Consider the following 137979-nt stretch of genomic DNA (forward strand, 5'->3'; position numbering starts at 1 on the left):
CCTGAGGCGCAGAGGCTGCAGGAGCCAAAAGTGGAGGCCCCTCACTAACCAGGCTCTTCTCCATCCTGGTGTGTGCTGGGGACACTTGGAACAGCTCCAGCTCCCATTTGCTCCCTTCTTCTGAGCTGCCATGGACGAAAGCCCTCCCTTTTCCAAGAGGTTTCCTGTGCTGGCGGTGTCCGGGCCCTCTTCCTCAGGGCTTTCTGTTCCCCTTTGCAGCGTCCGGCCTGCCTTGTCACTCTTTCTTCTTCCTTTGGCCGGGTCAGGCTGCCTAGTGGTGCCCCCACCCTTTTTCTTGTTGACGGCTGGGGCCTTCCCCCCGGGGGCGTGAGGTGGCTCTCTTGTGCCTCAGGCTTTTCCTTGCACTAGAAACCAGCCACGAGCCCTCCTCTTTTGCCGGTGTTTCCAACATGTCGAGGACAACCTTGGAAACGTGTCCAAAGAGGATTTTGTCAATGTCCGGAGTGGTGTTTTGAACGTGTGGCTTCACGATTTCCAAAGTCCTTTTGCAAAGTGGGCTGGCCCTTCTGGACAGGCTGGCAGTAGACATTCAGGGCTGCTCTTGCCACCCCTCTTTCCTCCCCGACAGCCCCTGCTTGTTGCCCAGGCAGGGAGCTCTTCCACCCACACGTGGGGCCAACACACGCAGGGAAGGAAAGGAGCAAGCAGAGGCCAGAAGGGCCTCGTCCCACGTCCTCCACCCTTTGCCCGGGAGCAAGAGAGGCCAGCGTCAACTGCACAGCCAGGCTGCTGGTCTCGGGGTTGGGCAGGGCCGTGAGCTGAAGGGTGCAGGGGACAGAGCCCAGCTCGTGCCGGGGCCCCCAGGTGGTGGGCAAGGCCCAGGACGGGGATGGCCACTGCCTCTTTCTCCTCTATTCTGCCAGTGAGGGGGATGGATGGGAGGAGGAGGAGGAGACGGACTTTCCAAGTTAACAACGGTTTCGCCGCTTGTGTTGGCAACAGGGTTTTGGTTTCTACGAACATGGGACCCTGCTTGAAGAGCGACAACTGCTGGGGAGAGATGGGATCCGCCTCACTAAGCAGGGCACGTGTGTCTTTGCCAAGAGGTTGGCCAAGCTGGTAAGGAGGGCTTTAAAGTAGGAAAGATGGGGGAAGGGGAGAGTTATAGTGACAGGGTAGTTGGCAAAACACAACTCAAGTCGGGATGCCTCCAGCAGGTGCATGCAGCCAGGGAAGTGTGTGTGGGATGTGGCTATGGAGGATCCTCTTGCATCCCTCCTGGGAAACCTGCATGCTCGATCACCTCTCTGAAATGCCTGTACACCAGTGCACGCAGCATGGGGAACAAACAGGAAGAACTAGAGATCTGTGTGCAGTTGCAGGGCCATGATCTCATTGCAGTTACAGAGACCTGGTGGGATAGCTCACATGACTGGAATGCTGTCATGGATGGCTACGTGCTTTTTAGGAAAGACAGGCCAGGAAGGTGAGGTGGTGGAGGAATTGCTCTCTGTGTGAGAGAGCAACTGGAATGTATGGAGCTGTGCCTAGGGGTGGATGAAGAGCGAGTGGAGAGCTTATGGGTAAGGATTCAAGGGCAGGCTAGCATGGGCGACCGTGTTGTGGGTGTTTACTACAGGCCAGCTGATCGGGAAGAGGAAGTCGCTGAGGCCTTCTCCAGACAACTGGAAGTAGCCTCACGATCCCAGGCCCTGCTTCTCATGAGGGACTTGAAGCACCCTGATATCTGCTGGAGAGACAGCACAGCTAGGCTCAAAGAGTCCCGGAGGTTCCTGCAGAGCATTGGTGACAACTTCTTGACACAGGTGTTGGAGGAGCCAAGGAGGAGAGGTGTGCTGCTGGACCTCGTAGTAACAAACAAAGAAGGAGTGGTTGGAGATGTGAAGGTCGGGGGCAGCCTTGGCTGCAGTGACCATGAGATGGTGGAGTTCAGGATGCTGCGAGGAGGAGGCAGGGCACTAAGTAGGATGGCAACCCTGGAGTTCAGGAGAGCAAACTTTGGCGTCTTCAGGGACCTCCTTGGAGGACTCCCAAGGGTTAGGGAGTCCTAAGACGGAAGGGGAGTCCAAGACAGCTGGTTAATATTCAAGCATCACTTCCTCCAAGCTCAAGAGCGGTGCATCCCTATGAGTAGTAAGTCAAGCAAAGGGGGCAGGAGAGCTGCGTGGATGAGCAAGGAGATCTTGGCAAACCTCAACCAGAAGAAGGAAGTATAGAGAAAGTGGAAAGGGGGACAGGCCACTTGGGAGGAATATAGGAACGTTGTCAGAGTGTGCAGGGATGCGACGAGGAAGGCTAAGGCCCGTTTGGAATGCAATGTGGCAAGGGATGTCAAGGACAACAAGAAGGGCTTCTTCAAATACCTCAGTAGAAAGAGGAAGAGTAGGGAAAAGGCGGGCCCATTGCTGAATGGGGTGGGTGCTGTGGTGACGAAGGATGCAGAGAAGGCAGAGTTACTGAATGCCGCCTTTGCCTCAGTCTTTACTGCTGAGGCCAGCGCTCAGGAATCCCAGACCCTGGAGGCAAGAGAGAAAGTCTGGAGAAAGGAAGACTTTCCCTTGGTTGAGGAGGATGGGGTTAGAGATCATTTAGGCAAACCTGACACCCACAAATCCATGGGCCCCGATGGGATGCACCCGGGAGTGCTGAGGGAGCTGGCGCATGTTATTGCTAGGCCACTCTGCCTCATCTTGGCAAGGTCATGGAGAAGAGGAGAGGTGCCTGAAGACTGGAGGAAAGCCAGTGTCACCCCATGTCGCGGGACGACTGACTGTCTTGCAGTCCCAGACTGGGTGGGTTCGTGTGGCACGAGGGAGGGGAGGAGGGGGAGAGGAGATTTACTGCATGACTCCACAACTTGTTTCAAAGAGCAAAATTTACTACAGAAGCTGCAATAGTACAAAGCAAGAATTCTTGTTAACAGGAACTTAGCTCAACTACAATACTTATTTCTAATTACACTAAAAGTTGTGTTAACAGTAACCACTTAGTAAACAGAAAAGGATAGCTAATTTATACTAACTGTAAATACCCAAATGAATGAACTAGGCAAACCAATTCCGATTGGTCTTACCCACGCGTTGCCTCAGCGGCCAACGTACACTCAATCCCAGGGAAGTAACTGCAGGAGGGCGTCCCCGTCCCGAGGGGTTCCGCAAGTTGGCAGACCCGCTGTCACCCACAAACAGCCAAAGACGGCCTCCGGGGCCAACCTGTTTATACCGCTGAGGGGAAGGTGGAGGTGGAGTTGCTAGGCCAGTTACAATTCTCTTCACGCAGGCGCAGTCCCTGGCTCTTGGCTGCTGCAGGGTTCAACTCTCCTCCATCGTTGTTATGACCATCGCACCCACAGTCATGGGTTGGGGGGGGGGGGGTGGTGGCTGAACACCCCCAATGGTAGGCTAGCTGCCTTGCGCACTCTTCAGCACTGAAGGGAGGAGTTTGAGTGACTGCGGACGACTGCTTTACTCTTGCAGTGGGGGGTCCCAAGGAGGGATCCCATAGCTGGGCTAAGAAGGAGGTAATTCCAGTCCGCAGTGGGGTCCCAGCCATGAAAGCAGGTGTTATCTCTCAGGGTCCTGATGAGGAGGAGACAGTCCTGACCACAGCAATTAACACTGCCCCAGCAGTGAGAGGATGCTTTTGTTTCTCAAGGTCCAGGGGCCCAAGCAGGCCTTATCTCAAAGTGTTGACATCCTCCCTTTTGGAGTGTAAAACACAGGAATCCAGGCTACTTGTAACTGGCACCAAATGTGTATGGGGGGGGGGGGGGGAGCTGGGATCATCCCCCCATGCCACAGTCTTCCAAAAGGGCAAGAAGGAGGACCTGGGAAACTAGAGGCCAGTCAGCCTCACCTCCATCCCTGGAAAGGTGATGCAGCAGCTCATCGTGGAGGCCATCTCTAAGTATGTGGAGGACAAGGTGGTGATCAGGAGTAGTCAGCATAGAATCACCAAAGGAAAATCATGCTGAACCAAGCTGATAGCCTTCTGGGTTGGAATGGCTGGCTGGGTAGATGAGGGGAGAGCAGTGGATGTTGTCTACCTAGACTTCAGCAAGGCTTTCGACACTGTCTCCCATAAGATCCCCACAGGGAAGCTCAAGAAGTGTGGTTTAGATGAGTGGAGAGTGAGGTGGCTTGAGAAGTGGCTGAATGGCAGAGCTCTGAGGGTTGTGCTCAGTGGCGCAGAGTCTAGTTGGAGGCCTGTAGCTAGCGGTGTCCCCCAGGGGTCAGGACTGGGTCCAGTCTTGTTCAACTCCTTCATCAATGACCTGGAGGAAGGGACAGAGTGCACCCTCAGCAAGTCTGCTGATGATACCAAACTGGGAGGAGTGGCTGATACCCCAGAGGGCTGTGCTGCCATTCAGAGAGACGTGGAGAGGCTGGAGAGGTGGGTGGAGAGGAACCTGCTGAAGTTCAACAAAGGCAAGTGCAGGGTCCTGCACCTGGGCAGGAATAACCCCATGCAGCAGTAGAGGTTGGGGGTTGAGCTGCTGGAAAGCAGCTCTGTGGAGAAGGCCCTGGGAGTGCTGGTGGACACCAAGTTGAGCATGAGGCAGCAATGTGGCCTTGTGGCCAAGAAGGCCAATGGTCTCCTGGGGTGCCTCAGGAAGAGTGTTGCCAGCAGGTCGGGGGAGGTGATTCTCCCCTTCTACTCAGCCCTGCTGAGGCCACTTCTGGAATGGTGTGTGCAGTTCTGGGCTCCCCAGTCCAAGATGGATGTGTCACTACTGGGGTGAGTCCAGCGAAGGGCTACAAAGATGATTAGGGGACTGGAGCATCTCTCTTATGAGGAAAGGCTGAGAGAGCTGGGCCTGTTTAGCTTGGAGAAGAGAAGACTGAGAGGAGATCTTATCAATGTGTACAAGTGTCTTAAGGGAGGGTGTCAAGAGGATGGAGCCAGACTCTTTTCAGTGGTGCCCAGCAACAGGACGTAAGGCAATGGGCACAAACTGAAACACAGACATTTCCATCTGAACATGAGGAAAAACTTCTTCACTGTGAGGGTGACAGAGCACTGGAGCAGGTTGCCCAGAGAGGTTGTGGAGTCTCCTTCTCTGCAGATATTCAAAATCTGCCTGGACGTGATCTTGTGGAACGTGCTCTAGGTAACCCTAGTTGAGCAGGGGTGTTGGACTAGATAATCTGCAGAGGTCCCTTCCAACCTCAACCATTCTGTGATTCTGTGATTCTGTGATAGTGGTGTGCAGAACCTTCTGTCCAGCTGCAGAGAAGTCTCCTTCTGGGCTCACTGCTTTGGCTGTGGCAACCCTTGCCATGTCCACGTCTTGGTGGCCAAACCCCACTTCTAGCACCCGTCCTCCATGCTCATCCCCATCAGCCATGGGGAGATCCTGGAGCGGTGACTGGTTCTGCCGTGTGGAAAATGGGGCTGAGCAGTAGCTGGGCTCTCCCCCAGGCAGGGAGCTCACGCTTCAGAAATGAGCGGGTGGGAGCTCAACAGCCTCCAGAAAAGGGCTGAGGAAGTTTTAAGGAGGGAATGCCTGCTTATGCAACTTCTGGGTAGCTGTTGCCCTTTGTCTGCACCTGGCAAATGAGAAGGGCTTTCAGATTTACTGTGAGTTGCGTACATGGAATTTTATGTAAAACTTTTCCATTTTGGTATGCTATGAAAATATTTGCTGTAGTTAATTCTCACTCCCAGACACCCACATACACACCTTCTGCCTCTGCAGGGCTGGAGAGGAGCAATGTATGAAGGCAGAAGCAATGCAGGAGGCAAATCACACCTTTGTTCTGTGTCCCAGTTTCCCGTCTGCAGAAACAAGTGATAGACAGCAAGGCTAAAGGTGCTGCAGAGCTCCAGCATGAACTGTGAGATCCTCATGGGAGTTTCACTGCATACTGATGTGAATGTGTCCTGTCAGGCAGGGTTGCTGAGCATTGGACTAGCTCCATGTGGGGGCACCTGCTTGGCGTGCCCTTTCAAACAAGCTTTATTCCTTTCTTCCAGAAACTGGACTGAAAGGTGTCCGTCAGAAAACTGCTGAGCCTCCAGGTGCAAGGGCAAGAGGCAGCTGGGGGAACAGAAGAGTCTTTCCTCCACTCAATGTGTGCATGCATCAATGAGAGCTGCAGCAGCTACAGTGAAGCTCTCGATGGTGCTGAGGCCACAGGTGAGAAGATCTGCTTCCCCATCAGGAAAGTCTTTCAATACTTGAGACTCTCACAGCTGAACTCTGCCGAGTATATGTGATAAGAACATGACGCTAGTAAGGACTGACTAGTGGTAATGCATCCTTGGAGGTGCACACTGTTAACTGAGGCGTGTTGACAGGCACTACAGCGATGCTGCACAATAGCAGGTGGCGTGCGACTTGTAAGAAGTTCCTAGGGTTTGCACATCCACTTTGATTCGGACTCCTGCAGGATGGGCTGTGTCAGGCGTCTGTGTGACGGCTGGGCAAGGCCCAGGTATTCACTCCAAGGCAGACAGCTATAGCTGTCGTTGGGAAAGCAATCATAAGTGTTGTGTCTTTTCTTCCACGCTTTGCCTGGCTCACTACATTCTGCAAGCTGCTGCTTGATGCTGCCTTTCATCTGCATGGGAAGGAGTTACCATTCCAAAATTATCATTTATACTTTCTGCTAGCTTTCTCCTCTTCACACTCCCTCCTGCTCACCTGGGCAGATGGATTTGCTTCCTGCGCCTCTACTGCTCATTTTCAGACTTACATTTCATCACCTGCATCTGGATGCCTCAGAGCAGACCAGAGAGCTGCAGCTCCCTGTTGGCCCTAAGCATCCTTCTGGGACTTGCAGCAAGAGAGCATAAATACGCTGAGGTCTGAGACAGCAGCACTGTAAATGCGCCACCAAGATCACTGCCTGCAGCTCCTCCTCGCCGCTTAAGGCCAGACCTGGTGAGTCACTGTGTGCAGTCCTCAGTGCTGGGGCTGCTTTTTGTTGCTGTGGCTCAGCAATCTCTGAGCTGTCTTCTGCAAAAGGCGAGGGCTGCGAAGCTGCAAGGCAATGGGGCGCTGCTGCTCTGTGTAGCAGAGTAAGGGACGAGCGTTTGGGTGTAGTGGGGGAGGCAGATGTGGCAGCAGGGTGGAGAGCACACGGAGCATGGTCATCACAGCCAGGGCTGTGCTGCAGAAGCCCGTTGTGCAGCTCCCAGCTCGGCAGCCCAGCCTTGCCCTCGCGAGCGGCAGGAGCTGCCGTGTTTTGCCAGCATGGCTCGAACGGGGGAACGACCTCTGCTCCGTGGGTGCGGGGTGGCCTGCACCCAGAAGCAGCCTCTGCCTAGGGCTGAATGTAAATCGCCCCTTTCAATTTGTGTTTGCTGCCTTGACCTTCTTTTGCTGCACTGGTGAGCATCCACCTTGCTAGCTGGGCTTTCTCTGAATTTCCTCCAGCTTTTCCTCTTGCCTACTCCAAGCAGATGTTGCTGCGTCTCTTCCCTTCCCAGAGCACTGGGCTTCACATGGAGCCCAGCAGCGTCTGCTGTTACCTCGGCCTTAGGTTTTTGTTTTTCTCCCCACAAACCAGTGACTAGCTCAGCAGCTTTCAGCTTCCTCATGCCTCCTCAAAATGCGGACCGAGGGGCAGAAAAGTTGCCATGCGATCTCAGTGCAGGGTGCAGCTCTGCACACTCTCTCCTCATGTTTTGTAGTGTGACGCAGTTTCTGGTATGAATGTTAAAACTTGCATTGACTTCAGACAGGATTTCCCCAGCTGGCAATGCTGCTGAGCTCTGCTGGCATTTATGCTTTCTCTTGTGCTGTCCTTTATTTTTCAGGTGTTTCTAAGTAGAAGACCAAAGACCCCTATGGCAGACGTCAATCACACAGCCTTCCGGCCAGGAACATTCCTCCTTGTTGGCATCCCAGGCCTGGAGAAGTTTCACCTCTGGATTTCTCTCCCCTTCTTCTCCATGTATATTTTTGCCCTTCTAGGCAACTTAGTCTTGCTATTCACCATAGTGAGAGAACAAAGCCTCCACAAGCCTATGTACCTTTTCCTTTCTGCATTAACTGTAGCAGACTTGCTCTTATCTACCACTACAGTGCCCAGGATGTTAGCTATTTTCTGGTTCAGAGTGGGGGACATTTCTTTTGGTGCATGCATTGCTCAGGCATTTCTCATTCATTTTATTTTTGTTGCAGAGTCAGCAATTCTGGTGGCCATGGCTTTTGATCGGTATGTTGCCATCTGCAACCCCCTGAGATATGTGACTTTATTGACCCACTCAGTCATATGGAGAATAGAGCTGGCAGCTGTTGTCAGAAGCTTCTGCATCGTACTCCCAGGTATTCATCTGGTTCTAAGGCTGTCCTACTGCAGAAACCGCGTTATCCCTCATTCGTACTGCGAGCACATGGGTATAGCCAGACTGGCCTGCACAAGCATAAAAGTCAATGCTGTGTATGGTTTAACCGTTGCCCTGCTGTCGGCGGGGATAGATGTAGTGTTCATTGCTGTGTCTTATGGACTCATTCTCAGGGCTGTCTTCCAGCTGCCCTCCGCAGGTGCCCGTCGCAAGGCTATGAGCACCTGCACCTCCCACCTCTGCATCATCTTCCTGTTCTACACGCCAGCGTTCTTTTCCTTTTTCACGCACCGCTTTGGTGGCCACAGCATCCCCCGCCACGTCCACATCCTGCTGGCCTGTCTCTACGTAGTGGTTCCCCCCATGCTAAATCCCGTCATTTATGGAGTGAACAACAAGCAGATTCGTGAGACAGTAATGTCCATGTTGTCTTGGATGGGAAGCCGCAGAAACTGAGTTGTTTAATGGGGCTGGTTTTTCCGAGCCTTGCTCAGAGCTTGTGCATTAGTTCGAGGCAGAGAGACGCTGCTCCTGCAAAAGTGTTTGGAGGCAAAGCTCGGGTGCATCATTTCCGAGGGACTCCAGGTCTCCATGCAGGCCTGTGACGCGCTTGTACCCACGCCCTGTGGGGACAAGGGAAAGCATCAGCCATGCCAATCCTCTCATTGCTGTCAAGGGATCTACATGGTGGGGATGAGACACCCGGAGAGGGGGCATAGAAGGAAAACCTCGGTGAGTGCTGATTGCTGAGAAATGTGAGCTACAGCCCTCCTGATGCACAGGCGAGGAGGTAAGTGTCTCTCCCGTCCTGCAGTCTGCACTGCCAGCACGTTTCCTGTCTGCAGCCCTGGCTCTTCCAGGCGATTCTGGCTCTGTCGTCGTGTCCCATCGCACCCTCCAGCATTACTGCATGAGTCTGTGACAATATGGAAATGCACCGCTTTCTCCCAGCATCTGCCTCTCCTTTGGTAGCAGGTTCTCTGTGTCTGCGCCTCTCACAGCACAAGAAACACTTCACAGATCCCTTGGCAGTAGCCAAATGAATAGCTGGATGGTGTTGGACCATCTATGCCCCGAGAAGACACTGGTGCCTGGAAGCACTGCCTGCTGCAGGTGTGCTCTGCTGCCATCAGTAGCGCTGGGATGTTGCCTGGGCTTGGAAAGCTGCTGCCTGGGCAGTCTTGGCAGCACAGTGCACATCTCCAGAGCACGCTGTCTCCAACTGCAGGGAAAGTGAGTTAGAGGTGGGAATTGCAGCTGATCCAGATGGACTTGGCAAAAAGCAGCCATACTAGACGGGGGCTGAGCTTACAGTGAACGATGCGCCCAGGGTTCCCAGTTCAGAGCGTGGACGTGACAGCCAGCAGCACTGTGGAGAGGAGAAGCAGTTAGAAGGACACCAGAACACGACCTCCTCACTGCTGAGGGATGTTTTTGCCACCCTAGAATTAGTTTGTGCAATGACAGTGGAATAGAGGCTGCTACAAAGAACTGTGGCAAGAATATTTTTCCCTACGGAATGGACTCACAACTCGGTATTGCCAGAGATCCTAATAAAGAACAAGGACAATCATTCTGTCCAGAGTTTGTGTAGTCAATGTGCCCTGGTCAGAGACTTCAGCTGCTGGTACCATCAGGGCTGGTAAATTGTTGTTGCTTTCAAAGGTGTCGCTGCCTGTAGGCTTTTATTAAACAGCAGCTTTGCTGAGGGGTAGCTGATCAGTGATGCTGCTGCTGTTAATGGCAAGGACTTCCTATCTCGGGACAGTTATTTTGTCATTCTTGTCTTAAACGCTTTGTATTTACTGGTCAGGAAAGACATTTGTGTTCTAAGGAACTGAAGCCTATTCTTGATTTAATGCACCATAAAGCAGCATAGGTGATTGCTGTCGCCACCCCTTGTTTTCGTGCAGGCTCTAGCGTGCTGCCGCGCAGGTGGCACAAGGGCCCGTGTGCCGGTTACAGCGGCGGTGCCTTCCCGGGGTGCTGCATTGCCCACCAACATTTTCACTCTCCCTGCTGTTGTCAGCCATGGGGCTCGGGTAGCACAAGCTGGTGGGGCCAGTCGGCAGTGCCAGGGCTGCTCCTTGCAAACGCCTGATTTTTGTGTGCACTTAGAGCTGAGCAGCTGTACTGCAGTTCCCCCTTTCATGCGTTTTGTGCAGGGCAGGGCACATTCACTGCTCGGTCCAGGCCTTGGGGCTTGTGCTGCTTTGCAGTTAGCTACTGATGTCCCCCCACCTGATTGAAGCTACAGACCTCCAACTAGACTCTGCACCACTGAACACAACCCTCAGAGCTCTGCCATTCAGCCACTTCTTAAGCCACCTCACTCTCCACTCATCTAGCCCACACTTCCTGAGCTTCCCTGTGGGGATCTTATGGGAGACAGTGTCGAAAGCCTTGCTGCAGTCAAGGTAGACAACATCCACTGCTCTCCCCTCATCTACCCAGCCAGCCATTCCATCCCAGAAGGCTATCAATCAGATTGGTTCAGCATGATTTCCCCTTGGTGAAGCCATGCTGACTACTCCTGATCACCTTCTTGTCCTACACATGCTTGCAGATGACCTACACGATGTGCTGCTTCATCACCTTTCCAGGGATGGAGGTGAGGCTGACTGGCCTCTAGTTTCCCAGGTCCTCCTTCTTGCCCTTTTGGAAGACTGGGGTGACATAGGCTTTTCTCCAGTCACCTCACCCCTTCTTCATGACCTTGCCAAGATGAGGCAGAGTGGCCTAGCAATAACATGCGCCAGCTCCCTCAGCACTCCCGGGTGCATCCCATCGGGGCCCATGGATTTGTGGGTGTCAGGTTTGCCTAAATGATCTCTAACCCCATCCTCCTCAGCCAAGGGAAAGTCTTCCTTTCTCCAGACTTTCTCTCCTGCCTCCAGGGTCTGGGATTCCTGAGGGCTGGCCTCAGCAGTAAAGACTGAAGCAAAGGCGGCATTCAGTAACTCTGCCTTCTCTGCATCCTTCATCACCAGGGCTGCACCCTATTTATGGGGTGGGGGAGGATATGATTGACTCATAGTCCTATTTGCATGCTAGACGGGCTTTAGTTGGCCCATGCTCAAGTAGCCCCTGCATACGTGCTGTTTACAGGGAGGTCAGGTTTAGGGGCAGAGAGCACATCACAGGGGTAAAGGAGCACAGCGTCACACCTTTCCATGTGCCCTGTTCCTCTGGAGTTGGAAAGCGCTTGCTGGCACTCGTCATCTCCTCCTCCCAGCACAGCTGAGGTCATGGTGGTGGCATCCTTCCCCTGGCTCTGTACAGCATCCCCAGCCCTGCAGTGCATTCCCATCCCTGTACAGCATCCCCAGCCCTGCACAGCATCCCCAGCCCTGCACAGCCCCAAGAGGTCCCGTACCTCGCACACCCCAGCATTGCACGGCACAGCCCAGCCCAGTACGGCACGGGGCTGCAGAGGCTGCTCCAGCTCTGTGCTCCCAGCAAGCGGACGCAGACGCCTTGGTCCCCCGCCAGTGTCTGGGGGAGGAGAAGTGGTCAGGGCTGCTGCCTTAGCCCCAGCCAGCCCAGCCAGCCGCTGCACTGGCTCTTCCCAGCCGTCTGCCCAAGTCCTGCCTGACCTGCGGCTACAGCCAAGGCTTCGGTGGCATTTGCAAAGCAGCACTGTGCAGCCCCATGCCTCCGTTTCCCTGCCTGTGCAGGGCAGCCTGAGGCTGGCATGGCCCCGCACGGCAGACTTCCTTGCCTCCTTGCTTGGGTGAAAGCAGGGAAGGAGTTTTGGGTGGAAAAACGTGGCTTAGGGCACTGAAATGCCCATTTCCCCACTTGAAAACTTGACTGGGAGCTGAAATCTAAATGCCCTTCCCACCCGAGGAGCTGCAAAGTTGCAGGAATTTCATTGTTTGATTTCTTGCTCTGCAGAGCTTCCCTCCCCTGAGAGAACTGCTCTAGAGGGGAACTTCACAAAACTGAAAACCCATTTCACAAAACTGAAAACCTGCTGTCACAATGCAAGCTTTGGTGGAGTACATGCCAGCGTTGCTTAAATGCTGCTGGCAACATTTTGCTGTCACATCATGTACAGTTTCTCCTTTGCATACTGAAGCAGTGCATTTGCATCCATGGAGCAACCAAGTGAAGGAGCAGGGGAGGCTAATCCTAACGAACACCGAGGACATGCATGATTCCCATTACCTCAGAAGAACAAGTGACAGTTTGTGTCACTTCATGGCATGAGGGCACAGTACACACTTCTGAGAGTTGCCTTGATGCACAGCCCCTTCCCCTATAGTCACTGGATGGGGACAAAAACATGGACGAGAGCACAGCGAAGAGAGGCAGGGAACAGAGGCAGCAGTTTGTGCAGCAGTGTTTGGCTCTGACGAGAACTTGAGGATCTTGTTGGAAGTTGTGGGCTTTCTGAGGACCCCTGAGGAACTAGAAGGTGATTGCTGCAAGCAGGAAAGGGGAAGTTAGGCAAGGACAACTGCAGGAGGCCTTGACTTCTCCTGGGAGAAGCTCTAGCTAGGAGTGGCTGACAAGCTCTGTTGGCTGCCCCTGACCAGAGGGAGTTGGGGCCTTTGATTCAGGTGGCCCTTGATTAGGGCAGGTCAAGCAGCCTTGAGTCAGTGCTAGGGAGAGGCCTATATAAGAGCCAGGCCCAGAGCTCAGCTCCCAGAGGCAGTGCACAGCTGCAGCAGTTTGTGCAGAAGGGTGCAAGGAGGCACCTTCCTTTCTGCTCCCTGGGGTGTACGCTTCCTCAAGTGTGGTCATGACACGCTGCAGAGCACATTCCCCAGCAGCCATTGGAGTGGCTGCGTCGCCTGTGTCAGAGGCTGGGACCTGGACAGACCCACTGACAGCAGATGCAGCTCTGCAGGTCTCAGGCTGCAGGGAGTGCTTGGGGCCTGTCCGGGAGGCCTGGGCTGGCAGTCAGCTCTCCTGCAGGAGGTGTGCTGCTGTTGATGAGTTGTGTTGTCAGGTAAGGGAGTTATGGGAGGAAGACAGGAGGCTGCGTAGCATCCGAGAGGATGAACAAGAGCTAGACAGGGTATTCTCGGAGACTGTACAGCTCCAGGAGTCCCAAGCCCCCACAGCAGTGGAGTTGCCGGAGGGCTGTGTGCCATGTGAAATGGTACATCATAGCACTGTAGAAGGTGTCTGGAAGCTGGTCGCTGCTTGTAGGAGGAGGAAGGCTCCTCCTCCTCCTGAGGACTTGCAATTGAGGAAGAGGTTTAGTGCCCTCCAGGATGAGGAGGAGATGGGCATGGCTGCAAGGGAAGCAACTGGCACAACAGACCCTGTGCCTTGCGGGAACACCCGGAAGAAGCGACGGATGATTGTTGTGGGGGACTCCCTGCTGCAGGGGATGGAGGCACCTATCTGCCGACCTGACCTCTTGTCTAGAGAGGTTTGTGGCCTGCCAGGGGCTCGTGTGGGAGATGTCATGGAAAGACTGCCAGGGCTTGTCCACTCATCAGACTATTCCCCTCTGCTGCTCTTCCATGTGGGCACTAATGACACCAAGGGCAAACTGGAGACCATCAAAGAGGATTTTGGAGCTCTGGGGATGGTGGTCAAGGGTCTGGGAGCCCAGGTCATCTTCTGCTCAATCCTGCCAGTGAGGGGGATGGATGAGAGGAGGAGGAGACAGACTTTCCAAGTTAATGACTGGCTGCGCCGCTGGTGTTGGCAACAGGGTTTTGGTTTCTACGAACATGGGACCCTGTTTGAAGAGCGACAACTGCTGGGGAGAGATGGGATCCACCTCACTAAGCAGGGCACATGTGTCATTGCCAAGAGGTTGGCCAAGCTGGTAAGGAGAGCTTTAAAGTAGGAAAGATGGGGGAAGGGGAGAGTTATAGTGACAGGGTAGTTGGGAAAACACAGCTCAAGTCAGGATGCCTCCAGCAGGTGCATGCAGCCAGGGAAGTGTGTGTGGGATGTGGCTATGGAGGATCCTCTTGCATCCCTCCTGGGAAACCTGCATGCTCGATCACCTCTCTGAAATGCCTGTACACCAATGCACGCAGCATGGGGAACAAACAGGAAGAACTAGAGATCTGTGTGTGGTTGCAGGGCCATGATCTCGTTGCAGTTACAGAGACCTGGTGGGATAGCTCACATGACTGGAGTGCTGTCATGGATGGCTACGTGCTTTTTAGGAAAGACAGGCCAGGAAGGTGAGGTGGTGGAGCTGCTCTTTGTGTGAGAGAGCAACTGGAATGTATGGAGCTGTGCCTAGGGGTGGATGAAGAGCGAGTGGAGAGCTTGTGGGTAAGGATTCAAGGGCAGGCTAGCATGGGTGACCGTGTTGTGGGTGTTTACTACAGGCCAGCTGATCGGGAAGAGGAAGTCGCTGAGGCCTTCTCCAGACAACTGGAAGTAGCCTCACGATCCCAGGCCCTGGTTCTCATGGGGGACTTGAAGCACCCTGATATCTGCTGGAGAGACAGCACAGCTAGGCTCAGAGAGTCCCGGAGGTTCCTGCAGAGCATTGGTGACAACTTCTTGACACAGGTGGTGGAGGAGCCAAGGAGGAGAGGTGTGCTGCTGGACCTCGTAGTAACAAACAAAGAAGGAGTGGTTGGAGATGTGAAGGTCGGGGGCAGCCTTGGCTGCAGTGACCATGAGATGGTGGAGTTCAGGATGCTGCGAGGAGGAGGCAGGGCACTAAGTAGGATGGCAACCCTGGAGTTCAGGAGAGCAAACTCTGGCCTCTTCAGGGACCTCCTTGGAGGACTCCCATGGGTTTGAGCCCTAGAAGGAAGGGGGGTCCAAGACAGCTGGTTAATATTCAAGCATCACTTCCTCCAGGCTCAAGAGCGGTGCATCCCTATGAGTAGTAAGTCAAGTGAAGGGGGCAGGAGAGCTGCATGGATGAGCAAGGAGCTCCTGGCAAAACTCAACCAGAAGAAGGAAGTATAGAGAAAGTGGAAAGGGGGACAGGCCACTTGGGAGGAATATAGGAACGTTGTCAGAGTGTGCAGGGATGCGACGAGGAAGGCTAAGGCCCGTTTGGAATGCAATGTGGCAAGGGATGTCAAGGACAACAAGAAGGGCTTCTTCAAATACCTCAGTAGAAAGAGGAAGAGTAGGGAAAAGGCGGGCCCATTGCTGAATGGGGTGGGTGCCGTGGTGACAAAGGATGCAGAGAAGGCAGAGTTACTGAATGCCGCCTTTGCCTCAGACTTTACTGCTGAGGCCAGCCCTCAGGATCCCAGACCCTGGAGGCAAGAGAGAAAGTCTGGAGAAAGGAAGACTTTCCCTTGGTTGAGGAGGATGGGGTTAGAGATCATTTAGGCAAACCTGACACCCACAAATCCATGGGCCCCGATGGGATGCACCCGGGAGTGCTGAGGGAGCTGGCGCATGTTATTGCTAGGCCACTCTGCCTCATCTTGGCAAGGTCATGGAGAAGAGGAGAGGTGCCTGAAGACTGGAGGAAAGCCAGTGTCACCCCATGTCGCGGGACGACTGACTGTCTTGCAGTCCCAGACCGGGTGGGTTCGTGTGGCACGAGGGAGGGGAGGAGGGGGAGAGGAGATTTACTGCATGACTCCACAACTTGTTTCAAAGAGCAAAATTTACTACAGAAGCTGCAATGGTACAAAGCAAGAATTCTTGTTAACAGGAACTTAGCTCAACTACAATACTTATTTCTAATTACACTAAAAGTTGTGTTAACAGTAACCACTTAGTAAACAGAAAAGGATAGCTAATTTATACTAACTGTAAATACCCAAATGAATGAACTAGGCAAACCAATTCCGATTGGTCTTACCCACGCGTTGCCTCAGCGGCCAACGTACACTCAATCCCAGGGAAGTAACTGCAGGAGGGCGTCCCCGTCCCGAGGGGTTCCGCAAGTTGGCAGACCCGCTGTCACCCACAAACAGCCAAAGACGGCCTCCGGGGCCAACCTGTTTATACCGCTGAGGGGAAGGTGGAGGTGGAGTTGCTAGGCCAGTTACAATTCTCTTCACGCAGGCGCAGTCCCTGGCTCTTGGCTGCTGCAGGGTTCAACTCTCCTCCATCGTTGTTATGACCATCGCACCCACAGTCATGGGTTGGGGGGGGGGGGTGGTGGCTGAACACCCCCAATGGTAGGCTAGCTGCCTCGCGCACTCTTCAGCACTGAAGGGAGGAGTTTGAGTGACTGCGGACGACTGCTTTACTCTTGCAGTGGGGGTCCCAAGGAGGGATCCCATAGCTGGGCTAAGAAGGAGGTAATTCCAGTCCGCAATGGGGTCCCAGCCATGAAAGCAGGTGTTATCTCTCAAGGTCCTGATGAGGAGGAGACAGTCCTGACCATAGCAATTAACACTGCCCCAGGGGTCAGCACTGGGTCCAGTCTTGTTCAACTTCTTCATCAGTGACCTGGAGGAAGGGACAGAGTGCACCCTCAGCAAGTCTGCTGATGATACCAAACTGGGAGGAGTGGCTGATACCCCAGAGGACTGTGCTGCCATTCAGAGAGACGTGGAGAGGCTGGAGAGGTGGGCGGAGAGGAACCTGCTGAAGTTCAACAAAGGCAAGTGCAGGGTCCTGCACCTGGGCAGGAATAACCCCATGCAGCAGTAGAGGTTGGGGGTTGAGCTGCTGGAAAGCAGCTCTGCTGAGAAGGACCTGGGAGTGCTGGTGGACACCAAGTTGAGCATGAGGCAGCAATGTGGCCTTGTGGCCAAGAAGGCCAATGGTATGCTGGGGTGCATCAGGCAGAGTGTTGCCAGCAGGTCAAGGGAGGTGATCCTGCCCCTTTCCAAAGCCCTGCTGAGGCCACATCTGGAGTACTGTGTGCAGTTCTGGGCTCCCCAGTGCAAGACGGATGTGGCACTACTGGAGTGAGTCCAGCGAAGGGCTACAAAGATGATTAGGGGACTGGAGCATCTCTCTTATGAGGAAAGGCTGAGAGAGCTGGGCCTGTTTAGCTTGGAGAAGAGAAGGCTGAGAGGAGATCTTATCAATGTGTACAAGTGTCTTAAGGGAGGGTGTCAAGAGGATGGAGCCAGACTCTTTTCAGTGGTGCCGAGCGACAGGACGCGAAGCAATGGGCACATACTGAAACACAGACATTTCCATCTGAACATGAGGAAATACTTCTTCACTGTGAGGGTGACAGAGCACTGGAGCAGGTTGCCCAGAGAGGTTGTGGAGTCTCCTTCTCTGGAGATATTCAAAACCCATCTGGATGTGATCCTGTACAATGTGCTCTAGGTGACCCTGGTTGAGCAGGGGAGTTGGACTAGATGATCTGCAGAGGTCCCTTCCAACCTCAACCATTCTGTGATTCTGTGAAAGTGGTGCGCAAGGTGTGCAGAACCTTCTGTCCAGCTGCAGAGAAGTCTCTTTCTGTGCTTGTGTGAGACAGATGTTCTTCCTCAATTTCACTGGCATGACCAAAAGGCCATCCCGCGCTCCACATGCTGGTGCATCTTGCTGTCTTTGCTCACTGCTTTGGCTGTGGCAACCCTTGCCATGTCCACGTGTTGGTGGCCAAACCCCACTGCTAGCACCCGTCCTCCATGCTCATCCCCATCAGCCATGGGGAGATCCTGGAGCGGTGACTGGTTCTGCCATGTGGAAAATGGGGCTGAGCAGTAGCTGGGCTCTCCCCCAGGCAGGGAGCTCACGCTTCAGAAATGAGCAGGTGGGAGCTCACGCTTCAGAAATGAGCAGGTGGGAGCTCAACAGCCTCCAGAAAAGGGCTGAGGAAGTTTTAAGGAGGGAATGCCTGCTTATGCAACTTCTGGGTAGCTGTTGCCCTTTGTCTGCACCTGGCAAATGAGAAGGGCTTTCAGATTTACTGAGAGTCATGTACGTGTAATTCTATGTAATTCTTTGCCATTTTGGTAGGCCATGAGAATATTTGCTGTGGTTAATTCTCACACCCAGAGACCACATACACACCTTCTGCCTCTGCAGGGCTGGAGAGGAGCAATGTATGAAGGCAGAAGCAATGCAGGAGGCAAATCACACCTTTGTTGTGTGCCCCAGGTTCCCCTCTGCAGAAACAAATGAGAGACAGCAAGGCTAAAGGTGCTGCAGAGCTCCAGCATGAACTGTGAGATCCTCACGGGAGTTTCACTGCATACTGACGTGAATGTGTCCTGTCAGGCAGGGTTGCTGAGCATCGGACTAGCTCCGTGTGGGGGCACCTGCTTGGCGTGCCCTTTCAAACAAGCTTTATTCCTTTCTTCCAGAAACTGGACTGAAAGGTGTCCGTCAGAAAACTGCTGAGCCTCCAGGTGCAAGGGCAAGAGGCAGCTGGGGGAACAGAAGAGTCTTTTCTCCACTCAATGTGTGCATGCATCAGTGAGAGCTGCAGCAGCTACAGTGAAGCTCTCGATGGTGCTGAGGCCACAGGTGAGAAGATCTGCTTCCCCATCAGGAAAGTCTTTCAATACTTGAGACTCTCACAGCTGAACTCTGCCGAGTATATGTGATAAGAACATGACGCTAGTTAGGACTGACTAGTGGTAATGCATCCTTGGAGGTGCACACTGTTAACTGAGGCGTGTTGACAGGCACTACAGCGATGCTGCACAATAGCAGGTGGCGTGCGACTTGTAAGAAGTTCCTAGGGTTTGCACATCCACTTTGATTCGGACTCCTGCAGGATGGGCTGTGTCAGGCGTCTGTGTGACGGCTGGGCAAGGCCCAGGTATTCACTCCAAGGCAGACAGCTATAGCTGCTGTTGGGAAAGCAATCATAAGTGTTGTGTCTTTTCTTCCACGCTTTGCCTGGCTCACTACATTCTGCAAGCTGCTGCTTGATGCTGCCTTTCATCTGCATGGGAAGGAGTTACCATTCCAAAATTATCATTTATACTTTCTGCTAGCTTTCTCCTCTTCACACTCCCTCCTGCTCACCTGGGCAGATGGATTTGCTTCCTGCGCCTCTACTGCTCATTTTCAGACTTACATTTCATCACCTGCATCTGGACGCCTCAGAGCAGACCAGAGAGCTGCAGCTCCCTGTTGGCCCTAAGCATCCTTCTGGGACTTGCAGCAAGAGAGCATAAATACGCTGAGGTCTGAGACAGCAGCACTGCAAATGCTCCACCAAGATCACTGCCTGCAGCTCCTCCTCGCTGCTTAAGGCCAGACCTGGTGAGTCACCGTGTGCAGTCCTCAGTGCTGGGGCTGCTTTTTGTTGCTGTGTCACGGCGATCTTGGAGCCGTCTTCTGCAAAAGGCAAGGGCTGCGAAGCTGCAAGGCAATGGGGCACTGCTGCTCTGTGTAGCAGAGTAAGGGATGAGCGTTTGGGTGTGATGGGGGAGGCAGATGTGGCAGCAGGGTGGAGAGCTCACGGAGCGTGGTCATCACAGCCAGGGCTGTGCTGCAGAAGCCCGTTGTGCAGCTCCCAGCTCGGCAGCCCAGCCTTGCCCTCGCGAGCGGCAGGAGCTGCTGTGTTTCACCAGCATGGCTCGAATGGGGGAACGACCTCTGCTCCGTGGGCGCGGGGTGGCCTGCACCCAGAAGCAGCCTCTGCCTAGGGCTGAATGTAAATCGCCCCTTTCAATTTGTGTTTGCTGCCTTGACCTTCTTTTGCTGCACTGGTGAGTGTCCACCTTGCTAGCTGGGCTTTCTCTGAATTTCCTCCTGCTTTTCCTCTTGCCTAATCCAAGTGGATGTTGCTGTGTCTCTTCCCTTCCCAGAGCACTGGGCTTCACATGGAGCCCAGCAGCGTCTGCTGTTACCTCGGCCTTAGGTTTTTGTTTTTCTCCCCACAAACCAGTGACTAGTTCAGCAGCTTTCAGCTTCCTCATGCCTCCTCAAAATGCGGACCGAGGGGCAGAAAAGTTGCCATGCGATCTCAGTGCAGGGTGCAGCTCTGCACACTCTCTCCTCATGTTTTGCAGCGTGACGGAGTTTCTGGTATGAATGCTAAAACTTGCATTGACTTCAGCGGAGACAGGATTTCCCCAGCTGGCAATGCTGCTGAGCTCTGCTGGCATTTATGCTTTCTCTTGTGCTGTCCTTTATTTTTCAGGTGTTTCTAAGTAGAAGACCAAAGACCCCTATGGCAGACGTCAATCACACAGCCTTCCGGCCAGGAACATTCCTCCTTGTTGGCATCCCAGGCCTGGAGAAGTTTCACCTCTGGATTTCTCTCCCCTTCTTCTCCATGTATATTTTTGCCCTTCTAGGCAACTTAGTCTTGCTATTTACCATAGTGAGAGAACAAAGCCTCCACAAGCCTATGTACCTTTTCCTTTCTGCATTAACTGTAGCAGACTTGCTCTTATCTACCACTACAGTGCCCAGGATGTTAGCTATTTTCTGGTTCAGAGTGAGGGACATTTCTTTTGGTGCATGCCTTGCTCAGATGTTTCTCGTTCACTTTATTTTTGTTGCAGAGTCAGGAATTCTGGTGGCCATGGCCTTTGATCGGTATGTTGCTATCTGCAACCCCCTGAGATATGTGACTTTATTGACCCACTCAGTCATATGGAGAATAGAGCTGGCAGCTGTTGTCAGAAGCCTCTGTCTCGTCTTTACGGCTCTTTTTCTGCTTCTAAGGCTGTCTTACTGCAGAAACCGCGTTATCCCTCATTCGTACTGTGAGCACATGGGTGTAGCCAGACTGGCCTGCACAAGCATAAAAGTCAATGCTGTGTATGGTTTAACAGGTGCCCTGCTGTCGTTGGGGATAGATGTAGTGCTCATTGCTGTGTCTTATGGACTGATTCTCAGGGCTGTCTTCCAGCTGCCCTCCGCAGGTGCCCGTCGCAAGGCTATGAGCACCTGCGGCTCCCACCTCTGCATCATCCTCCTGTTCTACACGCTGGCATTCTTTTCCTTTTTCACGCACCGCTTTGGTGGCCATAGCATCCCCCGCCACGTCCACATCCTGCTGGCCTGTCTCTACGTAGTGGTTCCCCCCATGCTAAATCCCGTCATTTACGGAGTGAACAACAAGCAGATTCGTGAGACAGTAATGTCCATGTTGCCTGGGATGGGAAGCCGGAGAAACTGAGTTCTTCAATTAGGCTGCTCTTTCTGTGGCAGTAGTCAAATGAATGGCTGGATAGTTTTGGACCATCTGTGCCCCACTAAGACACTGGTACCTGGAACCACTGCTTGCCTGAAATTGCCGGGGCTTGGAAAGCTGCTGCCTGGGCAGTCTTGGCAGCACAGTGCACATCTCCAGAGCACGCTGTCCTCCTCTTCAGGGAAAGTGAGTTAGAGGTGGGAATTGCAGCTGATCCAGATGGACTTGGCCAAAAGCAGCCATGCTAGACAGGGCCTGAGCTTACAGTGAGAGATGTGCCCAGGGTTCCCAGTTCAGAGCGTGGACGTGACAGCCAGCAGCACTGTGGAGAGGAGAAGCAGTTAGAAGGACACCAGAACACGACCTCCTCATTGCTGAGGGATGTTTTTGACACCCAGAATTAGTTTGCGCAATGACAGTGGAATAGAGGCTGCTACAAAGAACTGTGGCAAGAATATTTTTCCCTACGGAATGGATTCACAACTCGGTATTGCCAGAGATCCTAATAAAGAACAAGGACAATCATTCTGTCCAGAGTTTGTGCAGTCAATGTGCCCTAGTCAGAGACTTCAGCTGCTGGTATCGTCGGGGCTGGTAAATTGTTGTTGCTTTTAAAGGTGTCGCTGCCTGTAGGCTTTTATTAAACAGCAGCTTTGCTGAGGGGTAGCTGATCAGTGATGCTGCTGCTGTTAATGGCAAGGACTTCCTATCTCGGGACAGGTATTTTGTCATTCTTGTCTTAAACGCTCTGTATTTATTGGTCAGGAAAGACATTTGTATTCTAAGGAACTGAAGCCTATTCTTGATTTAATGCACCATAAAGCAGCATAGGTGATTGCTGTCGCCACCCCTTGTTTTCGTGCAGGCTCTAGCGTGCTGCCGCGCCGGTGGCACAAGGGCCCGTGTGCCGGTTACAGGGGTGGTGCCTTCCCGGGGTGCTGCATTGCCCACCAACATTTTCACTCTCCCTGCTGTTGTCAGCCGTGGGGCTCGGGTAGCGCAAGCTGGTGGGGCCAGTCAGCGGTGCCAGAGCTGCTCCTTGCAAATGCCTGATTTTTGTGTGCACTTAGAGCTGAGCAGCTGTACTGCAGTTCCCCCTTTCATGCGTTTTGTGCAGGGCAGGGCACATTCACTGCTCCAGCCAGGCTTTGGGGTTTATGCGGCTTTGCACCTAGCTGCTTTCAGCACGCGACCTTCTAGCTTGGGCTTCTGCTTCAGCAAATCGCCTGGGAGCATTTCATCATCGTGGACACCGTGCCACCCTGCTCTAGACACAGCCCTGTTTTTTGGCTGAGTCCTCCTTGTGTCTCTGGCAGTGGAGCTGTGCTGCCATGCAATGAGTCAGGATCAGCAAATGGCTTCTTTCTGATGCCTGTCTTCCTCATTCCTGCATTTTGTACACGCACAGCCACCTGTGCTGGGCTGTCTGAGCCTCATGAGCCCTTTGTTCTTGCTTTTGCTTTGGTAAAAGACATATTTTGTTCTATGCATGGGTGATGCGTTAGGAGCCTTTCCGAGCGCTGCTCTAAAATAACTCCCTGGCCATTTTTACCCTCCTTGTCTGGCACGGTATTAGAGGAGTGTTCTTCACTGTGAACATAACGTGCAGCCCTTGATGATCCTGGAGCTGCATTTCACGCTCGTCCATGTTTTTGTCCCCATCCAGTGACTACAGGGGAAAGGGCTGTGCATCAAGGCAACTCTTAGAAGTGTGTACTGTGCCCTCATGCCATGAAGTGACACAAACTCTCACTTTTTCTTATGAGGTAACAGCAATCATGTGTGTCCTCGGTGTTTGTTGGGATTACCTCCCCTGCTCCTTCGCTTGGTTGCTCCTTGGATGCAAGTGGGGAGCTGGGCACATCAGTGCCCTAAGCCACGTTTTTCCACCCAAAACTCCTTCCCTGCTTTCACCCAAGCAGGGAGGCGAGGAAGGCTGCCATGCAGGGCCATGCCAGCCTCAGGCTGCCCTGCACAGCCAGGGAAACTGAGACATGGGGCTGCACAGTGCTGCTTTGCAAATGCCACTGAAGCCTTGGCTGTAGCCGCAGGTCAGGCAGGCCTTGGGCAGACAGCTGGGAAGAGCCAGTGCAGCAGCTGGCTGGGCTGGCTGGGGCTAAGGCGGCAGCCCTGACCACTTCTCCTCCCCCAGACACTGGCAGGGGATCAAGGTGTCTGTGCCCGCTTGCTGGGAGCACAGAGCTGGAGCAGCCCCCAGAGTGTTGTGCTGTGCCGAGCTCTGCTGTGCCGTGCAATGCTGGGCTGTGCGAGGAGCAGGACCTCTTGGGGCTGTGCAGGGCTGGGGACGCTGTGCAGGGCTGGGGATGCTGTACTGAGCCAGGGGAAGGATGCCACCACCGTGACCTCAGCTGTGCTGGGGAGGAGGTGATGATGAGCACCAGCAAGCGCTCTCCAACTCCAGAGGAACAGGGCACATGGAAAGGTGTGACGCTGTGCTCCTTTTCCCCCCTGTGATGTGCTCTCTCCCTGTAGCGAATGATTGCACGGACTCAAGACATGGTGCATCTTGAGACATTTATTGTTTGTTTCTGAGCATATTTCAAAAGTTAGCTGCTTCAGTGGTTTCACAGATACACTTTGCTAAGCCAGTCATGCAGATTATGTCACAGGTAGCCAATCATTACACCGATCACACATGCAGCGATCATGTCTTGTACCTTGCTCCTTGTTTAGAAAAGCTGTCTTGCTTTTAACTTTGGTTCCCACTGGCTTCTGCTAGTTTATCTGTACTTTCTCAGGATGTATCATTCCCAGCTGCACCGGTGTCCTTGGGTATGTTTGTCTGAGGCTCCTGTTGCTTGCTACTTGCAACTTTCCACCAGTTTAACCCTGTCATGACCCTCCACATCTCCCCCTCAACCTGACCTCCCTGTAAACAGCACGTATGCAGGGGCTACTTGAGCATGGGCCAACTAAGGCCCGTCTAGCATGCAAATAGGACTATGAGTCAATCATCTCCCCCACACACACACACATAAATAGGGGGCAGCCCAGAGCCCATTCAGCTCTCCTGCACAGCAGCGGGCTGCTCTGCAGAACCTCCTCTGGAGCAGGGACGCCTCTCAAGGTCACTCCTCCAGGTTGAGAGATTCCTTACCCGCAACAGATCCTCAGTAAGTGATTAATAGCATGCTGAAATTTTGTGAATTTCGCAAAACTTTGCTGACATATCTCTGATTAATTGTGCACATAATTCCTTAGACATAAACTGTTGACCAAGTCTGAGACTAGGATCGGATCCAGCCGCACCTAGGCTCCTCTCCAAAGGAGTTTAGAAAGCAAGGGGTCCAGTCTGAACCTCGTGACTCAACGGGAGGGTCTGTGTTGCGCATGCATCTCATCTTGTCCTTCATGCAGTAAATCACTTGCCATTCAAACCTCATTAAATCATTCTTATTTACGACTGAACTTTGTTAAGTCGCTCTGTTACCGCAATAAACACAGTGCTGCTTCCCTCTTACGAGTGAAGTGCATCACTCCTTCGTGACAAATTGGTGTAGTCGGCATGTTGGCAAGTGGTATCACCGATTCTTTACGGAGGCATGGAGTGCATCCGAGTCCCAGCTTCTCCGAGGAGTGGGCTTGTGAAAACTGGCATAATCGGGAAGCTGTTGAAGAACACTTAAAAGCGACTAGGGACCACAGAAAGGACGGAAAAGGGAAAGGAGTTATCTGCAGAATGCTAGGTACCTGTTTAGGAGCTGCATATCAAGAAAGGGAGAATAGAAATAGGAAGGAAGAGGACTTAGAGAAGGAAATAGAAGGCAGGACGGCAATTGATTTGTTACTGTCCTCGCAAATTGAACAGCTGCAGAAACACTTACAGGAGGAAAAAGAGAAAGGGCAAGACTTATGGAGAAAAGCAGCAGCCCTAGGCCTTCCCAGAGCCGCGATTCAAGGCCAGCTTACTGGCGTTGTCTTGAGTCTAACTGAGGTAGTCCAGAAATGAGATAACGGTAAAGGGAGGGAGCATCTTTCGACCCCTCCGGTGCCAGTTCCCAGGAAGGGAGACAACGCCTTCCTCCCCCTTAGGGGGGAATCGCAGGGCATGAAGCCAAAAAACGAGTAACGCCCGGGAGGCGATTGGGCCTGCCTGTCTGGCAAGTGGAGGCTTATCAGTAGATAAGTGATAATGGCCCACTTATTTGGATTCCAGTTGATCCTCAAGGACAACTGGGAAAGCTTTTGATAGATACGGGAGCACAAATTTTGATACCGGTGTTGTGTGCCAAACTGCCAAGGGTCAGTTTATGGCTCCCGGGCGAGAAGCGCGTGTCGACTGCTGGCTTTGCAATTAAAGATCATCACGACAATATTTTAGGTTTTGATGTTTGTGGCGGAACGCAACTACCCCCCTCCACATCTCGGGCCCAAAGCAGGGCAGAGCGCAACTACCTCCCCCCCGTCTCAGGCCCAAAGTGTGGTGGAGCACAACTATCCCCCCACACACAAACACCTTATCTCAGGCCCCAGCTGACCGCAAATAACTGACAGCGTCCAGGGCTGACCAGGAGGAACTAGCTGATACTGGTTGCAACTGGAGAGGCCAGAAATGGGCATGAGGTCAGCAAAAAGGTATATTTTCCCCAACACAGTATGGGATCACCAAAACGGTATATCTCCACACCAAATATTGTAGGACCGTGAGCGCAGCGAAGAGAGGCAGGGAACAGAAGCAGCAGTTTGCGCGGCAGTGTTTGGGCTCTGACGAGAACTTGAGGACCTTCTTGGAAGTTGTGGGCTTTCTGAGGACCCCCGAGGAACTAGAAGGTGATTGCTGCAAACAGGAAAGGGGAAGTTAGGCAAGGACAACTGCAGGAGGCCATGACTTCTCCTGGGAGAAGCTCTAGCTAGGTGTAGCTGCTGCTAACGAGCTCTGTTGGTTGCCCCTGACCAGAGGGAGTTGGGGCCTTTGATCCAGGTGGCCCTTGATTAGGGCAGGTCAAGCAGCCTTGAGTCAGTGCTAGGGAGAGGCCTATATAAGAGCCAGGCCCAGAGCTCAGCTCCCAGAGGCAGTGAACAGCTGCAGCAGTTTGTGCAGAAGGGTGCAAGGAGGCACCTTCCTTCCTGCTCCCTGGGGTGTATGCTTCCTCAAGTGTGGTCATGACACGCTGCAGAGCACATTCCCCAGCAGCCGTTGGAGTTGCTGCGTTGGCTGTGTCAGAGGCTGGGACCCAGACAGACCCTCTGACAGCAGATGCAGCTCTGCAGGTCTCAGGCTGCAGGGAGTGCTTGGGGCCTCTCTGGGAGGCCTGGGCTGGCAGTCAGCTCTCCTGCAGGAGGTGTGCTGCTGTTGATGAGTTGTGTTGTCAAGTAAGGGAGTTATGGGAGGAAGACAGGAGGCTGCGTAGCATCCGAGAGGATGAACAAGAGCTAGACAGGGTATTCTCAGAGACTGTACAGCTCCAGGAGTCCCAAGCCCCCACAGCAGTGGAGTTGCCGGAGGGCTCTGTGCCATGTGAAATGGTACATCATAGCACTGTAGAAGGTGTCTGGAAGCTGGTCGCTGCTTGTAGGAGGAGGAAGGCTCCTCCTCCTCCTCCTGAGGACTTGCAATTGAGGAAGAGGTTTAGTGCCCTCCAGGATGAGGAGGAGATGGGCATGGCTGCAAGGGAAGCAACTGGCACAACAGACCCTGTGCCTTGCGGGAACACTCGGAAGAAGCGACGGATGATTGTTGTGGGGGACTCCCTGCTGCAGGGGATGGAGGCACCTATCTGCCGACCTGACCTCTTGTCTAGAGAGGTTTGTGGCCTGCCAGGGGCTCGTGTGGGAGATGTCATGGAAAGACTGCCAGGGCTTGTCCACTCATCAGACTATTCCCCTCTGCTGCTCTTCCATGTGGGCACCAATGACACCAAGGGCAAACTGGAGACCATCAAAGAGGATTTCGGAGCTCTGGGGATGGTGGTCAAGGGTCTGGGAGGCCAGGTCATCTTCTGCTCAATCCTGCTGGTGAGGGGGATGGCTGAGAGGAGGAGGAGACGGAGTTTCCAAGTTAACGACTGCCTGCGCCGCTGCTGTTGGCAACAGGGTTTTGGTTTCTATGAACATGGGACCCTGTTTGAAGATGGACAACTGCTGGGGAGAGATGGGATCCGCCTCACTAAGCGGGGCACGCGTGTCTTTGCCAAGAGGTTGGCCAAGCTGGTAAGGAAAGCTTTAAACTAGGAAAGATGGGGGAAGAGGAGAGTTATAGTGACAGGGTAGTTGGCAAAACACGGCTCAAGTCGGGATGCCTCCAGCAGGTGCATGCAGCCAGGGAAGTGTGTGTGGGATGTGGCTATGGAGGATCCTCTTGCATCCCTCCTGGGAAACCTGCATGCTCGATCACCTCTCTGAAATGCCTGTACACCAATGCACGCAGCACGGGGAATAAACAGGAAGAACTAGGAATCTGTGTGCGGTTGCAGGGCCATGATCTCATTGCAGTTACAGAGACCTGGTGGGATAGCTCACATGACTGGAGTGCTGTCATGGATGGCTACGTGCTTTTTAGGAAAGACAGGCCAGGAAGGTGGGGTGGTGGAGGAATTGCTCTCTGTGTGAGAGAGCAACTGGAATGTATGGAGCTGTGCCTAGGGGTGGATGAAGAGCGAGTGGAGAGCTTGTGGGTAAGGATTCAAGGGCAGGCTAGCATGGGTGACCGTGTTGTGGGTGTTTACTACAGGCCAGCTGATCGGGAAGAGGAAGTCGCTGAGGCCTTCTCCAGACAACTGGAAGTAGCCTCACGATCCCAGGCCCTGGTTCTCATGGGGGACTTGAAGCACCCTGATATCTGCTGGAGAGACAGCACAGCTAGGCTCAGAGAGTCCCGGAGGTTCCTGCAGAGCATTGGTGACAACTTCTTGACACAGGTGTTGGAGGAGCCAAGGAGGAGAGGTGTGCTGCTGGACCTCGTAGTAACAAACAAAGAAGGAGTGGTTGGAGATGTGAAGGTCGGGGGCAGCCTTGGCTGCAGTGACCATGAGATGGTGGAGTTCAGGATGCTGCGAGGAGGAGGCAGGGCACTAAGTGGGATGGCAACCCTGGAGTTCAGGAGAGCAAACTTTGGCGTCTTCAGGGACCTTCTTGGAGGAATCCCAAGGGTTAGGGACCTAGATGGAAGGGGGGTCCAAGACAGCTGGTTAATATTCAAGCATCACTTCCTCCAAGCTCAAGAGCGGTGCATCCCTATGAGTAGTAAGTCAAGCAAAGGAGGTAGGAGAGCTGCATGGATGAGCAAGGAGCTCCTGGCAAAACTCAACCAGAAGAAGGAAGTATACAGAATGTGGAAAAGGGGACAGGCCACTTGGGAGGAATATAGGAACGTTGTCAGAGTGTGCAGGGATACGACGAAGAAGGCTAAGACCCATCTGGAATGCACTGTGGCAAGGGATGTCAAGGACAAAAAGAAGGGCTTCTTCAAATACGAGAGGCCAGTCAGCCTCACCTCCATCCCTGCAAAGGTGATGCAGCAGCTCATCGTGGAGGCCATCTGCAAGCATGTGGAGGACAAGAAGGTGATCAGGAGTAGTCAGCAAGGCATCACCAAGGGGAAATCATGCTGAACCAAGCTGATAGCCTTCTGGGTTGGAATGGCTGGCTGGGTAGATGAGGGGAGAGCAGTGGATGTTGTCTACCTTGACTGCAGCAAGGCTTTCGACACTGTCTCCCATAACATCCCCACAGACAAGCTCAGAAAGTGTGGGCTAGATGAGTGGAGAGTGAGGTGGCTTGAGAAGTGGCTGAATGGCAGAGCTCCGAGGGTTGTGCTCGGTGGTGCAGAGTCTAGTTGGAGGCCTGTAGCTAGCAGTATCCCCCAGGGGTCAGCACTGGGTCCAGTCTTGTTCAACTTCTTCATCAATGACCTGGAGGAAGGGACAGAGTGCACCCTCAGCAAGTTTGCTGGTGGTACCAAAGTGGGAGGAGTGGCTGATACCCCAGAGGGCTGTGCTGCCATTCAGAGAGACATGGAGAGGCTGGAGAGGTGGGTGGAGAGGAACCTGCTGAAGTTCAACAAAGGCAAGTGCAGGGTCCTGCACCTGGGCAGGAATAACCCCTTGCAGCAGTAGAGGTTGGGGGTTGACCTGCTGGAAAGCAGCTCTGTGGAGAAGGCCCTGGGAGTGCTGGTGGACACCAAGTTGACCATGCAGCAGCAATGTGCCCTTGTGGCCAAGAAGGCCAATGGTATGCTGGGGTGCCTCAGGAAGAGTGTTGCCAGCAGGTCGAGGGATGTGATCCTGCCCCTCTCCTCAGCCCTGCTGAGGCCACATCTGGAGTACTGCATCCAGTTCTGGGCTCTCCAGTCCAAGAGGGATGTGGCACTACTGGAACAAGTCCAACAAAAGGCTACGAAGATGATTAGGGGCCTGGAGCATCTCTCTTATGAGGAAAGGCTGAGAGAGCTGGGCCTGTTTAGCCTGGAGAAGAGAAGGCTGAGAGGGGATCTTATCAACGTGTACAAGTATCTGAAGGGAGGGTGTCGAGAGGATGGGACCAGACTCTTTTCAGTGGTGCCGACCAACAGGACACGAGGCAACGGGCACAAACTGAAACTCAGGAAGTTTCATGTGAACATGAGAAAAAACTTCTTCACTGTGAGGGTGACAGAGCACTGGAGCAGGTTGCCCAGAGAGGTTGTGGAGTCTCCTTCCCTGGAGATTTTCAAAACCTGCCTGGACGTGATCCTGTGCAACGTGCTCTAGGTGACCCTGCTTGACCAGGGGTGTTGTTCTAGATGATCTGCAGAGGTCCCTTCCAACCTCAACCATTCTGTGGTTCTGTGAAAGGGGGAACTGCAGTACAGCTGCTGAGCTCTAAGTGTGCACGAAAATAAAGCGTTTGCAAGGAGCAGCCCCGGCACTGCCGACTGGCCCCCGCCAGCTTGTGCTACCCAGGCCCCACGGCTGACAACAGCAGGGAGAGTGAAAATGTTGGTGGGCAATGCAGCACCCCGGGAAGGCACCGCCCCTGTAACCAGCACACGGGCCCTTGTGCCACCGGTGCGGCAGCGCGCTAGAGCCTGCACGAAGAAAAGGGGTGGCGACAGCAATCACCTATGCTGCTTTATGGTGCATTAAATCAAGAATAGGCTTCAGTTCCTTAGAATACAAATGTCTTTCCCGACCAAAAAATACAGAGGGTTTAAGAGAAGAATGACAAAATAACTGTCCCAAGATGGGATGTCCTTGCCATTAACAGCAGCAGCATCACTGATCAGCTACCCCTCAGCAAAGCTGCTGTTTAATAAAAGCCTACAGGCAGCGACACCTTTAAAGGCAACAACAATTTACCAGCCCCGATGATACCAGCAGCTGAAGTCTCTGACCAGGGCACATTGACTACACAAACTCTGGACAGAATGATTGTCCTTGTTCTTTATTAGGATCTCTGGCAATACCGAGTTGTGAGTCCATTCCATCGGGAAAAATATTCTTGCCACAGTTCTTTGTAGCAGCCTCTATTCCACTGTCATTGCACAAACTAATTCTAGGGTGGCAAAAACATCCCTCAGCAGTGAGGAGGTCGTGTTCTGGTGTCCTTCTAACTGCTTCTCCTCTACACAGTGCTGCTGGCTGTCACGTCCACGCTCTGAACTGGGAACCCTGGGCGCATCGTTCACTGTAAGTTCAGGCCCCAGTCTAGCGTGGCTGCTTTTTGCCAAGTCCGTCTGGATCAGCTGTAGTTCCCACCTCTAACTCGCTTTCCCTGCAGTTGGAGACAGCGTGCTCTGGAGATGTGCACTGTGCTGCCAAGACTGCCCAGGCAGCAGCTTTCCAAGCCCAGGCAACATCCCAGCGCTACTGATGGCAAGCAGAGCACACCTGCAGCGGGCAGTGCTTCCAGGCACAAGTGTCTTGCCAGAGCGTAGATGGTCCAACACTTCCCTGGGTAAAAGCAGGTCACAGGCCTGGAGACATGGAGACCCTCAGAAATGATGCACCCGAGCTTTGCCTCCAAACCCTTTTGCAGGAGCAGTGTCTCTCTCTGCCTTGAACAAATGCACAAGCTCTGAGCAAGGCAAAGAAACACCAGCCCCAATAAACAACTCAGTTTCTCCGGCTTCCCATCCAAGACAACATGGACATTACTGTCTCACGAATCTGCTTGTTGTTCACTCCATAAATGATGGGATTTAGCATGGGGGGAACCACTACGTAGAGACAGGCCAGCAGGATGTGGACATGGCGGGGGATGCTGTGGCCACCAAAGCGGTGCGTGAGAAAGGAGAAGAATGCCGGCGTGTAGAACAGGAAGATGATGCAGAGGTGGGAGCCGCAGGTGCTCATAGCCTTGCGACGGGCACCTGCGGAGGGCAGCTGGAAGACAGCCCTGAGAATCAGTCCGTAAGACACAGCAATGAACACTACATCTATCCCCGCCGACAGCAGGGCAACGGTTAAACCATACACAGCATTGACTTTTATGCTTGTGCAGGCCAGCCTGGCTACACCCATGTGCTCGCAGTACGAATGAGGGATAACACGGTTTCTGCAGTAAGACAGCCTTAGAAGCAGAAAAACACATGGGAGGACAATGCAGAAGCTTCTGACAACAGCTGCCAGCTCTATTCTCCATATGACTGAGTGGGTCAATAAAGTCACATATCTCAGGGGGTTGCAGATGGCAACATACCGATCAAAGGCCATGGCCACCAGAATTGCTGACTCTGCAACAGAAATAAAATGAATGAGAAACATCTGAGCAATGCATGCACCAAAAGAAATGTCCCCCACTCTGAACCAGAAAATAGCTAACATCCTGGGCACTGTAGTGGTAGATAAGAGCAAGTCTGCTACAGTTAATGCAGAAAGGAAAAGGTACATAGGCTTGTGGAGGCTTTGTTCTCTCACTATGGTAAATAGCAAGACTAAGTTGCCTAGAAGGGCAAAAATATACATGGAGAAGAAGGGGAGAGAAATCCAGAGGTGAAACTTCTCCAGGCCTGGGATGCCAACAAGGAGGAATGTTCCTGGCCGGAAGGCTGTGTGATTGACGTCTGCCATAGGGGTCTTTGGTCTTCTACTTAGAAACACCTGAAAAATAAAGGACAGCACAAGAGAAAGCATAAATGCCAGCAGAGCTCAGCAGCATTGCCAGCTGGGGAAATCCGGCGTCCAGTGAAGTCAATGCAAGTTTTAGCATTCATACCAGAAACTGCATCACGCTACAAAACATGAGGAGAGAGTGTGCAGAGCTGCACCCTGCACTGAGATCGCATGGCAACTTTTCTGCCCCTCGGTCCGCATTTTGAGGAGGCATGAGGAAGCTGAAAGCTGCTGAACTAGTCACTGGTTTGTGGGGAGAAAAACAAAAACCTAAGGCCGAGGTAACAGCAGACGCTGCTGGGCTCCATGTGAAGCCCAGTGCTCTGGGAAGGGAAGAGACGCAGCAACATCCACTTGGATTAGGCAAGAGGAAAAGTGGGAGGAAATTCAGAGAAAGCCCAGCTAGCAAGGTGGACACTCACCAGTGCAGCAAAAGAAGGTCAAGGCAGCAAACACAAATTGAAAGGGGCGATTTACATTCAGCCCTAGGCAGAGGCTGCTTCTGGGTGCAGGCCACCCCGCGCCCACGGAGCAGAGGTCGTTCCCCCGTTCGAGCCAGGCTGGCGAAAAACGGCAGCTCCTGCCGCTCGCGAGGGCAAGGCTGGGCTGCCGAGCTGGGAGCTGCACAACGGGCTTCTGCAGCACAGCCCTGGCTGTGATGACCATGCAGCAGTGCCCCATTGCCTTGTGGCTTCGCAGCCCTCGCCTTTTGCAGAAGATGGCTCAGAGATCGCCGTGACACAGCAACAAAAAGCAGCCCCAGCGCTGAGGACTGCACACGGTGACTCACCAGGTCTGGCCTTAAGCGGCGAGGAGGAGCTGCAGGCAGTGATCTTGGTGGAGCATTTGCAGTGCTGCTGTCTCAGACCTCAGCGTATTTATGCTCTCTTGCTGCAAGTCCCAGAAGGATGCTTAGGGCCAACAGGGAGCTGCAGCTCTCTGGTCTGCTCTGAGGCGTCCAGATGCAGGTGATGAAATGTAAGTCTGAAAATGAGCAGTAGAGGCGCAGGAAGCAAATCCATCTGCCCAGGTGAGCAGGAGGGAGTGTGAAGAGGAGAAAGCTAGCAGAAAGTATAAATGATAATTTTGGAATGGTAACTCCTTCCCATGCAGATGAAAGGCAGCATCAAGCAGCAGCTTGCAGAATGTAGTGAGCCAGGCAAAGCGTGGAAGAAAAGACACAACACTTATGATTGCTTTCCCAACAGCAGCTATAGCTGTCTGCCTTGGAGTGAATACCTGGGCCTTGCCCAGCCGTCACACAGACGCCTGACACAGCCCATCCTGCAGGAGTCCGAATCAAAGTGGATGTGCAAACCCTAGGAACTTCTTACAAGTCGCACGCCACCTGCTATTGTGCAGCATCGCTGTAGTGCCTGTCAACACGCCTCAGTTAACAGCGTGCACCTCCAAGGATGCATTACCACTAGTCAATTCTAACTAGCGTCACGTTCTTATCACATATACTCGGCAGAGTTCAGCTGTGAGAGTCTCAACTATTGAAAGACTTTCCTGATGGGGAAGCAGATCTTCTCACCTGTGGCCTCAGCACCATCGAGAGCTTCACTGTAGCTGGTGCAGCTCTCATTGATGCATGCACACATTGAGTGGAGGAAAGACTCTTCTGTTCCCCCAGCTGCCTCTTGCCCTTGCACCTGGAGGCTCAGCAGTTTTCTGACGGACACCTTTCAGTCCAGTTTCTGGAAGAAAGGAATAAAGCTTGTTTGAAAGGGCACGCCAAGCAGGTGCCCCCCACACAGAGCTAGTCCGATGCTCAGCAACCCTGCCTGACAGGACACTGCTCCTTGCCACCCGGACAGCAGCATGGACATCTCGAGGGCCTTGGTGCTGCTCTGGACACACTGCTGTTGGCAGGCGTTCACACAGAGCCCAGAGCCTGCCAAACTGGCCTCTCCTTGCTCCATGCTCACTGTGCCTGCTGAGAGACACTTTTCCTCCTGGTTATGCAAAGTGTGCAGCTATCGCTCTTCCTTCTAATGCCTGCTGCATCAATACTGTCACTTCAAAATGCATCACATCTTACTGTAGGGATTCACATCAGTATGCAGTGAAACTCCTGTGAGGATCTCACAGTTCATGCTGGAGCTCTGCAGCACCTTTAGCGTTGCTGTCTATCACTTGGTTTTGCAGAGGGGAAACTGGGGCACACAACAAAGGTGTGATTTGCCTCCTGTGTTGCTTCTGCCTTTGTATATTGCTCCTCTCCAGCCCTGCAGAGGCAGAAGGTGTGTACGTGGGTGTCTGGGCGTGAGAGAGGGTGAACCCCAAGCACACAGAAGACACTTTTGGCATGAAGTCTGCATCCAGCTGTGCTGAGGGGCTGTAGAAATGTCTCTTTACTAACAACCACAGTGAGATGAGGATGCCTATGAGAAAATCCATAGAGAAAGTGTCATGGCCTGCCGCCAGCATGTGAAATGCCACCTCAGGTTGTGCAGAATTAACTACAGCAAATATTTTCATAGCATACCAAAATGGAAAAGTTTTACATAAAATTCCACGTACGCGACTCACAGTAAATCTGAAAGCCCTTCTCATTTGCCAGGTGCAGACAAAGGGCAACAGCTACCCAGAAGTTGCATAAGCAGGCATTCCCTCCTTAAAACTTCCTCAGCCCTTTTCTGGAGGCTGTTGAGCTCCCACCCGCTCATTTCTGAAGCGTGAGCTCCCTGCCTGGGGGAGAGCCCAGCTGCTGCTCAGCCCCATTTTCCACATGGCAGAACCAGTCACTGCTCCAGGATCTCCCCATGGCTGATGGGGATGAGCATGGAGGACGGGTGTCAGCAGTGGGGTTTGGCCACCAAGACTTGGACATGGCAAGGGTTGCAACAGCCAAAGCAGTGAGCACAGAAAGAGACTTCTCTGGAGCTGGACAGAAGGTTCTGCACACCTTGCGCACCACTTTCACAAAATCACAGAATGGTTGAGGTTGGAAGGGACCTCTGGACATCATCTAGTCCAACCCCCCTGCTCAAGCAGGGTTACCTAGAGCACGTTGCACAGGATCATGTCCAGGCGGGTTTTGAATATCTCCAGAGAAGGAGACTCCACAGCCTCTCTGGGCAACCTGCTCCGGTGCTCTGTCACCCTCACAGTGAAGAAGTTTTTCCTCATGTTCAGATGGAAATTCCTGTTTTCGAAAAGCCTTGCTGCAGTCAAGGTAGACAACATCCACTGCGCTCCCCTCATCTACCCAGCCAGCCATTCCAACCCAGAAGGCTATCAGCTTGGTTCAGCATGATTTTCCTTTGGTGATTCTATGCTGACTACTCCTGATCACCACCTTGTCCTCCACATACTTAGAGATGGCCTCCACGATGAGCTGCTGCATCACCTTTGCAGGGATGGAGGTGAGGCTGACTGGCCTCTAGTTTCCCAGGTCCTCCTTCTTGCCCTTTTGGAAGACTGTGGCATGGGGGGATGATCCCAGCTCCCCCCCCCCCCATACACATTTGGTGCCAGTTACAAGTAGCCTGGATTCCTGTGTTTTACACTCCAAAAGGGAGGATATCAACACTTTGAGATAAGGCCTGCTTGGGCCCCTGGACCTTGAGAAACAAAAGCGTCCTCTCACTGCTGGGGCAGTGTTAATTGCTGTGGTCAGGACTGTCTCCTCCTCATCAGGACCCTGAGAGATAACACCTGCTTTCATGGCCGGGACCCCACTGCGGACTGGAATTACCTCCTTCTTAGCCCAGCTATGGGATCCCTCCTTGGGACCCCCACTGCAAGAGTAAAGCAGTCGTCCGCAGTCACTCAAACTCCTCCCTTCAGTGCTGAAGAGTGCGCGAGGCAGCTAGCCTACCATTGGGGGTGTTCGGCCACCACCCCCCCCAACCCATGACTGTGGGTGCGATGGTCATAACAACGATGGAGGAGAGTTGAACCCTGCAGCAGCCAAGAGCCAGGGACTGCGCCTGCGTGAAGAGAATTGTAACTGGCCTAGCAACTCCACCTCCACCTTCCCCTCAGCGGTATAAACAGGTTGGCCCCGGAGGCCGTCTTTGGCTGTTTGTGGGTGACAGCGGGTCTGCCAACTTGCGGAACCCCTCGGGACGGGGACGCCCTCCTGCAGTTACTTCCCTGGGATTGAGTGTACGTTGGCCGCTGAGGCAACGCGTGGGTAAGACCAATCGGAATTGGTTTGCCTAGTTCATTCATTTGGGTATTTACAGTTAGTATAAATTAGCTATCCTTTTCTGTTTACTAAGTGGTTACTGTTAACACAACTTTTAGTGTAATTAGAAATAAGTATTGTAGTTGAGCTAAGTTCCTGTTAACAAGAATTCTTGCTTTGTACTATTGCAGCTTCTGTAGTAAATTTTGCTCTTTGAAACAAGTTGTGGAGTCATGCAGTAAATCTCCTCTCCCCCTCCTCCCCTCCCTCGTGCCACACGAACCCACCCAGTCTGGGACTGCAAGACAGTCAGTCGTCCCGCGACATGGGGTGACACTGGCTTTCCTCCAGTCTTCAGGCACCTCTCCTCTTCTCCATGACCTTGCCAAGATGAGGCAGAGTGGCCTAGCAATAACATGCGCCAGCTCCCTCAGCACTCCCGGGTGCATCCCATCGGGGCCCATGGATTTGTGGGTGTCAGGTTTGCCTAAATGATCTCTAACCCCATCCTCCTCAACCAAGGGAAAGTCTTCCTTTCTCCAGACTTTCTCTCTTGCCTCCAGGGTCTGGGATTCCTGAGCGCTGGCCTCAGCAGTAAAGACTGAAGCAAAGGCGGCATTCAGTAACTCTGCCTTCTCTGCATCCTTCATCACCACGGCACCCACCCCATTCAGCAATGGGCCCACATTTTCCCTCGGCTACCTTTACCTACTGAGGTATTTGAAGAAGCCCTTGTTGTCCTTGACCTCTCTCACCAGATTTAATTCCAAATGGGCCTTAGCCTTCTTCGTCGCATCCCTGCACACTCTGACAACGTTCCTATGTTCCTCCCAAGTGGCCTGTCCCCCTTTCCACATTCTGTAGACTTCCTTCTTCTGGTTGAGTTTTGCCAGGAGCTCCTTGCTCATCCATGCAGCTCTCCTGCCCCCTTCGCTTGACTTACTACTCATAGGGATGCACCGCTCTTGAGCCTGGAGGAAGTGATGCTTGAATATTAACCAGCTCTCTTAGACCCCCCTTCCTTCTAGGGCTCAAACCCATGGGAGTCCTCCAAGGAGGAACCTGAAGACGCCAAAGTTTGCTCTCCTGAACTCCAGGGTTGCCATCCTACTTAGTGCCCTGCCTCCTCCTCGCAGCATCCTGAACTCCACCATCTCATGGTCACTGCAGCCAAGGCTGCCCCCGACCTTCACATCTCCAACCACTCCTTCTTTGTTTGTTACTACGAGGTCCAGCAGCACACCTCTCCTCCTTGGCTCCTCCAACACCTGTGTCAAGAAGTTGTCACCAATGCTCTGCAGGAACCTCCGGGACTCTCTGAGCCTAGCTGTGCTGTCTCTCCAGCAGATATCAGGGTGCTTCAAGTCCCCCATGAGAACCAGGGCCTGGGATCGTGAGGCTACTTCCAGTTGTCTGGAGAAGGCCTCAGCGACTTCCTCTTCCCGATCAGCTGGCCTGTAGTAAACACCCACAACACGGTCACCCATGCTAGCCTGCCCTTGAATCCTTACCCACAAGCTCTCCACTCGCTCTTCATCCACCCCTAGGCACAGCTCAATACATTCCAGTTGCTCTCTCACACAAAGAGCAGCTCCACCACCCCACCTTCCTGGCCTGTCTTTCCTAAAAAGCACGTAGCCATCCATGACAGCACTCCAGTCATGTGAGCTATCCCAGGTGGTCTCTGTAACTGCAACGAGATCATGGCCCTGCAACTGCACACAGATCTCTAGTTCTTCCTGTTTGTTCCCCATGCTGCGTGCATTGGTGTACAGGCATTTCAGAGAGGTGATCGAGCATGCAGGTTTCCCAGGAGGGATGCAAGAGGACCCTCCATAGCCACATCCCACACGTACTTCCCTGGCTGCATGCACCTGCTGGAGGCATCCCGACTTGAGCTGTGTTTTGCCAACTACCCTGTCACTATAACTCCCCCCTTCCCCCATCTTTCCTAATTTAAAGCTCTCCTTACCAGGTTGGAGCAGCCGAGCAAAGCCTGCCTTTCCGCCAGGTCCCCAGCACCTCATGCCACAACACGGGCAAAAGGGGCTGCGCCCAGCAGGCTCCAAATACCAGCCCCACGACTCCAGCAGCCCGTACCCTCCATCACCCACCAGCCTCCCTCCACATCCCTGCCCTCCACACCTTCTCTCCTGCTGTGCTGAGACCCCCACTTCTGCACCCTTGCTCCAAAGGGCCAGCACAGCCTAGATGGAGGGCTCCCCAACCTCAACTACTCTGTGATTCTGTGAAATGCACTGTGAAAACCAGGATCACCACAGGCAGCACGTTATGTTCACAGTGAAGAATACTCATCTAACACCGTGCCAGACAAGTAGGGCAAAAATGACCTGGGAGTTATTTAAGAGCAGCGCTCGGAAAGGCTCCTAACAGATCCCGCACTTCAGAAGCAGAAGCCCGATCTAGAAACTTGCGGGCTGAAAGCAGCTAAGTGCAAAGCAGCACAAGCCCCAAGGCCTGGACCGAGCAGTGAATGTGCCCTGCCCTGCACAAAACGCATGAAAGGGGGAACTGCAGTACAGCTGCTCAGCTCTAAGTGCACACAAAAATCAGGCGTTTGCAAGGAGCAGCCCTGGCACTGCCGACTGGCCCCACCAGCTTGTGCTACCCGAGCCCCATGGCTGACAACAGCAGGGAGAGTGAAAATGTTGGTGGGCAATGCAGCACCCCGGGAAGGCACCGCCGCTGTAACCGGCACACGGGCCCTTGTGCCACCTGCGCGGCAGCACGCTAGAGCCTGCACGAAAACAAGGGGTGGCGACAGCAATCACCTATGCTGCTTTATGGTGCATTAAATCAAGAATAGGCTTCAGTTCCTTAGAACACAAATGTCTTTCCCGACCAATAAATACAGAGCTTTTGGGAGAAGAATAACAAAATAACTGTCCCGAGATAGGAAGTCCTTGTCATTAACAGCAGCAGCATCACTGATCAGCTACCCCTCAGCAAAGCTGCTGTTTAATAAAAGCCTGCAGGCAGTGACACCTTTAAAGGCAACAACAATTTACCAGCCCCGATGATACCAGCAGCTGAAGTCTCTGACTAGGGCACATTGACTACACAAACTCTGGACAGAATGATTGTCCTTGTTCTTTATTAGGATCTCTGGCAATACCGAGTTGTGAGTCCATTCCGTAGGGAAAAATATTCTTGCCACAGTTCTTTGTAGCAGCCTCTATTCCACTGTCATTGCACAAACTAATTCTAGGGTGGCAAAAACATCCCTCAGCAATGAGGAGGTCGTGTTCTGGTGTCCTTCTAACTGCTTCTCCTCTACACAGTGCTGCTGGCTGTCACGTCCACGCTCTGAACTGGGAACCCTGGGCGCATCGTTCACTGTAAGTTCAGGCCCCAGTCTAGTGTGGCTGCTTTTTGCCAAGTCCGTCTGGATCAGCTGTAGTTCCCACCTCTAACTCGCTTTCCCTGCAGTTGGAGACAGCGTGCTCTGGAGATGTGCACTGTGCTGCCAAGACTGCCCAGGCAGCAGCTTTCCAAGCCCAGGCAACATCCCAGCACTACTGATGGCAGCAGAGCACACCTGCAGCAGGCAGTGCTTCCAGGCACCAGTGTCTTGCCAGGGCATAGATGGTCCAACACTTCCCTGGGTAAAAGCAGGTCACAGGCCTGGAGACATGGAGACCCTCGGAAATGATGCACCCGAGCTTTGCCTCCAAACACTTTTGCAGGCGCAGCATCTCTCTGCCTTGAACTAATGCACAAGCTCTGAGCAAGGCTCGGAAACACCAGCCCCAATAAACAACTCAGTTTCTCCGGCTTCCCATCCAAGACAACATGGACATTACTGTCTCACGAATCTGCTTGTTGTTCACTCCATAAATGATGGGATTTAGCATGGGGGGAACCACTACGTAGAGACAGGCCAGCAGGATGTGGACATGGCGGGGGATGCTGTGGCCACCAAAGCGGTGCGTGAAAAAGGAGAAGAACGCCGGCGTGTAGAACAGGAGGATGATGCAGAGGTGGGAGCTGCAGGTGCTCATAGCTTTGCGACGGGCACCTGCAGAGGGCAGCTGGAAGACAGCCCTGAGAATCAGTCCATAAGACACAGCAATGAGCACTACATCTACCCCCACTGACAGCAGGATAACTGTTAAACCATACACAACATTGACTTTTATGCTTGTGCAGGCCAGTCTGGCTACACCCATGTGCTCGCAGTACGAATGAGGGATAATGCGGTTTCTGCAGTAAGACAGCCTTAGAAGCAGATGAAAAATCGGGAGGATGAGGCAGAAGCTTCTGACAACAGCTGCCAGCTCTATTCTCCATATGACTGAGTGGGTCAATAAAGTCACATATCTCAGGGGGTTGCAGATGGCAACATACCGATCAAAGGCCATGGCCACCAGAATTCCTGACTCTGCAATAAAAATAAAATGAACGAGAAACGCCTGAGCAATGCATGCACCAAGAGAGATATCCCTCACTCTGAACCAGAAAATAGCTAACATCCTGGGCACTGTAGTGGTAGATAAGAGCAAGTCTGCTACAGTTAATGCAGAAAGGAAAAGGTACATAGGCTTGTGGAGGCTTTGTTCTCTCACTATGGTAAATAGCAAGACTAAGTTGCCTAGAAGGGCAAAAATATACATGGAGAAGAAGGGGAGAGAAATCCAGAGGTGAAACTTCTCCAGGCCTGGGATGCCAACAAGGAGGAATGTTCCTGGCCGGAAGGCTGTGTGATTGACGTCTGCCATAGGGGTCTTTGGTCTTCTACTTAGAAACACCTGAAAAATAAAGGACAGCACAAGAGAAAGCATAAATGCCAGCAGAGCTCAGCAGCATTGCCAGCTGGGGAAATCCTGTCTCCGCTGAAGTCAATGCAAGTTTTAGCATTCATACCAGAAACTCCGTCACGCTGCAAAACATGAGGAGAGAGTGTGCAGAGCTGCACCCTGCACTGAGATCGCATGGCAACTTTTCTGCCCCTCGGTCCGCATTTTGAGGAGGCATGAGGAAGCTGAAAGCTGCTGAACTAGTCACTGGTTTGTGGGGAGAAAAACAAAAACCTAAGGCCGAGGTAACAGCAGACGCTGCTGGGCTCCATGTGAAGCCCAGTGCTCTGGGAAGGGAAGAGACCCAGCAACATCCACTTGGATTAGGCAAGAGGAAAAGCGGGAGGAAATTCAGAGAAAGCCCAGCTAGCAAGGTGGACACTCACCAGTGCAGCAAAAGAAGGTCAAGGCAGCAAACACAAATTGAAAGGGGCGATTTACATTCAGCCCTAGGCAGAGGCTGCTTCTGGGTGCAGGCCACCCCGCGCCCACGGAGCAGAGGTCGTTCCCCCATTCGAGCCATGCTGGTGAAACACAGCAGCTCCTGCCGCTCGCGAGGGCAAGGCTGGGCTGCCGAGCTGGGAGCTGCACAACGGGCTTCTGCAGCACAGCCCTGGCTGTGATGACCACGCTCCGTGAGCTCTCCACCCTGCTGCCACATCTGCCTCCCCCATCACACCCAAACGCTCATCCCTTACTCTGCTACACAGAGCAGCAGTGCCCCATTGCCTTGCAGCTTCGCAGCCCTTGCCTTTTGCAGAAGACGGCTCCAAGATCGCCGTGACACAGCAACAAAAAGCAGCCCCAGCACTGAGGACTGCACACGGTGACTCACCAGGTCTGGCCTTAAGCAGCGAGGAGGAGCTGCAGGCAGTGATCTTGGTGGAGCATTTGCAGTGCTGCTGTCTCAGACCTCAGCGTATTTATGCTCTCTTGCTGCAAGTCCCAGAAGGATGCTTAGGGCCAACAGGGAGCTGCAGCTCTCTGGTCTGCTCTGAGGCGTCCAGATGCAGGTGATGAAATGTAAGTCTGAAAATGAGCAGTAGAGGCGCAGGAAGCAAATCCATCTGCCCAGGTGAGCAGGAGGGAGTGTGAAGAGGAGAAAGCTAGCAGAAAGTATAAATGATAATTTTGGAATGGTAACTCCTTCCCATGCAGAGGAAAGGCAGCATCAAGCAGCAGCTTGCAGAATGTAGTGAGCCAGGCAAAGCGTGGAAGAAAAGACACAACACTTATGATTGCTTTCCCAACAGCAGCTATAGCTGTCTGCCTTGGAGTGAATACCTGGGCCTTGCCCAGCCGTCACACAGACGCCTGACACAGCCCATCCTGCAGGAGTCCGAATCAAAGTGGATGTGCAAACCCTAGGAACTTCTTACGTGTCGCACACCACCTGCTATTGTGCAGCACGGGTGTAGTGCCTGTCAACACGCCTCAGTTAACAGCGTGCACCTCCAAGGATGCATTACCACTAGTCAATCCTAACTAGCGTCACGTTCTTATCACATATACTCGGCAGAGTTCAGCTGTGAGAGTCTCAACTATTGAAAGACTTTCCTGATGGGGAAGCAGATCTTCTCACCTGTGGCCTCAGCACCATCGAGAGCTTCACTGTAGCTGGTGCAGCTCACTGATGCATGCACACATTGAGTGGAGGAAAGACTCTTCTGTTCCCCCAGCTGCCTCTTGCCCTTGCACCTGGAGGCTCAGCAGTTTTCTGACGGACACCTTTCAGTCCAGTTTCTGGAAGAAAGGAATAAAGCTTGTTTGAAAGGGCACGCCAAGCAGGTGCCCCCCACACAGAGCTAGTCCGATGCTCAGCAACCCTGCCTGACAGTACACTGATCCTTGCCACCTGGCAGCACGGACATTTTGAGGGCCTTAGTGCTGCTCCGGACACACTGCTGTTGGCAGGCATTCACACAGAGCCCAGAGCCTGCCAAACTGGCCTCTCCTTGCTCCATGCTCACTGTGCCTGCTGAGAGACACTTTTCCTCCTGGTTATGCAGCCTGGCCTGGTGCTCAGTCACCCTCACTGTGAAGAAGATTTTCCTGATATTCTGATGGAACTTCCTGTGTTTCAGTTTGTGCCCATTGCCTCGCGTCCTGTCACTGGGCACCACTGAAAAGAGTCTGGCTCCATCCTCTTGACACCCTCCCTTCAGATATTTGTACACATTAATAAGATCTCCTCTCAGCCTTCTCTTCTCCAAGCTAAACAGGCCCAGCTCTCTCAGCCTTTCCTCATAAGAGAGATGCTCCAGACCCCTAATCATCTTTGTAGCCCTTCGCTGGACTCACTCCAGTAGTGCCACATCCCTCTTGTACTGGGGAGCCCAGAACTGCACACACTACTCCAGATGTGGCCTCAGCAGGGCTGAGGAGAGGGGCAGGATCACCTCCCTCCACCTGCTGGCAACAGTCTTCCTAATGCACCCCAGGATACCATTGGCCTTCTTGGCCACAAGGCCACATTGCTGCCTCATGCTTAACTGGGTGTCCACCAGCACTCCCAGGGCCTTCTCCACAGAGCTGCTTTCCAGCAGGTCAACCCCCAACCTCTACTGCTGCATGGGGTTATTCCTCCCCAGGTGCAGGACCCTGCACTTGCCTTTGTTGAACTTCAGCAGGTTCCTCTCCACCCACCTCTCCAGCCTCTCCACGTCTCTCTGAATGGCAGCACAGTCCTCTGGGGTATCAGCCACTCCTCCCACTTTGGTACCACCAGCAAACTTGCTGAGGGTGCACTCTGTCCCTTCCTCCAGGTCATTGATGAAGGAGTTGAACAAGACTGGACCCAGTCCTGACCCCTGGTGGCCACCACTAGCTACAGGCCCCCAACTAGACTGCACCACCGAGCACAACCCTTGGAGCTCTGCCATTCAGCCACTTCTCAAGCCACCTCACTCTCCACTCATCTAGCCCACACTTCCTGAGCTTCCCTGTGGGGATCTTATGGGAGACAGTGTCGAAAGCCTTGCTGCAGTCAAGGTAGACAACATCCACTGCTCTCCCCTCATCTACCCAGCCCAGCATTCCAGCAGAGAAGGCTATCAATCAGATTGGTTCAGCATGATTTCCCCTTGGTGAAGCCTTGCTGACTACTCCTGATCACCTTCTTGTCCTCCACATGCTTGCAGATGGCCTCCACAATGAGCTGCTGCATCACCTTTCCAGGGATGGAGGTGAGGCTGACTGGCCTCTAGTTCCCTGGGTCCTCCTTCTTGCCCTTTTGGAAGACTCAAGTGACATTGGCTTTCTTCCAGTCTTCAGGCAACGCTCCTGTCCTCCATGACCTTGCCAAGATGAGGCAGAGTGGCCTAGCAATAACATGCGCCAGCTCCCTCAGCACTCCCGGGTGCATCCCATCGGGGCCCATGGATTTGTGGGTGTCAAGTTTGCCTAAATGATCTCTAACCCCATCCTCCTCAACCAAGGGAAAGTCTTCCTTTCTCCAGACTTTCTCTCTTGCCTCCAGGGTCTGGGGTTCCTGAGGGCTGGCCTCAGCAGTAAAGACTGAAGCAAAGGCGGCATCTGGTAACTCTGCCTTCTCTGCATCCTTCGTCACCACGGCACCCACCCCATTCAGCAATGGGCCCACATTTTCCCTGGGCTACCTTCTCCTACTGAGGTATTTGAAGAAGCCCTTCTTGCTGTCCTTGACATCCCTTGCCACATTTCATTCCAAACGGGCCTTAGCCTCCTCGTCACATCCCTGCACACTCTGACAACGTTCCTATATTCCTCCCAAGTGGCCTGTCCCCCTTTCCACTTTCTCTATACTTCCTTCTTCTGGTTGAGGTTTGCCAGGAGCTCCTTGCTCATCCACGCAGCTCTCCTGCCCCCTTTGCTTGACTTCCTACTCATAGGGATGAAATGATCTTGAGCTTGGAAGAAGTGATGCTTGAATATTAACCAGCTCTCTTGGACTCCCCTTCCGTCTAGGGCCCTAACCCTTGGGAGTCCTCCAAGGAGGTCCCTGAAGACGCCAAAGTTTGCTCTCCTGAACTCCAGGGTTGCCATCCTACTTAGTGCCCTGCCTCCTCCTCGCAGCATCCTGAACTCCACCATCTCATGGTCACTGCAGCCAAGGCTGCCCCCGACCTTCACATCTCCAACCACTCCTTCTTTGTTTGTTACTACGAGGTCCAGCAGCACACCTCTCCTCCTTGGCTCCTCCAACACCTGTGTCAAGAAGTTGTCACCAATGCTCTGCAGGAACCTCCGGGACTCTTTGAGCCTAGCTGTGCTGTCTCTCCAGCAGATATCAGGGTGCTTGATGTCCCCCATGAGAACCAGGGCCTGGGATTATGAGGCTACTTCCAGTTGTCTGGAGAAGGCCTCAGCGACTTCCTCTTCCTGATCAGCTGGCCTGTAGTAAACACCCACAACACGGTCACCCATGCTAGCCTGCCCTTGAATCCTTACCCACAAGCTCTCCACTCGCTCTTCATCCACCCCTAGGCACAGCTCCATACATTCCGGTTGCTCTCTCACACAAAGAGCAACTCCACCACCTCACCTTCCTGGCCTGTCTTTCCTAAAAAGCATGTAGCCATCCATGACAGCACTCTAGTCATGTGAGCTATCCCAGGTGGTCTCTGTAACTGCAACGAGATCATGGCCCTGCAACCGCACACAGATCTCTAGTTCTTCCTGTTTGTTCCCCATGCTGCGTGCATTGGTGTACAGGCATTTCAGAGAGGTGATCGAGCATGCAGGTTTCCCAGGAGGGATGCAAGAGGACCCTCCATAGCCACATCCCACACGTACTTCCCTGGCTGCATGCACCTGCTGGAGGCATCCCGACTTGAGCCGTGTTTTGCCAACTACCCTGTCACTATAACTCTCCCCTTCCCCCATCTTTCCTACTTTAAAGCTCTCCTTACCAGCTTGGCCAACCTCTTGGCAATGACACATGTGCCCTGCTTAGTGAGGTGGATCCCATCTCTCCCCAGCAGTTGTCGCTCTTCAAACAGGGTCCCATGGTCGTAGAAACCAAAACCCTGTTGCCAACACCAGCGGCGCAGCCAGTCATTAACTTGGAAAGTCTGTCTCCTCCTCCTCTCATCCATCCCCCTCACTGGCAGGATTGAGCAGAAGATGACCTGGCCTCCCAGACCCTTGACCACCATCCCCAGTGCTCCAAAATCCTCTTTGATGGTCTCCAGTTTGCCCTTGGTGTCATTAGTGCCCACATGGAAGAGCGGCAGAGGGTAGTAGTCTGATGAGTGGACAAGCCCTGGCAGTCTTTCCATGACATCTCCCACACGAGCCCCTGGCAGGCCACAAACCTCTCTAGACAAGAGGTCAGGTCGGCAGATAGGTGCCTCCATCCCCTGCAGCAGGGAGTCCCCCACAACAATCATCTGTCGCTTCTTCCGGGTGTTCCCGCAAGGCACAGGGTCTGTTGTGCCAGTTGCTTCCCTTGCAGCCATGCCCATCTCCTCCTCATCCTGGAGGGCACTAAACCTCTTCCTCAATTGCAAGTCCTCAGGAGGAGGAGGAGCCTTCCTCCTCCTACAAGCAGCGACCAGCTTCCAGACACCTTCTACAGTGCTATGATGTACCATTTCACATGGCACACAGCCCTCCGGCAACTCCACTGCTGTGGGGGCTTGGGACTCCTGGAGCTGTACAGTCTCCGAGAATACCCTGTCTAGCTCTTGTTCATCCTCTCGGATGCTACGCAGCCTCCTGTCTTCCTCCCATAACTCCCTTACCTGACAACACAACTCATCAACAGCAGCACACCTCCTGCAGGAGAGCTGACTGCCAGCCCAGGCCTCCCGGACAGGCCCCAAGCACTCCCTGCAGCCTGAGACCTGCAGAGCTGCATCTGCTGTCAGAGGGTCTGTCTGGGTCCCAGCCTCTGACACAGCCAACGCAGCAACTCCAACGGCTGCTGGGGAATGTGCTCTGCAGCGTGTCATGACCACACTTGAGGAAGCGTACACCCCAGGGAGCAGAAAGGAAGGTGCCTCCTTGCACCCTTCTGCACAAACTGCTGCAGCTGTTCACTGCCTCTGGGAGCTGAGCTCTGGGCCTGGCTCTTATATAGGCCCCTCCCTAGCACTGACTCAAGGCTGCTTGACCTGCCCTAATCAAGGGCCACCTGGATCAAAAGCCCCAACTCCCTCTGGTCAGGGGCAACCAACAGAGCTCGTTAGCAGCAGCTACACCTAGCTAGAGCTTCTCCCAGGAAAAGTCATGGCCTCCTGCAGTTGTCCTTGCCCAGCTTCCCCTTTCCTGCTTGCAGCAATCACCTTCTAGTTCCTCGGGGGTCCTCAGAAAGCCCACAACTTCCAAGAAGGTCCTCAAGTTCTCGTCAGAGCCCAAACACTGCTGCGCAAACTGCTGCCTCTGTTCCCTGCCTCTCTTCGCTGCGCTCACGGTCCTACAATATTTGGTGTGGAGATATACCTTTTTGGTGATCCCATGCTGTGTTGGGGAAAATGTACCTTTTTGCTGACCTCATGCCCATTTCTGGCCTCTCCAGTTGCAACCAGTATCAGCTAGTTCCTCCTGGTCAGCCCTGGACGCTGTCAGTTATTTGCGGTCAGCTGGGGCCTGAGATAAGGTGTTTGTGTGTGGGGGGATAGTTGTGCTCCACCACACTTTGGGCCTGAGACGGGGGGGAGGTAGTTGCGCTCTGCCCTGCTTTGGGCCCGAGATGTGGAGGGGGGTAGTTGCGTTCCGCCACAAACATCAAAACCTAAAATATTGTCGTGATGATCTTTAATTGCAAAGCCAGCAGTCGACACGCGCTTCTCGCCCGGGAGCCATAAACTGACCCTTGGCAGTTTGGCACACAACACCGGTATCAAAATTTGTGCTCCCGTATCTATCAAAAGCTTTCCCAGTTGTCCTTGAGGATCAACTGGAATCCAAATAAGTGGGCCATTATCACTTATCTACTGATAAGCCTCCACTTGCCAGACAGGCAGGCCCAATCGCCTCCCGGGCGTTACTCGTTTTTTGGCTTCATGCCCTGCGATTCCCCCCTAAGGGGGAGGAAGGCGTTGTCTCCCTTCCTGGGAACTGGCACCGGAGGGGTCGAAAGATGCTCCCTCCCTTTACCGTTATCTCATTTCTGGACTACCTCAGTTAGACTCAAGACAACGCCAGTAAGCTGGCCTTGAATCGCGGCTCTGGGAAGGCCTAGGGCTGCTGCTTTTCTCCATAAGTCTTGCCCTTTCTCTTTTTCCTCCTGTAAGTGTTTCTGCAGCTGTTCAATTTGCGAGGACAGTAACAAATCAATTGCCGTCCTGCCTTCTATTTCCTTCTCTAAGTCCTCTTCCTTCCTATTTCTATTCTCCCTTTCTTGATATGCAGCTCCTAAACAGGTACCTAGCATTCTGCAGATAACTCCTTTCCCTTTTCCGTCCTTTCTGTGGTCCCTAGTCGCTTTTAAGTGTTCTTCAACAGCTTCCCGATTATGCCAGTTTTCACAAGCCCACTCCTCGGAGAAGCTGGGACTCGGATGCACTCCATGCCTCCGTAAAGAATCGGTGATACCACTTGCCAACATGCCGACTACACCAATTTGTCACGAAGGAGTGATGCACTTCACTCGTAAGAGGGAAGCAGCACTGTGTTTATTGCGGTAACAGAGCGACTTAACAAAGTTCAGTCGTAAATAAGAATGATTTAATGAGGTTTGAATGGCAAGTGATTTACTGCATGAAGGACAAGATGAGATGCATGCGCAACACAGACCCTCCCGTTGAGTCACGAGGTTCAGACTGGACCCCTTGCTTTCTAAACTCCTTTGGAGAGGAGCCTAGGTGCGGCTGGATCCGATCCTAGTCTCAGACTTGGTCAACAGTTTATGTCTAAGGAATTATGTGCACAATTAATCAGAGATATGTCAGCAAAGTTTTGCGAAATTCACAAAATTTCAGCATGCTATTAATCACTTACTGAGGATCTGTTGCGGGTAAGGAATCTCTCAACCTGGAGGAGTGACCTTGAGAGGCGTCCCTGCTCCAGAGGAGGTTCTGCAGAGCAGCCTGCTGCTGTGCAGGAGAGCTGAATGGGCTCTGGGCTGCCCCCTATTTATGTGTGTGTGTGGGGGGGAGATGACTGACTCATAGTCCTATTTGCATGCTAGACGGGCCTTAGTTGGCCCATGCTCAAGTAGCCCCTGCATACGTGCTGTTTACAGGGAGGTCAGGTTGAGGGGGAGATGTGGAGGGTCATGACAGGGTTAAACTGGTGGAAAGTTGCAAGTAGCAAGCAACAGGAGCCTCAGACAAACATACCCAAGGACACCGGTGCAGCTGGGAATGATACATCCTGAGAAAGTACAGATAAACTAGCAGAAGCCAGTGGGAACCAAAGTTAAAAGCAAGACAGCTTTTCTAAACAAGTAGCAAGGTACAAGACATGATCGCTGCGTGTGTGATCGGTGTAATGATTGGCTACCTGTGACATAATCTGCATGACTGGCTTAGCAAAGTGTATCTGTGAAACCACTGAAGCAGCTAACTTTTGAAATATGCTCAGAAACAAACAATAAGTGTCTCAAGATGCACCATGTCTTGAGTCCGTGCAATCATTCGCTACAGGGAGAGAGCACATCACAGGGGGGAAAAGGAGCACAGCGTCACACCTTTCCATGTGCCCTGTTCCTCTGGAGTTGGAGAGCGCTTGCTGGTGCTCATCATCACCTCCTCCCCAGCACAGCTGAGGTCACGGTGGTGGCATCCTTCCCCTGGCTCAGTACAGCATCCCCAGCCCTGCACAGCGTCCCCAGCCCTGCACAGCCCCAAGAGGTCCTGCTCCTCGCACAGCACAGCATTGCACGGCACAGCAGAGCTCGGCACAGCACAACACTCTGGGGGCTGCTCCAGCTCTGTGCTCCCAGCAAGCGGGCACAGACGCCTTGGTCCCCTGCCAGTGTCTGGGGGAGGAGAAGTGGTCAGGGCTGCCGCCTTAGCCCCAGCCAGCCCAGCCAGCTGCTGCACTGGCTCTTCCCAGCTGTCTGCCCAAGGCCTGCCTGACCTGTGGCTACAGCCAAGGCTTCAGTGGCATTTGCAAAGCAGCACTGTGCGGCCCCATGTCTCAGTTTCCCTGGCTGTGCAGGGCAGCCTGAGGCTGGCATGGCCCTGCATGGCAGCCTTCCTTGCCTCCCTGCTTGGGTGAAAGCAGGGAAGGAGTTTTGGGTGGAAAAACGTGGCTTAGGGCACTGATGTGCCCAGCTCCCCACTTGCATCCAAGGAGCAACCAAGCGAAGGAGCAGGGGAGGTAATCCCAACGAACACCGAGGACACACATGATTGCTGTTACCTCATAAGAAAAAGTGAGAGTTTGTGTCACTTCATGGCATGAGGGCACAGTACACACTTCTAAGAGTTGCCTTGATGCACAGCCCTTTCCCCTGTAGTCACTGGATGGGGACAAAAACATGGACGAGCGTGAAATGCAGCTCCAGGATCATCAAGGGCTGCACGTTATGTTCACAGTGAAGAACACTCCTCTAATACCGTGCCAGACAAGGAGGGTAAAAATGGCCAGGGAGTTATTTTAGAGCAGCGCTCGGAAAGGCTCCTAACGCATCACCCATGCATAGAACAAAATATGTCTTTTACCAAAGCAAAAGCAAGAACAAAGGGCTCATGAGGCTCAGACAGCCCAGCACAGGTGGCTGTGCGTGTACAAAATGCAGGAATGAGGAAGACAGGCATCAGAAAGAAGCCATTTGCTGATCCTGACTCATTGCATGGCAGCACAGCTCCACTGCCAGAGACACAAGGAGGACTCAGCCAAAAAACAGGGCTGTGTCTAGAGCAGGGTGGCACGGTGTCCACGATGATGAAATGCTCCCAGGCGATTTGCTGAAGCAGAAGCCCAAGCTAGAAGGTCGCGTGCTGAAAGCAGCTAGGTGCAAAGCCGCATAAACCCCAAAGCCTGGCTGGAGCAGTGAATGTGCCCTGCCCTGCACAAAACGCATGAAAGGGGGAACTGCAGTACAGCTGCTCAGCTCTAAGTGCACACAAAAATCAGGCGTTTGCAAGGAGCAGCCTTGGCACTGCTGACTGGCCCCCGCCAGCTTGCGCTACCCGAGCCCCACGGCTGACAACAGCAGGGAGAGTGAAAATGTTGGTGGGCAATGCAGCACCCCGGGAAGGCACCACCCCTGTAACCAGCACATGGGCCCTTGTGCCACTGGCGCGGCAGCACGCTAGAGCCTGCACGAAAACAAGGGGTGGCGACAGCAATCACCTATGCTGCTTTATGGTGCATTAAATCAAGAATAGGCTTCAGTTCCTTAGAACACAAATGTCTTTCCCGACCAGTAAATACAAAGCGTTTAAGACAAGAATGACAAAATAACTGTCCCGAGATAGGACGTCCTTGCCATTAACAGCAGCAGCATCACTGATCAGCTACCCCTCAGCAAAGCTGCTGTTTAATAAAAGCCTACAGGCAGCGACACCTTTGAAAGCAACAACAATTTACCAGCCCTGATGGTACCAGCAGCTGAAGTCTCTGACCAGGGCACATTGACTACACAAACTCTGGACAGAATGATTGTCCTTGTTCTTTATTAGGATCTCTGGCAATACCGAGTTGTGAGTCCATTCCGTAGGGAAAAATATTCTTGCCACAGTTCTTTGTAGCAGCCTCTATTCCACTGTCATTGCACAAACTAATTCTAGGGTGGCAAAAACATCCCTCAGCAATGAGGAGGTCGAGTTCTGGTGTCCTTCTAACTGCTTCTCCTCTACACAGTGCTGCTGGCTGTCACGTCCACGCTCTGAACTGGGAACCCTGGGTGCGTCGTTCACTCTAAGCTCAGCCCCCGTCTAGCATGGCTGCTTTTTGCCAAGTCCGTCTGGATCAGCTGCAATTCCCACCTCTAACTCGCTTTCCCTGAAGAGGAGGACAGCGTGCTCTGGAGATGTGCACTGTGCTGCCAAGACTGCCCAGGCAGCAGCTTTCCAAGCCCAGGCAACCTCCCAGCGCTACTGATGGCAGCAGAGCACACCTGCAGCAGGCAGTGCTTCCAGGCAACAGTGTCTTGTTGGGGCATAGATGGTCCAACACTTTCCTGGGTAAAAGCAGGTCACAGGCCTGCATGGAGACCTGGAGACCCTCGGAAATGCTGCACCCGAGCTTTGCCTCCAAACCCTTTTGCAGGAGCAGCATCTCTCTCTGCCTTGAAAAAATGCACAAGCTCTGAGCAAGGCAAAGAAACACCAGCCCCAATAAACAACTCAGTTTCTCCTGCTTCCCATCCAAGACAACATGGACATTACTGTCTCACGAATCTGCTTGTTGTTCACCCCATAAATGACGGGATTTAGCATGGGGGGAACCACTACGTAGAGACAGGCCAGCAGGATGTGGACGTGGCGTGGGATGCTGTGGCCACCAAAGCGGTGCGTGAAAAAGGAAAAGAACGCTGGCGTGTAGAACAGGAGGATGATGCAGAGGTGGGAGCCGCAGGTGCTCATAGCTTTGCGACGGGCACCTGCGGAGGGCAACTGGAAGACAGCCCTGAGAATCAGTCCGTAAGACACAGCAATGAGCACTACATCTACCCCCAACAACAGCAGGGCAACTGTTAAACCATACACAACATTGACTTTTATACTTGTGCAGGCCAGTCTGGCTACACCCATGTGCTCGCAGTACGAATGAGGGATAACGTGGTTTCTGCAGTAAGACAGCCTTAGAAGCAGAAAAACAAATGGGAGGACAATGCAGAAGCTTCTGACAACAGCTGCCAGCTCTATTCTCCATATGACTGAGTGGGTCAATAAAGTCACATATCTCAGGGGGTTGCAGATGGCAACATACCGATCAAAGGCCATGGCCACCAGAATTCCTGACTCTACAGCAGAAATAAAATGAACGAGAAACACCTGAGCAATGCATGCACCAAAAGAAATGTCCCCCACTCTGAACCAGAAAATAGCTAACATCCTGGGCACTGTAGTGGTAGATAAGAGCAAGTCTGCTACAGTTAATGCAGAAAGGAAAAGGTACATAGGCTCGTGGAGGCTTTGTTCTCTCACTATGGTAAATAGCAAGACTAAGTTGCCTAGAAGGGCAAAAATATACATGGAGAAGAAGGGGAGAGAAATCCAGAGGTGAAACTTCTCCAGGCCTGGGATGCCAACAAGGAGGAATGTTCCTGGCCGGAAGGCTGTGTGATTGACGTCTGCCATAGGGGTCTTTGATCTTCTACTTAGAAACACCTGAAAAATAAAGGACAGCACAAGAGAAAGCATAAATGCCAGCAGAGCTCAGCAGCATTGCCAGCTGGGGAAATCCGGCGTCCAGTGAAGTCAATGCAAGTTTTAGCATTCATACCAGAAACTGCATCACGCTACAAAACATGAGGAGAGAGTGTGCAGAGCTGCACCCTGCACTGAGATCGCATGGCAACTTTTCTGCCCCTCGGTCCGCATTTTGAGGAGGCATGAGGAAGCTGAAAGCTGCTGAACTAGTCACTGGTTTGTGGGGAGAAAAACAAAAACCTAAGGCCGAGGTAACAGCAGACGCTGCTGGGCTCCATGTGAAGCCCAGTGCTCTGGGAAGGGAAGAGACGCAGCAACATCCACTTGGATTAGGCAAGAGGAAAAGCGGGAGGAAATTCAGAGAAAGCCCAGCTAGCAAGGTGGACACTCACCAGTGCAGCAAAAGAAGGTCAAGGCAGCAAACACAAATTGAAAGGGGCGATTTACATTCAGCCCTAGGCAGAGGCTGCTTCTGGGTGCAGGCCACCCCGCGCCCACGGAGCAGAGGTTGTTCCCCCGTTCGAGCCATGCTGGTGAAACACAGCAGCTCCTGCCGCTCACGAGGGCAAGGCTGGGCTGCCGAGCTGGGAGCTGCACAACGGGCTTCTGCAGCACAGCCCTGGCTGTGATGACCATGCAGCAGTGCCCCATTGCCTTGCGGCTTCGCAGCCCTCGCCTTTTGCAGAAGACGGCTCCGAGATCGCCGTGCTGCAGCAACAAAAAGCAGCCCCAGCACTGAGGACTGCACACAGTGACTCACCAGGTCTGGCCTTAAGCAGCGAGGAGGAGCTGCAGGCAGTGATCTTGGTGGAGCATTTGCAGTGCTGCTGCCTCAGACCTCAGCGTATTTATGCTCTCTTGCTGCAAGTCCCAGAAGGATGCTTAGGGCCAACAGGGAGCTGCAGCTCTCTGGTCTGCTCTGAGGCGTCCAGATGCAGGTGATGAAATGTAAGTCTGAAAATGAGCAGTAGAGGCGCAGGAAGCAAATCCATCTGCCCAGGTGAGCAGGAGGGAGTGTGAAGAGGAGAAAGCTAGTAGAAAGTATAAATGATAATTTTGGAATGGTAACTCCTTCCCATGCAGATGAAAGGCAGCATCAAGCAGCAGCTTGCAGAATGTAGTGAGCCAGACAAAGCGTGGAAGAAAAGACACTACACCTATGATTGCTTTCCTCACATCAGCTATAGCTGTCTGCCTTGGAGTGAATACCTGGGCCTTGCCCAGCCGTCACACAGACGCCTGACACAGCCCATCCTGCAGGAGTCCGAATCAAAGCGGATGTGCAAACCCTAGGAACTTCTTACAAGTCGCACGCCACCTGCTATTGTGCAGCACGGGTGTAGTGCCTGTCAACACGCCTCAGTTAACAGTGTGCACCTCCAAGGATGCATTACCACTAGTCAGTCCTTACTAGCGTCATGTTCTTATCACATATACTCGGCAGAGTTCAGCTGTGAGAGTCTCAAGTACTGAAAGACTTTCCTGATGGGGAAGCAGATCTTCTCACCTGTGGCCTCAGCACCATCGAGAGCTTCACTGTAGCTGGTGCAGCTCTCACTGATGCATGCACACATTGAGTGGAGAAAAGACTCTTCTGTTCCCCCAGCTGCCTCTTGCCCTTGCACCTGGAGGCTCAGCAGTTTTCTGACGGACACCTTTCAGTCCAGTTTCTGGAAGACAGGAATAAAGCTTGTTTGAAAGGGCACGCCAAGCAGGTGCCCCCCACACGGAGCTAGTCCGATGCTCAGCAACCCTGCCTGACAGGACACATTCACGTCAGTATGCAGTGAAATTCCCACGAGGATCTCACAGTTCATGCTGGAGCTCTGCAGCACCTTTAGCCTTGCTGTCTCTCATTTGTTTCTGCAGAGGGGAACCTGGGGCACACAACAAAGGTGTGATTTGCCTCCTGCGTTGCTTCTGCCTTCATACATTCCTCCCCTCCAGCCTTGCAGAGGCAGAAGGTGTGTACGTGGGTGTCTGGGAGTGAGAGAGGGTGAAGCCCATGCACACAGAAGACACTTTTGGCATGAAGTCTGCACCCAGCTGTGCTGAGGGGCTGTAGAAATGTCTCTACTAACAACCACAGTGAGATGAGGATGCCTATGAGAAAATCCATAGAGAAAGTGTCGTGGCATGCAGTCAGCATGTGAAGTGCTACCTCAGGTTGTGCAGAATTAACTGCAGCAAATATTCTCGTGGCATACCGAAATGGCAAAGAATTACATGGACTTACACATACGTGACTCTCAGTAAATCTGAAAGCCCTTCTCATTTGCCAGGTGCAGACAAAGGGCAACAGCTACCCAGAAGTCGCATAAACAGGCATTCCCTCCTTAAAACTTCCTCAGCCCTTTTCTGGAAGCTGTTGAGCTCCCACCTGCTCATTTCTGAAGCGTGAGCTCCCTGCCTGGGGGAGAGCCCAGCTTCTGGCCTTTTGGTCATGACAATGAAATTGAGGAAGAAGATCTGGCTCACACAAGCACAGAAAGAGACTTCTCTGGAGCTGGACAGAAGGTTCTGCACACCTTGCGCATGAGTATCACACCTGCCCCAGAGGAGCATGCATGGCGTCCAGCAGCCCATCCCCATGCAGGGACCGCGTGCCTTTTCCTGGCACCCTCTAGACACCAGGCCCTCGGTCCAAGCACCAATTCCTGCACTCAGGCCGTGCAGCACCAAGTGCAGCGATAGGGTTAAAAACGAGGCTACAAATGCAGAAAGAGCCAAAGCCCTTGGTGAAGCCCCCACAGGAGCTCCTAAAGGACCTCTGCGGAGAAGGCCCTGGGAGTGCTGGTGGACACCAAGTTAAGCATGAGGCAGCAATGTGGCCTTGTGGCCAAGAAGGCCAATGGTCTCCTGGGGTGCCTCAGGCAGAGTGTTGCCAGCAGGTCGAGGGAGGTGATCCTGCCCCTTTCCAAAGCCCTGCTGAGGCCACATCTGGAATACTGCGTCCAGTACTGGGCTCCCCAGTGCAAGAGGGATGTGGCACTACTGGAGTGAGTCCAGCGAAGGGCTACAAAGATGATTAGGGGACTGGAGCATCTCTCTTATGAGGAAAGGCTGAGAGAGCTGGGCCTGTTTAGCCTGGAGAAGAGAAGGCTGAGAGGGGATCTTATCAACGTGTACAAGTATCTGAAGGGAGGGTGTCGAGAGGATGGGACCAGACTCTTTTCAGTGGTGCCGACCAACAGGACACGAGGCAACGGGCACAAACTGAAACACAGGCAGTTCCATCTGAACATGAGAAAAAACTTCTTCATTGTGAGGGTGACAGAGCACTGGATCAGGTTGCCCAGAGAGGTTGTGGAGTCTCCTTCTCTGAAGATTTTCAAAACCCGCCTGGACACCATCCTGTCCAATGTGCTCTAGGTGACCCTGGTTGAGCAGGGGTGTTGGACTAGATGATCTGCAGGGGTGCCTTCCAATCTCAACCACTCTGTGATTCTGTGATTCTGTGAAATCCAAATGCCCTTCCCACCGAAGGAGCTGCAAAGTTGCAGGAATTTCATTGCTTGCTTACTTTCTCTGCAGAGCTTCCCTTCCCTGAGAGAACTGCTCTAGAGGGGAGCTTCACAAAACTGAAAACCCGTTTCACAAAACTGAAAACCGCTGTCACAATGCAACCTTTGGTGGAGTACATGCCAGCGTTGCTTAAATGCTGCTGGCAACATTTTGCTGTCACATCATGTACAGTTTCTCCTTTGCAGGCTGCAGCGGTGCGTTTGAATCCATGGAGCAACCAAGTGAAGGAGCAGGGGAGGCTAATCCTAACGAACACCGAGGACACGCATGATTCCCATTACCTCAGAAGAACAAGTGACAGTTTGTGTCACTTCATGGCACGAGTACACACTTCTGAGAGTTGCCTTGATGCACAGCCCTTTCCCCTATAGTCACTGGATTGGAACAAAAACATGGAGAAGCGTGAAATGCAGCTCCAGGATCACCACAGGCAGCACCTTATGTTCACAGTGAAGAGCACTCCTCTAATACCGTGCCAGACAAGGAGGGTAAAAATGGCCAGGGAGTTATTTTAGAGCAGCGCTCGGAAAGGCTCCTAACGCATCACCCATGCATAGGACAAAATATGTCTTTTACCAAAGCAAAAGCAAGAACAAAGGGCTCATGAGGCTCAGACAGCCCAGCACAGGTGGCTGTGCGTGTACAAAATGCAGGAATGAGGAAGACAGGCATCAGAAAGAAGCCATTTGCTGATCCTGACTCATTGCATGGCAGCACAGCTCCACTGCCAGAGACACAAGGAGGACTCAGCCAAAAAACAGGGCTGTGTCTAGAGCAGGGTGGCACGGTGTCCACGATGATGAAATGCTCCCAGGCGATTTGCTGAAGCAGAAGCCCAAGCTAGAAGGTCGCGTGCTGAAAGCAGCTAGGTGCAAAGCCGCATAAACCCCAAAGCCTGGCTGGAGCAGTGAATGTGCCCTGCCCTGCACAAAACGCATGAAAGGGGGAACTGCAGTACAGCTGCTCAGCTCTAAGCGCACACAAAAATCAGGCGTTTGCAAGGAGCAGCCCTGGCACTGCTGACTGGCCCCCGCCAGCTTGTGCTACCCGAGCCCCACAGCTGACAACAGCAGGGAGAGTGAAAATGTTGGTGGGCAATGCAGCACCCCGGGAAGGCACCGCCCCTGTAACCGGCACATGGGCCCTTGTGCCACTGGCGCAGCAGCACGCTAGAGCCTGCACGAAAACAAGGGGTGGCGACAGCAATCACCTATGCTGCTTTATGGTGCATTAAATCAAGAATAGGCTTCAGTTCCTTAGAACACAAATGTCTTTCCTGACCAATAAATACAGAGCGTTTAAGAGAAGAATGACAAAATAACTGTCCCGAGATAGGAAGTCCTTGCCATTAACAGCAGCAGCATCACTGATCAGCTACCCCTCAGCAAAGCTGCTGTTTAATAAAAGCCTACAGGCAGCGACACCTTTAAAAGCAACAACAATTTACCAGCCCCGACGATACCAGCAGCTGAAGTCTCTGACTAGGGCACATTGACTGCACAAACTCTGGACAGAATGATTGTCCTTGTTCTTTATTAGGATCTCTGGCAATACCGAGTTGTGAGTCCATTCCGTAGGGAAAAATATTCTTGCCACAGTTCTTTGTAGCAGCCTCTATTCCACTGTCATTGCGCAAACTAATTCTGGGTGTCAAAAACATCCCTCAGCAATGAGGAGGTCGTGTTCTGGTGTCCTTCTAACTGCTTCTCCTCTCCACAGTGCTGCTGGGTGTCACGTCCACACTCTGAACTGGGAACCTGGGCGCATCGTTCACTGTAAGCTCAGCCCCCGTCTAGCATGGCTGCTTTTTGCCAAGTCCGTCTGGATCAGCTGTAGTTCCCACCTCTAACTTGCTTTCCCTGCAGTTGGAGACAGCGTGCTCTGGAGATGTGCACTGTGCTGCCAAGACTGCCCAGGCAGCAGCTTTCCAAGCCCAGGCAACATCCCAGCGCTACTGATGGCAGCAGAGCACACCTGCAGCAGGCAGTGCTTCCAGGCACCAGTGTCTCGATGGGGCATAGATGGTCCAACAGTTCCCTGGGTAAAAGCAGGTCACAGGCCTGGAGACATGGAGACCCTCGGAAATGCTGCACCCCAGCTTAGTCTCCAAACCCTTCTGCAGGAGCAGCATCTCTCTGCCTTGAACTAATGCACAAGCTCTGAGCAAGGCAAAGAAACACCAGCCCCAATAAACAACTCAGTTTCTGCGGCTTCCCATCCAAGACAACATGGACATTACTGTCTCACGAATCTGCTTGTTGTTCACTCCATAAATGATGGGATTTAGCATGGGGGGAACCACTACGTAGAGACAGGCCAGCAGGATGTGGACGTGGCGGGGGATGCTGTGGCCACCAAAGCGGTGCGTGAAAAAGGAGAAGAATGCCGGTGTGTAGAACAGGAGGATGATGCAGAGGTGGGAGGTGCAGGTGCTCATAGCCTTGCGACGGGCACCTGCAGAGGGCAGCTGGAAGACAGCCCTGAGAATCAGTCCGTAAGACACAGCAATGAACACTACATCTACCCCCAGCAACAGCAGGGCAACTATTAAACCATACAGAACATTGACTTTTATACTTGTGCAGGCCAGTCTGGCTACACCCATGTGCTCGCAGTACGAATGAGGGATAACGCGGTTTCTGCAGTAAGACAGCCTTAGAAGCAGAAAAACAATCGGGAGTACGATGCAGAAGCTTCTGACAACAGCTGCCAGCTCTATTCTCCATATGACTGAGTGGGTCAATAAAGTCACATATCTCAGGGGGTTGCAGATGGCAACATACCGATCAAAGGCCATGGCCACCAGAATTGCTGACTCTGCAACAAAAATAAAGTGAACGAGAAACGCCTGAGCAATGCATGCACCAAAAGAAATGTCCCCCACTCTGAACCAGAAAATAGCTAACATCCTGGGCACTGTAGTGGTAGATAAGAGCAAGTCTGCTACAGTTAATGCAGAAAGGAAAAGGTACATAGGCTTGTGGAGGCTTTGTTCTCTCACTATGGTAAATAGCAAGACTAAGTTGCCTAGAAGGGCAAAAATATACATGGAGAAGAAGGGGAGAGAAATCCAGAGGTGAAACTTCTCCAGGCCTGGGATGCCAACAAGGAGGAATGTTCCTGGCCGGAAGGCTGTGTGATTGACGTCTGCCATAGGGGTCTTTGGTCTTCTACTTAGAAACACCTGAAAAATAAAGGACAGCACAAGAGAAAGCATAAATGCCAGCAGAGCTCAGCAGCATTGCCAGCTGGGGAAATCCGGCGTCCAGTGAAGTCAATGCAAGTTTTAGCACTCATACCAGAAACTGCATCACGCTGCAAATCATGAGGAGAGAGTGTGCAGAGCTGCACCCTGCACTGAGATCGCATGGCAACTTTTCTGCCCCTCAGTCCGCATTTTGAGGAGGCATGAGGAAGCTGAAAGCTGCTGAACTAGTCACTGGTTTGTGGGGAGAAAAACAAAAACCTAAGGCCGAGGTAACAGCAGACGCTGCTGGGCTCCATGTGAAGCCCAGTGCTCTGGGAAGGGAAGAGACGCAGCAACATCCACTTGGATTAGGCAAGAGGAAAAGCGGGAGGAAATTCAGAGAAAGCCCAGCTAGCAAGGTGGATGCTCACCAGTGCAGCAAAAGAAGGTCAAGGCAGCAAACACAAATTGAAAGGGGCGATTTACATTCAGCCCTAGGCAGAGGCTGCTTCTGGGTGCAGGCCACCCCGCGCCCACGGAGCAGAGGTCGTTCCCCCGTTCGAGCCAGGCTGGCGAAAAACGGCAGCTCCTGCCGCTCGCGAGGGCAAGGCTGGGCTGCCGAGCTGGGAGCTGCACAACGGGCTTCTGCAGCACAGCCCTGGCTGTGATGACCATGCTCTATGCGCTCTCCACCCTGCTGCCACATCTGCCTCCCCCATCACACCCAAACACTCGTCCCTTACTCTGCTACACAGAGCAGCAGTGCCCCATTGCCTTGTGGCTTCGCAGCCCTCGCCTTTTGCAGAAGACAGCTCAGAGATCACCGTGCCGCAGCAACAAAAAGCAGCCCCAGCGCTGAGGACTGCCCACGGTGACTCACCAGGTCTGGCCTCATGTGGCAAGGAGAGCTGCAGGCAGTGATCTTGGTGGAGCATTTACAGTGCTGCTGTCTCAGACCTCAGCGTATTTATGCTCTCTTGCTGCAAGTCCCAGAAGGATGCTTAGGGCCAACAGGGAGCTGCAGCTCTCTGGTCTGCTCTGAGGTGTCCAGATGCAGGTGATGAAATGTAAGTCTGAAAATGAGCAGTAGAGGCGCAGGAAGCAAATCCATCTGCCCAGGTGAGCAGGAGGGAGTGTGAAGAGGAGAAAGCTAGCAGAAAGTATAAATGATAATTTTGGAATGGTAACTCCTTCCCATGCAGATGAAAGGCAGCATCAAGCAGCAGCTTGCAGAATGTAGTGAGCCAGGCAAAGCGTGGAAGAAAAGACACAACACTTATGATTGCTTTCCCAACAGCAGCTATAGCTGTCTGCCTTGGAGTGAATACCTGGGCCTTGCCCAGCCGTCACACAGACGCCTGACACAGCCCATCCTGCAGGAGTCCGAATCAAAGTAGATGTGCAAACCCTAGGAACTTCTTACGTGTCGCACACCACCTGCTATTGTGCAGCACGGGTGTAGTGCCTGTCAACACGCCTCAGTTAACAGCGTGCACCTCCAAGGATGCATTACCACTAGTCAATCCTAACTAGCGTCACGTTCTTATCACATATACTCGGCAGAGTTCAGCTGTGAGAGTCTCAAGTATTGAAAGACTTTCCTGATGGGGAAGCAGATCTTCTCACCTGTGGCCTCAGCACCATCGAGAGCTTCACTGTAGCTGGTGCAGCTCTCACTGATGCATGCACACATTGAGTGGAGAAAAGACTCTTCTGTTCCCCCAGCTGCCTCTTGCCCTTGCACCTGGAGGCTCAGCAGTTTTCTGACGGACACCTTTCAGTCCAGTTTCTGGAAGAAAGGAATACAGCTTGTTTGAAAGGGCAGGCGTCTGGACAGGCTGGCAGTAGACATTCAGGGCTGCTCTTGCCACCCCTCTTTCCTCCCTGACAGCCCCTGCTTGTTGCCCAGGCAGGGAGCTCTTCCACCCACACGTGGGGCCAACACACGCAGGGAAGGAAAGGAGCAAGCAGAGGCCAGAAGGGCCTCGTCCCACGTCCTCCACCCTTTGCCCGGGAGCAAGAGAGGCCAGCGTCAACTGCACAGCCAGGCTGCTGGTCTCGGGGTTGGGCAGGGCCGTGAGCTGAAGGGTGCAGGGGACAGAGCCCAGCTCGTGCCGGGGCCCCCAGGTGGTGGGCAAGGCCCAGGACGGGGATGGCCACCGCCTCTTTCTCCTCTATTCTGCCAGTGAGGGGGATGGATGGGAGGAGGAGGAGACGGACTTTCCAAGTCAACAACAGTTTTGCCGCTGGTGTTGGCAACAGTTTCTATAATAATGGGACCCTGCTTGAAGAGTGACAGCTGCTGGGGAGAGATGGGATCCACCTCACTAAGCAGGGCACATGTGTCTTTGCCAAGAGGTTCTCCAAGCTGGTAAGGAGGGCTTTAAAGTAGGAAAGATGGGGGAAGGGGAGAGTTATGGTGGCAGGGTAGTTGGGAAAACACAACTCAAGTCAGGATGCCTCCATCTTCTCCATGCAGCCAGGGAAGTGCGTGTGGGATGTGGCTATGGAGGATCCTCTTGCATCCCTCCTGGGAAACCTGCATGCTCGATCACCTCTCTGAAATGCCTGTACACCAATGCACGCAGCATGGGGAACAAACAGGAAGAACTAGAGATCTGTGTGTGGTCGCAGGGCTATGATCTCATTGCAGTTACAGAGACCTTCTGGGATAGCTCACATGACTGGAATGCTGTGATGGATGGCTACATGCTTTTTAGGAAAGACAGGCCAGGAAGGTGAGGTGGTGGAGTAGCTCTTTGTGTGAGAGAGCAACTGGAATGTATGGAGCTGTGCCTAGGGGTGGATGAAGAGCGAGTGGAGAGCTTGTGGGTAAGGATTCAAGGGCAGGCTAGCATGGGTGACCGTGTTGTGGGTGTTTACTACAGGCCAGCTGATCAGGAAGAGGAAGTCGCTGAGGCCTTCTCCAGACAACTGGAAGTAGCCTCACGATCCCAGGCCCTGCTTCTCATGGGGGACTTGAAGCACCCTGATATCTGCTGGAGAGACAGCACAGCTAGGCTCAAAGAGTCCCGGAGGTTCCTGCAGAGCATTGGTGACAACTTCTTGACACAGGTGTTGGAGGAGCCAAGGAGGAGAGGTGTGCTGCTGGACCTCGTAGTAACAAACAAAGAAGGAGTGGTTGGAGATGTGAAGGTCGGGGGCAGCCTTGGCTGCAGTGACCATGAGATGGTGGAGTTCAGGATGCTGCGAGGAGGAGGCAGGGCACTAAGTAGGATGGCAACCCTGGAGTTCAGGAGAGCAAACTTTGGCGTCTTCAGGTTCCTCCTTGGAGGACTCCCATGGGTTTGAGCCCTAGAAGGAAGGGGGGTCTAAGAGAGCTGGTTAATATTCAAGCATCACTTCCTCCAGGCTCAAGAGCGGTGCATCCCTATGAGTAGTAAGTCAAGCGAAGGGGGCAGGAGAGCTGCATGGATGAGCAAGGAGCTCCTGGCAAAACTCAACCAGAAGAAGGAAGTCTACAGAATGTGGAAAGGGGGACAGGCCACTTGGGAGGAACATAGGAACGTTGTCAGAGTGTGCAGGGATGCGACGAAGAAGGCTAAGGCCCATTTGGAATTAAATCTGGTGAGAGAGGTCAAGGACAACAAGGGCTTCTTCAAATACCTCAGTAGGTAAAGGTAGCCGAGGGAAAATGTGGGCCCATTGCTGAATGGGGTGGGTGCCGTGGTGATGAAGGATGCAGAGAAGGCAGAGTTACTGAATGCCGCCTTTGCTTCAGTCTTTACTGCTGAGGCCAGCGCTCAGGAATCCCAGACCCTGGAGGCAAGAGAGAAAGTCTGGAGAAAGGAAGACTTTCCCTTGGTTGAGGAGGATGGGGTTAGAGATCATTTAGGCAAACCTGACACCCACAAATCCATGGGCCCCGATGGGATGCACCCGGGAGTGCTGAGGGAGCTGGCGCATGTTATTGCTAGGCCACTCTGCCTCATCTTGGCAAGGTCATGGAGAAGAGGAGAGGTGCCTGAAGACTGGAGGAAAGCCAGTGTCACCCCATGTCGCGGGACGACTGACTGTCTTGCAGTCCCAGACTGGGTGGGTTCGTGTGGCACGAGGGAGGGGAGGAGGGGGAGAGGAGATTTACTGCATGACTCCACAACTTGTTTCAAAGAGCAAAATTTACTACAGAAGCTGCAATAGTACAAAGCAAGAATTCTTGTTAACAGGAACTTAGCTCAACTACAATACTTATTTCTAATTACACTAAAAGTTGTGTTAACAGTAACCACTTAGTAAACAGAAAAGGATAGCTAATTTATACTAACTGTAAATACCCAAATGAATGAACTAGGCAAACCAATTCCGATTGGTCTTACCCACGCGTTGCCTCAGCGGCCAACGTACACTCAATCCCAGGGAAGTAACTGCAGGAGGGCGTCCCCGTCCCGAGGGGTTCCGCAAGTTGGCAGACCCGCTGTCACCCACAAACAGCCAAAGACGGCCTCCGGGGCCAACCTGTTTATACCGCTGAGGGGAAGGTGGAGGTGGAGTTGCTAGGCCAGTTACAATTCTCTTCACGCAGGCGCAGTCCCTGGCTCTTGGCTGCTGCAGGGTTCAACTCTCCTCCATCGTTGTTATGACCATCGCACCCACAGTCATGGGTTGGGGGGGGTGGTGGCCGAACACCCCCAATGGTAGGCTAGCTGCCTTGCGCACTCTTCAGCACTGAAGGGAGGAGTTTGAGTGACTGCGGACGACTGCTTTACTCTTGCAGTGGGGGTCCCAAGGAGGGATCCCATAGCTGGGCTAAGAAGGAGGTAATTCCAGTCCGCAGTGGGGTCCCAGCCATGAAAGCAGGTGTTATCTCTCAGGGTCCTGATGAGGAGGAGACAGTCCTGACCACAGCAATTAACACTGCCCCAGCAGTGAGAGGATGCTTTTGTTTCTCAAGGTCCAGGGGCCCAAGCAGGCCTTATCTCAAAGTGTTGACATCCTCCCTTTTGGAGTGTAAAACACAGGAATCCAGGCTACTTGTAACTGGCACCAAATGTGTATGGGGGGGGGGGGGAGCTGGGATCATCCCCCCATGCCACAGTCTTCCAAAAGGGCAAGAAGGAGGACCTGGGAAACTAGAGGCCAGTCAGCCTCACCTCCATCCCTGCAAAGGTGATGCAGCAGCTCATCGTGGAGGCCATCTCTAAGTATGTGGAGGACAAGGTGGTGATCAGGAGTAGTCAGCATAGAATCACCAAAGGAAAATCATGCTGAACCAAGCTGATAGCCTTCTGGGTTGGAATGGCTGGCTGGGTAGATGAGGGGAGAGCAGTGGATGTTGTCTACCTTGACTGCAGCAAGGCTTTTCGAAAACAGGAATTTCCATCTGAACATGAGGAAAAACTTCTTCACTGTGAGGGTGACAGAGCACCGGAGCAGGTTGCCCAGAGAGGCTGTGGAGTCTCCTTCTCTGGAGATATTCAAAACCCGCCTGGACATGATCCTGTGCAACGTGCTCTAGGTAACCCTGCTTGAGCAGGGGGGTTGGACTAGATGATGTCCAGAGGTCCCTTCCAACCTCAACCATTCTGTGATTTTGTGAAAGTGGTGCGCAAGGTGTGCAGAACCTTCTGTCCAGCTCCAGAGAAGTCTCTTTCTGTGCTCACTGCTTTGGCTGTTGCAACCCTTGCCATGTCCAAGTCTTGGTGGCCAAACCCCACTGCTGACACCCGTCCTCCATGCTCATCCCCATCAGCCATGGGGAGATCCTGGAGCAGTGACTGGTTCTGCCATGTGGAAAATGGGGCTGAGCAGCAGCTGGGCTCTCCCCCAGGCAGGGAGCTCACGCTTCAGAAATGAGCGGGTGGGAGCTCAACAGCCTCCAGAAAAGGGCTGAGGCAGTTTCAAGGAGGGAATGCCTGCTTATGCAACTTCTGGGTAGCTGTTGCCCTTTGTCTGCACCTGGCAAATGAGAAGGGCTTTCAGATTTACTGTGAGTCGCGTACGTGGAATTTTATGTAAAACTTTTCCATTTTGGTATGCTATGAAAATATTTGCTGTAGTTAATTCTGCACAACCTGAGGTGGCATTTCACATGCTGGCGGCAGGCCATGACACTTTCTCTATAGATTTTCTCATAGGCATCCTCATCTCACTGTGGTTGTTAGTAAAGAGACATTTCTACAGCCCCTCAGCACAGCTCGATGCAGACTTCATGCCAAAAGTGTCTTCTGTGTGCATGGCGTTCACCATCTCTCGCTCCCAGACACCCACGTACACACCTTCTGCCTCTGCAGGGCTGGAGAGGAGCAATATACAAAGGCAGAAGCAACGCAGGAGGCAAATCACACCTTTGTTGTGTGCCCCAGTTTCCCCTCTGCAAAACCAAGTGATAGACAGCAACGCTAAAGGTGCTGCAGAGCTCCAGCATGAACTGTGAGATCCTCGCGGGAATTTCACTGCATACTGACGTGAATGTGTCCTGTCAGGCAGGGTTGCTGAGCATCGGACTAGCTCCGTGTGGGGGGCACCTGCTTGGCGTGCCCTTTCAAACAAGCTTTATTCCTTTCTTCCAGAAACTGGACTGAAAGGTGTCCGTCAGAAAACTGCTGAGCCTCCAGGTGCAAGGGCAAGAGGCAGCTGGGGGAACAGAAGAGTCTTTCCTCCACTCAATGTGTGCATGCATCAATGAGAGCTGCACCAGTTACAGTGAAGCTCTCGATGGTGCTGAGGCCACAGGTGAGAAGATCTGCTTCCCCATCAGGAAAGTCTTTCAATAGTTGAGACTCTCACAGCTGAACTCTGCCGAGTATATGTGATAAGAACGTGACGCTAGTTAGGATTGACTAGTGGTAATGCATCCTTGGAGGTGCACGCTGTTAACTGAGGCGTGTTGACAGGCACTACACCCGTGCTGCACAATAGCAGGTGGTGTGCGACACGTAAGAAGTTCCTAGGGTTTGCACATCCGCTTTGATTCGGACTCCTGCAGGATGGGCTGTGTCAGGCGTCTGTGTGACAGCTGGGCAAGGCCCAGGTATTCACTCCAAGGCAGACAGCTATAGCTGCTGTTGGGAAAGCAATCATAAGTGTTGTGTCTTTTCTTCCACGCTTTGTCTGGCTCACTACATTCTGCAAGCTGCTGCTTGATGCTGCCTTTCCTCTGCATGGGAAGGAGTTACCATTCCAAAATTATCATTTATACTTTCTGCTAGCTTTCTCCTCTTCACACTCCCTCCTGCTCACCTGGGCAGATGGATTTGCTTCCTGCGCCCCTACTGCTCATTTTCAGACTTACATTTCATCACCTGCATCTGGACGCCTCAGAGCAGACCAGAGAGCTGCAGCTCCCTGTTGGCCCTAAGCATCCTTCTGGGACTTGCAGCAAGAGAGCATAAATACGCTGAGGTCTGAGACAGCAGCACTGCAAATGCTCCACCAAGATCACTGCCTGCAGCTCCTCCTCGCCGCTTAAGGCCAGACCTGGTGAGTCACCGTGGGCAGTCCTCAGCGCTGGGGCTGCTTTTTGTTGCTGCGGCACGGTGATCTCTGAGCTGTCTTCTGCAAAAGGCGAAGGCTGCGAAGCCGCAAGGCAATGGGGCACTGCTGCTCTGTGTAGCAGAGTAAGGGACGAGCGTTTGGGTGTGATGGGGGAGGCAGATGTGGCAGCAGGGTGGAGAGCGCATAGAGCATGGTCATCACAGCCAGGGCTGTGCTGCAGAAGCCCGTTGTGCAGCTCCCAGCTCGGCAGCCCAGCCTTGCCCTCGTGAGCGGCAGGAGCTGCCGTGTTTCGCCAGCCTGGCTCGAACGGGGGAACGACCTCTGCTCCGTGGGCGCGGGGTGGCCTGCACCCAGAAGCAGCCTCTGCCTAGGGCTGAATGTAAATCGCCCCTTTCAATTTGTGTTTGCTGCCTTGACCTTCTTTTGCTGCACTGGTGAGTGTCCACCTTGCTAGCTGGGCTTTCTCTGAATTTCCTCCCGCTTTTCCTCTTGCCTACTCCAAGCAGATGTTGCTGCGTCTCTTCCCTTCCCAGAGCACTGGGCTTCACATGGAGCCCAGCAGCGTCTGCTGTTACCTCGGCCTTAGGTTTTTGTTTTTCTCCCCACAAACCAGTGACTAGCTCAGCAGCTTTCAGCTTCCTCATGCCTCCTCAAAATGCAGACTGAGGGGCAGAAAAGTTGCCATGCGATCTCAGTGCAGGGTGCAGCTCTGCACACTCTCTCCTCATGTTTTGTAGTGTGACAGAGCTTCTGGTATGAGTGCTAAAACTTGCATTGACTTCAGACAGGATTTCCCCAGCTGGCAATGCTGCTGAGCTCTGCTGGCATTTATGCTTTCTCTTGTGCTGTCCTTTATTTTTCAGGTGTTTCTAAGTAGAAGATCAAAGACCCCTATGGCAGACGTCAATCACACAGCCTTCCGGCCAGGAACATTCCTCCTTGTTGGCATCCCAGGCCTGGAGAAGTTTCACCTCTGGATTTCTCTCCCCTTCTTCTCCATGTATATTTTTGCCCTTCTAGGCAACTTAGTCTTGCTATTTACCATAGTGAGAGAACAAAGCCTCCACAAGCCTATGTACCTTTTCCTTTCTGCATTAACTGTAGCAGACTTGCTCTTATCTACCACTACAGTGCCCAGGATGTTAGCTATTTTCTGGTTCAGAGTGGGGGACATTTCTTTTGGTGCATGCATTGCTCAGGTGTTTCTCGTTCATTTTGTTTTTGCTGCAGAGTCAGCAATTCTGGTGGCCATGGCTTTTGATCGGTATGTTGCCATCTGCAACCCCCTGAGATATGTGACTTTATTGACCCACTCAGTCATATGGAGAATAGAGCTGGCAGCTGTTGTCAGAAGCTTCTGCATTGTCCTCCCATTTGTTTTTCTGCTTCAAAGGCTGTCTTACTGCAGAAACCGCGTTATCCCTCATTCGTACTGCGAGCACATGGGTGTAGCCAGACTGGCCTGCACAAGTATAAAAGTCAATGTTGTGTATGGTTTAACAGTTGTCCTGCTTTCGGCAGGGATAGATGTAGTGTTCATTGCTGTGTCTTACGGACTGATTCTCAGGGCTGTCTTCCAGCTGCCCTCTGCAGGTGCCCGTCGCAAAGCTATGAGCACCTGCGGCTCCCACCTCTGCATCATCCTCCTGTTCTACACGCCGGCATTCTTCTCCTTTTTCACGCACCGCTTTGGTGGCCACAGCATCCCCCGCCACGTCCACATCCTGCTGGCCTGTCTCTACGTAGTGGTTCCCCCCATGCTAAATCCCGTCATTTATGGAGTGAACAACAAGAAGATTCGTGAGACAGTAATGTCCATGTTGTCTTGGATGGGAAGCCGCAGAAACTGAGTTGTTTATTGGGGCTGGTTTTTCCGAGCCTTGCTCAGAGCTTGTGCATTTGTTCGAGGCAGAGAGAGATGCTGCTCCTGCAAAAGTGTTTGGAGGCAAAGCTTGGGCGCAGCATTTCTGAGGGTCTCCATGTCTCCAGGCCTGTGACCTGCTTTTACCCAGGGAAGTGTTGGACCATCTATGCCCCAGCAAGACACTGGTGCCTGGAAGCACTGCCTGCTGCAGGTGTGCTCTGCTGCCATCAGTAGCTCTGGGATGTTACCTGGGCTTGGAAAGCTGCTGCCTGGGCAGTCTTGGCAGCACAGTGCACATCTCCAGAGCACGCTGTCTCCAACTGCAGGGAAAGCGAGTTAGAGGTGGGAACTACAGCTGATCCAGACGGACTTGGCAAAAAGCAGCCATGCTAGACGGGGGCTGAGCTTACAGTGAACGATGCGCCCAGGTTCCCAGTTCAGAGCGTGGACGTGACAGCCAGCAGCACTGTGTAGAGGAGAAGCAGTTAGAAGGACACCAGAACACGACCTCCTCATCGCTGAGGGATGTTTTTGCCACCCTAGAATTAGTTTGTGCAATGACAGTGGAATAGAGGCTGCTACAAAGAACTGTGGCAAGAATATTTTTCCCTACGGAATGGATTCACAACTCGGTATTGCCAGAGATCCTAATAAAGAACAAGGACAATCATTCTGTCCAGAGTTGGTGTAGTCAATGTGCCCTGGTCAGAGACTTCAGCTGCTGGTATCGTCGGAGCTGGTAAATTGTTGTTGCCTTTAAAGGTGTCGCTGCCTGCAGGCTTTTATTAAACAGCAGCTTTGCTGAGGGGTAGCTGATCAGTGATGCTGCTGCTGTTAATGGCAAGGACATCCCATCTTGGGACAGTTATTTTGTCATTCTTCTCTTAAACCCTCTGTATTTACTGGTCAGGAAAGACATTTGTGTTCTAAGGAACTGAAGCCTATTCTTGATTCAATGCACCATAAAGCAGCATAGGTGATTGCTGTCGCCACCCCTTGTTTTCGCGCAGGCTCTAGCGTGCTGCCGCGCCGGTGGCACAAGGGCCCGTGTGCCGGTTACAGGGGCGGTGCCTTCCCGGGGTGCTGCATTGCCCACCAACATTTTCACTCTCCCTGCTGTTGTCAGCTGTGGGTCTTGGGTAGCACAAGCTGGTGGGGCCAGTCGGCAGTGCCAGGGCTGCTCCTTGCAAACGCCTGATTTTTGTGTGCACTTAGAGCTGAGCAGCTGTACTGCAGTTCCCCCTTTCATGCGTTTTGTGCAGGGCAGGGCACATTCACTGCTCGGTCCAGGCCTTGGGGCTTGTGCTGCTTTGCACTTAGCTGCTTTCAGCCCGCAAGTTTCTAGGTCGGGCTTCTGCTTCTGCAGTGCGGGATCTGTTAGGAGCCTTTCCAAGCGCTGCTCTTAAATAACTCCCAGGTCATTTTTGCCCTACTTGTCTGGCACGGTGTTAGATGAGTATTCTTCACTGTGAACATAACGTGCTGCCTGTGGTGATCCTGGTTTTCACAGAATCACAGAGTGGTTGAGGTTGGAAGGGACCTCTGCAGATCATCTAGTCCAATGCCCATGCTCAAGCAGGGTCACCTAGAGCACATTGTACAGGATGGTGTCCAGGTGGGTTTTGAAAATCTCCAGAGAAGGAGACTCCACAACCTCTCTGGGCAACCTGGTCCAGTGCTCTGTCACCCTCACAGTGAAGTAGTTTTTTCTCATGTTCACATGAAACTTCCTGAGTTTCAGTTTGTGCCCATTGCCTTACGTCCTGTTGGTGGGCACCACTGAAAAGAGTCTGGCTCCATCCTCTTGACACCCTCCCTGAAGATACTTGTACACATTGATAAGATCTCCTCTCAGTCTTCTCTTCTCCAGGCTAAAAAGGCCCAGCTCTCTCAGCCTTTCCTCATAAGAGAGATGTTCCAGTCCCCTAATCATCTTTGTAGCAATATGCTGGACTTGCTCCAGTAGTTCCACATCCCTCTTGCACTGCGGAGCCCAGAACTGGATGCAGTACTCTGAATGTGGCCTCAGCAGGGCTGAGGAGAGGAGAAGAATCACCTCCCTTGACCTGCTGGCAACACTCTTCCTGAGGCACCCCAGCATACCATTGGCTTTCTTGGCCACAAGATCACATTGCTGCCTCATGCTCAACTTGGTGTCCACCAGCACTCCCAGGGCCTTCTCCACAGAGCTGCTTTCCAGCAGGTCAGCCCCCAACCTCTACTGCTGCATGGGGTTATTCCTGCCCAGGTGCAGGACCCTGCACTTGCCTTTGTTGAACTTCAGCAGGTTCCTCTCCACCCACCTCTCCAGCCTCTCCATGTCCCTCTGAATGGCAGCACAGCCCTCTGGGGTATCGGCCACTCCTCCCACTTTGGTATCATCAGCAAACTTGCTGAGGGTGCACTCTGTCCCTTCCTCCAGGTCATTGATGAAGAAGTTGAAGAGGGCTGGACCCAGTCCTGACCTCTGGGGGACACTGCTAGCTGCAGGCCTCCAACTAGACTCTTCGCCGCTGAGCACAACCCTCGGAGCTCTGCCATTCAGCCACTTCTCAAGCCACCTCACTCTCCACTCATCTAGCCCACACTTCCTGAGCTTCCCTGTGGGGATCTTATGGGAGACAGTGTGCAAAGCCTCGCTTCAGTCAAGGTAGACAACATCCACTGCTCTCCCCTCATCTACCCAGCCAGCCATTCCATCAGAGAAGGCTATCAGCTTGGTTCAGCATGATTTTCCCCTGGTGATGCCATGCTGACTACTCCTGATCACCTTCTTGTCCTCCACATGCTTGCAGATGGCCTCCACGATGAGCTGCTGCATCACCTTTCCAGGGATGGAGGTGAGGCTGACTGGCCTCTAGTTTCCCAGGTCCTCCTTCTTGCCCTTTTGGAAGACTGGGGTGACATAGGCTTTTCTCCAGTCACCTCACCCCTTCTCCATGACCTTGCCAAGATGAGGCAGAGTGGCCTAGCAATAACATGCGCCAGCTCCCTCAGCACTCCCGGGTGCATCCCACCGGGGCCCATGGATTTGTGGGTGTCAAGTTTGCCTAAATGATCTCTAACCCCATCCTCCTCAACCAAGGGAAAGTCTTCCTTTCTCCAGACTTTCTCTCTTGCTTCCAGGAACTGGGACTGTGAAGATGTCCTTGAAACCATGGTGTTGCCAGCACACGGCTGTGCCAGTGCTGCCGCTGCCCATCTCAGCGTCCCTTCCATCTCAGCCGACAGCGCCATTCCTGAGCCGGTGTCTCGGTGGCTGTTGTCCCGCTGTGCAGTGTTGTCTTTCTGCCAGCCCCAGCGTCCCCTTGCCTGGCCGCTGCTGGGGTCTCTGGCGCCGCGTGGGGACGCTGGAGCTGGTGCTTTGTGGGGCAATGTCTGGGGAGCTCGTGTGCCTGGGTGGGCAGCTGCTCTCTCCACTAACAGGTCAGAGCGGCTTCCCCACCCAACACGCCTGGCTGAGCTGCTCCCTGGCGGCCGCCACACGGCAAAGCCCTGCCGCAGGGCCAGGAGGGAGCTGCTGCTGCTCTCTGGGGATCCACGCGGCCTGTCCTCACCTTCTCCCTAGACTTCATGTGCCCAAGAGCTCCCAGGTCACGGCCACCCGCTGCATTTCCCCTGCGTGGCCCCGGGGCAGGAGGTGCCTGCCCCCATGGGCTGCAGGGCAGGGGAGAGAGGGGGCCTCCCCACGGCTTTGGGAGCCACTTCTGCAAGTCAGAGAGGGCTTTGCTGGTGAGGGAGGGGATGCTGCCTGTGCTGCTGCTCCGGAGAGGACTTGGGCCTTGCAAAAAGAGCCGAGTTGCTCTTGCCAGCAAGATGCAGAGAAAGTGCGGGAGGCCTGGAGAGCCCGCAGGAATGAGCTCGTGGCGATGCCCCTTTGCACTTTCTGGGAGAACCAGGGCAATGCAAAGGTGAAATTTGATTGCTTGTTAGACCCTGCCCCTTTCATCAGACCCCTTTCAGCGGGCCTCTGCCTGCATGTCGGAGGATCACGTAGTGCCAGAGGAGCACCGAGAAGCACCAGACAGGCCACCTGGAGAGAGAACGATGCTGAGCCCCATGGCTCCCCCTGTAGCTTAGTGTTGAAAATAGAGAGTCACCAGATGTTTCAGCTTTGCTGCCTGCAGTGTCCACGGGAAAACCATGAGTGTGTGTGTGTGTGTGTGTTTGCGTGTGCCTGTGTGTGGGGATGGTTAAAGCACACAGGTGCACACAGAGGCCTTCATTGGGTTGTAAGGTCCATTTATTTCTTTTTTGCTCTGGCTTATCAGTCAGGCCCCAGCGTGACGTCCAGCTGGCTGGAGATAGTGACCAGTGGGTCACTCGTGAGGCCCACGGCTGCACCGCCAGCAAGGTGGGGCCCGTCAGCTTTTCCAGTCTGGCAGCAAAGGTGCAGCAGAGCGTTGCTCGGGTCTTGGTGATCTTCCCTGTTGCCAGCTGGGGCAAAGTCCTGAGGCGCAGAGGCTGCAGGAGCCAAAAGTGGAGGCCCCTCACTAACCAGGCTCTTCTCCATCCTGGTGTGTGCTGGGGACACTTGGAACAGCTCCAGCTCCCATTTGCTCCCTTCTTCTGAGCTGCCATGGACGAAAGCCCTCCCTTTTCCAAGAGGTTTCCTGTGCTGGCGGTGTCCGGGCCCTCTTCCTCAGGGCTTTCTGTTCCCCTTTGCAGCGTCCGGCCTGCCTTGTCACTCTTTCTTCTTCCTTTGGCCGGGTCAGGCTGCCTAGTGGTGCCCCCACCCTTTTTCTTGTTGGCGGCTGGGGCCTTCCCCCCGGGGGCGTGAGGTGGCTCTCTTGTGCCTCAGGCTTTTCCTTGCACTAGAAACCAGCCGCGAGCCCTCCTCTTTTGCCGGTGTTTCCAACATGTCGAGGACAACCTTGGAAACGTGTCCAAAGAGGATTTTGTCAATGTCCGGAGTGGCGTTCTGAACGTGTGCTTCACGATTTCTAAAGTCCTTTTGCAAAGTGGGCTGGCCCTTCTGGACAGGCTGGCAGTAGACATTCAGGGCTGCTCTTGCCACCCCTCTTTCCTCCCCGACAGCCCCTGCTTATTGCCCAGGCAGGGAGCTCTTCCACCCACATGTGGGGCCAACACACGCAGGGAAGGAAAGGAGCAAGCAGAGGCCAGAAGGGCCTCGTCCCACGTCCTCCACCCTTTGCCCGGGAGCAAGAGAGGCCAGCGTCAACTGCACAGCCAGGCTGCTGGTCTCGGGGTTGGGCAGGGCCGTGAGCTGAAGGGTGCAGGGGACAGAGCCCAGCTCGTGCCGGGGCCCCCAGGTGGTGGGCAAGGCCCAGGACGGGGATGGCCACCACCTCTTTCTCCTCTATTCTGCCAGTGAGGGGGATGGATGGGAGGAGGAGGAGGAGACGGACTTTCCAAGTTAACAACGGTTTCGCCGCTGGTGTTGGCAACAGGGTTTTGGTTTCTACGAACATGGGACCCTGCTTGAAGAGCGACAGCTGCTGGGGAGAGATGGGATCCGCCTCACTAAGCAGGGCACGTGTGTCTTTGCCAAGAGGTTGGCCAAGCTGGTAAGGAGGGCTTTAAAGTAGGAAAGATGGGGGAAGGGGAGAGTTATAGTGACAGGGTAGTTGGCAAAACACAACTCAAGTCGGGATGCCTCCAGCAGGTGCATGCAGCCAGGGAAGTGTGTGTGGGATGTGGCTATGGGGGATCCTCTTGCATCCCTCCTGGGAAACCTGCATGCTCGATCACCTCTCTGAAATGCCTGTACACCAATGCACGCAGCATGGGGAACAAACAGGAAGAACTAGAGATCTGTGTGCAGTTGCAGGGCCATGATCTCATTGCAGTTACAGAGACCTGGTGGGATAGCTCACATGACTGGAGTGCTGTCATGGATGGCTACGTGCTTTTTAGGAAAGACAGGCCAGGAAGGTGAGGTGGTGGAGGAATTGCTCTCTGTGTGAGAGAGCAACTGGAATGTATGGAGCTGTGCTTAGGGGTGGATGAAGAGCGAGTTGAGAGCTTGTGGGTAAGGATTCAAGGGCAGGTTAGCATGGGTGACCGTGTTGTGGGTGTTTACTACAGGCCAGCTGATCAGGAAGAGGAAGTCGCTGAGGCCTTCTCCAGACAACTGGAAGTAGCCTCACAATCCCAGGCCCTGGTTCTCATGGGGGACTTGAAGCACCCTGATATCTGCTGGAGAGACAGCACAGCTAGGCTCAAAGAGTCCCGGAGGTTCCTGCAGAGCATTGGTGACAACTTCTTGACACAGGTGTTGGAGGAGCCAAGGAGGAGAGGTGTGCTGCTGGACCTCGTAGTAACAAACAAAGAAGGAGTGGTTGGAGATGTGAAGGTCGGGGGCAGCCTTGGCTGCAGTGACCATGAGATGGTGGAGTTCAGGATGCTGCGAGGAGGAGGCAGGGCACTAAGTAGGATGGCAACCCTGGAGTTCAGGAGAGCAAACTTTGGCGTCTTCAGGGACCTCCTTGGAGGACTCCCAAGGGTTAGGGACCTAGAGGGAAGGGGATCCAAGACAGCTGGTTAATATTCAAACATCACTTCTTCCAGGCTCAAGAGTGGTGCATCCCTTGGAGTAGCAAGACAAGCAAAGGGGGCAGGAGAGCTGCATGGATGAGCAAGGAGTTCCTGGCAAAACTCAACCAGAAGAAGGAAGTCTACAGAAAGTGGAAAGGGGGACAGGCCACTTGGGAGGAATATAGGAATGTTGTCAGAGTGTGCAGGGATGTGACGAGGAAGGCTAAGGCCCATTTGGAATGAAATGTGGCAAGGGATGTCAAGGACAGCAAGAAGGGCTTCTTCAAATACCTCAGTAGGTAAAGGAAGCCGAGGGAAAATGTGGGCCCGTTGCAGAATGGGGTGGGTGCCGTGGTGACGAAGGATGCAGAGAAGGCAGAGTTTCTGAATGCCGCCTTTGCTTCAGTCTTTACTGCTGAGGCCAGCCCTCAGGATCCCAGACCCTGGAGGCAAGAGAGAAAGTCTGGAGAAAGGAAGACTTTCCCTTGATTGAGGAGGATGGAGTTAGAGATCATTTAGGCAAACCTGACACCCACAAATCCATGGGCCCCGATGGGATGCACCCAGGAGTGCTGAGGGAGCTGGCGCATGTTATTGCTAGGCCACTCTGCCTCATCTTGGCAAGGTCATGGAGAAGAGGAGCGGTGCCTGAAGACTGGAAGAAAGCCAATGCCACCCCAGTCTTCCAAAAGGGCAAGAAGGAGGACCCAGGGAACTAGAGGCCAGTCAGCCTCACCTCCATCCCTGGAAAGGTGATGCAGCAGCTCATTGTGGAGGCCATCTGCAAGCATGTGGAGGACAAGAAGGTGATCAGGAGTAGTCAGCATGGCATCACCAGGGGAAAATCATGCTGAACCAAGCTGATAGCCTTCTCTGATGGAATGGCTGGCTGGGTAGATGAGGGGAGAGCAGTGGATGTTGTCTACCTTGACTGCAGCAAGGCTTTCGACACTGTCTCCCATAAGATCCCCACAGGGAAGCTCAGGAAGTGTGGGCTAGATGAGTGGAGAGTGAGGTTACTTGAGAAGTGGCTGAATGGCAGAGCTCCGAGGGTTGTGCTCGGTGGTGCAGAGTCTAGTTGGAGGCCTGTAGCTAGCAGTATCCCCCAGGGGTCAGCACTGGGTCCAGCCCTCTTCAACTTCTTCATCAATGACCTGGAGGAAGGGACAGAGTGCACCCTCAGCAAGTTTGCTGATGATACCAAACTGGGAGGAGTGGCTGATACCCCAGAGGGCTGTGCTGCCATTCAGAGAGACGTGGAGAGGCTGGAGAGGTGGGTGGAGAGGAACCTGCTGAAGTTCAACAAAGGTAAGTGCAGGGTCCTGCACCTGGAGAGGAATAACCCCATGCAGCAGTAGAGGTTGGGGGCTGACCTGCTGGAAAGCAGCTCTGTGGAGAAGGCCCTGGGAGTGCTGGTGGACACCAAGTTAAGCATGAGGCAGCAATGTGGCCTTGTGGCCAAGAAGGCCAATGGTATGCTGGGGTGCCTTAGGAAGTGTTGCCAGCAGGTGGAGGGAGGTGATCCTGCCCCTTTCCAAAGCCCTGGGGAGGCCACCTCTGGAGTAGTGTGTGCAGTTCTGGGCTCCCCAGTATGAGAGAGATGTAGCACTACTGGAGCAAGTCCAGCGAAGGGCTACAAAGATGACTAGGGGACTGGAGCATCTCTCTTATGAGGAAAGGCTGAGAGAGCTGGGCCTGTTTAGCCTGGAGAAGAGAAGGCTGAGAGGAGATCTTATCAACGTGTACAAGTATCTGAAGGGAGGGTGTCAAGAGGATGGAGCCAGACTCTTTTCAGTGGTGCTGAGCGACAGGACGCGAGGCAACGGGCACAAACTGAAACACAGACAGTTCCATGTGAACATGAGAAAAAACTTCTTCACTGTGAGGGTGACAGAGCACTGGACCAGGTTGCCCAGAGAGGTTGTGGAGTCTCCTTCTCTGGAGGTATTCAAAGCCTGCCTGGATGCAATCATGTCCAATGTGCTGTAGGTGACCCTGCTTGAACAGGGGGGTTGGACTAGATGATCTGCAGAGGTCCCTTCCAACCTCAACCATTCTGTGATTCTGTGATTTCCTGTGAGTCATGTACATGTAATTCTATGTAATTCTTTGCCATTTTGGTATGCCATGAGAATATTTGCTGTAGTTTATTCAGTGCAACCTGAGGTACCATTTCACATGCTGGCTGATTGCCACACCACTTTCTTTATGGATTTTCTCATAGTCATCCTCATCTGACTGTGGTGGTTAGTAGAGACATTTCTACAGCCCCTCAGCACAGCTGGATGCAGACTTCATGCCAAAAGTGTCTTCTGTGTGCATGGCGTTCACCCTCTCTCGCTCCCAGACACCCACGTACACACCTTCTGCCTCTGCAAGGCTGGAGATGAGCACCGATGAAGGCAGAAGCAATGCAGGAGGCAAATCACAACTTTGTTGTGTGCCCCAGTTTCCCCTCTGCAGAAGCAAATGAGAGACAGCAAGGCTAAAGGTGCTGCAGAGCTCCAGCATGAACTGTGAGATCCTCATGGGAGTTTCACTGCATACTGATGTGAATGTGTCCTGTCAGGCAGGGTTGCTGAGCATCGGACTAGCTCCGTGTGGGGGGCACCTGCTTGGCGTGCCCTTTCAAACAAGCTTTATTCCTGTCTTCCAGAAACTGGACTGAAAGGTGTCCGTCAGAAAACTGCTGAGCCTCCAGGTGCAAGGGCAAGAGGCAGCTGGGGGAACAGAAGAGTCTTTCCTCCACTCAATGTGTGCATGCATCAATGAGAGCTGCACCAGCTACAGTGAAGCTCTCGATTTTGCTGAGGCCACAGGTGAGAAGATCTGCTTCCCCATCAGGAAAGTCTTTCAATACTTGAGACTCTCACAGCTGAACTCTGCCAAGTATATGTGAGAAGAACAGAATGATATTTAGGCGGAAACGCAGGAAATTCCATCTGAACATGAGAAAAAACTTCTTTACTGTGAGGGTGACAGAGCACTGGACCAGGTTGCCCAGAGAGGTTGTGGAGTCTCCTTCTCTGGAGATATTCAAAACCCATCTGGATGTGATCCTGTACAATGTGCTCTAGGTGACCCTGGTTGAGCAGGGGAGTTGGACTAGATGATCTGCAGAGGTCCCTTCCAACCTCAACCATTCTGTGATTCTGTGAAATGCACTGTGAAAACCAGGATCACCACAGGCAGCACGTTATGTTCACAGGGAAGAATACTCATCTAACACCATGCCAGACAAGTAGGGCAAAAATGACCTGGGAGTTATTTAAGAGCAGCGCTCGGAAAGGCTCCTAACAGATCCCGCACTTCAGAAGCAGAAGCCCGATCTAGAAACTTGCGGGCTGAAAGCAGCTAAGTGCAAAGCAGCACAAGCCCCAAGGCCTGGACCGAGCAGTGAATGTGCCCTGCCCTGCACAAAACGCATGAAAGGGGGAACTGCAGTACAGCTGCTCAGCTCTAAGTGCACACAAAAATCAGGCGTTTGCAAGGAGCAGCCCTGGCACTGCCGACTGGCCCCACCAGCTTGCACTACCCGAGCCCCACGGCTGACAACAGCAGGGAGAGTGAAAATGTTGGTGGGCAATGCAGCACCCCGGGAAGGCACCGCTGCTGTAACCGGCACACGGGCCCTTGTGCCACCGGCGCGGCAGCACGCTAGAGCCTGCACGAAAACAAGGGGTGATGACAGCAATCACCTAATGCTGCTTTATGGTGCATTAAATCAAGAATAGGCTTCAGTTCCTTAGAACACAAATGTCTTTCCCGACCAATAAATACAGAGCTTTTGGGAGAAGAATAACAAAATAACTGTCCCGAGATAGGAAGTCCTTGTCATTAACAGCAGCAGCATCACTGATCAGCTACCCCTCAGCAAAGCTGCTGTTTAATAAAAGCCTGCAGGCAGTGACACCTTTAAAGGCAACAACAATTTACCAGCCCCGATGATACCAGCAGCTGAAGTCTCTGACCAGGGCACATTGACTACACCAACTCTGGACAGAATGATTGTCCTTGTTCTTTATTAGGATCTCTGGCAATACCGAGTTGTGAATCCATTCCGTAGGGAAAAATATTCTTGCCACAGTTCTTTGTAGCAGCCTCTATTCCACTGTCATTGCACAAACTAATTCTAGGGTGGCAAAAACATCCCTCAGCGATGAGGAGGTCGTGTTCTGGTGTCCTTCTAACTGCTTCTCCTCTCCACAGTGCTGCTGGGTGTCACGTCCATGCTCTGAATTGGGAACCTGGGCGCATCGTTCACTGTAAGCTCAGCCCCCGTCTAGCGTGGCTGCTTTTTGCCAAGTCCATCTGGATCAGCTGTAGTTCCCACCTCTAACTCGCTTTCCCTGCAGTTGGAGACAGCGTGCTCTGGAGATGTGCACTGTGCTGCCAAGACTGCCCAGGCAGCAGCTTTCCAAGCCCAGGCAACATCCCAGCGCTACTGATGGCAGCAGAGCACACCTGCAGCAGGCAGTGGTTCCAGGCACAAGTGTCTTACCAGGGCACAGATGGTCCAGCAATTCCCTGGGTACAAGCACGTCACAGGCCTTCATGGAGACCTGGAGACCCTCGGAAATGCTGCACCCCAGCTTTGCCACTAAACCCTTTGCAGGAACAGCGTCTCTCTGCCTCGAACAAATGCACAAGCTCTGAGCATGGCTCAGAAACACCAGCCCCAATAAACAGCTCAGTTTCTCCGGTTTCCCATCCAAGACAACATGGACATTACTGTCTCACGAATCTGCTTGTTGTTCACTCCATAAATGATGGGATTTAGCATGGGGGGAACCACTACGTAGAGACAGGCCAGCAGGATGTGGACGTGGTGGGGGATGCTGTGGCCACCAAAGCGGTGCGTGAAAAAGGAGAAGAACGCCGGCGTGTAGAACAGGAAGATGATGCAGAGGTGGGAGGTGCAGGTGCTCATAGCTTTGCGACGGGCACCTGCAGAGGGCAGCTGGAAGACAGCCCTGAGAATCAGTCCATAAGACACAGCAATGAACACTACATCTATCCCTGCCGAAAGCAGGACAACTGTTAAACCATACACAACATTGACTTTTATGCTTGTGCAGGCCAGTCTGGCTACAGCCATATGCTCGCAGTACGAATGAGGGATAACGCGGTTTCTGCAGTAAGACAGCCTTAGAAGCAGATGAAAAATTGGGAGCACAATGCAGAGGCTTCTGACAACAGCTGCCAGCTCTATTCTCCATATGACTGAGTGGGTCAATAAAGTCACATATCTCAGGGGGTTGCAGATGGCAACATACCGATCAAAGGCCATGGCCACCAGAATTGCTGACTCTGCAACAAAAATAAAATGAATGAGAAATGCCTGAGCAATGCATGCGCCAAGAGAAATGTCCCCCACTCTGAACCAGAAAATAGCTAACATCCTGGGCACTGTAGTGGTAGATAAGAGCAAGTCTGCTACAGTTAATGCAGAAAGGAAAAGGTACATAGGCTTGTGGAGGCTTTGTTCTCTCACTATGGTAAATAGCAAGACTAAGTTGCCTAGAAGGGCAAAAATATACATGGAGAAGAAGGGGAGAGAAATCCAGAGGTGAAACTTCTCCAGGCCTGGGATGCCAACAAGGAGGAATGTTCCTGGCCGGAAGGCTGTGTGATTGACGTCTGCCATAGGGGTCTTTGGTCTTCTACTTAGAAACACCTGAAAAATAAAGGACAGCACAAGAGAAAGCATAAATGCCAGCAGAGCTCAGCAGCATTGCCAGCTGGGGAAATCCTGTCTCCGCTGAAGTCAATGCAAGTTTTAGCATTCATACCAGAAACTCCGTCACGCTACAAAACATGAGGAGAGAGTGTGCAGAGCTGCACCCTGCACTGAGATCACATGGCAACTTTTCTGCCCCTCGGTCCGCATTTTGAGGAGGCATGAGGAAGCTGAAAGCTGCTGAGCTAGTCACTGGTTTGTGGGGAGAAAAACAAAAACCTAAGGCCGAGGTAACAGCAGATGCTGCTGGGCTCCATGTGAAGCCCACTGCTCTGGGAAGGGAAGAGACACAGCAACATCCACTTGGATTAGGCAAGAGGAAAAGCGGGAGGAAATTCAGAGAAAGCCCAGCTAGCAAGGTGGATGCTCACCAGTGCAGCAAAAGAAGGTCAAGGCAGCAAACACAAATTGAAAGGGGCGATTTACATTCAGCCCTAGGCAGAGGCTGCTTCTGGGTGCAGGCCACCCCGCGCCCACGGAGCAGAGGTCGTTCCCCCGTTCGAGCCAGGCTGGCGAAACACGGCAGCTCCTGCCGCTCGCGAGGGCAAGGCTGGGCTGCCGAGCTGGGAGCTGCACAACGGGCTTCTGCAGCACAGCCCTGGCTGTGATGACCATGCAGCAGTGCCCCATTGCCTTGTGGCTTCGCAGCCCTCGCCTTTTGCAGAAGATGGCTCAGAGATTGCCGTGCCGCAGCAACAAAAAGCAGCCCCAGCGCTGAGGACTGCACACGGTGACTCACCAGGTCTGGCCTTAAGCGGCGAGGAGGAGCTGCAGGCAGTGATCTTGGTGGAGCATTTGCAGTGCTGCTGTCTCAGACCTCAGCGTATTTATGCTCTCTTGCTGCAAGTCCCAGAAGGATGCTTAGGGCCAACAGGGAGCTGCAGCTCTCTGGTCTGCTCTGAGGCGTCCAGATGCAGGTGATGAAATGTAAGTCTGAAAATGAGCAGTAGAGGCGCAGGAAGCAAATCCATCTGCCCAGGTGAGCAGGAGGGAGTGTGAAGAGGAGAAAGCTAGCAGAAAGTATAAATGATAATTTTGGAATGGTAACTCCTTCCCATGCAGATGAAAGGCAGCATCAAGCAGCAGCTTGCAGAATGTAGTGAGCCAGGCAAAGCGTGGAAGAAAAGACACAACACTTATGATTGCTTTCCCAACAGCAGCTATAGCTGTCTGCCTTGGCGTGAATACCTGGGCCTTGCCCAGCCGTCACACAGACGCCTGACACAGCCCATCCTGCAGGAGTCCGAATCAAAGCGGATGTGCAAACCCTAGGAACTTCTTACAAGTCGCACGCCACCTGCTATTGTGCAGCATTGCTGTAGTGCCTGTCAACACGCCTCAGTTAACAGCGTGCACCTCCAAGGATGCATTACCACTAGTCAATCCTAACTAGCGTCACGTTCTTATCACATATACTCGGCAGAGTTCAGCTGTGAGAGTCTCAAGTATTGAAAGACTTTCCTGATGGGGAAGCAGATCTTCTCACCTGTGGCCTCAGCACCATCAAGAGCTTCACTGTAGCTGGTGCAGCTCTCATTGATGCATGCACACATTGAGTGGAGGAAAGACTCTTCTGTTCCCCCAGCTGCCTCTTGCCCTTGCACCTGGAGGCTCAGCAGTTTTCTGACGGACACCTTTCAGTCCAGTTTCTGGAAGAAAGGAATACAGCTTGTTTGAAAGGGCAGGCGTCTGGACAGGCTGGCAGTAGACATTCAGGGCTGCTCTTGCCACCCCTCTTTCCTCCCTGACAGCCCCTGCTTATTGCCCAGGCAGGGAGCTCTTCCACCCACACGTGGGGCCAACACACGCAGGGAAGGAAAGGAGCAAGCAGAGGCCAGAAGGGCCTCGTCCCACGTCCTCCACCCTTTGCCCGGGAGCAAGAGAGGCCAGCGTCAACTGCACAGCCAGGCTGCTGGTCTCAGGGTTGGGCAGGGCCGTGAGCTGAAGGGTGCAGGGGACAGAGCCCAGCTCGTGCCGGGGCCCCCAGGTGGTGGGCAAGGCCCAGGACGGGGATGGCCACCGCCTCTTTCTCCTCTATTCTGCCAGTGAGGGGGATGGATGGGAGGAGGAGGAGGAGACGGACTTTCCAAGTCAACAACAGTTTTGCCGCTGGTGTTGGCAACAGTTTCTATAATCATGGGACCCTGCTTGAAGAGTGACAGCTGCTGGGGAGAGATGGGATCCGCCTCACTAAGCAGGGCACATGTGTCTTTGCCAACAGGTTGGCCAAGCTGGTAAGGAGGGCTTTAAAGTAGGAAAGATGGGGGAAGGGGAGAGCTATAGTGACAGGGTAGTTGGCAAAACACGGCTCAAGTCGGGATGCGTCCAGCAGGTGAATGCAGCCAGGGAAGTGCGTGTGGGATGTGGCTATGGAGGATCCTCTTGCATCCCTCCTGGGAAACCTGCATGCTCGATCACCTCTCTGAAATGCCTGTACACCAGTGCACGCAGCATGGGGAACAAACAGGAAGAACTAGAGATCTGTGTGTGGTCGCAGGGCCATGATCTTATTGCCATTACAGAGACCACCTGGGATAGCTCACATGACTGGAATGCTGTCATGGATGGCTATGTGCTTTTTAGGAAAGACAGGCCAGGAAGGTGAGGTGAAGGAATTGCTCTTTGTGTGAGAGAGCAACTGGAATGTATGGAGCTGTGCCTAGGGGTGCATGAAGAGCGAGTGGAGAGCTTGTGGGTAAGGATTCAAGGGCAGGCTAGCATGGGTGACCGTGTTGTGGGTGTTTACTACAGGCCAGCTGATCAGGAAGAGGAAGTCGCTGAGGCCTTCTCCAGACAACTGGAAGTAGCCTCACGATCCCAGGCCCTGGTTCTCACGGGAGACTTGAAGCACCCTGATATCTGCTGGAGAGACAGCACAGCTAGGCTCAAAGAGTCCCGGAGGTTCCTGCAGAGCATTGGTGACAACTTCTTGACACAGGTGTTGGAGGAGCCAAGGAGGAGAGGTGTGCTGCTGGACCTCGTAGTAACAAACAAAGAAGGAGTGGTTGGAGATGTGAAGGTCGGGGGCAGCCTTGGCTGCAGTGACCATGAGATGGTGGAGTTCAGGATGCTGTGAGGAGGAGGCAGGGCACTAAGTAGGATGGCAACCCTGGAATTCAGGAGAGCAAACTTTGTCATCTCCAGGGACCTCCTTGGAGGACTCCCAAGGGTTCGGGCCCTAGAAGGAAGGGGGGTGCAAGAGAGCTGGTTAATATTCAAGCATCACTTCCTCCAAGCTCAAGAGTGGTGCATCCCTTGGAGTAGCAAGACAAGCAAAGGGGGCAGGAGAGCTGCATGGATGAGCAAGGAGCTCCTGGCAAAACTCAACCAGAAGAAGGAAGTCTACAGAATGTGGAAAGGGGGACAGGCCACTTGGGAGGAATATAGGAACGTTGTCAGAGTGTGCAGGGATGTGACGAGGAAGGCTAAGGCCCATTTGGAATGAAATGTGGCAAGGGATGTCAAGGACAACAAGAAGGGCTTCTTCAAATACCTCAGTAGGTAAAGGAAGCCGAGGGAAAATGTGGGCCCGTTGCTGAATGGGGTGGGTGCCGTGGTGACGAAGGATGCAGAGAAGGCAGAGTTTCTGAATGCCGCCTTTGCTTCAGTCTTTACTGCTGAGGCCAGCCCTCAGGATCCCAGACCCTGGAGGCAAGAGAGAAAGTCTGGAGAAAGGAAGACTTTCCCTTGATTGAGGAGGATGGAGTTAGAGATCATTTAGGCAAACCTGACACCCACAAATCCATGGGCCCCGATGGGATGCACCCGGGAATGCTGAGGGAGCTGGCGCATGTTATTGCTAGGCCACTCTGCCTCATCTTGGCAAGGTCATGGAGAAGAGGAGCGGTGCCTGAAGACTGGAAGAAAGCCAATGCCACCCCAGTCTTCCAAAAGGGCAAGAAGGAGGACCCGGGAAACTAGAGGCCAGTCAGCCTCACCTCCATCCCTGGAAAGGTGATGCAGCAGCTCATTGTGGAGGCCATCTGCAAGCATGTGGAGGACAAGAAGGTGATCAGGAGTAGTCAGCATGGCATCACCAGGGGAAAATCATGCTGAACCAAGCTGATAGCCTTCTCTGATGGAATGGCTGGCTGGGTAGATGAGGGGAGAGCAGTGGATGTTGTCTACCTTGACTGCAGCAAGGCTTTCGACACTGTCTCCCATAAGATCCCTACAGACAAGCTCAGGAAGTGTGGGCTAGATGAGTGGAGAGTGAGGTGGCTTGAGAAGTGGCTGAATGGCAGAGCTCCAAGGGTTGTGCTCGGTGGTGCAGAGTCTAGTTGGAGGCCTGTAGCTAGCAGTATCCCCCAGGGGTCAGCACTGGGTCCAGCCCTCTTCAACTTCTTCATCAATGACCTGGAGGAAGGGACAGAGTGCACCCTTAGCAAGTTTGCTGCTGGTACCAAACTGGGAGGAGTGGCTGATACCCCAGAGGGCTGTGCTGCCATTCAGAGAGACGTGGAGAGGCTGGAGAGGTGGGTGGAGAGGAACCTGCTGAAGTTCAACAAAGGCAAGTGCAGGGTCCTGCACCTGGGGAGGAATAACCCCATGCAGCAGTAGAGGTTGGGGGTTGAGCTGCTGGAAAGCAGCTCTGCTGAGAAGGACCTGGGAGTGCTGGTGGACACCCAGTTAAGCATGAGGCAGCAATGTGGCCTTGTGGCCAAGAAGGCCAATGGTCTCCTGGGGTGCCTCAGGAAGAGTGTTGCCAGCAGGTCGAGGGAGGTGATCCTCCGCCTCTCCTCAGCCCTGGTGAGGCCACATCCAGAGTATTGCATCCAGTTCGGGGCGCCCCAGAGGCATTTGGCACTACTGGAGCAAGTCCAGCGTAGTGCTACAAAGATGATTAGGGGACTGGAGCATCTCTCTTAGGTGGAAAGGCTGAGAGAGCTGGGCCTGTTTAGCCTGGAGAAGAGAAGGCTGAGAGGGGATCTTATCAATGTGTACAAGTATCTTCAGGGAGGCTGTCAAGAGGATGGAGCCAGACTCCTTTCAGTGGTGCCCAGTGACAGGATGTAAGGCAACGGGCACAAACTGAAACTCAGGAAGTTTCATGTGAACTTGAGGAAAAATTTCTTCACTGTGAGGGTGACAGAGCACTGGAGCAGGTTGCCCAGAGAGGTTGTGGAGTCTCCTTCTCTGCAGATATTCAAAATCTGCCTGGATGCAATCCTGTGCAATGTGCTCTAGGTGACCCTGGTTGAGAAGGGGAGTTGGACTAGAAGATCTGCAGAGGTCCCTTCCAACCTCAACCATTCTGTGATTCTGTGATAGTGGTGTGCAGAACCTTTGGTCCAGCTCCAGAGAAGTCTCTTTCTGTGCTTGTGTGAGCCAGATGTTCTTCCTCAATTTCATTGTCATGAGCAAAAGGCCATCCCATGCTCCACATGGTGCCGTATCTTGCTGTCTTTGCTCACTGCTTTGGCTGCGGCAACCCTTGCCATGTGCATGTGTTGGTGGCCAAACCCCACTGCTGGCACCCGTCCTCATGCTAATCCCCATCAGCCATGGGGAGATCCTGGAGCGGTGAGTGGTTCTGCCATGTGGAAAATGGGGCTGAGCAGTAGCTGGGCTCTCCCCCAGGCAGGGAGCTCACGCTTCAGAAATGAGTGGGTGGGAGCTCAACAGCCTCCAGAAAAGGGCTGAGGAAGTTTTAAGGAGGGAATGCCTGCTTATGCGACTTCTGGGTAGCTGTTGCCCTTTGTCTGCACCTGGCAAATGAGAAGGGCTTTCAGATTTACTGAGAGTCATGTACGTGTAATTCTATGTAATTCTTTGTCATTTCGGAGTGCCATGAGAATATTTGCTGTGGTAAATTATCACACCCAGAGACCACATACACACCTTCTGCCTCTGCAGGGCTGGAGAGGAGCAATGTATGAAGGCAGAAGCAATGCAGGAGGCAAATCACACCTTTGTTGTGTGCCCCAGGTTCCCCTCTGCAGAAACAAATGAGAGACAGCAAGGCTAAAGGTGCTGCAGAGCTCCAGCATGAACTGTGAGATCCTCACGGGAGTTTCACTGCATACTGATGTGAATGTGTCCTGTCAGGCAGGGTTGCTGAGCATTGGACTAGCTCCGTGTGGGGGCACCTGCTTGGCGTGCCCTTTCAAACAAGCTTTATTCCTTTCTTCCAGAAACTGGACTGAAAGGTGTCTGTCAGAAAACTGCTGAGCCTCCAGGTGCAAGGGCAAGAGGCAGCTGGGGGAACAGAAGAGTCTTTCCTCCACTCAATGTGTGCATGCATCAATGAGAGCTGCACCAGCTACAGTGAAGCTCTTGATGGTGCTGAGGCCACAGGTGAGAAGATCTGCTTCCCCATCAGGAAAGTCTTTCAATACTTGAGACTCTCACAGCTGAACTCTGCCGAGTATATGTGATAAGAACGTGACGCTAGTTAGGATTGACTAGTGGTAATGCATCCTTGGAGGTGCACGCTGTTAACTGAGGCGTGTTGACAGGCACTACAGCAATGCTGCACAATAGCAGGTGGCGTGCGACTTGTAAGAAGTTCCTAGGGTTTGCACATCCGCTTTGATTCGGACTCCTGCAGGATGGGCTGTGTCAGGCGTCTGTGTGACGGCTGGGCAAGGCCCAGGTATTCACGCCAAGGCAGACAGCTATAGCTGCTGTTGGGAAAGCAATCATAAGTGTTGTGTCTTTTCTTCCACGCTTTGCCTGGCTCACTACATTCTGCAAGCTGCTGCTTGATGCTGCCTTTCATCTGCATGGGAAGGAGTTACCATTCCAAAATTATCATTTATACTTTCTGCTAGCTTTCTCCTCTTCACACTCCCTCCTGCTCACCTGGGCAGATGGATTTGCTTCCTGCGCCTCTACTGCTCATTTTCAGACTTACATTTCATCACCTGCATCTGGACGCCTCAGAGCAGACCAGAGAGCTGCAGCTCCCTGTTGGCCCTAAGCATCCTTCTGGGACTTGCAGCAAGAGAGCATAAATACGCTGAGGTCTGAGACAGCAGCACTGCAAATGCTCCACCAAGATCACTGCCTGCAGCTCTCCTTGCCACATGAGGCCAGACCTGGTGAGTCACCATGTGCAGTCCTCAGCGCTGGGGCTGCTTTTTGTTGCTGCGGCACGGTGATCTCTGAGCTGTCTTCTGCAAAAGGCGAGGGCTGCGAAGCTGCAAGGCAATGGGGCACTGCTGCTCTGTGTAGCAGAGTAAGAGACGAGTGTTTGGGTGTGATGGGGGAGGCAGATGTGGCAGCAGGGTGGAGAGCGCATAGAGCATGGTCATCACAGCCAGGGCTGTGCTGCAGAAGCCCGTTGTGCAGCTCCCAGCTCGGCAGCCCAGCCTTGCCCTCGCGAGCGGCAGGAGCTGCCGTGTTTCACCAGCCTGGCTCGAACGGGGGAACGACCTCTGCTCCGTGGGTGCAGGGTGGCCTGCACCCAGAAGCAGCCTCTGCCTAGGGCTGAATGTAAATCGCCCCTTTCAATTTGTGTTTGCTGCCTTGACCTTCTTTTGCTGCACTGGTGAGCATCCACCTTGCTAGCTGGGCTTTCTCTGAATTTCCTCCCGCTTTTCCTCTTGCCTAATCCAAGTGGATGTTGCTGCGTCTCTTCCCTTCCCAGAGCAGTGGGCTTCACATGGAGCCCAGCAGCGTCTGCTGTTACCTCGGCCTTAGGTTTTTGTTTTTCTCCCCACAAACCAGTGACTAGCTCAGCAGCTTTCAGCTTCCTCATGCCTCCTCAAAATGCGGACCGAGGGGCAGAAAAGTTGCCATGTGATCTCAGTGCAGGGTGCAGCTCTGCACACTCTCTCCTCATGTTTTGTAGCGTGACGGAGTTTCTGGTATGAATGCTAAAACTTGCATTGACTTCACTGGACGCCGGATTTCCCCAGCTGGCAATGCTGCTGAGCTCTGCTGGCATTTATGCTTTCTCTTGTGCTGTCCTTTATTTTTCAGGTGTTTCTAAGTAGAAGACCAAAGACCCCTATGGCAGACGTCAATGACACAGCCTTCCGGCCAGGAACATTCCTCCTTGTTGGCATCCCAGGCCTGGAGAAGTTTCACCTCTGGATTTCTCTCCCCTTCTTCTCCATGTATATTTTTGCCCTTCTAGGCAACTTAGTCTTGCTATTTACCATAGTGAGAGAACAAAGCCTCCACAAGCCTATGTACCTTTTCCTTTCTGCATTAACACTAGCAGACTTGCTCTTATCTACCACTACAGTGCCCAGGATGTTAGCTATTTTCTGGTTCAGAGTGAGGGACATTTCTCTTGGCGCGTGCATTGCTCAGGCATTTTTCGTTCATTCTATTTTTATTGCAGAGTCAGGAATTCTGGTGGCCATGGCCTTTGACCGGTATGTTGCCATCTGCAACCCCCTGAGATATGTGACTTTATTGACCCACTCAGTCATATGGAGAATAGAGCTGGCAGCTGTTGTCAGAAGCCTCTGCATGGTCCTCCCAGGTATTCATCTGGTTCTAAGGCTGTCCTACTGCAGAAACCGCGTTATCCCTCATTCGTACTGCGAGCACATGGGTGTAGCCAGACTGGCCTGCACAAGCATAAAAGTCAATGTTGTGTATGGTTTAACAGTTGCCCTGCTGTCGGCAGGGATAGATGTAGTGTTCATTGCTGTGTCTTATGGACTGATTCTCAGGGCTGTCTTCCAGCTGCCCTCCGCAGGCGCCCGTTGCAAAGCTATGAGCACCTGCGGCTCCCACCTCTGCATCATCTTCCTGTTCTACACGCCGGCGTTCTTCTCCTTTTTCACACATCGGTTTGGTGGCCACAGCATCCCCCGCCACGTCCACATCCTGCTGGCCTGTCTCTACGTAGTGGTTCCCCCCATGCTAAATCCCATCATTTATGGAGTAAACAGCAAGCAGATTCGTGAGACAGTAATGTCCATGTTGTCTTGGATGGGAAGCCGGAGAAACTGAGTTGTTTATTGGGGCTGGTGTTTCTTTGCCTTGCTCAGAGCTTGTGCCTTTGTTCGAGGCATAGAGAGATGCTGCTCCTGCAAAAGGGTTTGGAGGCAAAGCTCGGGTGCAGCATTTCCGAGGGTCTCCAGGTCTCCATGCAGGCCTGTGATGCGCTTGTGCCCACGCCCTGTGGGGACAAGGGAAAGCATCAGCCATGCCAATCCTCTCATTGCTGTCAAGGGATCTGCATGGCAGGGATGAGACACCCAGAGAGGGGGGCATAGAAGGAAAACCTCGGTGAGTGCAGATTGCTGAGAAATGTGAGCTACAGCCCTCCTGATGCACAGGCGAGGAGGTAAGTGTGTCTCCCGTCCTGCAGTCTGCACTGCCAGCACGTTTCCTGTCTGCAGCCCTGGCTCTTCCAGGCGATTCTGGCTCTGTCGTCGTGTCCCATCGCACCCTCCAGCATTACTGCATGAGTCTGTGACAATATGGAAATGCACCGCTTTCTCCCAGCATCTCCCTCACCTTTGGTAGCAGGTTCTCTGTGTCTGCACCTCTCACAGCACAAGAAACACTTCACAGATCCCTTGGCAGTAGCCAAATGAATGGCTGGATGGTGTTGGACCATCTATGCCCAGGCGAGACACTGGTGCCTGGAAGCACTGCCTGCTGCAGGTGTGCTCTGCTGCCATCAGTAGCGCTGGGATGTTGCCTGGGCTTGGAAAGCTGCTGCCTGGGCAGTCTTGGCAGCACAGTGCACATCTCCAGAGCACGCTGTCTCCAACTGCAGGGAAAGCGAGTTAGAGGTGGGAACTACAGCTGATCCAGATGGACTTGGCAAAAAGCAGCCACGCTAGACGGGGGCTGAGCTTACAGTGAACGATGCACCCAGGTTCCCAGTTCAGAGCATGGACGTGACAGCCAGCAGCACTGTGGAGAGGAGAAGCAGTTAGAAGGACACCAGAACACGACCTCCTCATCGCTGAGGGATGTTTTTGCCACCCTAGAATTAGTTTGTGCAATGACAGTGGAATAGAGGCTGCTACAAAGAACTGTGGCAAGAATATTTTTCCCTACGGAATGGACTCACAACTCGGTATTGCCAGAGATCCTAATAAAGAACAAGGACAATCATTCTGTCCAGAGTTGGTGTAGTCAATGTGCCCTGGTCAGAGACTTCAGCTGCTGGTATCATCGGGGCTGGTAAATTGTTGTTGCCTTTAAAGGTGTCACTGCCTGCAGGCTTTTATTAAACAGCAGCTTTGCTGAGGGGTAGCTGATCAGTGATGCTGCTGCTGTTAATGGCAAGGACATCCCATCTTGGGACAGTTATTTTGTCATTCTTCTCTTAAACCCTCTGTATTTACTGGTCAGGAAAGACATTTGTGTTCTAAGGAACTGAAGCCTATTCTTGATTTAATGCACCATAAAGCAGCATAGGTGATTGCTGTCGCCACCCCTTGTTTTCATGCAGGCTCTAGCGTGCTGCTGCGCCAGTGGCACAAGGGCCCGTGTGCCGGTTACAGCAGCGGTGCCTTCCCGGGGTGCTGCATTGCCCACCAACATTTTCACTCTCCCTGCTGTTGTCAGCCGTGGGGCTCGGGTAGTGCAAGCTGGCGGGGCCAGTCGGCAGTGCCAGGGCTGCTCCTTGCAAACGCCTGATTTTTGTGTGCACTTAGAGCTGAGCAGCTGTACTGCAGTTCCCCCTTTCATGCGTTTTGTGCAGGGCAGGGCACATTCACTGCTCGGTCCAGGCCTTGGGGCTTGTGCTGCTTTGCACTTAGCTGCTTTCAGCCCGCAAGTTTCTAGGTCGGGCTTCTGCTTCCTAAGTGGGTGATCTGTTAGGCGCCTTTCCGAGCGCTGCTCTTAAATAACTCCCAGGTCATTTTTGCCCTACTTGTCTGGCATGGTGTTAGATGAGTATTCTTCACTGTGAACATAACGTGCTGCCTGTGGTGATCCTGGTTTTCACAGTGCATTTCACAGAATCACAGAGTGGTTGAGGTTGGAAGGGACCTCTGCAGATCATCTAGTCCAATCCCCCTGTTCAAGCAGGGTCACCTAGAGCACATTGTACAGGATTGCATCCAGGCAGGCTTTGAATACCTCCAGAGAAGGAGACTCCACAACCTCTCTGGGCAACCTGGTCCAGTGCTCTGTCACCCTCACAGTGAAGTAGTTTTTTCTCATGTTCACATGAAACTTCCTGAGTTTCAGTTTGTGCCCATTGCCTTACGTCCTGTTGGTGGGCACCACTGAAAAGAGTCTGGCTCCATCCTCTTGACACCCTCCCTTCAGATACTTGTACACATTGATAAGATCTCCTCTCAGCCTTCTCTTCTCCAGGCTAAAAAGGCCCAGCTCTCTCAGTCTTTCCTCATAAGAGAGATGTTCCAGTCCCCTAATCATCTTTGTAGCCCTTCGCTGGACTTGCTCCAGTAGTGCCACATCCCTCTTGCACTGCGGAGCCCAGAACTGGACGCAGTACTCTGAATGTGGCCTCAGCAGGGCTGAGGAGAGGAGAAGAATCACCTCCCTCAACCTGCTGGCAACACCCTTCCTGATGCACCCCAGGAGACCATTGGCCTTCTTGGCCACAAGGCCACATTGCTGCCTCATGCTTAACTGGGTGTCCACCAGCACTCCCAGGTCCTTCTCAGCAGAGCTGCTTTCCAGCAGGTCAACCTCCAACCTGTCCTGCTGCATGGGGTTATTCCTCCCCAGGTGCAGGACCCTGCACTTGCCTTTGTTGAACTTCATAAGGTTCCTCTCCGCCCACCTCTCCAGCCTCTCCACGTCTCTCTGAATGGCAGCACAGCCCTCTGGGGTATCAGCCACTCCTCCCAGTTTAGTATCATCAGCAAACTTGCTGAGGGTGCACTCTGTCCCTTCCTCCAGGTCATTGATGAAGAAGTTGAACAAGACTGGACCCAGTGCTGACCCCTGGGGGACACCGCTAGCTGCAGGCCTCCAACTAGACTCTTCGCCGCTGAGCACAACCCTCGGAGCTCTGCCATTCAGCCACTTCTCAAGCCACCTCACTCTCCACTCATCTAGCCCACACTTCCTGAGCTTGTCTGTGGGGATGTTATGGGAGACAGTGTCGAAAGCCTTGCTGCAGTCAAGGTAGACAACATCCACTGCTCTCCCCTCATCTACCCAGCCAGCCATTCCATCCCAGAAGGCTATCAATCAGCTTGGTTCAGCATGATTTCCCCTTGGTGAAGCCATGCTGACTACTCCTGATCACCTTCTTGTCCTACACATGCTTGCAGATGGCCTCCACGATGAGCTGCTGCATCACCTTTCCAGGGATGGAGGTGAGGCTGACTGGCCTCTAGTTTCCCAGGTCCTCCTTCTTGCCCTTTTGGAAGACTGGGGTGACATAGGCTTTTCTCCAGTCACCTCACCCCTTCTCCATGACCTTGCCAAGATGAGGCAGAGTGGCCTAGCAATAACATGCGCCAGCTCCCTCAGCACTCCCGGGTGCATCCCACCGGGGCCCATGGATTTGTGGGTGTCAAGTTTGCCTAAATGATCTCTAACCCCATCCTCCTCAACCAAGGGAAAGTCTTCCTTTCTCCAGACTTTCTCTCTTGCTTCCAGGAACTGGGACTGTGAAGATGTCCTTGAAACCATGGTGTTGCCAGCACACGGCTGTGCCAGTGCTGCCGCTGCCCATCTCAGCGTCCCTTCCATCTCAGCCGACAGCGCCATTCCTGAGCCGGTGTCTCGGTGGCTGTTGTCCCGCTGTGCAGTGTTGTCTTTCTGCCAGCCCCAGCGTCCCCTTGCCTGGCCGCTGCTGGGGTCTCTGGCGCCGCGTGGGGACGCTGGAGCTGGTGCTTTGTGGGGCAATGTCTGGGGAGCTCGTGTGCCTGGGTGGGCAGCTGCTCTCTCCACTAACAGGTCAGAGCGGCTTCCCCACCCAACACGCCTGGCTGAGCTGCTCCCTGGCGGCCGCCACACGGCAAAGCCCTGCCGCAGGGCCAGGAGGGAGCTGCTGCTGCTCTCTGGGGATCCACGCGGCCTGTCCTCACCTTCTCCCTAGACTTCATGTGCCCAAGAGCTCCCAGGTCACGGCCACCCGCTGCATTTCCCCTGCGTGGCCCCGGGGCAGGAGGTGCCTGCCCCCATGGGCTGCAGGGCAGGGGAGAGAGGGGGCCTCCCCACGGCTTTGGGAGCCACTTCTGCAAGTCAGAGAGGGCTTTGCTGGTGAGGGAGGGGATGCTGCCTGTGCTGCTGCTCCGGAGAGGACTTGGGCCTTGCAAAAAGAGCCGAGTTGCTCTTGCCAGCAAGATGCAGAGAAAGTGCGGGAGGCCTGGAGAGCCCGCAGGAATGAGCTCGTGGCGATGCCCCTTTGCACTTTCTGGGAGAACCAGGGCAATGCAAAGGTGAAATTTGATTGCTTGTTAGACCCTGCCCCTTTCATCAGACCCCTTTCAGCGGGCCTCTGCCTGCATGTCGGAGGATCACGTAGTGCCAGAGGAGCACCGAGAAGCACCAGACAGGCCACCTGGAGAGAGAACGATGCTGAGCCCCATGGCTCCCCCTGTAGCTTAGTGTTGAAAATAGAGAGTCACCAGATGTTTCAGCTTTGCTGCCTGCAGTGTCCACGGGAAAACCATGAGTGTGTGTGTGTGTGTGTGTTTGCGTGTGCCTGTGTGTGGGGATGGTTAAAGCACACAGGTGCACACAGAGGCCTTCATTGGGTTGTAAGGTCCATTTATTTCTTTTTTGCTCTGGCTTATCAGTCAGGCCCCAGCGTGACGTCCAGCTGGCTGGAGATAGTGACCAGTGGGTCACTCGTGAGGCCCACGGCTGCACCGCCAGCAAGGTGGGGCCCGTCAGCTTTTCCAGTCTGGCAGCAAAGGTGCAGCAGAGCGTTGCTCGGGTCTTGGTGATCTTCCCTGTTGCCAGCTGGGGCAAAGTCCTGAGGCGCAGAGGCTGCAGGAGCCAAAAGTGGAGGCCCCTCACTAACCAGGCTCTTCTCCATCCTGGTGTGTGCTGGGGACACTTGGAACAGCTCCAGCTCCCATTTGCTCCCTTCTTCTGAGCTGCCATGGACGAAAGCCCTCCCTTTTCCAAGAGGTTTCCTGTGCTGGCGGTGTCCGGGCCCTCTTCCTCAGGGCTTTCTGTTCCCCTTTGCAGCGTCCGGCCTGCCTTGTCACTCTTTCTTCTTCCTTTGGCCGGGTCAGGCTGCCTAGTGGTGCCCCCACCCTTTTTCTTGTTGGCGGCTGGGGCCTTCCCCCCGGGGGCGTGAGGTGGCTCTCTTGTGCCTCAGGCTTTTCCTTGCACTAGAAACCAGCCGCGAGCCCTCCTCTTTTGCCGGTGTTTCCAACATGTCGAGGACAACCTTGGAAACGTGTCCAAAGAGGATTTTGTCAATGTCCGGAGTGGCGTTCTGAACGTGTGCTTCACGATTTCTAAAGTCCTTTTGCAAAGTGGGCTGGCCCTTCTGGACAGGCTGGCAGTAGACATTCAGGGCTGCTCTTGCCACCCCTCTTTCCTCCCCGACAGCCCCTGCTTATTGCCCAGGCAGGGAGCTCTTCCACCCACATGTGGGGCCAACACACGCAGGGAAGGAAAGGAGCAAGCAGAGGCCAGAAGGGCCTCGTCCCACGTCCTCCACCCTTTGCCCGGGAGCAAGAGAGGCCAGCGTCAACTGCACAGCCAGGCTGCTGGTCTCGGGGTTGGGCAGGGCCGTGAGCTGAAGGGTGCAGGGGACAGAGCCCAGCTCGTGCCGGGGCCCCCAGGTGGTGGGCAAGGCCCAGGACGGGGATGGCCACCGCCTCTTTCTCCTCTATTCTGCCAGTGAGGGGGATGGATGGGAGGAGGAGGAGGAGACGGACTTTCCAAGTCAACAACAGTTTTGCCGCTGGTGTTGGCAACAGTTTCTATAATCATGGGACCCTGCTTGAAGAGTGACAGCTGCTGGGGAGAGATGGGATCCACCTCACTAAGCAGGGCACATGTGTCTTTGCCAAGAGGTTGGCCAAGCTGGTAAGGAGGGCTTTAAAGTAGGAAAGATGGGGGAAGGGGAGAGTTATGGTGGCAGGGTAGTTGGGAAAACACAACTCAAGTCAGGATGCCTCCATCTTCTCCATGCAGCCAGGGAAGTGCGCGTGGGATGTGGCTATGGAGGATCCTCTTGCATCCCTCCTGGGAAACCTGCATGCTCGATCACCTCTCTGAAATGCCTGTACACCAATGCACGCAGCATGGGGAATAAACAGGAAGAACTAGAGATGTGTGTGTGGGTGCAGGGCTATGATCTCATTGCAGTTACAGAGACCTTCTGGGATAGCTCACATGACTGGAATGCTGTGATGGATGGCTACATGCTTTTTAGGAAAGACAGGCCAGGAAGGTGAGGTGGTGGAGTAGCTCTTTGTGTGAGAGAGCAACTGGAATGTATGGAGCTGTGCCTAGGGGTGGATGAAGAGCGAGTGGAGAGCTTGTGGGTAAGGATTCAAGGGCAGGTTAGCATGGGTGACCGTGTTGTGGGTGTTTACTACAGGCCAGCTGATCAGGAAGAGGAAGTCGCTGAGGCCTTCTCCAGACAACTGGAAGTAGCCTCACGATCCCAGGCCCTGGTTCTCATGGGGGACTTCAAGCACCGTGATATCTGCTGGAGAGACAGCACAGCTAGGCTCAAAGAGTCCCGGAGGTTCCTGCAGAGCATTGGTGACAACTTCTTGACACAGGTGTTGGAGGAGCCAAGGAGGAGAGGTGTGCTGCTGGACCTCGTAGTAACAAACAAAGAAGGAGTGGTTGGAGATGTGAAGGTCGGGGGCAGCCTTGGCTGAAGTGACCATGAGATGGTGGAGTTCAGGATGCTGCGAGGAGGAGGCAGGGCACTAAGTAGGATGGCAACCCTGGAGTTCAGGAGAGCAAACTTTGGCGTCTTCAGGTTCCTCCTTGGAGGACTCCCATGGGTTTGAGCCCTAGAAGGAAGGGGAGTCCAAGAGAGCTGGTTAATATTCAAGCATCACTTCCTCCAGGCTCAAGAGCGGTGCATCCCTATGAGTAGTAAGTCAAGCGAAGGAGGCAGGAGAGCTGCATGGATGAGCAAGGAGCTCCTGGCAAAACTCAACCAGAAGAAGGAAGTATAGAGAAAGTGGAAAGGGGGACAGGCCACTTGGGAGGAATATAGGAACGTTGTCAGAGTGTGCAGGGATGCGACGAAGAAGGCTAAGGCCCATTTGGAATTAAATCTGGTGAGAGAGGTCAAGGACAACAAGGGCTTCTTCAAATACCTCAGTAGGAGAAGGTAGCCGAGGGAAAATGTGGGCCCATTGCTGAATGGGGTGGGTGCCGTGGTGACGAAGGATGCAGAGAAGGCAGAGTTACTGAATGCCGCCTTTGCTTCAGTCTTTACTGCTGAGGCCAGCCCTCAGGAATCCCAGACCCTGGAGGCAAGAGAGAAAGTCTGGAGAAAGGAAGACTTTCCCTTGTTTGAGGAGGATGGAGTTAGAGATCATTTAGGCAAACTTGACACCCACAAATCCATGGGCCCCGATGGGATGCACCCAGGAGTGCTGAGGGAGCTGGCGCATGTTATTGCTAGGCCACTCTGCCTCATCTTGGCAAGGTCATGGAGAAGAGGAGAGGTGCCTGAAGACTGGAGGAAAGCCAATGTCACCCCAGTCTTCCAAAAGGGCAAGAAGGAGGACCCAGGGAACTAGAGGCCAGTCAGCCTCACCTCCATCCCTCGAAAGGTGATGCAGCAGCTCATTGTGGAGGCCATCTCTAAGTATGTGGAGGACAAGGTGGTGATCAGAAGTAGTCAGCAGAGAATCACCAAAGGAAAATCATGCTGAACCAAGCTGATAGCCTTCTGGGATGGAATGGCTGGCTGGGTAGATGAGGGGAGAGCAGTGGATGTTGTCTACCTTGACTGCAGCAAGGCTTTTCGAAAACAGGAATTTCCATCTGAACATGAGGAAAAACTTCTTCACTGTGAGGGTGACAGAGCACTGGAGCAGGTTGCCCAGAGAGGTTGTGGAGTCTCCTTCTCTGGAGATATTCAAAACCCATCTGGATGTGATCCTGTACAATGTGCTCTAGGTGACCCTGGTTGAGCAGGGGAGTTGGACTAGATGATCTGCAGAGGTCCCTTCCAACCTCAACCATTCTGTGATTCTGTGAAATGCACTGTGAAAACCAGGATCACCACAGGCAGCACATTATGTTCACAGGGAAGAATACTCATCTAACACCATGCCAGACAAGTAGGGCAAAAATGACCTGGGAGTTATTTAAGAGCAGCGCTCGGAAAGGCTCCTAACAGATCCCGCACTTCAGAAGCAGAAGCCCGATCTAGAAACTTGCGGGCTGAAAGCAGCTAAGTGCAAAGCAGCACAAGCCCCAAGGCCTGGACCGAGCAGTGAATGTGTCCTGCCCTGAACAAAACGCATGAAAGGGGGAACTGCAGTACAGCTGCTCAGCTCTAAGTGCACACAAAAATCAGGCGTTTGCAAGGAGCAGCCCTGGCACTGCCGACTGGCCCCACCAGCTTGCACTACCCGAGCCCCACGGCTGACAACAGCAGGGAGAGTGAAAATGTTGGTGGGCAATGCAGCACCCCGGGAAGGCACCGCTGCTGTAACCGGCACACGGGCCCTTGTGCCACCGGCGCGGCAGCACGCTAGAGCCTGCACGAAAAAAAGGGGTGATGACAGCAATCACCTATGCTGCTTTATGGTGCATTTTATCAAGAATAGGCTTCAGTTCCTTAGAACACAAATGTCTTTCCCGACCAATAAATACAGAGCTTTTGGAAGAAGAATGACAAAATAACTGTCCCGAGATAGGAAGTCCTTGTCATTAACAGCAGCAGCAGCACTGATCAGCTACCCCTCAGCAAAGCTGCTGTTTAATAAAAGCCTGCAGGCAGTGACACCTTTAAAGGCAACAACAATTTACCAGCCCCGATGATACCAGCAGCTGAAGTCTCTGACCAGGGCACATTGACTACACCAACTCTGGACAGAATGATTGTCCTTGTTCTTTATTAGGATCTCTGGCAATACCGAGTTGTGAATCCATTCCGTAGGGAAAAATATTCTTGCCACAGTTCTTTGTAGCAGCCTCTATTCCACTGTCATTGCACAAACTAATTCTAGGGTGGCAAAAACATCCCTCAGCGATGAGGAGGTCGTGTTCTGGTGTCCTTCTAACTGCTTCTCCTCTCCACAGTGCTGCTGGGTGTCACGTCCATGCTCTGAATTGGGAACCTGGGCGCATCGTTCACTGTAAGCTCAGCCCCCGTCTAGCGTGGCTGCTTTTTGCCAAGTCCATCTGGATCAGCTGTAGTTCCCACCTCTAACTCGCTTTCCCTGCAGTTGGAGACAGCGTGCTCTGGAGATGTGCACTGTGCTGCCAAGACTGCCCAGGCAGCAGCTTTCCAAGCCCAGGCAACATCCCAGCGCTACTGATGGCAGCAGACCATACCTGCAGCAGGCAGTGGTTCCAGGCACAAGTGTCTTACCAGGGCACAGATGGTCCAGCAATTCCCTGGGTACAAGCACGTCACAGGCCTTCATGGAGACCTGGAGACCCTCGGAAATGCTGCACCCCAGCTTTGCCACTAAACCCTTTTGCAGGAACAGCGTCTCTCTGCCTCGAACAAATGCACAAGCTCTGAGCATGGCTCAGAAACACCAGCCCCAATAAACAACTCAGTTTCTCCGGCTTCCCATCCAAGACAACATGGACATTACTGTCTCACGAATCTGCTTGTTGTTCACTCCATAAATGATGGGATTTAGCATGGGGGGAACCACTACGTAGAGACAGGCCAGCAGGATGTGGATGTGGTGGGGGATGCTGTGGCCACCAAAGCGGTGCGTGAAAAAGGAGAAGAACGCCGGCGTGTAGAACAGGAAGATGATGCAGAGGTGGGAGGTGCAGGTGCTCATAGCTTTGCGACGGGCACCTGCAGAGGGCAGCTGGAAGACAGCCCTGAGAATCAGTCCATAAGACACAGCAATGAACACTACATCTATCCCTGCCGAAAGCAGGACAACTGTTAAACCATACACAACATTGACTTTTATGCTTGTGCAGGCCAGTCTGGCTACAGCCATATGCTCGCAGTACGAATGAGGGATAACGCGGTTTCTGCAGTAAGACAGCCTTAGAAGCAGCTGAAAAATTGGGAGCACAATGCAGAGGCTTCTGACAACAGCTGCCAGCTCTAGTCTCCATATGACTGAGTGGGTCAATAAAGTCACATATCTCAGGGGGTTGCAGATGGCAACATACCGATCAAAGGCCATGGCCACCAGAATTGCTGACTCTGCAACAAAAATAAAATGAATGAGAAATGCCTGAGCAATGCATGCACCAAGAGAGATATCCCTCACTCTGAACCAGAAAATAGCTAACATCCTGGGCACTGTAGTGGTAGATAAGAGCAAGTCTGCTACAGTTAATGCAGAAAGGAAAAGGTACATAGGCTCGTGGAGGCTTTGTTCTCTCACTATGGTAAATAGCAAGACTAAGTTGCCTAGAAGGGCAAAAATATACATGGAGAAGAAGGGGAGAGAAATCCAGAGGTGAAACTTCTCCAGGCCTGGGATGCCAACAAGGAGGAATGTTCCTGGCCGGAAGGCTGTGTCATTGACGTCTGCCATAGGGGTCTTTGGTCTTCTACTTAGAAACACCTGAAAAATAAAGGACAGCACAAGAGAAAGCATAAATGCCAGCAGAGCTCAGCAGCATTGCCAGCTGGGGAAATCCGGCGTCCAGTGAAGTCAATGCAAGTTTTAGCATTCATACCAGAAACTCCGTCACACTACAAAACATGAGGAGAGAGTGTGCAGAGCTGCACCCTGCACTGAGATCACATGGCAACTTTTCTGCCCCTCGGTCCGCATTTTGAGGAGGCATGAGGAAGCTGAAAGCTGCTGAGCTAGTCACTGGTTTGTGGGGAGAAAAACAAAAACCTAAGGCCGAGGTAACAGCAGACGCTGCTGGGCTCCATGTGAAGCCCAGTGCTCTGGGAAGGGAAGAGACGCAGCAACATCTGCTTGGAGTAGGCAAGAGGAAAAGCGGGAGGAAATTCAGAGAAAGCCCAGCTAGCAAGGTGGATGCTCACCAGTGCAGCAAAAGAAGGTCAAGGCAGCAAACACAAATTGAAAGGGGCGATTTACATTCAGCCCTAGGCAGAGGCTGCTTCTGGGTGCAGGCCACCCCGCGCCCACGGAGCAGAGGTCGTTCCCCCGTTCGAGCCAGGCTGGCGAAACACGGCAGCTCCTGCCGCTCGCGAGGGCAAGGCTGGGCTGCCGAGCTGGGAGCTGCACAACGGGCTTCTGCAGCACAGCCCTGGCTGTGATGACCATGCAGCAGTGCCCCATTGCCTTGTGGCTTTGCAGCCCTCGCCTTTTGCAGAAGATGGCTCAGAGATTGCCGTGCCGCAGCAACAAAAAGCAGCCCCAGCACTGAGGACTGCACACGGTGACTCACCAGGTCTGGCCTTAAGCGGCGAGGAGGAGCTGCAGGCAGTGATCTTGGTGGAGCATTTGCAGTGCTGCTGTCTCAGACCTCAGCGTATTTATGCTCTCTTGCTGCAAGTCCCAGAAGGATGCTTAGGGCCAACAGGGAGCTGCAGCTCTCTGGTCTGCTCTGAGGCGTCCAGATGCAGGTGATGAAATGTAAGTCTGAAAATGAGCAGTAGAGGCGCAGGAAGCAAATCCATCTGCCCAGGTGAGCAGGAGGGAGTGTGAAGAGGAGAAAGCTAGCAGAAAGTATAAATGATAATTTTGGAATGGTAACTCCTTCCCATGCAGATGAAAGGCAGCATCAAGCAGCAGCTTGCAGAATGTAGTGAGCCAGGCAAAGCATGGAAGAAAAGACACAACACCTATGATTGCTTTCCTCACATCAGCTATAGCTGTCTGCCTTGGAGTGAATACCTGGGCCTTGCCCAGCCGTCACACAGACGCCTGACACAGCCCATCCTGCAGGAGTCCGAATCAAAGTAGATGTGCAAACCCTAGGAACTTCTTACGTGTCGCACACCACCTGCTATTGTGCAGCACGGGTGTAGTGCCTGTCAACACGCCTCAGTTAACAGTGTGCACCTCCAAGGATGCATTACCACTAGTCAGTCCTTACTAGCGTCATGTTCTTATCACATATACTCGGCAGAGTTCAGCTGTGAGAGTCTCAAGTATTGAAAGACTTTCCTGATGGGGAAGCAGATCTTCTCACCTGTGGCCTCAGCACCATCGAGAGCTTCACTGTAGCTGCTGCAGCTCTCACTGATGCATGCACACATTGAGTGGAGGAAAGACTCTTCTGTTCCCCCAGCTGCCTCTTGCCCTTGCACCTGGAGGCTCAGCAGTTTTCTGACGGACACCTTTCAGTCCAGTTTCTGGAAGAAAGGAATAAAGCTTGTTTGAAAGGGCACGCCAAGCAGGTGCCCCCCCCACAGAGCTAGTCCGATGCTCAGCAACCCTGCCTGACAGGACACTGCTCCTTGCCAGCATGGACATCTCGAGGGCCTTGGTGCTGCTCCGGACACACTGCTGTTGGCAGGCATTCACACAGAGCCCAGAGCCTGCCAAACTGGCCTCTCCTTGCTCCATGCTCACTGTGCCTGCTGAGACACACTTTTCCTCCTGGTTATGCAAAGTGTGCAGCTATCGCTCTTCCTTCTAACGCCTGCTGCATCAATACTCTCACTTCAAAAATGCATCGCATCTTGCTGTAGGGATTCACGTCAGTATGCAGTGAAACTCCCGTGAGGATCTCACAGTTCATGCTGGAGCTCTGCAGCACCTTTAGCCTTGCTGTCTCTCATTTGTTTCTGCAGAGGGGAAACTGGGGCACACAACAAAGGTGTGATTTGCCTCCTGCGTTGCTTCTGCCTTCATACATTGCTCCTCTCCAGCCTTGCAGAGGCAGAAGGTGTGTATGTGGGTGTCTGGGAGTGAGAGAGGGTGAAGCCCATGCACACAGAAGACACTTTTGGCATGAAGTCTGCATCGAGCTGTGCTGAGGGGCTGTAGAAATGTCTCTACTAACAACCACAGTGAGATGAGGATGCCTATGAGAAAATCCATAGAGAAAGTGTCGTGGCATGCAGTCAGCATGTGAAGTGCTACCTCAGGTTGTGCAGAATTAACTGCAGCAAATATTCTCGTGGCATACCGAAATGGCAAAGAATTACATGGACTTACACATACGTGACTCTCAGTAAATCTGAAAGCCCTTCTCATTTGCCAGGTGCAGACAAAGGGCAACAGCTACCCAGAAGTCGCATAAACAGGCATTCCCTCCTTAAAACTTCCTCAGCCCTTTTCTGGAAGCTGTTGAGCTCCCACCTGCTCATTTCTGAAGCGTGAGCTCCCTGCCTGGGGGAGAGCCCAGCTTCTGGCCTTTTGGTCATGACAATGAAATTGAGGAAGAAGATCTGGCTCACACAAGCACAGAAAGAGACTTCTCTGGAGCTGGACAGAAGGTTCTGCACACCTTGCGCATGAGTATCACACCTGCCCCAGAGGAGCATGCATGGCGTCCAGCAGCCCATCCCCATGCAGGGACCGCGTGCCTTTTCCTGGCACCCTCTAGACACCAGGCCCTCGGTCCAAGCACCAATTCCTGCACTCAGGCCGTGCAGCACCAAGTGCAGCGATAGGGTTAAAAACGAGGCTACAAATGCAGAAAGAGCCAAAGCCCTTGGTGAAGCCCCCACAGGAGCTCCTAAAGGACCTCTGCGGAGAAGGCCCTGGGAGTGCTGCTGGACACCAAGCTAAGCATGAGGCAGCAATGTGCCCTTGTGGCCAAGAAGGCCAATGGTATGCTGGGGTGCCTCAGGAAGAGTGTTGCCAGCAGCTCGAGGGAGGTGATCCTTCCCCTCTCCTCAGCCCTGCTGAGGTCACATCTGGAGTAGTGTGTGCAGTTCTGGGCTCCCCAGTACAAGAGAGACATGGCACAACTGGAGCGAGTGCAGCAGAAGGCTGCAGGGATGATTAGGGGACTGGAGCATCTCTCTTATGAAGAAAGCCTGAGAGAGCTGGGCAGTTTAGCTTGGAGAAGAGAAGGCTGAGAGGAGATCTTATCAATGTGTACAAGCATCTTCAGGGAGGGTGTCAAGAGGGTGGAGCCAGACACTTTTCAGTGGTGCCCAGTGACAGGACGTGAGCCAACGGCCACAAACCGAAACACAGGAAGTTCCATCTGAATATGAGAAAAAACTTCTTCACAGTGAGGGTGACTGAGCACCGGACCAGGCTGCATAAACAAGAGGAAAAGTGTCTCTCAGCAGGCACAGTGAGCATGGAGCAAGGAGAGGCCAGTTTGGCAGGCTCTGGGCTCTGTGTGAACGCCTGCCAACAGCAGTGTGTCCGGAGCAGCACCAAGGCCCTCGAGATGTCCATGCTGGCAAGGAGCAGTGTCCTGTCAGGCAGGGTTGCTGAGCATTGGACTAGCTCTGTGTGGGGGGCACCTGCTTGGCGTGCCCTTTGAAACAAGCTTTATTCCTTTCTTCCAGAAACTGGACTGAAAGGTGTCCGTCAGAAAACTGCTGAGCCTCCAGGTGCAAGGGCAAGAGGCAGCTGGGGGAACAGAAGAGTCTTTCCTCCACTCAGTGTGTGCCTGCATCAATGAGAGCTGCACCAGCTACAGTGAAGCTCTCGATGGTGCTGAGGCCACAGGTGAGAAGACCTGCTTCCCCATCAGGAAAGTCTTTCAATACTTGAGACTCTCACAGCTGAACTCTGCCGAGTATATGTGATAAGAACATGACGCTAGTTAGGATTGACTAGTGGTAATGCATCCTTGGAGGTGCACACTGTTAACTGAGGCGTGTTGACAGGCACTACACCCGTGCTGCACAATAGCAGGTGGCGTGCGACTTGTAAGAAGTTCCTAGGGTTTGCACATCCACTTTGATTCGGACTCCTGCAGGATGGGCTGTGTCAAGAGTCTGTGTGACGGCTGGGCAAGGCCCAGGTATTCACTCCAAGGCAGACAGCTATAGCTGTCATTGGGAAAGCAATCATAAGTGTTGTGTCTTTTCTTCCACGCTTTGCCTGGCTCACTACATTCTGCAAGCTGCTGCTTGATGCTGCCTTTCATCTGCATGGGAAGGAGTTACCATTCCAAAATTATCATTTATACTTTCTGCTAGCTTTCTCCTCTTCACACTCCCTCCTGCTCACCTGGGCAGATGGATTTGCTTCCTGCGCCTCTACTGCTCATTTTCAGACTTACATTTCATCACCTGCATCTGGACGCCTCAGAGCAGACCAGAGAGCTGCAGCTCCCTGTTGGCCCTAAGCATCCTTCTGGGACTTGCAGCAAGAGAGCATAAATACGCTGAGGTCTGAGACAGCAGCACTGCAAATGCTCCACCAAGATCACTGCCTGCAGCTCCTCCTCGCCGCTTAAGGCCAGACCTGGTGAGTCACCGTGTGCAGTCCTCAGCGCTGGGGCTGCTTTTTGTTGCTGCGGCACAGCGATCTCTGAGCCGTCTTCTGCAAAAGGCGAGGGCTGCGAAGCTGCAAGGCAATGGGGCACTGCTGCTCTGTGTAGCAGAGTAAGGGACGAGCGTTTGGGTGTGATGGGGGAGGCAGATGTGGCAGCAGGGTGGAGAGCGCATAGAGCATGGTCATCGCAGCCAGGGCTGTGCTGCAGAAGCCCGTTGTGCAGCTCCCAGCTCGGCAGCCCAGCCTTGCCCTCGCGAGCGGCAGGAGCTGCTGTGTTTCACCAGCATGGCTCGAATGGGGGAACGACCTCTGCTCCGTGGGTGCAGGGTGGCCTGCACCCAGAAGCAGCCTCTGCCTAGGGCTGAATGTAAATCGCCCCTTTCAATTTGTGTTTGCTGCCTTGACCTTCTTTTGCTGCACTGGTGAGCGTCCACCTTGCTAGCTGGGCTTTCTCTGAATTTCCTCCCACTTTTCCTCTTGCCTAATCCAAGTGGATGTTGCTGCGTCTCTTCCCTTCCCAGAGCAGTGGGCTTCACATGGAGCCCAGCAGCGTCTGCTGTTACCTCGGCCTTAGGTTTTTGTTTTTCTCCCCACAAACCAGTGACTAGCTCAGCAGCTTTCAGCTTCCTCATGCCTCCTCAAAATGCGGACCGAGGGGCAGAAAAGTTGCCATGTGATCTCAGTGCAGGGTGCAGCTCTGCACACTCTCTCCTCATGTTTTGTAGCGTGACGGAGTTTCTGGTATGAATGCTAAAACTTGCATTGACTTCACTGGACGCCGGATTTCCCCAGCTGGCAATGCTGCTGAGCTCTGCTGGCATTTATGCTTTCTCTTGTGCTGTCCTTTATTTTTCAGGTGTTTCTAAGTAGAAGACCAAAGACCCCTATGGCAGACGTCAATGACACAGCCTTCCGGCCAGGAACATTCCTCCTTGTTGGCATCCCAGGCCTGGAGAAGTTTCACCTCTGGATTTCTCTCCCCTTCTTCTCCATGTATATTTTTGCCCTTCTAGGCAACTTAGTCTTGCTATTTACCATAGTGAGAGAACAAAGCCTCCACAAGCCTATGTACCTTTTCCTTTCTGCATTAACTGTAGCAGACTTACTCTTATCTACCACTACAGTGCCCAGGATGTTAGCTATTTTCTGGTTCAGAGTGAGGGACATCTCTTTTGGTGCATGCCTTGCTCAGGTGTTTCTCGTTCATTTTATTTTTGCTGCAGAGTCAGCAATTCTGGTGGCCATGGCCTTTGATCGGTATGTTGCCATCTGCAACCCCCTGAGATATGTGACTTTATTGACCCACTCAGTCATATGGAGAATAGAGCTGGCAGCTGTTGTCAGAGGTGTCTGCATCATCCTCCCGATGGTTTTTCTGCTGCTAAGGCTGTCTTACTGCACAAACCGCGTTATCCCTCATTCGTACTGCGAGCACATGGCTGTAGCCAGACTGGCCTGCACAAGCATAAAAGTCAATGTTGTGTATGGTTTAACTCTTGCCCTGCTGACAGCAGGGATGGATGTAGTGTTCATTGCTGTGTCTTATGGACTGATTCTCAGGGCTGTCTTCCAGCTGCCCTCCGCAGGTGCCCGTCGCAAGGCTATGAGCACCTGCGGCTCCCACCTCTGCATCATCTTCCTGTTCTACACGCCGGCATTCTTCTCCTTTTTCACGCACCGCTTTGGTGGCCACAGCATCCCACGCCACGTCCACATCCTGCTGGCCTGTCTCTACGTAGTGGTTCCCCCCATGCTAAATCCCATCATTTATGGGGTGAACAACAAGCAGATTTGTGAGACAGTAATGTCCATGTTGTCTTGGATGGGAAGCCGGAGAAACTGAGTTGTTTATTGGGGCTGGTGTTTCTTTGCCTTGCTCAGAGCTTGTGCATTAGTTCAAGGCAGAGAGATGCTGCGCCTGCAAAAGGGTTTAGAGGCAAAGCTCGGGTGCAGCATTTCTGAGGGTCTCCATGTCTCCAGGCCTGTGACCTGCTTTTACCCAGGGAAGTGTTGGACCATCTACGCTCTGGCAAGACACTTGTGCCTGGAAGCACTGCCTGCTGCAGGTGTGCTCTGCTTGCCATCAGTAGCGCTGGGATGTTGCCTGGGCTTGGAAAGCTGCTGCCTGGGCAGTCTTGGCAGCACAGTGCACATCTCCAGAGCACGCTGTCTCCAACTGCAGGGAAAGCGAGTTAGAGGTGGGAATTGCAGCTCATCCAGATGGACTTGGCAAAAAGTAGCCATGCTAAATGGGGGCTGAGCTTACAGTGAACGATGCGCCCAGGTTCCCAGTTCAGAGCGTGGACGTGACAGCCAGCAGCACTGTGGAGAGGAGAAGCAGTTAGAAGGACACCAGAACACGACCTCCTCATCGCTGAGGGATGTTTTTGCCACCCTAGAATTAGTTTGTGCAATGACAGTGGAATAGAGGCTGCTACAAAGAACTGTGGCAAGAGTATTTTTCCCGATGCAATGGATTCACAACTCGGTATTGCCAGAGATCCTAATAAAGAACAAGGACAATCATTCTGTCCAGAGTTGGTGTAGTCAATGTGCCCTGGTCAGAGACTTCAGCTGCTGGTATCATCGGGGCTGGTAAATTGTTGTTGCCTTTAAAGGTGTCGCTGCCTGCAGGCTTTTATTAAACAGCAGCTTTGCTGAGGGGTAGCTGATCAGTGCTGCTGCTGCTGTTAATGACAAGGACTTCCTATCTCGGGACAGTTATTTTGTCATTCTTCTCCCAAAAGCTCTGTATTTATTGGTCGGGAAAGACATTTGTGTTCTAAGGAACTGAAGCCTATTCTTGATAAAATGCACCATAAAGCAGCATAGGTGATTGCTGTCGCCACCCCTTGTTTTCGTGCAGGCTCTAGCGTGCTGCCACGCCGGTGGCACAAGGGCCCGTGTGCTGGTTACAGGGGCGGTGCCTTCCCGGGGTGCTGCATTGCCCACCAACATTTTCACTCTCCCTGCTGTTGTCAGCCGTGGGGCCTGGGTAGCACAAGCTGGCGGGGGCCAGTCGGCAGTGCCAGGGCTGCTCCTTGCAAACGCTTTATTTTCGTGCACACTTAGAGCTCAGCAGCTGTACTGCAGTTCCCCCTTTCACAGAACCACAGAATGGTTGAGGTTGGAAGGGACCTCTGCAGATCATCTAGAACAACACCCCTGGTCAAGCAGGGTCACCTAGAGCACATTGCACAGGATCACGTCCAGGCAGGTTTTGAAAATCTCCAGGGAAGGAGACTCCACAACCTCTCTGGGCAACCTGCTCCAGTGCTCTGTCACCCTCACAGTGAAGAAGTTTTTTCTCATGTTCACATGAAACTTCCTGAGTTTCAGTTTGTGCCCGTTGCCTCGTGTCCTGTTGGTCGGCACCACTGAAAAGAGTCTGGTCCCATCCTCTGACACCCTCCCTTCAGATACTTGTACACGTTGATAAGATCCCCTCTCAGCCTTCTCTTCTCCAGGCTAAACAGGCCCAGCTCTCTCAGCCTTTCCTCATAAGAGAGATGCTCCAGGCCCCTAATCATCTTCGTAGCCTTTTGTTGGACTTGTTCCAGTAGTGCCACATCCCTCTTGTACTAGGGAGCCCAGAACTGGATGCAGTACTCCAGATGTGGCCTCAGCAGGGCTGAGGAGAGGGGCAGGATCACATCCCTCGACCTGCTGGCAACACTCTTCCTGAGGCACCCCAGCATACCATTGGCCTTCTTGGCCACAAGGGCACATTGCTGCCTCATGCTTAACTGGGTGTCCACCAGCACTCTCAGGGCCTTCTCCACAGAGCTGCTTTCCAGCAGCTCAACCCCCAACCTCTACTGCTGCATGGTGTTATTCCTCCCCAGGTGCAGGACGCTGCACTTGCCTTTGTTGAACTTCAGCAGGTTCCTCTCCACCCACCTCTCCACGTCTCTCTGAATGGCAGCACAGCCCTCTGGGGTATCAGCCACTCCTCCCACTTTGGTACCACCAGCAAACTTGCTGAGGGTGCACTCTGTCCCTTCCTCCAGGTCATTGATGAAGAAGTTGAACAAGACTGGACCCAGTCCTGACCCCTGGGGGACACTGCTAGCTACAGGCCCCCAACTAGACTCTTCGCCGCTGAGCACAACCCTCGGAGCTCTGCCATTCAGCCGCTTCTCAAGCCACCTCACTCTCCACTCATCTAGCCCACACTTCCTGAGCTTCCCTGTGGGGATCTTATGGGAGACAGTGTCGAAAGCCTTGCTGCAGTCAAGGTAGACAACATCCACTGCTCTCCCCTCATCTACCCAGCCAGCCATTCCATCCCAGAAGGCTATCAATCAGCTTGGTTCAGCATGATTTCCCCTTGGTGATGCCTTGCTGACTACTGCTGATCACCTTCTTTTCCTCCACATGCTTGCAGATGGCCTCCACAATGAGCTGCTGCATCACCTTTCCAGGGATGGAGGTGACGCTGACTGGCCTCTCGTATTTGAAGAAGCCCTTCTTGTTGTCCTTGACATCCCTTGCCACATTTCATTCTAAATGGGTCTTAGCCTTCTTCGTCGTATCCCTGCACACTCTGACAACGTTCCTATATTCCTCCCAAGTGGCCTGTCCCCCTTTCCACTTTCTCTATACTTCCTTCTTCTGGTTGAGTTTTGCCAGGAGCTCCTTGCTCATCCATGCAGCTCTCCGGCACCCTTTGCTTGACTTCCTACTCATAGGGATGCACCGCTCTTGAGCCTGGAGAAGTGATGCTTGAATATTAACCAGCTGTCTTGGACCCCCCTTCCATCTAGGTCCCTAACCCTTGAGATTCCTCCAAGAAGGTCCCTGAAGATGCCAAAGTTTGCTCTCCTGAACTCCAGGGTTGCCATCCTACTTAGTGCCCTGCCTCCTCCTCGCAGCATCCTGAACTCCACCATCTCATGGTCACTGCAGCCAAGGCTGCCCCTGACCTTCACATCTCCAACCAATCCTTCTTTGTTTGTTACTACGAGGTCCAGCAGCACACCTCTCCTCCTTGGCTCCTCCAACACCTGTGTCAAGAAGTTGTCACCAATGCTCTGCAGGAACCTCCGGGACTCTTTGAGCCTAGCTGTGCTGTCTCTCCAGCAGATATCAGGGTGCTTCAAGTCCCTCATGAGAACCAGGGCCTGGGATTGTGAGGCTACTTCCAGTTGTCTGGAGAAGGCCTCAGCGACTTCCTCTTCCCGATCAGCTGGCCTGTAGTAAACACCCACAACACGGTCACCCATGCTAGCCCGCCCTTGAATTCTTACCCACAAGCTCTCCACTCGCTCTTCATCCACCCCTAGGCACAGCTCCATACATTCCAGTTGTTCTCTCACATAAAGAGCAGCTCCACCACCTCACCTTCCTGGCCTGTCTTTCCTAAAAAGCATGTAGCCATCCATGACAGCACTCCAGTCATGCGAGCTATCCCATCAGGTCTCTGTAACTGCAGTGAGACCATGGCCCTGCATCCACACACAGATCTCTAGTTCTTCCTGTTTGTTCCCCATGCTGCGTGCATTGGTGTACATGCATTTCAGAGAGGTGATCGAGCATGCAGGTTTCCCAGGAGGGATGCAAGAGGATCCTCCATAGCCACATCCCACACGCACTTCCCTGGCTGCATTCACCTGCTGGAGGCATCCCGACTTGAGCCGTGTTTTCCCAACTACCCTGTCACTATAACTCTCCCCTTCCCCCATCTTTCCTAGCTCAAAGCTCTCCTTACCAGCTTGGCCAACCTGTTGGCAAAGACACGCGTGCCCTGCTTAGTGAGGCGGATCCCATCTCTCCCCAGCAGTTGTCCATCTTCAAACAGGGTCCCATGGTCGTAGAAACCAAAACCCTGTTGCCAACACCAGCGGCGCAGCCAGTCGTTAACTTGGAAAGTCCATCTCCTCCTCCTCTCATCCATCCCCCTCACCGGCAGGATTGAGCAGAAGATGACCTGGCCTCCCAGACCCTTGACCACCATCCCCAGAACTCCAAAATCCTCTTTGATGGTCTCCAGGTTGCCCTTGGTGTCATTAGTGCCCACATGGAAGAGCAGGAGACAGGAACAGTCTGATGAGTGGACAAGCCCTGGCAGTCTTTCCATGACATCGCTCACACGAGCCCCTGGCAGGCAACAAACCTCTCTAGAGGAGAGGTCAGGTCGGCAGATAGGTGTCTCCGTCCCCTGCAGCAGGGAGTCCCCCACAACAATCACCCGCTGCTTCTTCCGGGTGTTCCCGCAAGGCACAGGGTCTGTTGTGCCAGTTGCTTCCCTTGCAGCCATGCCCATCTCCTCCTCATCCTGGAGGGCACTAAACCTCTTCCTCAATTGCAAGTCCTCAGGAGGAGGAGGAGGAGCCTTCCTCCTCCTACAAGCAGTGACCAGCTTCCAGACACCTTCTACAGTGCTATGATGTACCATTTCACACGGCACAGAGCCCTCTGGCAACTCCACTGCTGTGGGGGCTTGGGACTCCTGGAGCTGTACAGTCTCCGAGAATACCCTGTCTAGCTCTTGTTCATCCTCTCGGATGCTACGCAGCCTCCTGACCTCCTCCGGTAACTCCCTTACTTGACAACACAACTCATCAACAGCAGCACACCTCCTGCAGGAGAGCTGACTGCCAGCCCAGGCCTCCCGGACAGGCCCCAAGCACTCCCTGCAGCCTGAGACCTGCAGAGCTGCATCTGCTGTCAGAGGGTCTGTCTGGGTCCCAGCCTCTGACACAGCCAACGCAGCAACTCCAACAGCTGCTGGGGAATGTGCTCTGCAGTGTGTCATGACCACACTTGAGGAAGCATACACCCCAGGGAGCAGAAAGGAAGGTGCCTCCTTGCACCCTTCTGCACAAACTGCTGCAGCTGTGCACTGCCTCTGGGAGCTGAGCTCTGGGCCTGGCTCTTATATAGGCCCCTCCCTAGCACTGACTCAAGGCTGCTTGACCTGCCCTAATCAAGGGCCACCTGGATCAAAGGCCCCAACTCCCTCTGGTCAGGGGCAACCAACAGAGCTCGTTAGCAGCAGCTACACCTAGCTAGAGCTTCTCCCAGGAAAAGTCATGGCCTCCTGCAGTTGTCCTTGCCTAACTTCCCCTTTCCTGTTTGCAGCAATCACCTTCTAGTTCCTCGGGGGTCCTCAGAAAGCCCACAACTTCCAAGAAGGTCCTCAAGTTCTCGTCAGAGCCCAAACACTGCCGCGCAAACTGCTGCCTCTGTTCCCTGCCTCTCTTCGCTGCGCTCACGGTCCTACAATATTTGGTGTGGAGATATACCGTTTTGGTGATCCCATACTGTGTTGGGGAAAATATACCTTTTTGCTGACCTCATGCCCATTTCTGGCCTCTCCAGTTGCAACCAGTATCAGCTAGTTCCTCCTGGTCAGCCCTGGACGCTGTCAGTTATTTGCGGTCAGCTGGGGCCTGAGATAAGGTGTTTGTGTGTGGGGGGATAGTTGTGCTCCACCACACTTTGGGCCTGAGACGGGGGGGAGGTAGTTGCGCTCTGCCCTGCTTTGGGCCCGAGATGTGGAGGGGGGTAGTTGCGTTCCGCCACAAACATCAAAACCTAAAATATTTTCGTGATGATCTTTAATTGCAAAGCCAGCAGTCGACACGCGCTTCTCGCCCGGGAGCCATAAACTGACCCTTGGCAGTTTGGCACACAACACCGGTATCAAAATTTGTGCTCCCGTATCTATCAAAAGCTTTCCCAGTTGTCCTTGAGGATCAACTGGAATCCAAATAAGTGGGCCATTATCACTTATCTACTGATAAGCCTCCACTTGCCAGACAGGCAGGCCCAATCGCCTCCCGGGCGTTACTCGTTTTTTGGCTTCATGCCCTGCGATTCCCCCCTAAGGGGGAGGAAGGCGTTGTCTCCCTTCCTGGGAACTGGCACCGGAGGGGTCGAAAGATGCTCCCTCCCTTTACCGTTATCTCATTTCTGGACTACCTCAGTTAGACTCAAGGTAACGCCAGTAAGCTGGCCTTGAATCGTGGCTCTGGGAAGGCCTAGGGCTACTGCTTTTCTCCATAAGTCTTGCCCTTTCTCTTTTTCCTCCCGTTGAGTCACGAGGTTCAGACTGGACCCCTTGCTTTCTAAACTCCTTCGGAGAGGAGCCTAGGTGCGGCTGGATCCGATTCTAGTCTCAGACTTGGTCAACAGTTTATGTCTAAGGAATTATGTGCACAATTAATCAGAGATATGTCAGCAAAGTTTTGCGAAATTCACAAAAGTTCAGCATGCTATTAATCACTTACTGAGGATCTGTTGCGGGTAAGGAATCTCTCAACCTGGAGGAGTGACCTTGAGAGGCGTCCCTGCTCCAGAGGAGGTTCTGCAGAGCAGCCCGCTGCTGTGCAGGAGAGCTGAATGGGCTCTGGGCTGCCCCCTATTTATGTGTGTGTGTGTGGGGGAGATGATTGACTCATAGTCCTATTTGCATGCTAGACGGGCCTTAGTTGGCCCATGCTCAAGTAGCCCCTGCATACGTGCTGTTTACAGGGAGGTCAGGTTGAGGGGGAGATGTGGAGGGTCATGACAGGGTTAAACTGGTGGAAAGTTGCAAGTAGCAAGCAACAGGAGCCTCAGACAAACATACCCAAGGACACCGGTGCAGCTGGGAATGATACATCCTGAGAAAGTACAGATAAACTAGCAGAAGCCAGTGGGAACCAAAGTTAAAAGCAAGACAGCTTTTCTAAACAAGGAGCAAGGTACAAGACATGATCGCTGCGTGTGTGATCGGTGTAATGATTGGCTACCTGTGACATAATCTGCATGACTGGCTTAGCAAAGTGTATCTGTGAAACCACTGAAGCAGCTAACTTTTGAAATATGCTCAGAAACAAACAATAAATGTCTCAAGATGCACCATGTCTTGAGTCCGTGCAATCATTCGCTACAGGGAGAGAGCACGTCACAGGGGGGAAAAGGAGCACAGCGTCACACCTTTCCATGTGCCCTGTTCCTCTGGAGTTGGAGAGCGCTTGCTGGTGCTCGTCATCACCTCCTCCCCAGCACAGCTGAGGTCACGGTGGTGGCATCCTTCCCCTGGCTCAGTACAGCATCCCCAGCCCTGCACAGCGTCCCCAGCCCTGCACAGCCCCAAGAGGTCCTGCTCCTCGCACAGCCCAGCATTGCACGGCACAGCAGAGCCTGGCACAGCACAGCACTCTGGGGGTTGCTCCAGCTCTGTGCTCCCAGCAAGCGGGCGCAGACGCCTTGATCCCCCGCCAGTGTCTGGGGGAGGAGAAGTGGTCAGGGCTGCCGCCTTAGCCCCAGCCAGACCAGCCAGCCGCTGCACTGGCTCTTCCCAGCCATCTGCCCAAGTCCTGCCTGACCTGCGGCTACAGCCAAGGCTTCAGTGGCATTTGCAAAGCAGCACTGTGCGGCCCCATGTCTCCGTTTCCCTGGCTGTGCAGGGCAGCCTGAGGCTGGCATGGCCCTGCACGGCAGCCTTCCTCGCCTCCCTGCTTGGGTGAAAGCAGGGGAGGAGTTTGGGGTGGAAAAATGTGGCTTAGGGCACTGAAATGCCCAGCTCCACACTTAAAAACTTGATTAAAGCTAAGTGCAAAGCAGCACAAGCCCCAAGGCCTGGACTGAGCAGTGAATGTGCCCTGCCCTGCACAAAACGCATGAAAAGGGGAACTGCAGTACAGCTGCTCAGCTCTAAGTGCACACAAAAATCAGGCGTTTGCAAGGAGCAGCCCTGGCACTGCCGACTGGCCCCACCAGCTTGTGCTACCCGAGCCCCATGGCTGACAACAGCAGGGAGAGTGAAAATGTTGGTGGGCAATGCAGCACCCCGGGAAGGCACCGCCCCTGTAACCGGCACACGGGCCCTTGTGCCACTGGTGCGGCAGCACGCTAGGGCCTGCACGAAAAAAAGGGGTGGCGACAGCAATCACCTATGCTGCTTTATGGTGCATTAAATCAAGAATAGGCTTCAGTTCCTTAGAACACAAATGTCTTTCCCCGACCAGTAAATACAGAGCGTTTAAGAGAAGAATGACAAAATACCTGTCCCGAGATAGGAAGTCCTTGCCATTAACAGCAGCAGCATCACTGATCAGCTACCCCTCAGCAAAGCTGCTGTTTAATAAAAGCCTGCAGGCAGCGACACCTTTAAAGGCAACAACAATTTACCAGCCCCGATGATACCAGCAGCTGAAGTCTCTGACTAGGGCACATTGACTGCACAAACTCTGGACAGAATGATTGTCCTTGTTCTTTATTAGGGTCTCTGGCAATACCGAGTTGTGAGTCCATTCCGTAGGGAAAAATGCTCTTGCCACAGTTCTTTGTAGCAGCCTCTATTCCACTGTCATTGCACAAACTAATTCTAGGGTGGCAAAAACATCCCTCAGCAATGAGGAGGTCGTGTTCTGGTGTCCTTCTAACTGCTTCTCCTCTCCACAGTGCTGCTGGGTGTCACGTCCACGCTCTGAACTGGGAACCCTGGGCGCATCGTTCACTGTAAGCTCAGCCCCCGTCTAGCGTGGCTGCTTTTGTCCAAGTCCATTTGGATGAGCTGCAATTCCCACCTCTAACTCGCTTTCCCTGCAGTTGGAGACAGCGTGCTCTGGAGATGTGCACTGTGCTGCCAAGACTGCCCAGGCAGCAGCTTTCCAAGCCCAGGCAACATCCCAGCGCTACTGATGGCAGCAGAGCACACCTGCAGCAGGCAGTGCTTCCAGGCACCAGTGTCTTGATGGGGCATAGATGGTCCAACACCATCCAGCCATTCATTTGGCTACTGCCAAGGGATCTGTGAAGTGTTTCTTGTGCTGTGAGAGGCGCAGACACAGAGAACCTGCTACCAAAGGAGAGGCAGATGCTGGGAGAAAGCGGTCATTTCCATATTGTCACAAACTCATGCAGTAATGCTGGAGGGTGCGATGGGACACGACGACAGAGCCAGAATCGGCTATGCTCCCCTCTCCGGGTGTCTCATCCCTGCCATGCAGATCCCTTGACAGCAATGAGAGGATTGGCATGGCTGATGCTTTCACTTGTCCCCACAGGGACTTGGCACAAGCGCGTCACAGGACTGGAGACATGGAGGCCCTCGGAAATGCTGCACCCGAGCTTTGCCTCCAAACCCTTTTGCAGGAGCAGCGTCTCTCTCTGCCTTGAACTAATGCACAAGCTCTGAGCAAGGCAAAGAAACACCAGCCCCAATAAACAACTCAGTTTCTCCTGCTTCCCATCCAAGACAACATGGACATTACTGTCTCACGAATCTGCTTGTTGTTCACTCCATAAATGATGGGATTTAGCATGGGGGGAACCACTACGTAGAGACAGGCCAGCAGGATGTGGACGTGGCGCGGGATGCTGTGGCCACCAAAGCGGTGTGTGAGAAAGGAGAAGAACGCCGGCGTGTAGAACAGGAGGATGATGCAGAGGTGGGAGCCGCAGGTGCTCATAGCTTTGCGACGGGCACCTGCAGAGGGCAGCTGGAAGACAGCCCTGAGAATCAGTCCGTAAGACACAGCAATGAGCACTATATCTATCCCCAACGACAGCAGGGCAACAGTTAAACCATACACAACATTGACTTTTATACTTGTGCAGGCCAGCCTGGCTACACCCATGTGCTCGCAGTACGAATGAGGGATAACGTGGTTTCTGCAGTAAGACAGCCTTAGAAGCAGAAAAACACATGGCAGGACAAGGCAGAAGCTTCTGACAACAGCTGCCAGCTCTATTCTCCATATGACTGAGTGGGTCAATAAAGTCACATATCTCAGGGGGTTGCAGATGGCAACATACCGATCAAAGGCCATGGCCACCAGAATTGCTGACTCTGCAGCAAAAATAAAATGAACGAGAAACATCTGAGCAAGACATGCACCAAAAGAAATGTCCCCCACTCTGAACCAGAAAATAGCTAACATCCTGGGCACTGTAGTGGTAGATAAGAGCAAGTCTGCTACAGTTAATGCAGAAAGGAAAAGGTACATAGGCTTGTGGAGGCTTTGTTCTCTCACTATGGTGAATAGCAAGACTAAGTTGCCTAGAAGGGCAAAAATATACATGGAGAAGAAGGGGAGAGAAATCCAGAGGTGAAACTTCTCCAGGCCTGGGATGCCAACAAGGAGGAATGTTCCTGGCCGGAAGGCTGTGTCATTGACGTCTGCCATAGGGGTCTTTGGTCTTCTACTTAGAAACACCTGAAAAATAAAGGACAGCACAAGAGAAAGCATAAATGCCAGCAGAGCTCAGCAGCATTGCCAGCTGGGGAAATCCTATCTCCGCTGAAGTCAATGCAAGTTTTAGCATTCATACCAGAAATTGTGTCACACTACAAAACATGAGGAGAGAGTGTGCAGAGCTGCACCCTGCACTGAGATCGCATGGCAACTTTTCTGCCCCTCGGTCCGCATTTTGAGGAGGCATGAGGAAGCTGAAAGCTGCTGAGCTAGTCACTGGTTTGTGGGGAGAAAAACAAAAACCTAAGGCCGAGGTAACAGCAGACACTGCTGGGCTCCATGTGAAGCCCAGTGCTCTGGGAAGGGAAGAGACGCAGCAACATCTGCTTGGAGTAGGCAAGAGGAAAAGCGGGAGGAAATTCAGAGAAAGCCCAGCTAGCAAGGTGGATGCTCACCAGTGCAGCAAAAGAAGGTCAAGGCAGCAAACACAAATTGAAAGGGGCGATTTACATTCAGCCCTAGGCAGAGGCTGCTTCTGGGTGCAGGCCACCCCGTGCCCACGGAGCAGAGGTCGTTCCCCCGTTCGAGCCAGGCTGGCGAAACACGGCAGCTCCTGCCGCTCGCGAGGGCAAGGCTGGGCTGCTGAGCTGGGAGCTGCACAACGGGCTTCTGCAGCACAGCCCTGGCTGTGATGACCACGCTCCGTGAGCTCTCCACCCTGCTGCCACATCTGCCTCCCCCATCACACCCAAACGCTCGTCCCTTACTCTGCTACACAGAGCAGCAGTGCCCCATTGCCTTGTGGCTTCGCAGCCCTCGCCTTTTGCAGAAGATGGCTCAGAGATCACCGTGCCGCAGCAACAAAAAGCAGTCCCAGCACTGAGGACTGCACACAGTGACTCACCAGGTCTGGCCTTAAGCGGCGAGGAGGAGCTGCAGGCAGTGATCTTGGTGGAGCATTTGCAGTGCTGCTGTCTCAGACCTCAGCGTATTTATGCTCTCTTGCTGCAAGTCCCAGAAGGATGCTTAGGGCCAACAGGGAGCTGCAGCTCTCTGGTCTGCTCTGAGGCGTCCAGATGCAGGTGATGAAATGTAAGTCTGAAAATGAGCAGTAGAGGCGCAGGAAGCAAATCCATCTGCCCAGGTGAGCAGGAGGGAGTGTGAAGAGGAGAAAGCTAGCAGAAAGTATAAATGATAATTTTGGAATGGTAACTCCTTCCCATGCAGATGAAAGGCAGCATCAAGCAGCAGCTTGCAGAATGTAGTGAGCCAGGCAAAGCGTGGAAGAAAAGACACAACACTTATGATTGCTTTCCTCACATCAGCTATAGCTGTCTGCCTTGGAGTGAATACCTGGGCCTTGCCCAGCCGTCACACAGACTCTTGACACAGCCCATCCTGCAGGAGTCCGAATCAAAGCGGATGTGCAAACCCTAGGAACTTCTTACAAGTCGCACGCCACCTGCTATTGTGCAGCATGGGTGTAGTGCCTGTCAACACGCCTCAGTTAACAGTGTGCACCTCCAAGGATGCATTACCACTAGTCAGTCCTTACTAGCGTCATGTTCTTATCACATATACTTGGCAGAGTTCAGCTGTGAGAGTCTCAAGTATTGAAAGACTTTCCTGATGGGGAAGCAGATCTTCTCACCTGTGGCCTCAGCACCATCGAGAGCTTCACTGTAGCTGCTGCAGCTCTCACTGATGCATGCACACATTGAGTGGAGGAAAGACTCTTCTGTTCCCCCAGCTGCCTCTTGCCCTTGCACCTGGAGGCTCAGCAGTTTTCTGACGGACACCTTTCAGTCCAGTTTCTGGAAGAAAGGAATAAAGCTTGTTTGAAAGGGCACGCCAAGCAGGTGCCCCCCCCACAGAGCTAGTCCGATGCTCAGCAACCCTGCCTGACAGGACACTGCTCCTTGCCAGCATGGACATCTCGAGGGCCTTGGTGCTGCTCCGGACACACTGCTGTTGGCAGGCATTCACACAGAGCCCAGAGCCTGCCAAACTGGCCTCTCCTTGCTCCATGCTCACTGTGCCTGCTGAGACACACTTTTCCTCCTGGTTATGCAAAGTGTGCAGCTATCGCTCTTCCTTCTAACGCCTGCTGCATCAATACTCTCACTTCAAAAATGCATCGCATCTTGCTGTAGGGATTCACGTCAGTATGCAGTGAAACTCCCGTGAGGATCTCACAGTTCATGCTGGAGCTCTGCAGCACCTTTAGCCTTGCTGTCTCTCATTTGTTTCTGCAGAGGGGAAACTGGGGCACACAACAAAGGTGTGATTTGCCTCCTGCGTTGCTTCTGCCTTCATACATTGCTCCTCTCCAGCCTTGCAGAGGCAGAAGGTGTGTATGTGGGTGTCTGGGAGTGAGAGAGGGTGAAGCCCATGCACACAGAAGACACTTTTGGCATGAAGTCTGCATCGAGCTGTGCTGAGGGGCTGTAGAAATGTCTCTACTAACAACCACAGTGAGATGAGGATGCCTATGAGAAAATCCATAGAGAAAGTGTCGTGGCATGCAGTCAGCATGTGAAGTGCTACCTCAGGTTGTGCAGAATTAACTGCAGCAAATATTCTCGTGGCATACCGAAATGGCAAAGAATTACATGGACTTACACATACGTGACTCTCAGTAAATCTGAAAGCCCTTCTCATTTGCCAGGTGCAGACAAAGGGCAACAGCTACCCAGAAGTCGCATAAACAGGCATTCCCTCCTTAAAACTTCCTCAGCCCTTTTCTGGAAGCTGTTGAGCTCCCACCTGCTCATTTCTGAAGCGTGAGCTCCCTGCCTGGGGGAGAGCCCAGCTTCTGGCCTTTTGGTCATGACAATGAAATTGAGGAAGAAGATCTGGCTCACACAAGCACAGAAAGAGACTTCTCTGGAGCTGGACAGAAGGTTCTGCACACCTTGCGCATGAGTATCACACCTGCCCCAGAGGAGCATGCATGGCGTCCAGCAGCCCATCCCCATGCAGGGACCGCGTGCCTTTTCCTGGCACCCTCTAGACACCAGGCCCTCGGTCCAAGCACCAATTCCTGCACTCAGGCCGTGCAGCACCAAGTGCAGCGATAGGGTTAAAAACGAGGCTACAAATGCAGAAAGAGCCAAAGCCCTTGGTGAAGCCCCCACAGGAGCTCCTAAAGGACCTCTGCGGAGAAGGCCCTGGGAGTGCTGCTGGACACCAAGCTAAGCATGAGGCAGCAATGTGCCCTTGTGGCCAAGAAGGCCAATGGTATGCTGGGGTGCCTCAGGAAGAGTGTTGCCAGCAGCTCGAGGGAGGTGATCCTTCCCCTCTCCTCAGCCCTGCTGAGGTCACATCTGGAGTAGTGTGTGCAGTTCTGGGCTCCCCAGTACAAGAGAGACATGGCACAACTGGAGCGAGTGCAGCAGAAGGCTGCAGGGATGATTAGGGGACTGGAGCATCTCTCTTATGAAGAAAGCCTGAGAGAGCTGGGCAGTTTAGCTTGGAGAAGAGAAGGCTGAGAGGAGATCTTATCAATGTGTACAAGCATCTTCAGGGAGGGTGTCAAGAGGGTGGAGCCAGACACTTTTCAGTGGTGCCCAGTGACAGGACGTGAGCCAACGGCCACAAACCGAAACACAGGAAGTTCCATCTGAATATGAGAAAAAACTTCTTCACAGTGAGGGTGACTGAGCACCGGACCAGGCTGCATAAACAAGAGGAAAAGTGTCTCTCAGCAGGCACAGTGAGCATGGAGCAAGGAGAGGCCAGTTTGGCAGGCTCTGGGCTCTGTGTGAACGCCTGCCAACAGCAGTGTGTCCGGAGCAGCACCAAGGCCCTCGAGATGTCCATGCTGGCAAGGAGCAGTGTCCTGTCAGGCAGGGTTGCTGAGCATTGGACTAGCTCTGTGTGGGGGGCACCTGCTTGGCGTGCCCTTTGAAACAAGCTTTATTCCTTTCTTCCAGAAACTGGACTGAAAGGTGTCCGTCAGAAAACTGCTGAGCCTCCAGGTGCAAGGGCAAGAGGCAGCTGGGGGAACAGAAGAGTCTTTCCTCCACTCAGTGTGTGCCTGCATCAATGAGAGCTGCACCAGCTACAGTGAAGCTCTCGATGGTGCTGAGGCCACAGGTGAGAAGACCTGCTTCCCCATCAGGAAAGTCTTTCAATACTTGAGACTCTCACAGCTGAACTCTGCCGAGTATATGTGATAAGAACATGACGCTAGTTAGGATTGACTAGTGGTAATGCATCCTTGGAGGTGCACACTGTTAACTGAGGCGTGTTGACAGGCACTACACCCGTGCTGCACAATAGCAGGTGGCGTGCGACTTGTAAGAAGTTCCTAGGGTTTGCACATCCACTTTGATTCGGACTCCTGCAGGATGGGCTGTGTCAAGAGTCTGTGTGACGGCTGGGCAAGGCCCAGGTATTCACGCCAAGGCAGACAGCTATAGCTGCTGTTGGGAAAGCAATCATAAGTGTTGTGTCTTTTCTTCCACGCTTTGCCTGGCTCACTACATTCTGCAAGCTGCTGCTTGATGCTGCCTTTCATCTGCATGGGAAGGAGTTACCATTCCAAAATTATCATTTATACTTTCTGCTAGCTTTCTCCTCTTCACACTCCCTCCTGCTCACCTGGGCAGATGGATTTGCTTCCTGCGCCTCTACTGCTCATTTTCAGACTTACATTTCATCACCTGCATCTGGACGCCTCAGAGCAGACCAGAGAGCTGCAGCTCCCTGTTGGCCCTAAGCATCCTTCTGGGACTTGCAGCAAGAGAGCATAAATACGCTGAGGTCTGAGACAGCAGCACTGCAAATGCTCCACCAAGATCACTGCCTGCAGCTCCTCCTCGCCGCTTAAGGCCAGACCTGGTGAGTCACCGTGTGCAGTCCTCAGCGCTGGGGCTGCTTTTTGTTGCTGCGGCACAGCGATCTCTGAGCCGTCTTCTGCAAAAGGCGAGGGCTGCGAAGCTGCAAGGCAATGGGGCACTGCTGCTCTGTGTAGCAGAGTAAGGGACGAGCGTTTGGGTGTGATGGGGGAGGCAGATGTGGCAGCAGGGTGGAGAGCGCATAGAGCATGGTCATCGCAGCCAGGGCTGTGCTGCAGAAGCCCGTTGTGCAGCTCCCAGCTCGGCAGCCCAGCCTTGCCCTCGCGAGCGGCAGGAGCTGCTGTGTTTCACCAGCATGGCTCGAATGGGGGAACGACCTCTGCTCCGTGGGTGCAGGGTGGCCTGCACCCAGAAGCAGCCTCTGCCTAGGGCTGAATGTAAATCGCCCCTTTCAATTTGTGTTTGCTGCCTTGACCTTCTTTTGCTGCACTGGTGAGCGTCCACCTTGCTAGCTGGGCTTTCTCTGAATTTCCTCCCACTTTTCCTCTTGCCTAATCCAAGTGGATGTTGCTGCGTCTCTTCCCTTCCCAGAGCAGTGGGCTTCACATGGAGCCCAGCAGCGTCTGCTGTTACCTCGGCCTTAGGTTTTTGTTTTTCTCCCCACAAACCAGTGACTAGCTCAGCAGCTTTCAGCTTCCTCATGCCTCCTCAAAATGCGGACCGAGGGGCAGAAAAGTTGCCATGTGATCTCAGTGCAGGGTGCAGCTCTGCACACTCTCTCCTCATGTTTTGTAGCGTGACGGAGTTTCTGGTATGAATGCTAAAACTTGCATTGACTTCACTGGACGCCGGATTTCCCCAGCTGGCAATGCTGCTGAGCTCTGCTGGCATTTATGCTTTCTCTTGTGCTGTCCTTTATTTTTCAGGTGTTTCTAAGTAGAAGACCAAAGACCCCTATGGCAGACGTCAATGACACAGCCTTCCGGCCAGGAACATTCCTCCTTGTTGGCATCCCAGGCCTGGAGAAGTTTCACCTCTGGATTTCTCTCCCCTTCTTCTCCATGTATATTTTTGCCCTTCTAGGCAACTTAGTCTTGCTATTTACCATAGTGAGAGAACAAAGCCTCCACAAGCCTATGTACCTTTTCCTTTCTGCATTAACTGTAGCAGACTTACTCTTATCTACCACTACAGTGCCCAGGATGTTAGCTATTTTCTGGTTCAGAGTGAGGGACATCTCTTTTGGTGCATGCCTTGCTCAGGTGTTTCTCGTTCATTTTATTTTTGCTGCAGAGTCAGCAATTCTGGTGGCCATGGCCTTTGATCGGTATGTTGCCATCTGCAACCCCCTGAGATATGTGACTTTATTGACCCACTCAGTCATATGGAGAATAGAGCTGGCAGCTGTTGTCAGAGGTGTCTGCATCATCCTCCCGATGGTTTTTCTGCTGCTAAGGCTGTCTTACTGCACAAACCGCGTTATCCCTCATTCGTACTGCGAGCACATGGCTGTAGCCAGACTGGCCTGCACAAGCATAAAAGTCAATGTTGTGTATGGTTTAACTCTTGCCCTGCTGACAGCAGGGATGGATGTAGTGTTCATTGCTGTGTCTTATGGACTGATTCTCAGGGCTGTCTTCCAGCTGCCCTCCGCAGGTGCCCGTCGCAAGGCTATGAGCACCTGCACCTCCCACCTCTGCATCATCTTCCTGTTCTACACGCCGGCATTCTTCTCCTTTTTCACGCACCGCTTTGGTGGCCACAGCATCCCCCGCCACGTCCACATCCTGCTGGCCTGTCTCTACGTAGTGGTTCCCCCCATGCTAAATCCCATCATTTATGGGGTGAACAACAAGCAGATTTGTGAGACAGTAATGTCCATGTTGTCTTGGATGGGAAGCCGGAGAAACTGAGTTGTTTATTGGGGCTGGTGTTTCTTTGCCTTGCTCAGAGCTTGTGCATTAGTTCAAGGCAGAGAGATGCTGCGCCTGCAAAAGGGTTTAGAGGCAAAGCTCGGGTGCAGCATTTCTGAGGGTCTCCATGTCTCCAGGCCTGTGACCTGCTTTTACCCAGGGAAGTGTTGGACCATCTACGCTCTGGCAAGACACTTGTGCCTGGAAGCACTGCCTGCTGCAGGTGTGCTCTGCTTGCCATCAGTAGCGCTGGGATGTTGCCTGGGCTTGGAAAGCTGCTGCCTGGGCAGTCTTGGCAGCACAGTGCACATCTCCAGAGCACGCTGTCTCCAACTGCAGGGAAAGCGAGTTAGAGGTGGGAATTGCAGCTCATCCAGATGGACTTGGCAAAAAGTAGCCATGCTAAATGGGGGCTGAGCTTACAGTGAACGATGCGCCCAGGTTCCCAGTTCAGAGCGTGGACGTGACAGCCAGCAGCACTGTGGAGAGGAGAAGCAGTTAGAAGGACACCAGAACACGACCTCCTCATCGCTGAGGGATGTTTTTGCCACCCTAGAATTAGTTTGTGCAATGACAGTGGAATAGAGGCTGCTACAAAGAACTGTGGCAAGAGTATTTTTCCCGATGCAATGGATTCACAACTCGGTATTGCCAGAGATCCTAATAAAGAACAAGGACAATCATTCTGTCCAGAGTTGGTGTAGTCAATGTGCCCTGGTCAGAGACTTCAGCTGCTGGTATCATCGGGGCTGGTAAATTGTTGTTGCCTTTAAAGGTGTCGCTGCCTGCAGGCTTTTATTAAACAGCAGCTTTGCTGAGGGGTAGCTGATCAGTGCTGCTGCTGCTGTTAATGACAAGGACTTCCTATCTCGGGACAGTTATTTTGTCATTCTTCTCCCAAAAGCTCTGTATTTATTGGTCGGGAAAGACATTTGTGTTCTAAGGAACTGAAGCCTATTCTTGATAAAATGCACCATAAAGCAGCATAGGTGATTGCTGTCGCCACCCCTTGTTTTCGTGCAGGCTCTAGCGTGCTGCCACGCCGGTGGCACAAGGGCCCGTGTGCTGGTTACAGGGGCGGTGCCTTCCCGGGGTGCTGCATTGCCCACCAACATTTTCACTCTCCCTGCTGTTGTCAGCCGTGGGGCCTGGGTAGCACAAGCTGGCGGGGGCCAGTCGGCAGTGCCAGGGCTGCTCCTTGCAAACGCTTTATTTTCGTGCACACTTAGAGCTCAGCAGCTGTACTGCAGTTCCCCCTTTCACAGAACCACAGAATGGTTGAGGTTGGAAGGGACCTCTGCAGATCATCTAGAACAACACCCCTGGTCAAGCAGGGTCACCTAGAGCACATTGCACAGGATCACGTCCAGGCAGGTTTTGAAAATCTCCAGGGAAGGAGACTCCACAACCTCTCTGGGCAACCTGCTCCAGTGCTCTGTCACCCTCACAGTGAAGAAGTTTTTTCTCATGTTCACATGAAACTTCCTGAGTTTCAGTTTGTGCCCGTTGCCTCGTGTCCTGTTGGTCGGCACCACTGAAAAGAGTCTGGTCCCATCCTCTGACACCCTCCCTTCAGATACTTGTACACGTTGATAAGATCCCCTCTCAGCCTTCTCTTCTCCAGGCTAAACAGGCCCAGCTCTCTCAGCCTTTCCTCATAAGAGAGATGCTCCAGGCCCCTAATCATCTTCGTAGCCTTTTGTTGGACTTGTTCCAGTAGTGCCACATCCCTCTTGTACTAGGGAGCCCAGAACTGGATGCAGTACTCCAGATGTGGCCTCAGCAGGGCTGAGGAGAGGGGCAGGATCACATCCCTCGACCTGCTGGCAACACTCTTCCTGAGGCACCCCAGCATACCATTGGCCTTCTTGGCCACAAGGGCACATTGCTGCCTCATGCTTAACTGGGTGTCCACCAGCACTCTCAGGGCCTTCTCCACAGAGCTGCTTTCCAGCAGCTCAACCCCCAACCTCTACTGCTGCATGGTGTTATTCCTCCCCAGGTGCAGGACGCTGCACTTGCCTTTGTTGAACTTCAGCAGGTTCCTCTCCACCCACCTCTCCACGTCTCTCTGAATGGCAGCACAGCCCTCTGGGGTATCAGCCACTCCTCCCACTTTGGTACCACCAGCAAACTTGCTGAGGGTGCACTCTGTCCCTTCCTCCAGGTCATTGATGAAGAAGTTGAACAAGACTGGACCCAGTCCTGACCCCTGGGGGACACTGCTAGCTACAGGCCCCCAACTAGACTCTGCACCACTGAGCACAACCCTTGGAGCTCTGCCATTCAGCCGCTTCTCAAGCCACCTCACTCTCCACTCATCTAGCCCACACTTCCTGAGCTTCCCTGTGGGGATCTTATGGGAGACAGTGTCGAAAGCCTTGCTGCAGTCAAGGTAGACAACATCCACTGCTCTCCCCTCATCTACCCAGCCAGCCATTCCATCCCAGAAGGCTATCAATCAGCTTGGTTCAGCATGATTTCCCCTTGGTGATGCCTTGCTGACTACTGCTGATCACCTTCTTTTCCTCCACATGCTTGCAGATGGCCTCCACAATGAGCTGCTGCATCACCTTTCCAGGGATGGAGGTGACGCTGACTGGCCTCTCGTATTTGAAGAAGCCCTTCTTGTTGTCCTTGACATCCCTTGCCACATTTCATTCTAAATGGGTCTTAGCCTTCTTCGTCGTATCCCTGCACACTCTGACAACGTTCCTATATTCCTCCCAAGTGGCCTGTCCCCCTTTCCACTTTCTCTATACTTCCTTCTTCTGGTTGAGTTTTGCCAGGAGCTCCTTGCTCATCCATGCAGCTCTCCGGCACCCTTTGCTTGACTTCCTACTCATAGGGATGCACCGCTCTTGAGCCTGGAGAAGTGATGCTTGAATATTAACCAGCTGTCTTGGACCCCCCTTCCATCTAGGTCCCTAACCCTTGAGATTCCTCCAAGAAGGTCCCTGAAGATGCCAAAGTTTGCTCTCCTGAACTCCAGGGTTGCCATCCTACTTAGTGCCCTGCCTCCTCCTCGCAGCATCCTGAACTCCACCATCTCATGGTCACTGCAGCCAAGGCTGCCCCTGACCTTCACATCTCCAACCAATCCTTCTTTGTTTGTTACTACGAGGTCCAGCAGCACACCTCTCCTCCTTGGCTCCTCCAACACCTGTGTCAAGAAGTTGTCACCAATGCTCTGCAGGAACCTCCGGGACTCTTTGAGCCTAGCTGTGCTGTCTCTCCAGCAGATATCAGGGTGCTTCAAGTCCCTCATGAGAACCAGGGCCTGGGATTGTGAGGCTACTTCCAGTTGTCTGGAGAAGGCCTCAGCGACTTCCTCTTCCCGATCAGCTGGCCTGTAGTAAACACCCACAACACGGTCACCCATGCTAGCCCGCCCTTGAATTCTTACCCACAAGCTCTCCACTCGCTCTTCATCCACCCCTAGGCACAGCTCCATACATTCCAGTTGTTCTCTCACATAAAGAGCAGCTCCACCACCTCACCTTCCTGGCCTGTCTTTCCTAAAAAGCATGTAGCCATCCATGACAGCACTCCAGTCATGCGAGCTATCCCATCAGGTCTCTGTAACTGCAGTGAGACCATGGCCCTGCATCCACACACAGATCTCTAGTTCTTCCTGTTTGTTCCCCATGCTGCGTGCATTGGTGTACATGCATTTCAGAGAGGTGATCGAGCATGCAGGTTTCCCAGGAGGGATGCAAGAGGATCCTCCATAGCCACATCCCACACGCACTTCCCTGGCTGCATTCACCTGCTGGAGGCATCCCGACTTGAGTTGTGTTTTCCCAACTACCCTGTCACTATAACTCTCCCCTTCCCCCATCTTTCCTAGTTTAAAGCTCTCCTTACCAGCTTGGCCAACCTGTTGGCAAAGACACGCGTGCCCTGCTTAGTGAGGCGGATCCCATCTCTCCCCAGCAGTTGTCCATCTTCAAACAGGGTCCCATGGTCGTAGAAACCAAAACCCTGTTGCCAACACCAGCGGCGCAGCCAGTCGTTAACTTGGAAAGTCCATCTCCTCCTCCTCTCATCCATCCCCCTCACCGGCAGGATTGAGCAGAAGATGACCTGGCCTCCCAGACCCTTGACCACCATCCCCAGAACTCCAAAATCCTCTTTGATGGTCTCCAGGTTGCCCTTGGTGTCATTAGTGCCCACATGGAAGAGCAGGAGACAGGAACAGTCTGATGAGTGGACAAGCCCTGGCAGTCTTTCCATGACATCGCTCACACGAGCCCCTGGCAGGCAACAAACCTCTCTAGACAAGAGGTCAGGTCGGCAGATAGGTGTCTCCGTCCCCTGCAGCAGGGAGTCCCCCACAACAATCACCCGCTGCTTCTTCCGGGTGTTCCCGCAAGGCACAGGGTCTGTTGTGCCAGTTGCTTCCCTTGCAGCCATGCCCATCTCCTCCTCATCCTGGAGGGCACTAAACCTCTTCCTCAATTGCAAGTCCTCAGGAGGAGGAGGAGGAGCCTTCCTCCTCCTACAAGCAGTGACCAGCTTCCAGACACCTTCTACAGTGCTATGATGTACCATTTCACACGGCACAGAGCCCTCTGGCAACTCCACTGCTGTGGGGGCTTGGGACTCCTGGAGCTGTACAGTCTCCGAGAATACCCTGTCTAGCTCTTGTTCATCCTCTCGGATGCTACGCAGCCTCCTGACCTCCTCCGGTAACTCCCTTACTTGACAACACAACTCATCAACAGCAGCACACCTCCTGCAGGAGAGCTGACTGCCAGCCCAGGCCTCCCGGACAGGCCCCAAGCACTCCCTGCAGCCTGAGACCTGCAGAGCTGCATCTGCTGTCAGAGGGTCTGTCTGGGTCCCAGCCTCTGACACAGCCAACGCAGCAACTCCAACAGCTGCTGGGGAATGTGCTCTGCAGTGTGTCATGACCACACTTGAGGAAGCATACACCCCAGGGAGCAGAAAGGAAGGTGCCTCCTTGCACCCTTCTGCACAAACTGCTGCAGCTGTGCACTGCCTCTGGGAGCTGAGCTCTGGGCCTGGCTCTTATATAGGCCCCTCCCTAGCACTGACTCAAGGCTGCTTGACCTGCCCTAATCAAGGGCCACCTGGATCAAAGGCCCCAACTCCCTCTGGTCAGGGGCAACCAACAGAGCTCGTTAGCAGCAGCTACACCTAGCTAGAGCTTCTCCCAGGAAAAGTCATGGCCTCCTGCAGTTGTCCTTGCCTAACTTCCCCTTTCCTGTTTGCAGCAATCACCTTCTAGTTCCTCGGGGGTCCTCAGAAAGCCCACAACTTCCAAGAAGGTCCTCAAGTTCTCGTCAGAGCCCAAACACTGCCGCGCAAACTGCTGCCTCTGTTCCCTGCCTCTCTTCGCTGCGCTCACGGTCCTACAATATTTGGTGTGGAGATATACCGTTTTGGTGATCCCATACTGTGTTGGGGAAAATATACCTTTTTGCTGACCTCATGCCCATTTCTGGCCTCTCCAGTTGCAACCAGTATCAGCTAGTTCCTCCTGGTCAGCCCTGGACGCTGTCAGTTATTTGCGGTCAGCTGGGGCCTGAGATAAGGTGTTTGTGTGTGGGGGGATAGTTGTGCTCCACCACACTTTGGGCCTGAGACGGGGGGGAGGTAGTTGCGCTCTGCCCTGCTTTGGGCCCGAGATGTGGAGGGGGGTAGTTGCGTTCCGCCACAAACATCAAAACCTAAAATATTTTCGTGATGATCTTTAATTGCAAAGCCAGCAGTCGACACGCGCTTCTCGCCCGGGAGCCATAAACTGACCCTTGGCAGTTTGGCACACAACACCGGTATCAAAATTTGTGCTCCCGTATCTATCAAAAGCTTTCCCAGTTGTCCTTGAGGATCAACTGGAATCCAAATAAGTGGGCCATTATCACTTATCTACTGATAAGCCTCCACTTGCCAGACAGGCAGGCCCAATCGCCTCCCGGGCGTTACTCGTTTTTTGGCTTCATGCCCTGCGATTCCCCCCTAAGGGGGAGGAAGGCGTTGTCTCCCTTCCTGGGAACTGGCACCGGAGGGGTCGAAAGATGCTCCCTCCCTTTACCGTTATCTCATTTCTGGACTACCTCAGTTAGACTCAAGGTAACGCCAGTAAGCTGGCCTTGAATCGTGGCTCTGGGAAGGCCTAGGGCTACTGCTTTTCTCCATAAGTCTTGCCCTTTCTCTTTTTCCTCCCGTTGAGTCACGAGGTTCAGACTGGACCCCTTGCTTTCTAAACTCCTTCGGAGAGGAGCCTAGGTGCGGCTGGATCCGATTCTAGTCTCAGACTTGGTCAACAGTTTATGTCTAAGGAATTATGTGCACAATTAATCAGAGATATGTCAGCAAAGTTTTGCGAAATTCACAAAAGTTCAGCATGCTATTAATCACTTACTGAGGATCTGTTGCGGGTAAGGAATCTCTCAACCTGGAGGAGTGACCTTGAGAGGCGTCCCTGCTCCAGAGGAGGTTCTGCAGAGCAGCCCGCTGCTGTGCAGGAGAGCTGAATGGGCTCTGGGCTGCCCCCTATTTATGTGTGTGTGTGTGGGGGAGATGATTGACTCATAGTCCTATTTGCATGCTAGACGGGCCTTAGTTGGCCCATGCTCAAGTAGCCCCTGCATACGTGCTGTTTACAGGGAGGTCAGGTTGAGGGGGAGATGTGGAGGGTCATGACAGGGTTAAACTGGTGGAAAGTTGCAAGTAGCAAGCAACAGGAGCCTCAGACAAACATACCCAAGGACACCGGTGCAGCTGGGAATGATACATCCTGAGAAAGTACAGATAAACTAGCAGAAGCCAGTGGGAACCAAAGTTAAAAGCAAGACAGCTTTTCTAAACAAGGAGCAAGGTACAAGACATGATCGCTGCGTGTGTGATCGGTGTAATGATTGGCTACCTGTGACATAATCTGCATGACTGGCTTAGCAAAGTGTATCTGTGAAACCACTGAAGCAGCTAACTTTTGAAATATGCTCAGAAACAAACAATAAATGTCTCAAGATGCACCATGTCTTGAGTCCGTGCAATCATTCGCTACAGGGAGAGAGCACGTCACAGGGGGGGAAAAGGAGCACAGCGTCACACCTTTCCATGTGCCCTGTTCCTCTGGAGTTGGAGAGCGCTTGCTGGTGCTCGTCATCACCTCCTCCCCAGCACAGCTGAGGTCACGGTGGTGGCATCCTTCCCCTGGCTCAGTACAGCATCCCCAGCCCTGCACAGCGTCCCCAGCCCTGCACAGCCCCAAGAGGTCCTGCTCCTCGCACAGCCCAGCATTGCACGGCACAGCAGAGCCTGGCACAGCACAGCACTCTGGGGGTTGCTCCAGCTCTGTGCTCCCAGCAAGCGGGCGCAGACGCCTTGATCCCCCGCCAGTGTCTGGGGGAGGAGAAGTGGTCAGGGCTGCCGCCTTAGCCCCAGCCAGACCAGCCAGCCGCTGCACTGGCTCTTCCCAGCCATCTGCCCAAGTCCTGCCTGACCTGCGGCTACAGCCAAGGCTTCAGTGGCATTTGCAAAGCAGCACTGTGCGGCCCCATGTCTCCGTTTCCCTGGCTGTGCAGGGCAGCCTGAGGCTGGCATGGCCCTGCACGGCAGCCTTCCTCGCCTCCCTGCTTGGGTGAAAGCAGGGGAGGAGTTTGGGGTGGAAAAATGTGGCTTAGGGCACTGAAATGCCCAGCTCCACACTTAAAAACTTGATTAAAGCTAAGTGCAAAGCAGCACAAGCCCCAAGGCCTGGACTGAGCAGTGAATGTGCCCTGCCCTGCACAAAACGCATGAAAAGGGGAACTGCAGTACAGCTGCTCAGCTCTAAGTGCACACAAAAATCAGGCGTTTGCAAGGAGCAGCCCTGGCACTGCCGACTGGCCCCACCAGCTTGTGCTACCCGAGCCCCATGGCTGACAACAGCAGGGAGAGTGAAAATGTTGGTGGGCAATGCAGCACCCCGGGAAGGCACCGCCCCTGTAACCGGCACACGGGCCCTTGTGCCACTGGTGCGGCAGCACGCTAGGGCCTGCACGAAAACAAGGGGTGGCGACAGCAATCACCTATGCTGCTTTATGGTGCATTAAATCAAGAATAGGCTTCAGTTCCTTAGAACACAAATGTCTTTCCTGACCAGTAAATACAGAGGGTTTAAGAGAAGAATGACAAAATACCTGTCCCGAGATAGGAAGTCCTTGCCATTAACAGCAGCAGCATCACTGATCAGCTACCCCTCAGCAAAGCTGCTGTTTAATAAAAGCCTGCAGGCAGCGACACCTTTAAAGGCAACAACAATTTACCAGCCCCGATGATACCAGCAGCTGAAGTCTCTGACTAGGGCACATTGACTGCACAAACTCTGGACAGAATGATTGTCCTTGTTCTTTATTAGGGTCTCTGGCAATACCAAGTTGTGAGTCCATTCCGTAGGGAAAAATGCTCTTGCCACAGTTCTTTGTAGCAGCCTCTATTCCACTGTCATTGCACAAACTAATTCTAGGGTGGCAAAAACATCCCTCAGCAATGAGGAGGTCGTGTTCTGGTGTCCTTCTAACTGCTTCTCCTCTCCACAGTGCTGCTGGGTGTCACGTCCACGCTCTGAACTGGGAACCCTGGGCGCATCGTTCACTGTAAGCTCAGCCCCCGTCTAGCGTGGCTGCTTTTGTCCAAGTCCATTTGGATGAGCTGCAATTCCCACCTCTAACTCGCTTTCCCTGCAGTTGGAGACAGCGTGCTCTGGAGATGTGCACTGTGCTGCCAAGACTGCCCAGGCAGCAGCTTTCCAAGCCCAGGCAACATCCCAGCGCTACTGATGGCAGCAGAGCACACCTGCAGCAGGCAGTGCTTCCAGGCACCAGTGTCTTGATGGGGCATAGATGGTCCAACACCATCCAGCCATTCATTTGGCTACTGCCAAGGGATCTGTGAAGTGTTTCTTGTGCTGTGAGAGGCGCAGACACAGAGAACCTGCTACCAAAGGAGAGGCAGATGCTGGGAGAAAGCGGTCATTTCCATATTGTCACAAACTCATGCAGTAATGCTGGAGGGTGCGATGGGACACGACGACAGAGCCAGAATCGGCTATGCTCCCCTCTCCGGGTGTCTCATCCCTGCCATGCAGATCCCTTGACAGCAATGAGAGGATTGGCATGGCTGATGCTTTCACTTGTCCCCACAGGGACTTGGCACAAGCGCGTCACAGGACTGGAGACATGGAGGCCCTCGGAAATGCTGCACCCGAGCTTTGCCTCCAAACCCTTTTGCAGGAGCAGCGTCTCTCTCTGCCTTGAACTAATGCACAAGCTCTGAGCAAGGCAAAGAAACACCAGCCCCAATAAACAACTCAGTTTCTCCTGCTTCCCATCCAAGACAACATGGACATTACTGTCTCACGAATCTGCTTGTTGTTCACTCCATAAATGATGGGATTTAGCATGGGGGGAACCACTACGTAGAGACAGGCCAGCAGGATGTGGACGTGGCGCGGGATGCTGTGGCCACCAAAGCGGTGTGTGAGAAAGGAGAAGAACGCCGGCGTGTAGAACAGGAGGATGATGCAGAGGTGGGAGCCGCAGGTGCTCATAGCTTTGCGACGGGCACCTGCAGAGGGCAGCTGGAAGACAGCCCTGAGAATCAGTCCGTAAGACACAGCAATGAGCACTATATCTATCCCCAACGACAGCAGGGCAACAGTTAAACCATACACAACATTGACTTTTATACTTGTGCAGGCCAGCCTGGCTACACCCATGTGCTCGCAGTACGAATGAGGGATAACGTGGTTTCTGCAGTAAGACAGCCTTAGAAGCAGAAAAACACATGGCAGGACAAGGCAGAAGCTTCTGACAACAGCTGCCAGCTCTATTCTCCATATGACTGAGTGGGTCAATAAAGTCACATATCTCAGGGGGTTGCAGATGGCAACATACCGATCAAAGGCCATGGCCACCAGAATTGCTGACTCTGCAGCAAAAATAAAATGAACGAGAAACATCTGAGCAAGACATGCACCAAAAGAAATGTCCCCCACTCTGAACCAGAAAATAGCTAACATCCTGGGCACTGTAGTGGTAGATAAGAGCAAGTCTGCTACAGTTAATGCAGAAAGGAAAAGGTACATAGGCTTGTGGAGGCTTTGTTCTCTCACTATGGTGAATAGCAAGACTAAGTTGCCTAGAAGGGCAAAAATATACATGGAGAAGAAGGGGAGAGAAATCCAGAGGTGAAACTTCTCCAGGCCTGGGATGCCAACAAGGAGGAATGTTCCTGGCCGGAAGGCTGTGTCATTGACGTCTGCCATAGGGGTCTTTGGTCTTCTACTTAGAAACACCTGAAAAATAAAGGACAGCACAAGAGAAAGCATAAATGCCAGCAGAGCTCAGCAGCATTGCCAGCTGGGGAAATCCTATCTCCGCTGAAGTCAATGCAAGTTTTAGCATTCATACCAGAAATTGTGTCACACTACAAAACATGAGGAGAGAGTGTGCAGAGCTGCACCCTGCACTGAGATCGCATGGCAACATTTCTGCCCCTCGGTCCGCATTTTGAGGAGGCATGAGGAAGCTGAAAGCTGCTGAGCTAGTCACTGGTTTGTGGGGAGAAAAACAAAAACCTAAGGCCGAGGTAACAGCAGACACTGCTGGGCTCCATGTGAAGCCCAGTGCTCTGGGAAGGGAAGAGACGCAGCAACATCTGCTTGGAGTAGGCAAGAGGAAAAGCGGGAGGAAATTCAGAGAAAGCCCAGCTAGCAAGGTGGATGCTCACCAGTGCAGCAAAAGAAGGTCAAGGCAGCAAACACAAATTGAAAGGGGCGATTTACATTCAGCCCTAGGCAGAGGCTGCTTCTGGGTGCAGGCCACCCCGTGCCCACGGAGCAGAGGTCGTTCCCCCGTTCGAGCCAGGCTGGCGAAACACGGCAGCTCCTGCCGCTCGCGAGGGCAAGGCTGGGCTGCTGAGCTGGGAGCTGCACAACGGGCTTCTGCAGCACAGCCCTGGCTGTGATGACCACGCTCCGTGAGCTCTCCACCCTGCTGCCACATCTGCCTCCCCCATCACACCCAAACGCTCGTCCCTTACTCTGCTACACAGAGCAGCAGTGCCCCATTGCCTTGTGGCTTCGCAGCCCTCGCCTTTTGCAGAAGATGGCTCAGAGATCACCGTGCCGCAGCAACAAAAAGCAGTCCCAGCACTGAGGACTGCACACAGTGACTCACCAGGTCTGGCCTTAAGCGGCGAGGAGGAGCTGCAGGCAGTGATCTTGGTGGAGCATTTGCAGTGCTGCTGTCTCAGACCTCAGCGTATTTATGCTCTCTTGCTGCAAGTCCCAGAAGGATGCTTAGGGCCAACAGGGAGCTGCAGCTCTCTGGTCTGCTCTGAGGCGTCCAGATGCAGGTGATGAAATGTAAGTCTGAAAATGAGCAGTAGAGGCGCAGGAAGCAAATCCATCTGCCCAGGTGAGCAGGAGGGAGTGTGAAGAGGAGAAAGCTAGCAGAAAGTATAAATGATAATTTTGGAATGGTAACTCCTTCCCATGCAGAGGAAAGGCAGCATCAAGCAGCAGCTTGCAGAATGTAGTGAGCCAGGCAAAGCGTGGAAGAAAAGACACAACACTTATGATTGCTTTCCCAACATCAGCTCTAGCTGTCTGCCTTGGAGTGAATACCTGGGCCTTGCCCAGCCGTCACACAGACGCCTGACACAGCCCATCCTGCAGGAGTCCGAATCAAAGTGGATGTGCAAACCCTAGGAACTTCTTACAAGTCGCACGCCACCTGCTATTGTGCAGCATCGCTGTAGTGCCTGTCAACATGCCTCAGTTAACAGCGTGCACCTCCAAGGATGCATTACCACTAGTCAATCCTAACTAGCGTCACGTTCTTATCACATATACTCGGCAGAGTTCAGCTGTGAGAGTCTCAAGTATTGAAAGACTTTCCTGATGGGGAAGCAGATCTTCTCACCTGTGGCCTCAGCACCATCGAGAGCTTCACTGTAGCTGCTGCAGCTCTCATTGATGCATGCACACATTGAGTGGAGGAAAGACTCTTCTGTTCCCCCAGCTGCCTCTTGCCCTTGCACCTGGAGGCTCAGCAGTTTTCTGACGGACACCTTTCAGTCCAGTTTCTGGAAGAAAGGAATAAAGCTTGTTTCAAAGGGCACGCCAAGCAGGTGCCCCCCACACGGAGCTAGTCCGATGCTCAGCAACCCTGCCTGACAGGACACTGCTCCTTGCCACCCGGACAATAGCACGGACATCTCGAGGGCCTTGGTGCTGCTCCGGACACACTGCTGTTGGCAGGCGTTCACACAGAGCCCAGAGCCTGCCAAACTGGCCTCTCCTTGCTCCATGCTCACTGTGCCTGCTGAGAGACACTTTTCCTCTTGTTTATGCAGCCTGGTCTGGTGCTCAGTCACCCTCACTGTGAAGAAGGTTTTCCTCATATTCAGATGGAACTTTCTGTGTTTCAGTTTGTGCCCATTGCCTCGCGTCCTGTTGCTGGGCACCACTGAAAAGAGTCTGGCTCCATCCTCTTGACACCCTCCCTTCAGATACTTGTACACATTGATAAGATCTCCTCTCAGCCTTCTCTTCTCCAAGCTAAACAGCCCAGCTCTCTCAGCCTTTCCTCATAAGAGAGATGCTCCAGTCCCCTAGTCATCTTTGTAGCCCTTCGCTGGACTTGCTCCAGTAGTGCTACATCTCTCTCATACTGGGGAGCCCAGAACTGCACACACTACTCCAGAGGTGGCCTCACCAGGGCTGAGGAGAGGGGCAGGATCACCTCCCTCCACCTGCTGGCAACAGTCTTCCTAATGCACCCCAGGATACCATTGGCCTTCTTGGCCACAAGGGCACATTGCTGCCTCATGCTTAACTGGGTGTCCACCAGCACTCCCAGGGCCTTCTCAGCAGAGCTGCTTTCCAGCAGCTCAACCCCCAACCTCTACTGCTGCATGGGGTTATTCCTGCCCAGGTGCAGGACCCTGCACTTGCCTTTGTTGAACTTCAGCAGGCCCACCTCTCCAGCCTCTCCAGGTCTCTC

At 53.2% G+C, this 137979-nt stretch overlaps 14 protein-coding genes across 14 annotated transcripts; 6 read left to right on the forward strand and 8 right to left on the reverse strand.

The window, feature by feature from the left end:
- Positions 1-7800: 7800 nt before the first annotated feature.
- Positions 7801-8733, forward strand: LOC136990978 (olfactory receptor 52Z1P-like; the record flags this gene model as incomplete). Its single annotated transcript, XM_067289450.1, has 1 exon — positions 7801-8733. A coding segment is annotated over one exon (933 nt), but the record flags the coding sequence as incomplete, so codon positions are not given.
- An 11545-nt stretch (positions 8734-20278) lies between these two features.
- On the forward strand, positions 20279-21235 carry LOC136990979 (olfactory receptor 52Z1P-like). Its single transcript, XM_067289452.1, has one exon. It carries the CDS (start codon positions 20279-20281, stop codon positions 21233-21235), a length of 957 nt encoding a protein of 318 aa, XP_067145553.1.
- Positions 21236-31332: 10097 nt separating this feature from the next.
- On the reverse strand, positions 31333-32259 carry LOC136991054 (olfactory receptor 52Z1P-like; the record flags this gene model as incomplete). Its single annotated transcript, XM_067289540.1, has 1 exon — positions 31333-32259. A coding segment is annotated over exon 1 (927 nt), but the record flags the coding sequence as incomplete, so codon positions are not given.
- Positions 32260-40251: 7992 nt separating this feature from the next.
- LOC136991055 (olfactory receptor 52B2-like) lies at positions 40252-41178 on the reverse strand (the record flags this gene model as incomplete). Its single annotated transcript, XM_067289541.1, has 1 exon — positions 40252-41178. A coding segment is annotated over exon 1 (927 nt), but the record flags the coding sequence as incomplete, so codon positions are not given.
- An 11300-nt stretch (positions 41179-52478) lies between these two features.
- LOC136990980 (olfactory receptor 52Z1P-like) lies at positions 52479-53435 on the reverse strand. Its single transcript, XM_067289453.1, has one exon. The coding sequence runs from the start codon at positions 53433-53435 to the stop codon at positions 52479-52481; it is 957 nt and encodes a 318-aa protein (XP_067145554.1).
- Positions 53436-59259: 5824 nt separating this feature from the next.
- On the reverse strand, positions 59260-60186 carry LOC136991056 (olfactory receptor 52B2-like; the record flags this gene model as incomplete). The annotated part of the gene is made up of 1 exon (XM_067289542.1): positions 59260-60186. A coding segment is annotated over exon 1 (927 nt), but the record flags the coding sequence as incomplete, so codon positions are not given.
- An 8381-nt stretch (positions 60187-68567) lies between these two features.
- LOC136990981 (olfactory receptor 52Z1P-like) lies at positions 68568-70555 on the forward strand. Its single transcript, XM_067289454.1, has 3 exons — positions 68568-69487; positions 69687-69749; positions 70549-70555. Exons 1-3 carry the CDS (start codon positions 68568-68570, stop codon positions 70553-70555), a joined length of 990 nt encoding a protein of 329 aa, XP_067145555.1.
- Positions 70556-80726: 10171 nt separating this feature from the next.
- Positions 80727-81683, reverse strand: LOC136990982 (olfactory receptor 52Z1P-like). The gene has a single exon (XM_067289456.1). It carries the CDS (start codon positions 81681-81683, stop codon positions 80727-80729), a length of 957 nt encoding a protein of 318 aa, XP_067145557.1.
- An 8049-nt stretch (positions 81684-89732) lies between these two features.
- Positions 89733-90689, forward strand: LOC136990983 (olfactory receptor 52Z1P-like). The gene has a single exon (XM_067289457.1). It carries the CDS (start codon positions 89733-89735, stop codon positions 90687-90689), a length of 957 nt encoding a protein of 318 aa, XP_067145558.1.
- A 9665-nt stretch (positions 90690-100354) lies between these two features.
- Positions 100355-101311, reverse strand: LOC136990984 (olfactory receptor 52Z1P-like). Its single transcript, XM_067289458.1, has one exon. The coding sequence runs from the start codon at positions 101309-101311 to the stop codon at positions 100355-100357; it is 957 nt and encodes a 318-aa protein (XP_067145559.1).
- A 5686-nt stretch (positions 101312-106997) lies between these two features.
- LOC136990985 (olfactory receptor 52Z1P-like) lies at positions 106998-108307 on the forward strand. The gene is made up of 2 exons (XM_067289460.1): positions 106998-107926; positions 108259-108307. Exons 1-2 carry the CDS (start codon positions 106998-107000, stop codon positions 108305-108307), a joined length of 978 nt encoding a protein of 325 aa, XP_067145561.1.
- Positions 108308-116633: 8326 nt separating this feature from the next.
- Positions 116634-118233, reverse strand: LOC136990986 (olfactory receptor 52Z1P-like). The gene is made up of 2 exons (XM_067289461.1): positions 117305-118233; positions 116634-116682 (listed from the first exon to the last, which is right to left on the reverse strand). The coding sequence occupies exons 1-2, from the start codon at positions 118231-118233 to the stop codon at positions 116634-116636; spliced, it is 978 nt and encodes a 325-aa protein (XP_067145562.1).
- A 5767-nt stretch (positions 118234-124000) lies between these two features.
- On the forward strand, positions 124001-125310 carry LOC136990987 (olfactory receptor 52Z1P-like). The gene is made up of 2 exons (XM_067289462.1): positions 124001-124929; positions 125262-125310. The coding sequence occupies exons 1-2, from the start codon at positions 124001-124003 to the stop codon at positions 125308-125310; spliced, it is 978 nt and encodes a 325-aa protein (XP_067145563.1).
- An 8326-nt stretch (positions 125311-133636) lies between these two features.
- LOC136990988 (olfactory receptor 52Z1P-like) lies at positions 133637-135236 on the reverse strand. The gene is made up of 2 exons (XM_067289463.1): positions 134308-135236; positions 133637-133685 (listed from the first exon to the last, which is right to left on the reverse strand). The coding sequence occupies exons 1-2, from the start codon at positions 135234-135236 to the stop codon at positions 133637-133639; spliced, it is 978 nt and encodes a 325-aa protein (XP_067145564.1).
- Positions 135237-137979: the final 2743 nt, after the last annotated feature.

The sequence above is a fragment of the Apteryx mantelli genome, chromosome 1, assembly GCF_036417845.1.
Source record: "Apteryx mantelli isolate bAptMan1 chromosome 1, bAptMan1.hap1, whole genome shotgun sequence".
NCBI lineage: Eukaryota > Metazoa > Chordata > Aves > Apterygiformes > Apterygidae > Apteryx > Apteryx mantelli.

Excerpts from the sequence above, each read along its gene's own strand:
- LOC136990985 (XM_067289460.1), top strand. The coding sequence starts at position 106,998 with ATGGCAGACGTCAATGACACAGCCTTCCGGCCAGGAACATTCCTCCTT. Across the intron at positions 107,927-108,258 it reads GAGACAGTAATGTCCATGTT|TGCACATCTCCAGAGCACGC; the intron begins GTCTTGGATGGG and ends TTGGCAGCACAG.
- LOC136990983 (XM_067289457.1), top strand. The coding sequence starts at position 89,733 with ATGGCAGACGTCAATGACACAGCCTTCCGGCCAGGAACATTCCTCCTT.
- LOC136990984 (XM_067289458.1), bottom strand. The coding sequence starts at position 101,311 with ATGGCAGACGTCAATGACACAGCCTTCCGGCCAGGAACATTCCTCCTT.
- LOC136990986 (XM_067289461.1), bottom strand. The coding sequence starts at position 118,233 with ATGGCAGACGTCAATGACACAGCCTTCCGGCCAGGAACATTCCTCCTT. Across the intron at positions 116,683-117,304 it reads GAGACAGTAATGTCCATGTT|TGCACATCTCCAGAGCACGC; the intron begins GTCTTGGATGGG and ends TTGGCAGCACAG.
- LOC136990987 (XM_067289462.1), top strand. The coding sequence starts at position 124,001 with ATGGCAGACGTCAATGACACAGCCTTCCGGCCAGGAACATTCCTCCTT. Across the intron at positions 124,930-125,261 it reads GAGACAGTAATGTCCATGTT|TGCACATCTCCAGAGCACGC; the intron begins GTCTTGGATGGG and ends TTGGCAGCACAG.
- LOC136990979 (XM_067289452.1), top strand. The coding sequence starts at position 20,279 with ATGGCAGACGTCAATCACACAGCCTTCCGGCCAGGAACATTCCTCCTT.
- LOC136990980 (XM_067289453.1), bottom strand. The coding sequence starts at position 53,435 with ATGGCAGACGTCAATCACACAGCCTTCCGGCCAGGAACATTCCTCCTT.
- LOC136990988 (XM_067289463.1), bottom strand. The coding sequence starts at position 135,236 with ATGGCAGACGTCAATGACACAGCCTTCCGGCCAGGAACATTCCTCCTT. Across the intron at positions 133,686-134,307 it reads GAGACAGTAATGTCCATGTT|TGCACATCTCCAGAGCACGC; the intron begins GTCTTGGATGGG and ends TTGGCAGCACAG.
- LOC136990982 (XM_067289456.1), bottom strand. The coding sequence starts at position 81,683 with ATGGCAGACGTCAATCACACAGCCTTCCGGCCAGGAACATTCCTCCTT.
- LOC136990981 (XM_067289454.1), top strand. The coding sequence starts at position 68,568 with ATGGCAGACGTCAATCACACAGCCTTCCGGCCAGGAACATTCCTCCTT. Across the intron at positions 69,488-69,686 it reads AAGATTCGTGAGACAGTAAT|GGAAGTGTTGGACCATCTAT; the intron begins GTCCATGTTGTC and ends GCTTTTACCCAG.